This window comes from Lonchura striata, chromosome 5, assembly GCF_046129695.1.
Source record: "Lonchura striata isolate bLonStr1 chromosome 5, bLonStr1.mat, whole genome shotgun sequence".
NCBI lineage: Eukaryota > Metazoa > Chordata > Aves > Passeriformes > Estrildidae > Lonchura > Lonchura striata.
In genome coordinates this window covers 25,073,562-25,180,826 of record NC_134607.1, presented here as the reverse complement: position 1 = coordinate 25,180,826, position 107,265 = coordinate 25,073,562, and the positions used below count along the sequence as shown (strand labels likewise).

At 38.6% G+C, this 107,265-nt stretch overlaps 1 protein-coding gene across 4 annotated transcripts; it reads right to left on the bottom strand.

The window, feature by feature from the left end:
- Positions 1–1,693: 1,693 nt before the first annotated feature.
- On the bottom strand, positions 1,694–88,880 carry KIF21A (kinesin family member 21A). Of its 4 annotated transcripts, XM_077783415.1 has the most exons (37): positions 88,513–88,880; positions 59,864–60,086; positions 58,430–58,612; positions 55,458–55,607; positions 54,651–54,785; positions 51,597–51,764; positions 50,079–50,194; positions 45,940–46,135; positions 44,952–45,141; positions 44,299–44,362; positions 43,325–43,528; positions 40,065–40,103; positions 37,772–37,856; positions 37,482–37,599; positions 36,955–37,143; positions 35,838–36,037; positions 35,345–35,452; positions 34,783–34,851; positions 34,462–34,673; positions 33,649–33,802; positions 33,079–33,279; positions 32,647–32,748; positions 30,744–30,909; positions 30,239–30,259; positions 26,305–26,365; positions 26,037–26,091; positions 24,448–24,665; positions 20,201–20,311; positions 19,519–19,647; positions 17,922–17,960; positions 15,798–15,934; positions 13,347–13,527; positions 12,836–13,000; positions 12,057–12,174; positions 9,154–9,324; positions 4,696–4,895; positions 1,694–2,945 (listed from the first exon to the last, which is right to left on the bottom strand). In XM_077783415.1, the coding sequence occupies exons 1-37, from the start codon at positions 88,554–88,556 to the stop codon at positions 2,852–2,854; spliced, it is 5,016 nt and encodes a 1,671-aa protein (XP_077639541.1). In that variant the 5' UTR covers positions 88,557–88,880; the 3' UTR covers positions 1,694–2,851. The 4 variants fall into 4 exon arrangements, with proteins under 4 accessions (XP_077639541.1, XP_077639543.1, XP_077639542.1 ...); XM_077783417.1 differs by lacking the exon at positions 19,519–19,647; XM_077783416.1 differs by lacking the exon at positions 40,065–40,103.
- Positions 88,881–107,265: the final 18,385 nt, after the last annotated feature.

Genomic DNA, 107,265 nt, shown 5'->3' with positions numbered 1-107,265 from the left:
ATGAAAAACAGTCATCTCTTTTAAAAGCTCTTCTATCGTTAGCACATTTATATTTTGCTTTTGAAGCCTAGGACAAAATGCAAATGTGGTGTTCTTACCTGCGAGCACAACGGCCAAGAACCACAGGCTCCTCATCCTCGCCATGGCTGAAGGAGGCAGGACTGCAGGCACACTCTGAAGCCTTTTATACAGGGCAGGAGCACGATAAGCACTTGTTCTGATACACAATCAAAAGCACTGCAAATATGTTCTCAGCATTCATATCATTGATGAGATTATTTCTAACACATGACCTTGCCTGCATCTAAGCAGATAAGTGAGATACAGTCTCATTTTTCCACACACTCTGTTCAACTTCTCAATTCCAACTTTGAGAGGAAAACGTGATTTTTTCATGACTTCTTAGAAAATTAATTTTTCAGGAACCACTTCAGGTTTTTTTGACACAAACAAGTTCAGACACTGGGTGTCCAGTGCTTACCTTTTTCTGATTTCGTATTAGCTTTTGTCACATAGATGGGTTTACAGCACAGATGAAATTTGGAGAAAAACAAACAAAGCATTCTCCATTAAAACAAGACAGTGATACTGTGACCTTTATAAAATGACATTTTTCTTCCAATTACTTGATGGCAAGAACTTTCAGAGCAAAAGTGTGAAAGCTTTGTTCTGTGGTAAGATTTGGTTTAGGTGGAATATCTTTCTGGAAGAAAAAAAATTAAACCAAAGTATTTTTATGAATACATTAAGTAACATTGGTGCCTATCAGGAGATAAGCCAAACAAAATAAATGCATTGCCAGGTATCACTGGAGAGGAACATCTGCAGCTCAGGCCAGGGCCACACAGCCCCATGTGGTGAGCAGCTGGACAGGGGGAAGCTTTTCCCAGGTCTGCAAGGGCTTTTGTCCTGCTGTTGCAAAACACAGTATTCGCATGAATCTTGCACACACAGCCATGAGCCTTCAGCCCCAAAACCAGGGGTCACCAAGCTGTTGGTATCATTTGTGTAGCTTGGCATCACATCTACTGGGCCAAGGGGAATGGGGATCCCCCACCAGGCACAAAAAGCCTCTCATGTGAATCTTGCATGTAAATCCACTCTCCACTGGAATTTGCTCAAGGTTGTTGTATAGTCCCAAATAATTTGTGTGTATACCCTTTGGGTAGCTAAGAAGCAAGACAGACAAACACTAAGTTGTAGTGCCGCTGCTTATTTTATCTAATTTATACATTGTTTTTTAACAATATATAGAAATCATGACCCATTTCTATCAAAACTTGGAATACCTTGGGAACCTCAAATTGCAAGCAGTATTTTCATCTCCTTTCAAGCTGAGCAGAGAAGGAAGTAATTCCTCCAAGATCAGTAAGGGGCATCAGCACTTCTCCTTGTTTGACAGAACATATGCAATAAGGCAAGAGAAGTGTCATCTCCTAGGAACAGGAGTCACTTGCTCCATTTTATATCTGTACTGTACTAAGTGTGAGGGAATCCCCCTAGGGTTCCTAAGTACTATACAAACACAAATTATGGCCAAGGAGAAGACAGACATGAGATACAATGGGATAGGTGGGCTGTAGTACTCACCAAGCTATTCTACTGCACTGTGTAAAACCATGGTTTTTGTATTCAACACCTTTGCAAAGGAAGTGAATTTTTTATAAGGAAGCATGATGGACAAGGCAAAAAAGCAGTTCACATTCACATCTTTATTTGTTACCTACACAAGCTATAATTTACAGACTGATATTTTCTGAAAAATAAAAACAAAACAACCAAAAAACCTCAATATCCAAACACTGTTTCTGAATCTACATAACGTTTTAAAATTTTCAGAATTTACAAATTAATATTCAGAGCAGTTGGGTAAATTATATATCCTCCCTCAATATCTAGGTTCCAAGGGCTTTAAAAGTCATACAGGCACAAGATAAGATATTTTCTTTATACAACCATCTATTTACATAGCTTTTCCCAATAAATGTGGTTCAGTTCTCAAAGTAACTGCCAAGGTTTGCAAAACAGTGCATTTAAAATACATTTAGCAGCATAGAAAATTAGATAAAAAGAGAAGAATTTGTTTAAAAAAAAAGAAAATGTGAGATGACAGAAAGAAATCCGTAAGAAAAATAGATTAAGATATATTTATCATGACATTATGAACATCTAGTCATTACAGAACATAGGCAAAACACAAATAAAACACAGCCATTTGTGAGCACTTGAGTTCTAGTCCTGAGCACAGAGTATACACAGCTGCACAACTTTGGTCAACACAGATTATATGCTATCAACACACAAATCATATGGCATTTGCTGTTAGCAGGATACAGCCATGTCAGGTAGATGTATCATTAACAGCTTCTTCCCATCTATTATTCACTCCACTTTCCTAACAACAGTGTAAGTGACCTTTAAAGTCTTCAAACTGCCTCTTGTAATCAAAAGCTTATTCCTGGGACAGGTTCCTTCCCCTGTTACCCTAAAATGCTAAACAGCTGATCATACTTGTGAGTGAAATACAGCAGAGCACTTTTGTTATATATTTCAGGTTATTATTTTGAGATGGTCATTAGAGAAGACTGAATTCCAGTTAATTTAAACTGCAAGTATTACATACGCACACAAATTCAGCCGTAATAGATAGAGATACATGTGACTGTTGAGACTCAAGCATGTTACCAAGAGGTTCTTAAATACAGTACATATTTTAAGGACAGCAGGTCTAGTGGAAGAGTTCACACATTTTCAGTCCATTCCAGTCAGCAGTGTTTAACTAATAGACATGCAGAAAACTGCATAGAGTGCACCTCAAATTGATCAATGTATTCCTTAATCCCCCATAACTTCAATTACTGGCAAGATCTTCACTTGCATCTCCTGTATCTGAGATCTGTCCATCTATCATATTTCGAGCTTTCCAGATCCTCACAGTGCGATCACTGAAACCAAACAGAGCAGTATTAGAGCACTGTGATTACACTGGGGAGGGAGAGAGGGCCAAGGGGGGGCAGGGGATGCTTCCTTAAAAGCTTGAGTGTCTTATTCAGAAAGGTATTGTTGGCAAAATAACAGCTCTTTAATGGACATGAAGGGAGTCTCCACCTCCACGAGACTTCGTAATTTAACATGTACAATATTGAAGATTCCCCAACCTAATCACAGCACTGGCTATGACCTTTAGCCATCTAAGAATGTATGAAGACTTCATGCTCAAGGAAAGAGGTGTTTGTCTATCATAAGAAAAATTAAAAAAAAAAAAAAAAAAAAAAACAAACCCCAAGCATAAAACCACAAGACAATATGAAGACCCAGCTCTCCAACAAAAAATACTCAAAAAAACCTAAACCCACTTCCAAGGTGCTAGATAGCACATACCAGTGAGCTGGCTCTTACTTTTGGAAAAAAATCATTATTTACACAATTTTAAAGTATGTGTACATAAAATATCACATAAAATGTGTTATAAAACTCTGTTATAATTTAGAAGTAAAATAAAGAGTTAGTCTTGTTAAATAGCAATTTATTCCATGAAAGGGAAGTTATGAATTTCTCATATTAATGTTTAACTTGAGTGCCTAGCCAACATTGTTTCCTATGTTCCTCACAAGCCCCTCAAAAGAAACCAGCAGACAGAGCAGACTTTGTGACAGTTAAAAGTCTTTTCTGACTTGTGCCTTTATTCCAGTCTAAATTGTTAGGATTCATTTAATTTTTTTTAAGCCCACTGCTAGAAACATCAAAAGACTAAAATTATTTTATTAGAAAAAAAAAAAAAAAGAATTTCAGATGCTTGTATGTTCTAAATGGATTCATAATTTTTAGGCAGAGACAGAAGCTTTGACATCTCTACCCCTACCTATTAGTGCTTAAACATAAAACCTGACCACCAAATATGAACACTTGGCTACTTTGAAATCCTGCTATGATTCAGTAAGACCTGTTTGTAATTCAGAAGGCCAGAAGCTTCCACAATTGGCACAAGAATGTAACACGTCAGCTTTCACAGCTCCTGTGCTCAGACTACACCACAAAGAGGCTCTGTTGCCGTTCCCTGCATATTCTCCATAACAAGGTACTTTTCTTGGTCATTTCCCCTGAGATTTCAGTTCCTCAATTTGCTCACTTTTACTGAGCAGACAAATATTCAAATCAAGGTGTTTACAGGACAGTAGGATGGCTTGCAAAGCTTCTGCTGTATGCCAGCACTTAAAAACAAACCAACCACAAACAAACAGCCATGTGCCATGGCTTTCAGGAGAATTTGCACAGGTAAGGAATGAGTCCTGCCAGGAAAGAGTCCAGCTGTAGAGATAAGCTTATAAAGTTCTCAAGTACTGCCAAATTCTCCCTGTAGGATCAGCGGTCTCCCAACTTGTTTTGATCATGCACCCCCTACCACTAAAATTTTTTTAAGCCCACACTGCTGTGTATGTTTATTAATTGTATACACAAACCACTGAATTATAATACTTTATTCCAGCACCCCACTGGGTCATGTTGTGCATCCTCTGGGGTGCAAGCACCCCACTTTGGGGATGGCTGTGATAGACATTAGCACTGAGGGGCATGGAGTGGACAAGGTCTCCTGATGCTTTCTATGAAGTGAGTTACACATATCCTACACACAAGCGCATGGACAGAATTCTAGCAGGGGACACAGAAAAGAAAGATTCATGGAGAAGAACTCACTCTGCTGCTGTAAAAATCTGGCTGGAGTTGGTGCAGATGGCATTTATAGGGCTGTCATGTCCCTTCATCTCCCCAATGGGTGCAAAGGGATCCACGTTCCAGAGCTTGAGGGTGCCTCCCCTGCAGCCGCTGAGCAGAACCGGCACACCGGGCACCAGGCCAAGAGCACAAACCCAGTCCTTGTGAGCATTAGGGACTTGCTGAAAGACAGAAGGCAGACAAGTCTCACAGGCCTGCACAAAATTCCAGAGGAACAAGCACAGAAGTGGGAAAAGCCCAAGTTGTAAGTAAGCCTGATTCCTTGTCTTGCAGCAGTTTTGCTACCTGGCTCTGGGTGGCTTCTGCACCCTTAGAGCAAGGAGAGTGCTAACTTCCAAGAGTGGTTTTTGGTTTTTGGGGTTTTTTTTGTGTGAAATAATACTGCAATAAAAAAAGAGATCTAATATGCACAATTGACCTAATGTGGAACAGAAATCAGTTTAGGATAATGTAAAGTCTGGGTGTTTTCAAATGCATATTTGAATACATTTTTGAACATATGGTCTCTGTATATGTTTCAAGACTCTATAACTGCTATAAAATACATAAAAAGAAAATCCAAAACACTGCACAAAAATATACCAGGAAGACAGGAGCTGTTTCTGTGTTTGCCTTCTTTGTTCTTTTCCCATTACACTTTGATTTTGTGATGTTGCAGTTCACAGAAACACATTAATTTTTTGCTGAGGAAGGGCACTAGCATTTAGGTTCTCATTCAGAAAGCAAAATGCTACACAGACCAGCTGAGAACAACATCCTTTTGTTGTTCTCAAATTTATTTGGACACATTTATTTGTTCTCACAAATAAATACACGGGGGAAAAAAAATGGGGAAATAATAGCCAAAATTTGTTGTCTTTTGGGGATACCAAATGTGGCTTTTCTCTAGTTCAGCTTAGTAAGAATTGCTTTGCTGCATTGCTCATAATGGAGTACATTCAGCTTTCTAGGATCACCTTGGTGTTTCATTTATAACATGCACAGCTACCACAGCACTGGTAGTCTGATTCTGCAGCACTTCATGAAACTGGGAGTGGCAGGGGCGTGGGGTGGCTGTGGTTCTTAGAAATCCCAATTTTGTCACAGTGGGGTTTTGTGACTTGGGATGTGCAACCTCAAGTGAAGTAGATGATCTCCAAACTCTTGAATAGCATGCTTGCTAAGGGATTTTCGTCAAATACAGAGGATCACACCTGGTCAACACATGTATGCCAAACCAGAACCTCTAATTCAACATTAGCCTTTCTGCTGTAAAGCAGCCTGGCTCTGTTTCATGTTTTGGTTGCTGGGTTGATTAAGGAGAGCAGCTGTTCAATCTGCAACCTTGGAGGTTTTGAAAACTCAGCTGGGCAAGGCCTTGAGAAACCAGACCTAACTACAAAGCTGGCCTTGCTTGGACCAGCAAGAGAACTTTACATTGTGTAACCTCCAGTGGGCCCTTCAACTCTGAATTATCACATGATTAGCAAAGCAACAGCATTTCTCATTCCCTAAAAAAGACAGTGAATAAAAATTATTTCTATTCTGTCAAATGCTTCAGTCTCACCTCCTTGAAAAACATACAGCATTTTATAGAAATAGAAATAAAAAGAAAGAAGCAAGTGTGAGATTATTATTGTCATGGTTTGACACTGGCACAATGCCAGCACCCCCATGAAAATGTAACTTATCAATTGAATGCTGTGAAATACGATTGAGAACAGAGCAAATCAGGACTAAGTTTAATAATAAAGGGGATAAAAAAACTTTATTAAGCTACTACTACTACTACCATAAAAGAAAAAAAGAAAGGAAAAAAAAACACACACAAAATCTAAAATGACAACTTTTAAAAACATTTCTTCTCCCACCACCCAACTCCAACAAACTACAGCAAGACACATTTGGACTTTTAATCAAGTCTTTACCCTTCTACATAATTAATATTGAGTCTATTAAGGGAGAAAGGAGTCTTCCTTGCACTATAGACTCCTAGGAAACAGAGCTGCTACTTCTTGTGTTTCCATGTCACAAATGGCACCGCCCAGACACACCGGCCAGTGTGATACTCTCTATGTCATAGTACTCTCATTATTGTGCATGGACAGAGACTGTTTATAGGGCTCCTTTAAGGATGTTTTGCTAAGGACTAACAGGAATAACAGTCTAGAGTTTCATTTTGGGACTACAGTGCCCCCCATTTTCCCCTGGGGCTGAGGGTTTAAGAACAGAGATTATCTTTTCTTCTTCTCTGAGGACAGAAAGCATCATCACACCTTCTTCAGCTTTTTTCTGTTCATTCCTGAACCGGTAGTTGCGGAAGGATTCTCTTGGCTCACCATTGCATCCCCTTAAAATGCAGTCTCTCTTGGAGGAAGGATTGGTTTAGTTTATGGCTAACAAGAAGAGTTTAGCCAAAAGCCACTCTATCATTTCCCCTCAGCTTTCTTTCCTTAATATTTAAGGTCTCAGGCTATTTTTCTTTCTTTTAAATTGAGGAGGAGTAATATTTCACAAAGTCTTCATTTCTCAAGAAAGGGTTAAAATTCCCAGACTCCCCAGATGGCTAAAATCTCAGCTCAAGACTCTGTCTCCCATCTCCTACACTAAGCATCTTCCCCTCCCTCCTCTTTCTCTTCTACCAGAAAATTTCCAAATGTCTGTAGGCTCTTTATTTTTTTCCCTCTAGGTTGGGGGGAGAACAAGAACATCTCCGACATTCTCCACCCTTCTGTCTGCAGGAGCTGGCCCAGCTCAGTTCCCGATCCTTCACCCCTTGGCCTACCTCCGCAGGCCACATGGCTCTCCTCGTCCACCCAGCCCGTGGCTGGGCAGGGGAGATCTGCACCCTCCGATGACTGACGACTGGAACCAAAGAGAGTGAGTTCTCTTGGGAATTATGCTTTTAACTCCTCTATATTCTTAGAGGCATGTCTACTTTTAATTGGTCACTTTAAGTGTTAGTACCTTAACTTGACCCTTGACTGGATTGATCTCTTCGGTCTGAGAAAATTCTTTTCCCATGTCAAACTACAACAATTATCAAGTTCTACTTTTCAAACCAACAAACAGAGGAAGTAGAGAAATTATGAAATGCACATATACCAAAAGGGAAACAAGGAAAGTGATATAGCTAGTCCAGGTACATACTTATTCACCCCTGATCCTGTACTCTTTCTGACATTAAATTAATTGCAATAGCAAAAATGCATACTGTATAATGTACTAATGAGCCTAAAAATGCAAGAGTGAAGACACTCCTTGCAACTTTTATGAAGTCATCCTGAGAATACAAAATCTTTCCAGTGCCTGTGGTTTTGGTACAAGCTGCTTAGCACATTTTTCTGGACAGACAGATGTGAGGGCAGATGTCCCAATACGGCCAAGTGAAGATTTTCTGTAAGATGCTAAATTTATGAATCCTTATTTTAACTGTGAAGTCTTCATAGTATTCTGAAAATGAAATGGCACTGAAGTGGATTATTTTGAATGAAGGTCAAGAAAGTTGATATATTTATGTAATACTAGGTATGCCTATATAGAAATTGTCTTTTTGAAGTAGCCAGTCCATTATTTTCTCATGTCCCAATACTTTAAAATTCTATTTGTTTCCTGCATATTAAAAGCATGCCCCTCCTTTCCCTAAAAATTACTGCAAAAACAGTACTCCCTTCTGGTATTTCTTTTTATACCTTCCAGTTCTCACTCAGCCTCAAGTTTAATAATCACAACTATACCTCAAGAACCTCTCATAAGACCTAGAAGAAAAGAATAGAAAAAAAGAACAGCTTATAGCAGGTTGACAAAAAAAAGGTCTTCATGCCACACAAATTGCAGATTCCCCAGATTTGAGGTCCTTTTACACCCACTCGCTTTTTTTCCTTTTTACGTAAGGAAAAACATACAGCAAATGTGTTCTGACAGCAAGTGTTGTTATAAGTGTGTTGTATACATAACATCACACATGCACTGTATAAGGAGATGATCTAAGGTCTAAGACTGGGTGGAGTGAGATAGGCTGTAAAACCTCATCACAAGAAAACATTCTGTAGCCTGATTTAAAGTATTGTTTCTCATTAATGAGTTCCCAATCCAAAATTTACTAACTTGTCAAAGACAAGTATTCAATGATTCCAGTCACAGATGAGGCAAATGCTGTTTTTATTCTCAAGCAGAAAAACAACATCCATGTACTCAGAGCTTAAACAGGATAACCACTTCATCACAATTTCCTGATGCTACATGCACACAAGAGAAAAGCAACTGCATGTAAAGATCAAGTACATTATTGATTGCTTTCTTAGTCAATGCTCTATGCCTTCCCTATTAAAAGCATCAGTGTCTATGTGAATAGTCATTGTATGAGCCTGAACATTTAAACAGCCTGAAAACAGTTCTACAGCGTGACTGTCACAGCAGTTGCATGATTTCTTTCATTACCTGAAGAAGGTCTTTTTGAGGCAAATCCCATTTCTTAATTCCATTATCCCTCGAGCCACTAAAAAGGTTATCTCCCATAATAGCAAGTGCTTCAATGCCATCATAATGAGGAGGTTCAAAATTGTGTGTAGGACTTACACTTCCAAGAGCCCCTTCAGTCACATCAAACATCTAAAATAAATAATGAAATATGTTACACGAAATATTCTGTCATCTAATCGGCTTGAAAGTCATGCAGCAAATAACTTTAGGGAAAAAACTTATTACAGTCTTATTACAGGCCACAGTATCACGATGTATATTTGACAGAATTTATCTACCAGAACCACTCCTTTCTCCTCTTCCACCTCCTGCCTGAAGTGGGAATACTCCACTGACTTCAGAGAAGTACTGGGAAGAAGTACTACTACTTGAATATCATATACACAGCAGCTTCACAGGAAGGGCCCATATATGCCCTGTGTGATGGGCTAGAGAAACAAAGTTCATGGGTGAGTTTGGGAAACATAACTCACTCTGGGAGAATTGCACAGGTAAGTAGCTTCAGAAACAGGACTAATGTGTTTTTCTGGACAAGTTGTTTTGGTAACGGTTACATACTATTACACACTGATGCTTTTCATGGACTAGACACACCTCTCTCCTTGCCTGTGCTCCAAGAATGGGGTGTTAGAACAAACTCTTTAAGAAAGGTTGTTTTAACATTTTAAGGCAAAATCAATGTCATCAGGTCTTTGTTGCTAGAGATGCAGTGTAAGCAGCATTCATTTTGTATTGTAGGGAACCAGAACTCACCCAGTGAGACTGAGCTGAAAGAACAGATGAGCAGTAACTCTTTAAACCATCATCTCAGTTTCACAAGCAAATGTCAAATGTTATTCTCTATTATTTGCTCTTTATTGGCCTTTTAGAATAAATAAGCTTGACAGTAGAAAAGGGAGAGCTTGGTAGTGTAAAATAGTACCTTCTGAGCTAAAAATATTTGAAAATAAGTTACTGCATTCAATTAGCATGCATCAGTTCCAATTGTAACAAAATATTCAATGATAAACCAGAAAATCCAGGTTCCTAGAGATGACTAATATTACTGACTCAGTAGTTTCCTGTGGCATGACAGTATCTGTCACCAGACCTGGCAGCCCAACAGCCCTATCCATGCAGAGACCCACAGATTGTTAAGGGGTTAAAATGGACCTCAATGATCATGTAGTCCCAACCCCTCTTCAGTAGTAGGGACACCTCCCACTATACCAAGCTGCTCAAGGCCTTATCCAGCCTGGCTTTGAATACTGCCAGTATTCCCCTTTTTCCATCTGTACTCATTACTCCTTGTTTGTCACTACAGTTCCTGATGAAGAGTCCCTGTCTGGCTTCCCTGTAAGCCCCTTTCTGATACTGGGAATTTATGAGGTCTCCACATAATCTTCTTTTCTGGGCTGAACAGAAGCATTGAGAATTCATAGACAGCTGCTCATACAGATCATTTATAATATCTAAAGTGGCTTGACAATTCTGGAGACATTCACTTTGGAGAACACACACTACTCTGAAGCACATAGAAATTGCTGAAATATCCCTGGACATTGTAGCGGTATAAGTCAAGAGGCAGACTTTGGAGGATTTATGTAGCCTGGCTATGGAAAGGAAGGACAGATAAACTTCTCTGACTGTTGACAGCTTTGTTTTCCAAAAGCCCTCCCACCTCCTTGATTGTCACAGGAGCTCACAGCATGACAAACTTGCATTACATGATCCCAATCTGTTGTTCCCACTGAGGTCCTTCATTCATACCGTGCTAGGATGGCAGCTCATATCTAAAGCAATATCCTGAACTGTGCAGAGAAGTCATTCTCAGAGTGTCTGCCTGTCTCCCCATTGCCTAAGATTCCCCTGGCCTCTAACCATAGGGACACTGCTGATAGGATTCAAATCCACAGCCCAAACTGTCCAACTATGCACCAACCTCTCAGGCAGTTTTTTGCATCTGGCATAGTGCACAGCCAAGCATCCAAGAATTGTAGAATAATATGAAAAAAAGAAAGCCTAGCTCAATGAGAAAGCTCCCACAGGTTCTGTATCCTGCTCCACCCCTAGCTGTGTTCATACACTTTTTCCAGTGTGTGAGAAGAACAGAACACAGGGTATCCCCTCATAACAAGCTAGGGTTTCTTGTCCATTCTCTCTTTGGCCTCATGTATCACACGTTGGCTTTACGGATCATTTACAATTCCTTACGTCTGGGGATTTAGGTGCAGCCCTGAGAAACAGGAGCTTGTGGGTTCAAATAGCCACTGGCTGAGGTGAGAAAAAAAAAAAAAAAAGAAAAAAGAAAAAGAAAAACCCTCCTCCCAAAAGCCAGATTCCATATCCTTGAGTGAATTATTCACAATTCCGAGAAACAGAAAAGTTTATTCGTCACCATGACTGAGAACTGCTGACCTTGTGGTCTTCCTCACTTCAGAACACAGGTGACACTTCAGAAAGAGCCTGGGCAAACCCTGGACTGTCTTATGTGAGGAACACACAGGGTGTCTCTGCTGAAACAATTAGGTCTGCACTCCAAAACAGAGGCATTGACTTAAGTTACTTTAAAGAGCTAAATGTTGCCTAAAAGTAGGTGCAACAAATATTTCTCCGATACTTTGTACACCCAACATCCAATTTAATGGGGATTAAAAGAAAAACTTAACTGGAGACAACCATGGATCCATCTTCCTTGGAGAAACAAAAAAGGCACTGAATTGGTAAGTATTATGATTGAATATTATTCATGATCCATGAGTGGTGAAGTAATTTTCATCTTGGCTATCACATTTTGAATGTGTAGATGTAAGCCACTTCTGCTGAAGCCTGCATCCCATGCTGATGTGCCAAGTTAAAATAAGCAAATACCAGTGGTTTACCTTTATATAATGATCCTTTGAACCAGTGATAATAAGATCTTGTCCATTGGAGATCTGATTGACAGTAAGGCACATAACAGGACCCTGATGACCAGTTAGCTTTCCTGTAGACTGAAATCTTTTAAGGATGAGAGAAGAAATGAGGATTTGTTAACTTTTCATATATCCAATACAGTCCATAGCACATCTTCTGACAGAATGGATTTATTTTTATTTTCCCTATGTCTTCAGTACTCATCCTCTTGTTTACCTATACTCTATTGTTCATATCCATGGATAACTATTACATCTACGTTAAATACAACAAAACCCTTTCATGTATGCAAAATAAGAATTAAAACATTTTAAAGTAAAGGTGAATCAGTCCCCTGATAAGTATTTTCTGTATTTTGAATGCAATCTTTGGGAGCAGGTTGTCTTTGGAGAAGTGCAATTATAGTGCAACTATCATAATCTTGTATTATTTATTGTATTACTTCCATTGACTTCCCTCATCTCATCAACAATTACTAGTCAGGATTCCCATTCTCACCTTACAATGAAACCTTGTGTTTTTCCTGTCATTTTTACCGAAATGATTCACCACAACCTTAACACATGAGAAAATTACTATCTCAGTAGCCACCACAGATTGATTAGCTGATCTGTAACTGATACCATATTTTGCCCAGGTATGGACACTACCATATAGAAGAAACTGATTGTTTCATGTGCACAACTTTGCTGCCTATGCACACCTAACCACCTAAAGAACATTCTCTTTGGCTGGTGTTCAGTACCTTTTCAAGTCCCACATCCTCACTGAGTTTCCAGCAGCTGCATAGAGGAATGTGCCAGTTGGATTTAGTGCAATTTGATTGATCTGGTTCTCTCCAGCTGGGATAGCAACTGTTCTGTTAGTACTTCCTGAACACACATCAGCAGGCATAGCTTGTCCTGAAGACCTGAGTTGAGAAGGGGAAAAAAGGGAAAAAAAAAGAAAAAAACCAAATTCTACAGTTTATTTGCCACACTTCAAATAGTCTCTAAAAACAAATCTATTTCACTGAGTAGAAAAGGCTACAAGCCAATTATGAATACTAAACATCTGATAAAATTCTGTATGTACATTGTTCTGTGTTTCCTTTACTGGTGGCCCATACTGACTTAGCCTGAACATGTAAAGAAAGCTGCCATCCCCAACAGTGTACTCATATTACACTGTACTACAATATTGAATTAAATATAATAAAATGTATCTAAAACTAGGACTCATCTTAATGCTTGGCATCTGAGGCTCAGCATACTCACGTCAACGTCCGAATGCACTTTGCGGAATCTCTGATGTCCCACACCTTTATATAGGAGGTTGAAACTGTAAAAACCAGGCTTGTGTAGTTGCAGTATTTAACAGAAACTACATTATTTGGATGACCCCCTAAAGACATAATCTCTTGTCCAGTTACCAGATTCCAGACTTTACAGGTACGATCTAAATAAAGACAAACAAAAAGGGGGAAAATATTAACAATAATTTAAAAAAAAACTCTGAAAAATCTTGTGCTTTTCCTAAACACAGTTAATTAAAATAAATTCATTCATTTGCACTCATACACTTTCCTCCATTTCTGTAGGCAGTGCAGAAAAACAGCTAAATAAAGCAATTCTTAAAAAATATACATAGGCATCTGTCATCACCAAAACTAAGCAAGGTTAATCATTAAATGTGCTTTCAAGATTTGCATATTAGCTTTCAAAGCATTTTAAAAGAATAAAAATCTCAAGGCTAGTGAAAATGCAGACAATTTAGAGGCTATAAAGTGTGGATGATGATAGATGAAGAGAAGAATCCTAAAAACATAGCTCAGGACGAATTTTGAGACTTAGCACGGCCAAGTTCAAACTGACAGAACAAAACTACAAAGGTGAGAAAGGACCCAAACTCTTCAGTGTTTTGGAGGCCTCTGAAAATCCCAGCAGAGAGTGCTTTAGTCACACTTTTGATTCTGTAGCAAAGTAATTTAAATACTACAACCTTTTATGTGTTGAAATTCCAAATGCATAGAAGTTTTCAAGAAATCTGCAACACTATTGGCAAGAACAGGAAACTCTCCTTGCTGCACCATGTCTGTATCACTCCATGTATTTTAGACATACATTTATAATGAAATAATTACTGACAAGATGAAGAGAAAGTTCCATGTATAGACTCTAGTTATGATAGCATGATGGTAAGTTTAGCAAGACCCTTCTGCCTCTTTAAAACACCAGCTACCAAGATCAAAGATCTGCAATGCCCATGAGCGCTTACTGGCATTTCTGAATTTGTGTGCAAGTATTATCTGATGTCAGTGAGCTGAGACTTTCTGCTTCAGCAACAATTTCCAAAAGATGTAACTTTATTTAATTAAACAACTGTCTACACTCTTGAGTAAAAGCATACTTGGTAAACTCCTCTCAAAAAATATTTGCAGGAAAAATTCTCCCATAGGTTTAAAAAGCTAGGATATGACTTCAAAAAGGTGAATATTTCAAACACCTGCAAATATCCATTAAGCAAAACCACCGAACTTTGAGAATGCAAATCTAGATATAAAACAAAATGTTATAACATGCCCTTTTTTCCCATCACATAGCCACTATATTCAAAATCTCAACAGAAATCAACTAGGTATTATTTACAAAATCTAAATCAATGTCCTTTTTGCAGTTGTATATGCTTGCACAAATGTTGAAATGTTGGCTTAAAACCGGCAAGATCAAGAGTTTGCCAATTCAAAGTGTCTGATTTGGTATTTTTAACAGCCAGCTAGTAGAATAGCCACAGAAACCACACCTGAATATTAGCAGTGGAATACCTGCATCTAATAGTGTTGTCAACTACGCTAATACTGGGATAAAAGGGATGTCCTGAATGTCAAGGGATGTCCTGAATATTCATTATACGAACTAGTGAAAAGGAGAATCTCCCTGTCAACAGATGTTAACTTCTTCCCAGCCACTCTAATTCCTCTTAGCTTTGATACTTTCAGAAAAAAAAAATAATTTGTCATAGTTGCAGGTACACAATATAAGATTATAACAAGTCCTTTATATTAAAATAGGTGTTTGTGAAAATAAACTATTGAGCTCCAGTGGCCTTTGGCAGTATCTTCAAGACAAACTGAGCAATGATACTGGAAATTCACTACAGACAGAAGGAAAATGTTTTCTCCAAAACACCGCTTCTGTCAGTTTGAGTTTATCGAGTGACTGCACCATCCAGTAAGGAACTTGGAGACTACTAAAATTCCAGGCCCTCCCATGAGTGCCATGCAGTTCTTGTAACAGGATGCACAGAGGAAGCAAAAGATACCCTCAGATGAAGAAGATAGTTCAAAGAACCAACTATGGCATAAGGATATTCAAACTCTGTGCAGCAGAGACAAACATGTGCCAATTCCCACCTCCACCCTGAAGCTATTTGTATTGCATATCATGTGTGCACATGCTACCATGACTGCTTCCATCATATCACTCAACAAACGTTAATATTACTGCTTTTTGTGGTTTTCCACCACAAATAAGCAACCAAATACTACACATTGGAGTTAGAAACCTGTAGATAATTACTGTAAATCCCTCTTCAGCTCATGTTGAGAAACAGACCCTTAGAATTTTCCACTGTGTTTACAGCACTAAGCACAAATTGAGAATTTCACAACACCTCATGTTGTCAAAGCAGCCTCTGCAGGTAGCAGAGGTGCACAGAGCTTGCCCAACCTTTTGACCCAGTGAAGAGAAGATCATCAGTTGCATCGACACAAAGCACAGCCTTGGTGTGTCCCTCAGCTGTATAGATACACTGAAGCGGGGTCGACCGGATGCCTTTTGAAGCAGGAAATGGGTTAATTATCCCCCTAAGGAAAAAAAAAAGGAATGTGAGTTGGGCATACTAATAGATACAGATAAAGCTAATTTACTTCCATCTAGGGAAAAAAATTAACTTAGTATTCTTAGATGCAAGAGCAGAACAGCTGAATGCCTTTCATTAACCATGTAAGGACTTTTACTATTTAGCCTCAACACATGTCAATTCTGGACTATCAGTTAAAGGAAATCACATACGAAAACAAACAAATGAAAAGACAACAAGATGCTAAATGTAGGGTACATGGCAAACTCTGCATAATGCTGAACAAACCAGGACACTTAAAGCTTCTGTATGCCCAAGATCAACCATCTAAACAGCACACTCTGAAAAATGGAGCAAATGTAACATGCACTCCAAACTCAGTGTGCATTTCACATCATCTGCATTCTCTGGGCAGACACAAGAGAATTGCTGTTAACTTCTGTGCCTGAAGAAGTTCCCGCTGCACCCTGTACCCAACAACATGCTCATGCCCAAATGGCCAAAGGGAGGATGATTGGAATGCTGACACCCCAGAGGAATCTTCATGGGCACTTTCAGCTAATTCTGTGGTGGTGCCAAAAGACTAACTTGCCTGAAATAAACACCTCACAATTCTTTGCCAAACAAAAATTACTAGCAGTCTAAAATCCCCTGCATACAAGTGCATGCACACCAACCCTTTATTTCTGTGAAATGTAGAAAAGCCTAAAGGTAATGCCCAAAACATGCAACACAGCTGTGACCTGATCAGCTTGCAGTTAAGACTCACTGTCATGCTCTTTTGGGAATCACACACATAACTGTGAGGAAAAATAACTAAACCATAGCCCTATCTCATCAAAACAGAACAAAACTACCAGATACTTTAGGAAAATGCAAAAAAAATGCCATATTGTCCAGAAGTATGCTACAGAAAGAAAAAAATCCTTTATGATACAAGCTAACTTTGTGACAACTGGTTAGTTTATCTAGTACTTTAAAATTATGATTTGAAACATTTTTACAGTGCAGGACATCTTCACTCATATATTTCATTACTCCTCAGCAATCCTTCTATAGATTTTATTAGTATTAATAGCATCTTAAATTGTGTAACATTATCATCCTCCTTTTGGAAATGCGCTCACCTTTGATCTGCACCATTTTATGTTTTCAAGAAAACAGGAACAATTTGCTTTTTAATTAATTTAGATCTCTATGCTTTTGTTTTCTAGTATCACACTAAACTAACATGATTTTCTCTGTAGTATTCCCTAGTGGATCATGCTGCCTCTGAACTGAGTTATTCCCTCCTGCTGTTCTCACCCTCTCACTCCCATGACAAGCCATGTAAAATACATGTCCTGGAACTATTTATCTACTTATATGCAGTGTTCTAAAATCTGCAGATAAAAAATCACTACAACTATTACAATGACCAGCCAAAGCCACCATTACATTATTAGCAGTTATTTGACTGCCCTTCTCTAGATAAACTCATTTTTCATTGAGTACCACAATCCTAACCCACAGGGACACAAATGGCAACATTTCTTTCATCTCTTAAGTCACCGTGCATTCTCTCAGAAAGACACAATAAAAACCTACTTATTTTTATTTATATTAGGATTTCATTTTTAGTGATCAAAGCATACAACTGAAAAAGAAAAACAAAAATAAGGAGAGAAGCAAATAAAACATAAGAAAATGCTCCTGTTTTTTTTTTTTCTTTTGATCAAAACAGAGAAAAAAATGTGTCTAAGAAAATGTTTACACCATACTTCAGTTATAATTAAAATGCCTGACATGCTCAACAATGATAAAAGAACACCCTAAAAAGGATAGGGGGAGACATGCTTGACCCAAATCTCAGATATTTCATGTTTCAGCAAAAGCAACAGAAACAATACACAGGTGTCAGGAAAAACCATGCAGCAAAATGAAGTGTCTTAAGAACTGGAATAACTTTGGTGAGAGATGCCAAGAAAACAGAAAAGACAAAGAGAGAGTACCTTTGTACCTCCGACAGAGAGGAATCACTTTCATCAGACCTACAATCAACAGTGGTGGAATTGTGAGGAGAAAGAATATAGGTATCAGCAAAGGAATGCCTCCACATGAGAAGAACAAACAACAGCATGGCCAACTCAGAAAAGCAATGCAAATCAACATACATTATGCAGCATTGCTCAAGGTATATCTCAAACCCATAATGATATGGGGGGGTAGGGGGGAAAGAATAATTATCTTAAAATATCACTCTCAGCAGTAAGTTACAGTAGACTGTTTCAGCTCCAGAAGATGAGTAACAGCAGCTGAGCCATTTCTTATTTCCCCAACATTTTCTTAGAGAAGTAAAGGCAAAAAATTAAAAGAAGATAGATGCCCAAGTTAACCTCAATAAGGTCGTGCTTGCTGAGAATATCTAAAGAAAAGAAATTACTCTGAACATGAATGCCTTCTAAGTGTAGAAGATACATGCAAAATATTAGTCATAGAGATATAAATATTAAATATTATAACCCACTCAAATAAATACAGCAATTTGCAAGCCATGTTAAGTTCAAAATTCTTCACCTCTCATTTGGAAAAATGTTTAAAAATAAAAAACAAGAAAACATAGAAGACCATATTTCCCCAAGACATGATGATTTTCAATATGTCTCAAGATGTGCTTCATTTTCAACTCAAACTGATTCAGCAGATTCTATTTGACTTGAAAGTCAGTTCAGAGAAAATGAAAAGGGTTTGGTAGGAGTTAGCAATGAGAAAGGTAAGCTAAGATAAAGAAGTCACAAGCACAGTTACTGAAAGCCTTGCAAGCCACTGCTTGGTATTTGGTGGTTGTAGACCTGTGAAAGAAACCCATTTTATTCAAAAAGATAGTATAAACAGACAAAAGCAATTTCTTGTCTTGCTAGAGTTACAAATAAAGGTTTATTTTAAATCTGAGTTGCAGTTCATAAGCACTGCATGGTATTTGTATCAGTACTGAAACCTGCAATAGCGATTCTAGTCAAGTAAAGTCCACTGCCATTTGGAGTAAGACTCCTAAACAGATGCCTAATGTGAGACAAATCTGTTCTACTTCTTCTAAACAAGATATAAATATCATCTACTCCTGCAAATCACCTCCTTAAATCAGTCTGTTCAATAATTTGGATCATCTCTAAACAACTGGGTGCTAGCCATTTCAATATCCCATCCTCTGAGGTGCTGTTGTGAGAGCACTCTGAGCAACAGTGGAGCAATTAAGTAACTGTCAAAAGCACTGTTTCCTAAATTATCACCTAAAATCTATTTTTGAGCGTAAACACACATACAGATACACAAACATCTAAGAATTCTACCATTTTCTATTTTGGGTTTAAAACTACAAATACCAGACATAGCCTAGAAAACAGGAAACAAGGTTCAGCAGGAAATTTCTCAATTTTTTACAGTGGTCCCATTGTAGTTTAAAATATTTCCTTTGAAAACTACACAATAACATGAGAAATATCTCCTCCTGTCTTGCAGAAGGGCAATTTCTACCAGACACTACACTGAAAACTTGAGCACACTTTGCATTTCCCTGGTTGGGGGCTGAGGCTTCCCTTTGTGACTTACTTATCCTGCTGAACTGATGTGTTTCCCTGAGAAACAGTAAGACGACTAAAAACATTCATTTCATTACGGGGCCGGCTTGGTGGGGAAGTAGGAGGTGACAGACTAGCCTCTGGGGCTCCAGAATCTGAGCTACAAAAAAAAAAGAACATCTTCTTTAACAGGTTATGAATGGTTAGAAAAGTTAAATGCAACATGCCTCAAACGTTAGATGCTCTTTTCTTAAGCAGATAATTAAGAGTGTAATACTAGCTACAGATATTTCTCAGAGAATGCAAAAAGCTTAAGGCTGCAGAGTGCAAGATGGCACCATGTTCAAAGATTAAGTGGCAAAAGTGAAAGCTACAGGCAGAAAACACACATGTAAAACAAAGAAGTTTTTATAAAATTGAAGGCTCTTAGAGAGATTGTTTGCTTTGATTTAAAAAAAGAAAAAAAAGTTATTTGCAAAACGCTCCAAAGGATATTTTCTCAGGGCTCAGGGCTCTGCCCCTGAGTTATTTTGTACAGAAGAGCAACCTGGAAAAAACCCAAAACAACCATGCATAAGCTGAGCAATGAATATCAACACTGACAACAATACTAACTGTCCTGGAAGAAAAGAAATTGAAAAAGACATATATATTTCTCAAGAAAATTCAAAGTTCAAATTATGTAAGATGAAATAAATTTAAAATAATCTTACAGTTTTTGTTCTTTTGTCTTCGTCTTTTCCATTGTTTTCTCATAGGCTTTTCTTTTTGCTAAAGGTGAAGGCTCAGGTATCTTCTTCTCTGGAACAGATGATTGCCTTGAACTAAAACAAAAGCAATCATTTTTTCACTGTAAGGCCCTTCACAGAACATTACCTGTCATTCTGTCAGTGTAGTTTCAAAATTTAGAATGTACTTAAACTATTATTGTCTCTCTTGAATCTAAGAATTATAAACTTGTTCTCACACTTGAATATGAAAATATACCACGTTACTAATGTTCAAAGTTGATCAACATACAGTGTCAGATACTGAATAGTTAAAGGAGATTTACTAATTCAATAATAAAAGAGAGACTCACTAAAAGAAATAAAGTGGAGTATGCATCCAAATTAAGATCATGGAAGTTCTTAAATGTCAAATTCCACATTTCCATCTACAATAGACCATTTACGATAGACATGAAGAACACATGATTCTTATACACAAATGAATCTTTGCAGTAACATATTAATGTTAATTAGGAAGTGAGAAGTACTTCCCATTGGCAATCTAACTATTAACATGCCTTCTCTTTGTCCCCCACTTCCCTTCTCCATTGCTTTCCATCCCTCATTTCTCACTCCAGTTCTTGCTCTGAAACAATTCCAATTCACAATCACTGTGGTCTTTCTCCCAACCTTTTATTCCCCACTAAAATTATCAAGAAGACAATATTAAAGCTGACACCCAAATATTCTCATTTCACCACAGTCAGACAAAAGAAAAAAGAAAGGAATCTGAGTGGTCTCCATTCTTCTGAACTTCCATTTCTCACTAGTTGAGCAATCACAAAAGCAACATTTGTTTTCTATTTTCCTACATCTTTGCATTTAGAAGGATTTTTTCTATGAACATGAAACACTCATTAAAAGCAAGAAAACAGATTCCGTAAGTGTTTTTGCTCCATGCAGCTCCATTAATCAGATAAAGCTCATTTAGCAGGCCACCTGCCTGACATGGTTACAACTATCAGTCTCAGAGCTCTACAGGTTCTGAACATGCATAGCTCCAACTTCTCTATATGTTTCCCTTAAGAGCTACATAAAATCCACCTGGAGACTGGAATGCAGAATAATATGATTTAACATGGACAGCACAACAACAAACAGCTACTTGACTCAAGTAGATGAGACACTCTCAAGTGATCACAAACCCTAACTGGAATGTGTGGGACCTAGTGCCAAGAACTGCATGTCAACCCTAGAGTTCCCTGGGGTCTTCAAGAGATAGGAAAAGGAGGACAATTGATAAGCTGCCTGGTTTTGCACAGAAGCCTAACAGTTAAGCCATAAAAAAAGGGGAGAAAGTGGGTCCAGTCCCCTCAAGGCCAGAGCACCCATTTCTATTGTAGGGCTTCCTTACCTCTAGGAATACTGTGCAAAGGACACTCCCTTCCCTCTCTTTATGCTGGATCAATATGCATTTAGGAATGCAAAAATCCTGAGGTCACAAGGCAAATTCTATGAAACAGGCTGACAGGTCTTCCAGCAAGGATGACAGACTATAGTGTCTACTGCCAGGGTTGCTTATATGTCTACTGAGCAGCTGCTCGATTAAATAAACCAAACCAGAAACTGGAACTCAAGCTCATCTGCCTCACACTGGCATCCAGCATGCTCAGACAACTTTCGCTTGCTCACGCTCTACCTGCCCTTGTGTCTTCCATCTTTGACTCTACAGTGGAACATCCTCAGAAGAGGGTGTAAATAGCATCATCATTTTCTGAATTCTTTTTGAAAGCCTGGGAATGCAGGTATTCTAAAAATGCAGCTATCTTGCTTCCTAAGCACAGGTGTAAAAACCAGGTGCATGATGTCAATGACCTAACAGAAAAGGAACAGGACACATACCTACTTCCAGGTTTCCAGAGCCCTTTTATATTTGCCAGGACATCAGACATCTGAACAGAGCTGACACAAGTCCTACAGAAGATAACTATACTCTGAAAAAGCTGCTGTAGATGAGGTGAGCATATCAAAGGACAACAGCACTAAACAATTTTAACAGAATTCCAGTTAAATTAACTGTTGGCCATATGTATTTAGGTGCCTCCTTAAATAACAGAATCACACAATGGTCTGGATTGGAAGGGACTTACAGATCACCTAGTTTCAACCCCCTTCTCTTAGGCAGGAACACATTCCACTAGACCAGGCTGCTCTAAGCTCCATCCAACCTGGCCTTGAACACTTCCAGGAATGCAGCATCCACAGCTCCTCTAGGTAACCTGTTCCAGTGTTTGACTCTCACAATAAAGCATTTCTTCCACTGTCTCATGTACACCTACAATCTTTCAGTTTGAAGCCATTACCCCTTATCCTATCAACACATGCCCTTGTAACAAGTCCCTCTCCAAGGACCATGGAATCACAAACTTTAGAAAACTGAGGGGGTTCCAGAGTGGAGCAGTTTGTACATATGCGGACACCTAAATCTGCACCTGAACATATAATTAATTTCTTTCTCTTTGAGAATCAATATTTTGGATTACTGCTATGGTCTCTACATTCCTGAATGTCACGTAAGTAATGGCACAAGGGAGAAAACATTTATTGCAGGTAAGGGCATAGTCTCCTCCTGAATTATATATTTTATTATGAAAAATATGCTGGCGCCACAGGCCCATAAGGGAAGGCCAGATGGGTCATAAGGACAAGCTTTCTTCAACTATGACCAGATAAACCAGCAAGAGTTCTAGTTTTGAAAAAACATATATACTTGCAGTGAGAAAGTCACTGCAGATTGATTGTGGAATTTTTTGATCACTTAACTACTAAAACATGATCCAAGACAATTCAATATATGAGGCCTACTGCTGACTGAATTGACTTTTTGACAGTGTGTAACTCTCAAAGTCTTTCAGAAATCAGTTTTGGGAAAATCCTGTTTTGCATTTTTATTGGCTCACTTTCATAAATGGATACATTCTAGAAGATGGACCAAGGCAAAAGTTGATATTACCTGAGTCTTGGATGTCAGGTCATAATACATGATGTTTTAGATCTTGAAGCTTCAAAAGTCTCTACTCATCTCATGCTAACTGCTGAAACAAGTAGGTTTTCTCCACCTATGCTCACCCTCAAGAGCATTCTTTCCAAGCAGATTCTATTTGCATTGAAGCCATCAGTATGGGTTAATAATTGCTGTCAGCAGTGTTTTAAGGTTCACGATTGCCACCACAAGCACATGCCAGAAATACATAGTAAAAAATACAAATTGCAAGTGTACATTAGGCAGAGACTGCTGTAAAAATATTATGCAAATAGGACAGATGAATATTAAACAATGCATGACTCCAGAACCTGTAACATTAAGATAGCTACAGGACACTGATTTCCACATCACTGAATGTGGGAAGTGCACTGAATTTACACATGTGCTTGTGCAACATAGGAGCTACTAGCTAAAAAGCCAAGGAAAGGGTCTCTTGCAGTGAATGGCTAATACCTAGCAGTGGTAGTGGTAGATAGAAAATGAACAGCAAGAGCAAGTGAAACGAAAAAAATAGTGTGAGTGCATGTGAGAGACATCTGCTGGTCCCAAAGTAAAACGATAAAAATATTTTTAGTTCTGTTTAGAATCAGGAGATACTTTCAGTTAGCAATATTCTTCTACAGGTAAGTTTGCAATCTGCAAACAGAAAGGATTTTTGAGGATTCATAATATTTAACATTTTCCTTTCAACTTTTTACTTGAATACTCCATTGCTGCACAGACTTCATTTCATGCATGGTCCATACAAGACAACTCACAGAAATATTTTTCCTAATAATTAGGACCATATACAAATACCATGATAAAAGTTTTCAGGTCGTGTGTTGTTATTTTGTTTGTTTTAAATCTCACTGCTGTTCTAATCAGATTCTCACTATCTCCCTAGAATGTGCATTTCCCATAGCACTAATACAGCAAATTATTCAGGGTATTAGAGGGGTTTTCCCCTCTACATAGAACACAGTTACAATAGCTAAGCAGCTTAACAGAACTTACATCCTCAATAAGAACCACAGTACTTACAAGACTGCATTTACACTTTCTAGAGTGGTGGTGGTAGAAAGGAAGGAGCTTTGTCAGGATTATTTAGTAAGTTTCAAGTATATTAACCTCATTTGTAAAGTTAAGATAATAAATTACAAGAAATTGGCGACATGCATTTTTTAAAAGCAAAGGATAATTAGCACAGCATGGCCAAACTTACATGCTGCCTATCTTAGAAGGTAAGCCAGATGGTGGGGGTATAAGCTCTCTGTCCCTAGCAGAAGTATCATGTGTGTCAGCAGCCACCCCACTTTCTTGGTTTTCTGCAGCTGACGTGGCAGAGCCAGCCGAGGCAGAGTCTGCAGCGCTGCTGTTGGAGACCAGGTCGCTGTTGGCTGCATACAGCAATTCCATCTGGGTGGTGGTCCTGCGGCGGGCCTGGAGACAGACAAAAACCAAACTGCCACTTCACCATGCCGTGGTGTGTGTCAAGAGTCCTACACTCAAGCTTAGCATTATTAGCTGGCAATTAGCATCCCCCTCAAGCACTTGGCAACTGCCTTTGGAAAGTAAACCAAGAAGCTCGTCTCTGCTTTTGGGCAACAATTTCAGAGGAGGCAACTCAAATTCAATGTCCAACCACTGATTTGACAACTGGTTTTCAACTATATCCTTTCAACCAGCTGCCTGCCAATACTACAGGAGGACAATATTACTTACCTATGGTTTATCCAAACAAAATGTTATAAAGCAGAGAGCAATAAAGCAAAGTGGCAATTTAAAGAGATACAACTATACTGGTGTGACTTCTAACATCAATTCTTCTTCTCATATACAAACTCTGCTTCTACTTTGTTTAAGTCACCTCAAAAGTCCACATGAATTAAAATTCATTTAGCATTTCAACAATTTGAAAACAAGAGAAAAACTCACAACAACTTTGTGCAACACAGTAATTTGTAAAACACTGATCACACATGTTAGGTGTGATTTTACAGTGAATTTAAGATCTGTTCCTCAGGGAAAGAAAGACCAAAAGGGAAGACAAAGATCCAGTCAGAAAGGACCATTACAAAAATGATTTGTTTATTTCATTGCCTTTTTGGACTAAACTCACTTAGTTAAACAGCCCAAAAAGCTGCACACCAAGGAATGTTACCAAATAATTCAACAGCCAACACAGATGGTTTCTTCCAAAGCCAACTGCAGTTGGAAAACTGGAGACTAAGCTTCTATTTACTTTCCAAACTACGTTTGTGCTTCTGTTAGCACAGAAGCAAAATTGCCATCAGTGCACATTTCCAGTTCCCACTGCCATTAATATTAAACTGTAGTCAACCTAGATATGCAATTAAGATCCTGGAGGTCAAACTTTAGTTTCATAAACTTCAAGATATCTGTGACAAATTGCAAACAATAAACACGTGCACAGCTGCCACTGGCAATAGCATTGAACTGTAGCCTAACTAATACTAATCTGCAAAACTACACCAGTATGGAGTGCAAGTAACTGGAAGAACACATCTCTTTCTGGAATTCTAATAGCTTAACCCCAAAATACTGAAGAAGTTATTTTTATCGTTGCTTCTTAGAGAGGAGTGTCACACAAAATCATATTGCACACAGATCATATGTAAAGTACATCAGTTCACCTTTTGGATATCTTCATTCATTGAAGTCTCTTGGGCAAAGCAAGAACTTTTTTTAATGATACCAGAAGGTATCATTAAATGATAAATTATTGTAGAATCATGGACTCACTTAGAAGACATGTAGAAGAATTATCGTCATCATCCTTATACATCTTACCTTGCTTTTGGGCTTGACTTCACCACAAAGCTTCAAGAGATCTGAAGATAAAGAACTAAAAGAAAAATTGCATCAAAATTAGAAAGTCATACTTTTTGCAGATTGGCAGGTGTGTATTTTAATTTTACTCTTCTTTCTACTGAAATTGTGGGCAAAGTATAATGAAACAATGTTAGAGATACTTTCTAAAGGATACATTAGTCTGCATTACAAAAGGAGGAAATCACAGTAATTTTTCTAGAATTGGTAGTAACAAAGATTTCCTCACCTTCCTTCTGTTCCAGGACTATGCAATGGGGCATCTTCATCAGTACTATCTTCCAAGTTTTCTAGAAAATTTCCAGAAGAATAACATTAGTCTGTCCCTCTACAACAGCTGCCCCTCTACAACTGGATGTGAAGGCTTTAACTGCTATACAAAGCAACTCAGACAATGTTGAAAGGGATTTGCAAAATATCTTGACTATTTTCTATCCAGGTCCCACTGAATTTTCCTGACACCTAAAGTAATTCTTCTCATACAATCTAAATACATCATACATCTAGGCATACTGTGTCAAAAATGGTCCTCTGCCTACTGTAGCACAGCAACGAAGATGATAGAAAAACAGAAATTCTAGAAGGAAATCTGTTAAGAAAGCAGATAAAGCAAAGAAAATTATCTGCAAGACATGGAAGATATGGGATGTAAAATCAATGGACAGTAAGAATGTCTCTTTCTCCTCTTTTTTTTCATCTTCTTGCTCCAAAACAGAATCAGCCTGGCTATAATAAAAAAGAAAATGATATTTTTAACTAGCTAGTGAGCTGAGGCTCAGCCTCCTCTGATACAGAATGCCACCAAGCATTTGAGCTGACAAGAAGCAGGCACTTCACTAGTATATAAGGATTCATTTCCAAAGAGGATGATGCTACCACTTAATACTATAGAACGGCTTCCTAAAAGGAGATTAATTTCTAAAGGAAGCTGCTTAGTAGAAATATTCCTGAAGCAAAAATGGGTACACAAACCTGTCCACAGAAGACAAACCCAGCATGCATGCCACACATTAACACTGTCAAACATCCAATTGACATGTCTGCATGCAAACGGTGCAAAACATTAAGCTGAGACAATGAGTAAAGGGCACATGTACAATCAGTTCCAAACTGCTGGGAAAGCAAATCCCCTAAATTGCATGTTATTCTAATAATACATTTTAGGCATAGATCAAGGACATAGGTAACGCATTTTTGCAGGCAAAGTCCCTCATTTTTGAACATACGCATGAAATATTAAGGATTAAATAACCTTGTAATGACATTCCATTACACCTCTTTACTAGAAGAGACACTTTACTTAATTTCTGTTAAAAAGCAGATACCATTTGCAATGCATAGAACAGATACATTTGTAACCCATATTAAAACAGGTTTGTCCATGTATAGGTATGAAGTGCAAGTTCATCCTTTGGAGAAAGAGAAGAAAGATATGCAGTTTTCAGCTGAACTTTGAGAAGGAATGGAAAAAAGAGAAGGAAAATATTGCCTTTTGTGTTTGCTGCATCTAAATGTGCTCCATGAAAAAGTTAAAACCATCAACCTAGAACCAACAATATTGTGCTTCTGGGTTATCAAACTGCTGAATTAATCTTAACAATGTAATTTTAGTTATCAGAAACACAACTATATTCTAAAGAAAACAGGGTCACAGGGGTAGCACTGTGAATTTTCAGTTTTCTTTTTGTTCCCTCATGGATTTGAGGCCAGGTGAAAACCTTTCAATATTTATTATTATTATTGTCATTAGTCTTGTTATTACTGCAATTATTATTATATGCCTCCTGCAGAAGTGGGCATTTAGAGTACTGCTCCATTCAGTAAGACAAAAGCAGCATCCCTAAAATAAATGCATTTTAAAAATATAAAGGATTCCTATTAGAATTATGTTACTTCATCCCCCTACTCATAAAGAATTTGTGATCTCTTTTTACAGGTAACTAAGTAGAAAGTGTGGAATGACCACAAAAGGTAGGATTTTATTTGCAGGCTCACTCTTATGTGACCTGATGAGTTTCTTCAGTTTGCCTGCAATTCAACACAGAAAGACTGCCCAAAACTCCGAAAGAGAAATCAACACAGAATCAACAAAAAGGTAGAAAGAGCAAGATTCTGTGAGAGTGAGAAGAGATGAAAGGAGATATGAAGTTAGTAAAGACTGTAATGTTTGAAGGGCCAGGTGCTAGCAAACCACTGCTTGCAGAACAGGTGGAGAATTTTCTGATTATGCGTCTTCATCCTCATGCAGTGGCAACTGGATGGTACCAGAACAATGCCATACACCAGCAGAGTTCACCCAGAGGAAATGACATTTGACCAGCCCTCTCAAAACCTGGACATAAGTGGATGTGACTCACATCTGTGAATGTCCATACATCACAGTGGGAAGTAAAAGCAGCTTCCACAGCTCCTCAAAGAGGAGTCAATTCAGCAACATTCAAAACCCAATTTCATGGTCATTTTAACTCTTCGCAAGAGCAGATGGGATAGTGAATGGCAGCTGGCTCATCCACCAAGGTGGATGTGAACTGAAAGTCCATTCAAGTCAAAACCTGAACCTGTGATGTACTTTTGCAGACTGAAACTTCTTCTTGTCTACAGTTGAATGCAAGTGCATAACTACACTGGGGAATGTTCAAGCTCTTCTGAGCCAAGTGTATTCAAATGGCTAAGAACTTTTGAAGATGGTGGATCTGAAAGCAGGCATCAAGAGGGCAAATCACAAATACCATGGAAGTGCAATCCCTTTGCTTGGGATAGGGCTGTCTGTGCTCCAACACTGAGATGTCAGGCATCCTGGTGAGATTGATCTCAGGATCTGCTGCCACCCACATTCTACCTGCAGGAACTCTGCCAGGCCCTGCACCAACAAGAATCCCTGCAAACCAGCTGGCAATCCCAGCATCAAAGCCTCACTACAGTGATGTCTGAACTCCCTGCAGCTCAAAAGGTTTGGTCACTAGTGAGCCACAAAACACCGACTACCAACAGTCTTGGACCTTGGTTAGTGCAGCATATTCAGCTGCATTTCTTTCCTGTATAGTGTTAGCAGATTCCTGGGTGGCTTAGATACTCTAACAGCTTCAGTCATGCTTGCAAAGTGTTAAAAAGCTTCTTTAACAAGAAAACACTCTACAAAAAATTTTATTACAGATCTACTGAGCAATACATTTAGTACATGGTGCTTTTTTCAGATGTTTCAGATATTGTTAATAAGTAAAAGCCCGTCCAGAGCTAAAGAAAATGCAATGCTGTCAGGAGGAACAATGCTCCAACAGGGGTGAACATGCACACACATTAAAGGCCTGTTCTAGAGACACCATGATATTACAAACCACTGAGGTTCCTGAATAAATAACTGGCTGCAGGCAGCAAGATCCCCTGACACAGATTTTCAAGGGTCACCTGACAGGAAGCTGGCCAAGTTCTCACCATCTTTACATTATGATCTATACACTTCCATGTAGTTTTGTGCTTTGAAATGCTGTGCAAACTAGCACAGGATAGCAAAATGTGATTAAAAGTAGCACAAAACAACACTAAAGGAATTATCACTGGTAACAGGATTCTTTTTCTCAAGTTCCAAATATAGTCAGTTCTTTGGAGGGAAGAAAATAAGCTTAATTCATTTGGGAATAACTTCAAAGCAACAACAATAAGAGCAACTTTTATCTCAAAATCAGTGAAGTCAGTAACTTAAACACATTTGAAAAAGTGGGATATGATCCTGCATTCTGTACAATATTTACATTACAAAATGAGCTATTTGCAAAAGGTTAAAAATGACCTGCAAGTTAAGAATTTCCTTTTTTTCAAACCTAATAATATGAGCACAATTTGTCACAACAGTAGTATATCACAAAATAATTCTATGTAGTCTGAACATACTTTGTTGCATACTTGCAAGTACCAAGTTATAAATTTGAAATACATCTCTGCTTACTGTCTTCACTTTTAACTACCACAAGGGCTATTACCACAAGAGCTAGAGGTATTTTCAGAAAGGAAGAAATGCTCTTTAAGCTCATGATAATGAGTACATTTACAGAACAGTTCATGCAAATTTCACAGACTCACAAATTCTAAGATGCATCAGTTAGTGAATATGAATGAATTAGTAACTCATGCAGCTGTACAGTACACAAAAAGCTAAACATACTTACCCAGTGGTATGCTATCTAGGTCTGTGTAAATACAGCAACAAGGAAAAAAAAGCAACATTCCAATCAAAACATATCCATTTATAAAAAGAAATAAAACAAAAGTACCCAAACATATTCTAAATTTTTCTTAGTATCATTTCATGAGAAGTAGAATAGATGCCGTAACATAAAATGCCAATTGAAAATCCCTAGCATACGATGACTTAAAGGGACTGAATTTTTGAACTTCCTATTCGGAAGTTAAAACCATTCCAGATTGTAAAAATAACAAGCAGATTATTTGAATTTTTAAAAAATCTCAATACAAAAAAAATTGGTTTCCTACATTTCACTGCTGAGAGGGTCTACTTAAAAATGCCATACACACATGTCAATTGTGAAGTATAAGATGTTACAATACAGCATCTATTCAGAAAAGAAATAGTCCAGAATGCCCAGTACAGCATGCACAAAAGGCAAACATGACATGCAGCTGACTATTTAGAAAACAAGATGAAAAAACTACCTTGCAAAGCATGACCCAGAAAAGCATCAAGTTCAGGATTTAATTCAGCTTTTTCTTTTAGCATATGAAACAGCAGTTGGTTTTGAGTAGCACTAGTAATTTCTGTCTGCTTAAGGCGTCCCTCAAGAACTTTGATCTGAGCTTCTTTCTGAGCTGCTTGGAGACCCTAAGAGAAAGAAAGATGACAAATGTTTTATCACAACCCTTGTTTTACAAAATGAAAATTGTCAACATTTTTTTAAAACTGCAAACATAAACAATGTGCACATTGCAGCCACCTTCTCACATCCTGAAGATCAGGTGTCAACAAAGGGTCTTTCTCTTTCTTTCACCTTTAAAGACACTCATTAAGCATTCCTTTAACTTGCATTCCTCTGACTGCCTTGCAAATATGCATCTAGTGGCTAAGTGGGACATGACTCCCAAGTGCAATTCAGAGTCTTTGCCATTTTTAAGAGTAGCAAGCATCTGAAAGATTAACACCTCCACTTTCCCCAAGTAATTATTTTTTTAAAAATTATTACCTATGGTAGTCTATGACAAGGAAAAGCGGGGAGGGTGGAAGTGGGACAGGGTGGGACACAGAACCATAATCTTTCCTACCCAAACAGTCAGTGAACTTTCAGCTTTTAATGAAAGATCTAATGGCCTAACTTATGACACAATTCATTCTAAAAGAACTTCCCTAGAGCCAAGGATTTCTGACAATTTTTTCATTGTAGAAAATACAGACAAAGAAATTCACGCAGCAGTTTCCAAATAGACTTCCAAATTCCAAAGGAAACAGTATGGAAAAATGAAGGTACAAAAAATCTTCTCAAAGGCTTCTAGAGCAATAGCAGACTTTGAGTGTTAGTGCACGAGTAATAAGTGTCACCCTAAAAATTTACACACTACATTTTGATTGAACTAAAGCTACGTATCAATAGACACATTCTGCAGGTGAAAACAAACACTAGAATAGACAGTAGGCATGACCAATTTTGCAAAAAAATATCCCTTCAGCTTTTCTATATGATAATTACTAAACAAAAAGATTATACAATCCTTCACATAATGGAGCTTTTTATCATAATAAAGAGAAATTGTTAACAGAGTGAGTTAGAGGCACTTTTCTCGAATTAACTCTGTTGCAAGATCCATTCAAATACATCCAAAGGCTGAAAAATATGAAAAAGATTGACATTTCCAGAAGCCAATGTGATCGTGGGAATTTTCTTTACCCTTTTTTTTTCCCACAAACTTTTTGGATTACCTGCATAGTGTTGAACCAAGAATGCAAAAGAAATCCCAGACTACTGGTCAGGGGGGCTGACCCAAAGACAGTTTCAGTATCATTGAAATCTTTCATTTGACTCAATGAAACAGGAAGAAAAGCAGCAGCAAGAGCACATGATACATGTGTGCACAGGGTTATAAGCTGCCAAATGCTTATTTTGAAAATAAGAGACTAAACATATTTCCCCAACACCTTCAGAAGAATCCCTGTGGCTCTACTCAGACTGAAGTATGTCATGCATCAACATGTAACTTAAATTTTTTGAGGTTCATATTTGTACAAAGGTGGCTGAGCCAGTCTTTTGAAAAAAGATCTCAAGCTCTCTTTAGGAGTTTGTTGAAAAGCACAGAGATTTATTTGATTACAAAAAGTAGTGCTCTTGTAAGAACAACATGAGCTAATTAATACACTGAAGAAGGCTCTACTGGGGTTGACAAACGGGCAGTAAGTTGAAGAGGACAACAGATCTCAAAGGCCTTCACAATGAGAATCAGCATGACTCAGTAATGTTGACCAGCTTAGCTTTTTTTGACACACATTAGTCATGTCTTTAGGTCAGCACAACATATCTGCTCCTGGCACATATCATAGTCCTGGCACACACATATTTCACTTACACATTACCTTATTGATACCCATCATAAGGAAGTGATCAAGCAAATATCGAGCTTCTGTCAGAGTGCAAGCATTAATCACTGCTGTTACATCCAAGGTCTCTCCTTCTTCCTATGTGTGCAAGAATAAGCCCAGTCAGATTGTGAAAAAGTCTGAAGAATTGTATTAATCTATTGCCAGCAGACTAGAAAGCATCAGCTTTGACACTTAAATGCTTCACAATCTTAACTTGCATTACACTATTGACATTAAAACTGAGGTATCAATTGTATAAGTCTCCATCTCAAACTTCACATAAAAGTTTTCACCAGTTTTCACTTCCAGGCTCAGTAATTACACAGATAAACAAAAACTAATTTCTAAATGAGACCATTTTCAAGGCTAACACAGTTGTGTTTTCTTGTCCCCATTTTACCATTTTTGCAATAATATTTGACCTACCTTTGCTTCTTCCATTTGCATAATATTTGCTTGGCAGTCAGAAATGCTGTCGTTGATGTAGTCTATATTTGCAGTTACTGATTCCATCTCCTCATTTATGTTTTGGACATTTCTATCTGCTTCACTGCCACCCCCACCCTTGATGAGCTTCTCCCTTTTCTTTGAAAGCTTATCTCTTCTTTTGGTGAGCTCTTCACGTTGCTATTTTCCACAAAGACATAATATTACAGAAAAAGAAATTAGTAAGCCCTTAGAACTCTGAAGTGCCTTTGTGTTTTCCTTTGTTTGCTGCAGTTTAACTAACACATCATGATTCCCATGAGAAGAAGTTACAGAGGTGAATACAGTAATCTATTTGCCCATGATAGTATTAATGTGTTTCTTAGTTCTTACTAAGAACAGCCCATGGTTCAAATGTTTACTGTAGCCAAAAGCATCTTCACTGACTGCAGTAAATTCCACCCACTTTGCCAATGCTGCCATAAGAGCAATTAATTTACAGCAAACATATTTGCAGTGCTCCCTATTTAATACAATGATACAGTCAACAGTGCACAGAAGATCACCCACCGTAAGCAACCTGTTCATATCCGCCTCCATGTTGGAAATAGTCATCCTCTGCATGATAATATCAGTCACTCTGCGTTCCAGTAACTGCCACTTCATCCTGGCTGCCTTCGAGGAGTAAACTCTGCTTGTCACTGCTTTCCGCTGGTACTTCCTTCTGTGACGCATTCAAGAGAAAAATACAGCTAAGCCTGAAGCAGTCCCGTTAAAAACTCGAATGTGGAAATGATCAGGCTGGAATATTTTTCACAAACAACCTTAAAATTTCATGCAGAAGTTATTGTAGGTTTTCACAGCACCAGACAGGTGCCTCTACCCAGCCCTGAACTCTACTGCACTGTAACATGCTACACCTGAAAAACAGGTGTCAAACGCTTCTGCATCTTTCATGACCCACTATTGAGTTCAAATGCCATATAGGTGTTGTTCCCTATTTAAGAAGGAGATCTGCTTCAAATCACAGTGGAAAATCACAAATAAACCTGATACACTGAACTGCATTTTCCAGAGTTTTTCCATTAACTTAACACTGCTGTCATTGGAATGCCAAGGTAATTTCTCTTGAAGAGTAGGTTTAAAAGCCCTCAAGAATTCAAAATCCAGTTTATGTGACTTGCCTTTTAATGCCATTTTATATTATTTTATTTTTGTCTTAAATACAGAAATCTGAAATTGCATATGATAATGTTAAAATGCCCATTTTATGAGCATTACATAATAGCAGTTTGGCAACTAACAGCTCCTGCAACAGTACCTGCTAGAAAGTCCACACAAATTTCAGTTCTTGTAAGAGTCCTAAGAAGTTTTAACCCTTACCCTGTTCCATTTGTTGCAGTAACAGATAATGCTTGAACCCTTGCAACAGGAATTCTCATCTTCTGCTGTGCTGCTGTTCTGGAGCCATCATGCTCGCCTGACAAACTAGAACTTGCTTCCTGCATGGAATGCTCAGGCAGACTCAGCTTTCGACTCACTTTTCCTGCCACTTTATCAGACAGAGGCCTTACTTGTCGACGAAGGGCTGTGACCTGAAGCACAGGGCAAAGACATGATTAACTCTCCCAAAACTAAATTCTAAGCTACAGCAATAGAACATCATTCTGTTTTCAAATATGCATTGGTTTTTTACCACAGTACCTCTTCAGTTTTACGACGTAAGATAACTTCTTGGTTTCTTTTCTGAGCTTCCAGAAGCTTGAGCTGATGCTGTGAAAAAACAGAAGCAGCATATGATTTTTTTTTTTCATTCTCTCTCACAAGGACTGCATTGTATAAACAAAAAGACCTCTACACATTAATACAAATCTGCAAAATTTCTGTTACATGAAGACTCAAATCTGATCGTTTCTTGATCTTCCTAGCATAGAACAAAAATAAGTGTTTCACTGCATCAATTCTATCAAAAACAGTAATTCCATGCAAGCAAGGTAGTAGCAACAACTTTGTGAAGATTCATTAATCACTAGTTCACTGATAACATTGATATACATACTCAATAAGCACAATAGGAAATATAAAACTTATCACCTGAAGCTAGAAACTGTATTTGCATGGAAGTCAAACCAAATTTTGTGCATTTTCTCTGGTGCAAACATGCCTGCCTCAGTGAATGCATATACACGGGGTGTGCCTGCAAGCAGAGGCACGTCATAATGATAAGTGCTTATTCCAAATGAAAGTTCTTTATCTGCCAAATCACCTCTCGTTTGCGTTGCTCCTTTTTAAGCTGTGCAATCTCTCTATTTCTTCTAGATTCAGTCATTCTAGCTTTCTCCTGCTCTTCTTTCATTTGCTTCATCAAGCGAACCTGTAAAGAAGTCATCACTTAGAAAAGCTGCACACACTGAAGTTCTGCTCCCTGCTCCCAACTATACAGAGTTTTCTCTTCAAATTGCCATTTTCCACTATGTTACATGCTTTTAGCCATTTTGTCTGAAGTACAATGTCATCTTCACTCAGTGCTGAATAACAGCTAATAAGCTGTGCAAGCTTATGCATGTTTAATACCTTAATTTCTGTTCATTAAACCTAAAAGCTGCTCCTCTCCCCAAGGAACAGCCTGGTGCTCGCATCTCCTATTTTAAGCAGATAACAGCAAGAACAGAGTTATCAGATAGATGGATGCACAGGAGATTTCAACACAATTTTCAGTAAACATTCATTGTGGAACACTTCAATTTACTGAAATATACCTTGGTTTTCTTCATCTCTGTCACCTCCTGCTGCAGTTTCTTCAGCTGCTTTTCATATTGAGACTGATTTTTAAGCAATCGTGCATGTTCCTTTTGTGCTGTTTGAAGTCTCTGCAGTTCTTTATTCATGGCTTGGAGTTTCTTTTCATATTCTGACTTGATTTTTTTGGCCTTTTCTTCTGAATAGGTCTCTACAGAACCTAGAGTAAAAGGGAATTCTTAATCTGCTTTTGTTCAGGGTACTTTTACTTTTGCCAGCCACAGCAGATAACTACTTCCTCTGCTCTAGAATTGCTACAATATTGCTCTGCAATACCTTTAAAACAACCTAATTTCTCTCTAGTTCCTGCCACCCACACTGCTTTGAACTTTCCACCTGGTACACATTTTGGGATAAGACATCAACTATTAACACTTTCCTCTGACTTCTTTGCAACAAATCTGAGCACCTGAAAGTACGAATAGACACATTCACACATATGTACACAGGAGTATAACAACACTCCTAAAAGCCATCAAGCCTAGTATTCCTCTTCTGACACTGATCAACGGGGAAGGTCTAAGGAATAACAGGGGAACAGCAAAAGCTTAGACCGTGTATACCTGTAAAGCATATATATGTTTAAAAAATAAAAACAAACAAAATACTTTCCACAGCACTCCCAGAGTGCAGTTATTTGTGGCAGGTAATCTTGAATCAGAGGTAGTTTGTCATCTCAATACTAACACATATTCAAAAATGTTTGGTCAGTAAACACCTCTAAAAGGTGTTTCACTGATTCTTGCTCTTATTCTCATGCAAATAGAAAGAAAGTGAGGAGGAAGGAACACGAAAAAAACTTCTAATCAGGAACTATCTCCAGGATTATGAGAGCTCTTAGAAAACTGAAAATGCTTATTCACCCAAATCAAATACCTGTCAGTAGCAATGCGTTTAAAAAAAATCTTCTCTCAATTCTAATAGAAACTAGAATGAATAAAAAATTATTAACTGGCATTATGAGTACAAAACATACTTCTGTTTTCTGCAATTTCTCATCAAATTTGAAAAAGAAAATGAGAGAAGTAGAAAATGGTTCAATAGCTTATACAAGATCAATGATTTTGTACTTCTTACCCAAGTTTTGAAGAACCTGATCTCTTTCAAGCTGTGTGTCTCGAATTTTATGTTGTAGCATCATTAGTTTCTCTTCATACTGTTTTTTCAGTGTTTGCAACCTTCGCTGGCTGTTTTCTAGCTCATCTATCAGTTTCTGCTTAATGGCTATTTCACAGGTGATATTTGCCAAGTCAGCTTGATAATTTTCTAAAACAGAAAGATTTCTGTTAAATTAAAGCAAGGACCACGTGAATACAGATAATCCTTGCAATCTTAGAGTCATTGTTAATACATATTGCGCACGGGAGGATTCCACACAAATCACAATGAACCTGGCCTCTGGTCAATTTCAAAACCCATCCAGGAACACTCGATCAGCTGTCTATTACATGTTTTAGCATCATAACCAAAAAAATAATTCACAGAACATGCTCTTCACAGAGAATTACACACAGATGGTTGACAATACACTTTCTTGCCCACCAAGACCTGAGGTCTGACAGATATTATTTGCAAAACTCTACAGAATATTACACTGACATCACCTTTTTCATCAGAGTCAGAATCTGATTCATCTGAGCTTTCAACGACTTCCATATCATCTTCATCCTCATCATCTTCCTCTTCTTCATCGTCATGATCACTGACTTCCTGAATTTCCTCCTACAAAACATACAGACATTAAAGCACCCCCACTTTTCCATGCCACAATTATTTTTGACTATCACTGTGAAGCTGCAGTATTTACCTGGCACATTCCTAATTTTCTTTCTATAAAATTGTAAATCTTTAAACAGACAATGAACAAATAAATCAAACACTTATATATACTTACTCCCTCCAATTCATTATTCTCTCTCTCTGAAGTGCCTTTTTCATCTCTTTTCTCCTGCTCATTGTCTGTGTTATCCTCCTTAACACTAGTAGGAGAGGAAGACACAAATTATTCACAAACTGAAATGACAGTTTTCCAACCCCAATGGTTGTTTCCCATCCCCCACACCAGTACGGTGTAATTGGTGTAATTCCAAATAAAGATAAAAAACAAAGTGTAGTTAGAAAAACGTAAAGTGTTGGGCATGGGTAAAACACAACTTCCAAACTTCTGCAGATAATAAAATAATGCCTAATTGCTTTTATTGTTGGTTTGCAAGGTAATAGTAATGATTAGCACACTGTTCCAGCATACCACACAACTGGGACAATCAGAATACACATTTCCATGTACTACAGCAGTACTCATTTTGTATGGAAGTTGCAGTGTACCCAGAGTAGCGTTCACAAAAGAATAAAAGAATATTGTGTGCAAGTACAGTTTACATTACAGGTATTCCTACACTTTCAAGATATAACAGAGCTTACTGTACTTAGAATAGTCTTAAAATTTATGTATACACCTTAAACAATATCCTATTTATCATAATATAATTTATACTCTTTTGATTAGTTATCTATTTTGGCATAAAGTGAATACTCAAAATAGTCACTGATACAACAATAAAAAGGGTTTACAGCAGGGTATTTTTTGTTTTGTTCTAAACATTTGGTGTATTACCCATTAGGGCAAGTTTTAACATTTTAAGTGCACATTTAAGACATCGCATGCAAATAAAAAACAAAAAATCAATGGCAGTCTGCAAATTATCACAGACCGGGTATCAGTCCTTCTAAGTGCTACATGTACAAAACCCAAGCTCCAATGGATGGGAAGTTGTGACAGAATAGATCTAGCCACCATAGGGGGTACTAATGCAAAAATGTGGTTAGGACTGCATAATGTGGAATCCACCTTAACTAACATCAGCTGCATAAAAGTTGTGCTGTCACTGATCAGGCACAGAAGCTAGAAATGCACATCTTCCTCCACTGATCCCAAGAGGAGCTCAGATTCACGATCAAACTCTTGGGCAAATCCAGTATTCAGTGCAGTGACAAAAAATAGACAGTAGATTTGAGACACTGATTTGGTAAGTGACTCTTTAACAGTGCTCGAATCTAAAAAGTGCCTGTTGAGTAACAGTGCTGGGTACACGAGATTTTCTGTTGTGTTACTTTTTAATCTGTTCAATGGTAAATGATTCCCTTCTGCCCCACTCATTACCAGTTACATGCTGACCATGCACAAGGCAAAAAGCTTTTGTTGGGACCATCTAAATCCATACAGCAGCTGGGGATGCTGGAATTTAAAAATCTAACCAGATTTGCACACAAAAAAATGCCTAACAGGGAACACTGTGTCATACAATCTCATTTCCACAGATTCACCTCTACCTCAAACCAGATCATGTTTTATGTTTGTTATTAAGCCTAAAAGATAATGTACCTTAGCTGCAATCCTCATGCAAATTGAGGCAAACCCCCAGTTTCCCATCCACTTAGTACAGAACTAATCACTACAGAGAATTTGTATTCTGCCTAAGAAAGGGGAGAGACAGGAATGAGAACCAGCAGCTCTCCCAGGTAGACCTGTACTGCTCAATGTGTATGTTACTGGATTCCCATCATCTGCATCAATTCAGTGGGTGGGTTTTTTGGATCAAAGTAGACAGCAGAAAAATAAAAATACCTTTAGTTTCACTTTTAATCATAATATAAATCTCTTTTCAGAACCCCCAGTTTAACTGCTCTCTGTGAATGACTATTCATCTACTGGTTTAGCTGAAACAGAATGGGAGGAATGATCAAGGCTTTCATCACATGTTTTCAGAAACCAAAGCAGCAGACTTGACTGAGGTGTGATGGTCCAAGACACTCTTGATCTCACATGCCAAAATTATGATTGTCATATACTGCCTGTTAGATATTTCATACTATATGTGGTACTGCACCTTCCTCCTGCCTTTCATTTCTCTCAGGCCATGCAAGAAAGAAAACAATTAATTCAACAGGAATTTCTGAAGGTGCCACCTCCCCACAAAAGTTTGCTCAACAACATGTAACTTGAGAGTCAACCTCAATTCCACAACAGATGTTTCCATTTAAAACACTAGCTGAAAGTGAAAACCCAGGAAATAATTCTGAAAATTAACTACTCCTGGAGTACCTATGAATCTGCCCAACTTCTTTTCATGTATGACAACCAGTTAATTGAAATGACAGGTAATTAAAAACCTGGGAAATATTCCAACCTTCTTTCTTCTTGACTGCTTTCCTCAAGTTTCTGTAGCCTTCAAAAGCACGAGGTACAGTATTGGAAGGCCAAGCCAATGAAGGACAAACCAGACAGTGAAAAGCAAAAGTGATAAGAAGGTAAAAAAATGATATATATGAGCTTGCGGAGTTTAAAATGAAATTTTAAAAGATACCATCAAGAGACAACAAGTAGTAAAAAGGCAATACATCCTGGACAGTTGGAAAGTAAACAGAAAACAAAAAAGAAGCATGTGTAGGTTAACTAATTTGCCACTGATAACAAGTAAATTCAAGTTACACCAAGGAAGAAATTTTAGACAGTATATTTAACTTTGAGAATTATTTCTAATAATAGATTAAGAAAATATCTCAATTCTGGAAAAGCTTTTTCCTCTTTCTCCACTTAAAACTGGCTGATAAAATAACGAAAATTTCAAATACTCCCACTGACCCAAAGTTATATATTCTCAGAAACATATCAGGAAAAAAACCAATAAACTAGTTTTATATATGCTGGTAACATATTGTAATATAAAGTATGAATACGAAAAATATGGTATGAATATTCTAAATAACATAGTCTGGATAAAATTAATACAAAAATATCTTCAAACTGCATTCATGTTTTTGTTTGGGTTTTGTTGTCTGTTTTTAAATAAAAAGTAGAAAACTGCAGCTTGTTTTTCTGGGATTCAGAAAGTACATGTGAATAATTTCTTGTTATTTTTTAATAAATTAACAAAAAACATGCACCAGAAGCAATGAGATGAACAAAATGTTAGTATTTCTACCTGCACTTTTCCCTCTTGAATAAACATGGATGTATCAGTAAAAAAAGTCTTCATGACATATATAATAATCGAGATGGCTTAAAATTCAACTACTGAAATTCCTCATTTCCCATTATGACAAAGTTTCAAGCAAGAGCTTTTGCTGCCTTTTCACTTTGTACTGCCTACCACCTTCCTTTGGTATTAGCTAGGAGCTAGCAAGCTGATCCCCATGTAACTTTCATCACTAATTTAGTTTAATTAAGGTTAGGGGAGTCAAAAGAAAATAGAAATGGTTACCAGGTTGTAAGGCCAACTAGCAACTGAAAGGAACGTGGAAGATTTGCTATGGGGCTTTCAGTGGGTAAGTCACATTAAGTCACACTGTGGGATACTCCAATCAGGTAGGCAAAGTATTACTGCTGTGTTAAATGTTTCCAATAAACTTTATGACATATGCTTATTAAGGCTATAAGTATTTAACCTACATACCTGCTGCTCATTCAGAACCTTGCTCTTAGACCTTCAGGCTACCTCACAACAATTTAAATAAGTTGTATGTATTTAAAATTATGCACCTTTTGTCATACTGACCCATACCCAGGAAACAAAAGACCAAGAAGGGCAACAGATGGGGCAGAAACAGTTGCTAGGCTTACCAATCCCATTTAAATAGAAAAATGCTAGTTAGACAACTTTAAAAGAACACCAACACTAGAAAGAAATAGTAGAGTAAATGTAACTAAATGCCTGTGGAAGACTGAATTATAACAAAGAATCCTCATCAAACGGCAGGGCAAAGTGTCTGTGCATTATATTAATGTACACACTGCCAATTCCTGAAATTTAAATAGAATAAAAATTCACAGTGATATAACCTTAACACAGACTTTTCACTAATTAGATAGAAGCACTCTGCAGATAGCAAGAATGACAATGTACAATCCCTCAAATTCTAACATTTCTTAGCATCTAAGGAATCTTCCTCCCAACACATGCACCTCAGAAATTTCTAAGTATTTATTACAATGCAGTCTGCAGATAGGCCAGTAGAGAGATTCAAACCATATCAGCACTTTGAAGAGTATGACCCCATTTTCTAGAACACAAGGCACACTTTAAGATGGAGCCATCAAGAGGCCTCTTCCAACTTTAAATTTTCTACAGCTCTCTAATTCTATAATGCTAGGATTCAAAACTGATCTCAAAAATAATTTATGGTAAGTAGTCCCTACTTTCAGATCAAACTATTTGGATGTCCCATCACAGTATTATTATCTTGGTGTGAGAAAGTATGACTGGCTTTCAAAAAAACCACAACAAAAACAAACCACAGAAACACAACCTAACAACTGAAGCTCTAAGCATGTAGCTAAATGCATGCGTGATTTTAAAATGTGTTAAGAAATACAAAATCAAATCTCTTTGTTCCTACATTTAGAGTTAAAGGACATACTGAAGTGCTTGGCTAAAGAGAGGACAGAACATTCTAATGATTTTATTTAATACTTCCCCTCAAGTTTCTACAAAAATGAGACAAAATCTATCAAAATCCTCAAAAGTCTAAGAGCTTCCTGAAAAATTATATGCAAAAATCTAGTTGTACTTAAAACAACTGTTCTCTAAAGCATCAGACATTTGTGTGGTGAACAGATCTATAGATATAGGACCTAAAATTAAATATACAACTGATCCTCACCTACTTTATATTTAGACTACTTCAAGCTTAAACTGTTATAACTTTACTCTGAACTTGTAGAAGTCTGAAGGACCATTATAAAAAAGAGCAACAGACTAGAAACATGGAAAACTTCAACTAAAACTGAGATATTTCTAATGGACGCAGAATCCCCGGGTACAAAAAGCCTTGCTGTGCTGCTATCTAAACAAGCATTTATGTCAATTTCTATGAGGATTTTAGTAGATGAGAAGTTGGACAGCAAAAAAAAAAAAAAAAAAAACAAACAAACAGCAAAGCATGATGTTGCAGAGAATTAGGAAACCTCAAATTAAGAAAAAAAAACATTCATAGAAGCAAAAGATAAAGCAAAAGAAGTAACTTCAATAGTTACCAAGGAATCCCCAGCTATTCAGAGTATCTTTTCTTCAGAAAGCTGTTTCAGTTTTGATATAGAATTAAAATAAATTTTGAAATTTTTTCAAACTTCTGTTAAATTTCAGGTGCATTTTAGAAGAAATTTTTAAAAAGGTAAAGATTTAGAGAGAACACCTGTGCTTTTATCATTGTGCATAATTACATAGAAAGGTTCATTACAAAGAAGACACTTAATCTACAAATACTGCACACTTCACTGGAAGAAAAGATGCAAAAGAAAAACTGTAACTTCAGCATGTAAAAGGGTTTGAAGGAACAGCAGTTTAGCATCCAAACCCACACAAAAAGCCTTTTTAAGTCTCAGTAATTTAAAAAATAGGCCTTTTTACTAAGAAAGAGAAAGAAAATAGAATTATAATTCATACGCCACCTCTTTTTCTTTTTCCTCTCTTTTTTTTTCAGCTTTTCTAGATCTTTCTTGGCTATATCTAGAATTTCCATTGTCTCTTTCTCTGAGGAAAGCATAGAAGCAGAAAATGCTGATGGTCCACCAAAGTACGTGGCTCTCGATGAGGCTCTTGACAAGCTGCGTCGAAGATTTTCATTCACTGCTTCACTTTCTAATAATTTTGCTCTTAATAAAAGACAAAACAAGGAAAAATTGTAGACCATTAATTACAACTATTGCCAGTACGTGAGGTGTACACTCTTTTGCCTCTGTAACTTCAATGCATTACATTCTATCTAAAAAGAAACTACAAACCAAGGTGAAGTCTAAAAAAATACAATGTAGTAAATTCCTTTAAAACACCATTTTACACAATGGTTATTATGTATGTTGTACGTATATTATATAACCTTGACAGAATACATGAAAATATATCTGTATGAACATACATACAGACATATATATACACAAATACATATCCGAACATGCTTTATGAGTATATAGTATATGAAAGATATACAAAAGCTCTAATATAAACTGAGGATAGGCCAGCTAATTTTTTGCATGGTGTATATCCAAGACATAGATAAATAAAAATATCTAAAATCTTAGATTTTTAATTTTAAAAGGAAGTATTTAAAAAAAAAAAATTAAACAAGTAATTCCTCAGTGCTATCATTTTTATATGCGGTTATAAAGTTATAAAGGAATTGTTCTAAGTTTTACTGTCCTTGTGCAACAATATTAAGTTATTACCATAATTTAGGCAACATCTTACTCTCATTTCTATTGCCAGTTTGATCTCTAATATTTTACATTTTGGTGTCCAAGAGCAACACCAGGTCTTCAAAGCTGAAGGACCATTCTCCCAAAGTAATCCCCACACAGGAAAACAGCTGAAGTATTCCTAACACTTCTATTTTTTTTTTAATTGTCCAAATACATAATGCAAATACCTGAGATCTTCAATTTCCTTGATATAGTTATGAATCATGTTGCTAATTTCTTCATTTCCTTCCCCTTTGAAGGACAGAGAGAAAAGGGGAATGAGGAAAGAGAAAGATTAATGGCAGTAACAGTATAAATATCTGAATATAGGCATGAGGTACCAGCAAAGGGAAACCGTGACATGGGCTACACATGTAAATCTTAACTTATTTATAAAACAGCTTTCCTTCTTAAACTGAATTACATTTTTTGTTCCTCTCTCATGTGATCACCATATGACTACCAGTAACTTGTTTTCCATATTAGTGCATTTTAACAATGCTTTAATCAAAATTACTCATCTTGAGTTTAATTTGGATTCAAATTTACTTGGTCTCATTGTTAAACCACTACAGGGGCTAAACATACAAATAAGTCCTACACAAAGATATTGTTTCATATTTTCTATTGTTCACATTTCAAAATTGATGGCCAAATCAGGGTACCAAACTATTTCTATTATTAAAAAAAGACCCCAGAAACAGAAGAAATAATTATATGGGGGCCTATCCCTGCCAAAGGAGGTCCTACAGTGCTAATAAAAAGGCATCATTTGATTTCAAGAGATCGGTGAAGCAAGAACATGAACTTATGAAGCAGTTTATGCACATTCACAGCATACCTGTCCTGGCTAGCACTTGGTTGGCCTGATCACTCATTAGCTGTGTTATTCTGGCTCTAAGAGCATCAACAGTCTCTTGCATTGCTTTAATTCTAACACGCAAGTTGTTGTTTTCTGTTTGCAGCATTGCATTCTCATGGAACATGTCATTGATGCTTTCAACACCTTCTTCATCTATAATCCTTTTACCCTTCAAGAAAGTAAAAATATTTTATTAATTATTCAATAACTAATAATTAGTTATATTTTGTTTTTAAAAAATTCTAACTTCGTAAATGCAATCCACAGATGACTTAGAATTCCAAGCATACACTTGTAGCACAGGATAGTCTCTCAAAGAGTTTAAAACAATGATAAGGGGATAGTTTTGAAAAGACTGATGTCTGGGCCAACACCTTAGCATCTGGGTTTTGTGTAACTTCAGTCTGAAATACAACTTCTTGAAGAGGTTAAAAAATGAGAAGATAACTCTTTGTCAAATCAGAATACTATCTCAAGAAGAGCAAAAGGTGATCCTGTTTGGTAAGGACCTTTATTGCTGAAAATACTGAATTAAGTCCAGGAAGGAACAGGCATGAGTATTTGACTTATATAGTTGAGACTGGATTTTTAAAACACAAATTGTTTTAGCCATCTAGGAAGTTTTCAAAAGCAATACACAGTAACTGTACACATTCACTTATGCACCAATCTAAGTTGTGGTTTTGTCATTTTTGATTTGAAAGTGACTTTCTCATTGCCTTTCAAAAAGCAAATAGCATGCATCACCAGTAAATATCGCTGACATTTGCTGACATCTCTTTTTTTGGGGATACAATCTTTGTTTTGTAAAAACATCTGGTAATCACTGGAATTAACTGTTGTTTATGCCAGGGCTGCTTTTCCAATGTTTTTAGTGTATGAAATGGAAATAATCAACAGGGGGAAAAAAAACCTGTGGAATTATAAGCATTTTAAATCAGAAGAAATCTTAAGAGGATAAACTTACGGTTTTGTATTCCATGAGTTCCATCTGTAGCCGTGCAATCTCACTGCGCAAAGCATTTATTTGTTGACTGGCCCTATCCTGATTAACCACCACCTTGTTCTTGATGTTCCGTGCCCGGTTGGCGTACTTTAACGTGTTCAGGGTTTCCATGAAGTCTCGATCTGAAGGGCTCACACATGCTATCATGAGGGTTTGACTGGAAGGCAGAAACACAGGTCAGCATTACACATCCAAGAGAAAAAGAGCAGAGAGAAGCTAACAGGTCCTCAGGCAGAAGGTGAAACAAGAATAGCAACTCTACAGTATTTGTGAAAATATTTCTGCATCTAGCTCACAAACCACAAAGGTCAGCAGGTGCTACAGGTACTATGTCTTGTATCTCCCTAGCATAGAGTAGGAGATGCTAGATCATTGCTTGTTCCACATATGAAATTGTAAAAGCAATTAATGAGTGTTTCTAGAAACGTTTCTCAAATTACATTCAGTTTGCCTAATCATACATAAACTGAGATTAAGGAATTTATAGTCAACCTAAATTCCTGGACAGTGATTTGGATCATAGAGCTGTCAGGACTGTCTACTGTAATTCCTGAGTTGCTTACCTGCTTCACCTGAAAGATGACCAAATGCTCATCTTACCTGCCCATACATGTCTAATGTGCCTGTTCTCTACCTCAGGTTCTGAACTGGCCGAATTCTCCACTGCAAGTTATCTCCTGTTCTCCAAAAGAAGCCTAAAACTAGGACTTACCCTTAGCACTCTGTGTCTCTAACTGTATTTGTACCACATTTCATAACATCACTTCTTAGAGCAACCTTCTGCAACAAAAAGCAGCAGGACCTGAATTCTTGGCCCAAGAGGCCTAGGAACAACCATCCTCCTTTCAGTTTCCTACAACATCCCCTAGCCATCCCATCATGGGATATTATTGCAGCTCCAAATGAAAGATCAAGCAGATAGACCAGTAGAAACCAGTAGGACAAATGCAGAAAAAAACTAAAACAATTTTCACTCCAACCAAGTGCTTCCATCATTTAACACGTTCCTTCCCTCAGTCCCTGGAGCATACTCATTTCACGTCAGGTAAGAACAGCCTAGAAAGTCAGAACCAGAATTCCAGTTGTCCAGTTGCAGATCATTCTGAAAGTGCATACATTGCCTAAATTCTCAACAGAAAGGGCAAAACACCTGCATTTGATGGACTAAGTACACTCCTGCAAGTTTTTTAGGCATTTGCTTCTCCATGGTATGTCACAACTGGGATAGTTACGTTAGGAAGAGAACTGTCTCTGGGGCAAAGGAGCATTATCTGCATCAGGCAGCCTGGATTCTGATCTTCACTTTCTATAATTTCCAATTGAAACAAACAAATTAATCCCTGCAACACTCTGTGAGTCAAACAATTATATTCACCATTCATACTGGGAAACTAAGCTAGAAAGAGTAACTAGCCTGGGCTACAAAAAATTCAACAACTCTTCCTCAATTCTCACCCGTATCTTTGTGTCAGTTCTCCAAACTCTTTTAGTCCTCAAGAAAAGGCCGTGCAAGATTAGGAGCAAATTTTTTAATTCTGACATTGAGAATGTGCTTACTTTTCTAAATCTCAGAGGACTGGCTCTGCCTTGTGCTCATCTTGAAAACAGAACAACCTGAACTTCAGTTTCCTGTCTGAATTGTAAAATGGACTAGGGTTTTTTGATACTGTTCTACTTCCTTTATGTCACCATTTCTTTAAATTACTCCCCCTGCTCTTGAAGTTAGGAAGGTTTTAATTTTTCACATTATACATTATAACATTCCTTTTAAAACATCAATACTCCATATTTTTATTTTAATAATTCAAGAAACTTTAATATTGAAGTGCTGCTTCAGAACTGTTACAGCATTATACTAAAAATAAGGATTATTGTGAGAATAGTACAGTGATACAATGTTTTCATCACTGTTAATATTGCGTATTGTAGTATTTACTACAACCTAACCCAAATCATTGCTAGAAAACTGTTAAGTATTTGTTAAGAGAGAAACAACAATGTGGATGGTTATACCTAGGGTGGAAGTTGGAAGGCTATAGAATAGGCATAAAGAAGTCTAAACCTGATTCTCCAGAGGAAAAAATGTATATTTGTTAAAATTTAGCTTTCCCGCACATTTTGATTGCCAAAGCCAACCTAGAAACAATTAAAAATTCTATATATAAATACATATGGAAAAATCTTTCTTAACAGCAAAGTGCTGATTTGAGATGTCTCAGCATGTATGTAACATACAACACAACTGGGGGGAAGGAAGGCATCCACACAATTCTCATCAATCATAAAAATCAAGAAAGAACAAAAAATACATATAAGTATCATTAAAAACATTCTGGGCCAGCATTTGCTATCTGTACATTTGTGCTGGTTGGTTAATTTTCTTCACAGTAGCTGTTTTGGATTTGTGCTGGAAACACCTACTCTGGGTCCATAATGCAGATATGTTTGAGTTGCTGCTGAGCAGGGCTTTCACAGAGTCAGGACGTTTTCTGCTCCTCACCTGCTCCAACAGCAGGTGCGTAAGGGTTGGGAAGGGGACGCAGCTGAGCCCAACTGACCCAAGGGATATTCCTCTCCATACAGAATCGTGCTCAGCTTGTGAAGCTGGGGCAATGAGGAGAGAGAGGGGATATTTACAATGACAGCACTTGTCTTCCCAAGTCACAGTAAGGCATGATGGAGCCCTGCTTTCCTGGGAATGGCTGAACACCTGCCAGCCCATGGGCCTGGAGTGAATGATTTCCCTTGCTTTGCTTACATATGCGACTTTTGCTTTAGCTAACAAAGCGTCCTTATGACAAAAACCCTGACTTTTCTCCCTTGTACCCTGTGACTCTCCCCCGGCGCAGGCAGGGAGTCTCTGCGGGGGCTCAGCTGCCCGCCCCCATCGCACACTAAATAAATAAAATTCCGTGATTGCTCCTGGAGAACACGGGGGGGAGCCGCGGAGCCGTGAGACACGAAAATATTTCAGAGTCAAAGTACTATTTCTACAAAGGGCCGATATTAGAAGAGTTTGAAAAACATTCTCACTAGCTCGTGTATTCGATAAAAAAATTAATGAAGTGCTTTTTGCATTTATTTACAGAAATAGCTTAGCAGAGTTATGCTGTTTGATTTCTGGTTTGTTTGTAAATGTGGAGTTTCTTCCTCCCTTTTGCACTTTTGAAAGTTTCTAGCCCTTATTTTACTTGTTTTTTCTGGCTCTTTTCCCTCACACTGCAGTGCTTCAACTTGTTACTAAAGCCATCTCTCTGAAGAGCATTACAACACTTTAGGAATTTTCTTCCACATCTCCCTACACCTTTGTATAAAAACTTACTACTCTCCTAAACATAGGAGCCAGGCATATTGAACAAGAGTACTATCTTACTAAAATGTACTCGGCTGTAGTCCCGCTTAGATTTGTACATGTTAACATTACAAATACAAAATCTGTATTCTTTTAATAAATTTGTTAATGTTTCCTTATATAAAGCCTTCAGAGGTCAAAGCTTCCCTTCACTGTATGTGCAGAATGTATACAATTGGATTCATACAAACAACCCTGGTGGAAAGACTACTTTCTTTTTATTAGGCTGCAATGCAACATCAGGTAACTGAATAGAGGCACCATAGGCTGAGATATATAATCTCTAAAAAGATGGAAGTGACTGTGGTAAACTGACTCCAAGCTCCTGTGCATAGCAGTCAGAGCAAACAATATTCATTGACATTTTAAAAAACAAAGCGAAAACAACAAAAAAACACCTCTAAAGGAGAAACTCATCACAGCTTTAAAATATGCTGTAAACAAAACCTACCAATTGTACTATCTACAGATAATATAATGGGAAGAACTTGCCTGAAAATGGTAACTTCTAAGTAACCTGAAGCTTCATGTCTAGTAAAAGAACAATAGCCCTGAAAAGAACAATGCAAAAATCTTCTTTAAAATCTTTCCCTTCTATTGACAGCATTAGTTGCACGACAATTTATCTCCAGAATCTTCCTCCAACAAGACTTTTATTGTCATTTAATGTTCATTTTACTTTCTGCAGATTATGTTCTCATTTGTGCTCATTCACAATGAAATACATAAAATTTTCCAATTTTCATACCTGTTTCCCCCAAGAGAGTCTTGAAGTAGCCTTGTAAGCTTTGAATCTCTGTATGGTACATGAGTTGCCTTCTTACTTTTATCTCCCAGTGCACTTATTACATTGCCAAGTGCCAGCTATAAAACACCAAATTAACACACAAGTTAGAATCAGGTCCTGTGCAGTTTTATATTAAAACACCTACAAACTGGAGTTAACATATTGTGAGAAAATGAATATACTCATGACAGTTAGCATTAAATTATTTCTGAAGATTTCTGTATTTAGAAATTTTTGTGTTATCAACAGTGCATCGGATGACTTACAGTCTGGCACTGGAAGTGCCAAAGTGCTTAGCACAATTCATATGCACTGTTAGTATCTCATATGAGTCACAAACTACTACTTAATTTGGTGGTACTACTTAAACTAACAAACATTTGTTTTGGATTATAATTAAAGCTGATATCTACCTCTAACAGTACCTATCATTTCTTTAAAATTCATCTTATCAATCTGCTTTATGCTACATTTAGAATAAAATACGGAGCATTTATATGAAGAAAAAACCCCAGAACTTAGTACCTCTACAGTTATAAAGCAAAAAATGTCTGATAATGATTTGAGCATTTAAGACTTGAAATTAGATGTTTGTAGTCCATGGCTATCCTCTTCCATTACTAAAAGGATCTAATGCATGTTTATAAACAATCAAACATTTGGCTGTGAAGTTATTTTTATGTGGAACCACACACACTTCAGTGAAACTGAAGGATTTTGCTTTAGGTGGCGCCCTGCACTGCAAGTTCTTGCTTTGGAAATGGTGCAGCTGCCAACAGCAGATGAACTGCACATATCCTGCTTGCTTTGAAGGATTTAAAACACTTTCAATCTGTTCCACAAAACTGAGGGCTGGACTTCACTGTAAATAAAAGGTTTTTAATCGTATATTAGTTACATCACACTGATTTTCACCTTCATGCTTTATGTGGTCTTTGTTAAGGATACAACCATGTCATCTAGATCCCCCAAATCCTGATGGCTTTGTGCTTATGTCAATGATGAAATTGAACTGAATATTCTTTCTCTTCCATGTAATATATAACCAGAAGAACTACAGAATATAACCAATGTCATGATGGAAGTGAATCATTGAGAAGATTCTAATTGAACAATACCCCAGAAAACTGGTACTGCACAATAGCCCAGAAAAAAAACATGTTTTCACAAATAGAACAGAAGTGTATTTCTGTGTCTTATTGAAAAGAGTTGTACAGAGCCTCCACATAGCCATGGTACACAAAACAAAGACATGAAACTACAACTTCGACTGATAATCACCAGCTCTACTTTTCAGTGCAGTTCAGCATTAACAAAAACATTAAATACAGATAATTTTAAAATTACTTGATTTAATACAGTTAATTAAAAAATAGCCAGTAGATAGACAAAAAAAAAAAGCTGTAAGCTATAAATTTCATTTTGAAGTGTTTTGCCTGGGTTTGTTTTACATTATATTGTATAGTTGTATAGTCTTACTAGTCCACAGTTGATGGAAATGCCTTCTTTTGCCCTTTCTCCTGTAGCTCCTGTTCGCTTTAACCTTTCAGATCCCGCCAGATCAACAAAATGAAACTTGGCAGTAAGAGTTTCATATTCATTCATCTCAGAAGATTCAGATATTATCCTGTTATCAGTGGCATTATCCTGAAGAAAAGAAGAACACACAAGGCTTGGGGAGATCTTTCACATTAACATTTGCAAAGTTCAATCAACAATTATTTCCAAAACTACCTCTTTACTATGACCATCTCCTTATTTTTTCTTTTATAACAACAGTATTTTGAAACATCTTATCTCCATTTTAATCATATGATACTAACATATCATTCTTGAAGACCCAGTTCTAGATGCCTGTAATTACAAATTATTTTAAGTACAAGTTACCATTGCTTGTTGATGAAGAAATGAGGGGAAACATCTATTAAAATGTACAAGTCTCCATCAAGGTGAGCTGATCAACAAATTTGTATCTCTCCTAAAATGCAGTCTTGAATAGATTGTCAAAGGAAACCGATTTTTAAAAAGAAAGCTTTAATTACACTATTAAGCTACAAAATCACCAGAACAAGCTAGTTCATAAACTTGCCAAATAGGTGAAAGATATTTTGATTTTATACCTCTCTAAACCCCATCACCAGCCTCCCTGCGGGATGATTCTCCAATTTACATTAGGAATTATTGTTGGAAACCATTTCTCCTAGCAGTCAGTATTCCACTAGTACTTCTGACTTCCCCAGAAAATAAGAACAGAGGGAAAAAGGGAAAATGAAAAGGTTCCTTTCTCCCTTCCACCTTCCTCCCTCAGGCAATGACTGGCACTTGCTGCAAGCCTCTATCAGTGCAGGGAGTCTGCCCAAGAACACACTGCACTGGGGCAGGTACCACAGCCTCAGCCTCTTTCCATTTCACATCCCAAAGCACAGCAGGAAAATTATCCTTTTTCATTAACAATCCCAAACTTTTTTACTATTGGTTAGTTTAGTTCTACCATTCACTGTAAACTTTTTGTTTACTACAAGTGTAGTTAGATTTATTGTCAGGAAAGTAACACAATGAGAAAAATCCTTAAATCACTCATTTCTTGACCTTACTGGTAAGGCACCCATTGCAGTTTCTACTAACTTGTCATGGTGTCAGATAATAAGCATATCAAGTGTATACTGGATTCATAACAAACTCTCACAGCCCAACCTACAAGATTAGTAATTTCCAGTCATATGAAGCATAGAAAACTCAGAAAAACCTTAAAAAACAAGAAAACCAACCAAACAAACCCAAACCTAATCAAAAAGCTAAACACATCCCCTCAGGTTTTCTCTGGTGACATTTTTGTCCTTGGCCAGCCAGCCTACAGCTCCATTTGCTACTGCAAGAGGTAATGCAGGTCTCTGCAGACCAAACCCTTCTGATGGTAGTTAAATATTTCATGCATCCTTTTGTAGCAGTAACAGAAGAGAATGGGAACCGTGCTACTTCCACAAGACCAGTAACCATAATTTCTGTAATTTTGATGTTTATACTCTGGGGACCATACTAATTTGCAAGATTAATGTATCCTATCACTCTCCCTCATTTAGCAAGTGAAATGCACATCCAGAAACTTCCCAGAAGCATGGCTGATGGGAAGAGAGCCCCAGGAGCACGTCTGTGCACTGCAGCCCTGGCTGCCTGCCAGCCCTGGGCACGGGCGACCGCACACAGTGGGCACGGCCAAGGCCGTCATCCGAGAAGGAGAAACTGTGTTGCCCTAGTAACAAAGGTCTCCCAAAACTGTTGTCTACAGAAACTTGAGCTACATCTCTCTTGGCCACCCAATAATAGCTTGTATTAATTTAGATTCCAGGAGCATTCAGAGGACAGTGTCTGTTCTATCCTCTACTCTCCTAAACAACAACAGGGAAAGAAGAGGGTGTAGTCTTAAAAAAAAATCAAGGATTTAGAAATGCCCAGATCCACAGTTAGATTATCTTGTGCATATCTCCCATTAAAAGCAGAAACAAAACAGTTTGACACAAGGCAGAAGATGGCCACCTCTTCCTCTAACACAAGCCTCTGTGTTACATAGGCAGAGCCAACAACAGTTGCCTGGGCAGCTCAGCTGGAAAAAGACCCCCACATGACTCCTCACTCTTCAGCAGACAGTTTTCAACAAAAATTTCCAAGCAGACAGTGTCACCACACAGTGACCAAAGTGCCCTGTGTGGGCTTGGAGTGTGATGCCAATCCCTCCCAAGTGAAGACAGCTGACCCCACCACCAAATCCACAGTTTCAGTATGGAAAGCAGAAAGAAGTGTTTTTAGCAAGTGTATAAAGCAGGTCTACATACCACAAAGGACCAGGAAGGAACACACATTTTGCCTGTAAATGATTATTTGTAGTATTAAAAAAATAAAAGCAACCCCTCAAAGAGCACTGTAAATCCAATTCACTGTTCCACATGCTTAAAAATGTGGTAACTATGGGTCAGATGATAGCCAGATTGTATTTAATATTTAAAAAATATATGCAAAAGACCTTTAGAATATTGAAGTTAAGTCCCCCTGAAGGTACTGTAGCTTTCAGTAATGTGGATTTCTTCAGAACTCTCCCCTTTACAAGATACAACCAAGAGCAACTAACAGCTGAATAGCCACACACAATTAATCTGAAATATCCAAGCAATTTCAGTTAGGCGACTGCAAATTTAAACTCACTAACTGCTATGACACTTAAATGTGCTTTCCCAATTAAAGACAAATTATATTTTAACTTTCTTGGTTGTGTATGTCGCAACAAAATACTGAAGAAAACATTAGAGGAGAATAGGTAAGTTCCTGTAAGAGTCTGCAATTTATGATTGCCTCTGGCTAGAGGATGGTTACATATGCACAGATTAAATCAAATTATTATACTGCTTAGCAAATTAATCAAGCATTATAATGACTACAGCATCCTTACTAAGTGCAATTCAAATAGCAGTGGCTGCCAAACCATCCCCATTTTGACAAATGGCTACTAAAGAGAAGTTTACCAACAGCAAAAATACGTACAGCGTTAAATGCAGGACAGACTCTGGTCTGACACAAGTGAATAGTGAAGATAGCATGTGACCGTGAGCTCTGGACGTTCATCTGCGTGCTGGCAGTGGTTCGAGACAGAGCTCCCAGCTTCAAGCACTGCATCATCTAGAAAACAGGCAAGAAGTACATGGCATCCCTTGCTGATTAAAGGAAAAATGCTCCTATAATACCTGCTGGTTTGGATATATGACTAAAATTTCTCACTTTGATATGCATTCAGTCCCTATACACAAAAAAAAAGGACAAAAATCCTTAAACATACAAACTAGAAGTATTTTTTGTGATTTCTGTAAAATACTTAAATCTTCTATTCATATTCCTCTGTTTACTGTACCCTAGTACTAACATAGCTGTCTTCATTCACCTGTCCAAAAAAAAAAGTACAATAACATTTGTATTCAAATTTGTGGTGTATGTGAACAGCAGTCTATTTCACATCAGCCAAATGCAAAGCTTTTTTCTCAGAGGAAAAATAACATATATAAGATTTGGGAGAGCAGATTTATGTATATGTCAAAATTCTCCCAGCAGAACTATATGATGAACAAAACTTTTCCTAGTTCTAAATGCAAGTGATATGCACTTAGTATCAAATATGCCACATTGAAGGCTACAAAGAATTAAGAAAATAAAAATTTTAGTTAGTTAGCTAGTTTTTACACTTAAATTGCCCAGGACACAGACCTGGGCATGACCTCTATTTAACTGTTCATCAAAGCATACAGACATTCAGAATCTACTTGGCATGCTACAGAGTAATTTGTTTCCAGTTATCACCTCAGATTCTCCAGTCACAGTTCGGGTTGTAACACCCACTGTATAAATTCCTCCTGCTGAATCTTCATGTATTTTAATATTTGATTTTTTATTCTTTGCATCAATATCACGCGTGGTATCAAACAGATCAAGAATTTCTTCATTGTAAAGCTGAGAAAAAAAAGACAAAAAACATCATTTTTAGAAGGAGCTCCTCCAATGATTAACAAATCTGTGCATGGCACATACCAAAAGTTGCAAAAATCCAAGCGTCTCAGCTCCCAAAAGATGTGAAATATCCAAACTTGCAAGGACAATAGGTGACAGCAGCTGCAAATTAAGTGACCTGCTCAACTTCCTATTATGCTACCCAAAGATGCTTCCTTCACATTGCCATATCTGAAATAAAATTCTTCAGTGGGACCAGGGAAGAGGAGGAATTTGGTGCCAGCAGAACAAGAGTGGTTTCTGTGGCAGGCACCTGCTCTCTTCAGATTTAACCTTGGGCTTTTCTTTTGTGGATTCAGTTGGCTGCACCCTGTTCAGAACACTTACAACTCACTCCACGTGCTCTCCCTGCCATTGCAACTTTCCTCTTCTTCTCTCTCACACCTTCATATTTCTATGGCTCTCATTTAGATAAATTCTTCCTGGGCAGGAAGGAATTTGACATAGAATAATAGTTTTTGTGCAAGCCACTTCTTAAAGACACCAAGCATCAGTCCAAAAATACTATGGCATCGCTTTTTGAGCAAGGCTTTTGTACCCCATAACAATGTTCTGAACTTTATGCAGTGTTTAGATCGAATTGAAGATATCAGGGGGAATAAAACAGACAACCCACCCAGAAAAAAACACTATCCCACTGAATGTCATGACTCAAGTCTCTGCTTGTGTACCCTGGAACATATCAAGTGTCTCTAATTTAGTTATACTAATTCATGTCAACAAAGCTCAGCCCAGACTAATTCAATTCCTGATCATAATCCCTAGGCAACAGTCAAACCACTACAACAGATCTGTATTCACACAAGGTACTTTCTCATAGTACTGAAATTAAGTGACTTTCTCCTCTCAAAAGAAAAAAGTCATCCCTGAGAATAAAAAAACTCAGTATTTGTGAATGTGATGCTTTTAATCCTTTACATATTAAAAAAGGAATTGTATTTAATTATTAGGAACAGATATTCTATGTAGGAATCTTCTCACTAATGTTTTACCTTCATAAATTCAAACAAACTGATGTCACAATTTAGAGCAGATCCTGATACTGCAGCTGCAATTGGATGAGACTGCATACACCTGTCTTTTGAAAAAGCAGGAAAGCAAGGAGTTAAGGGAGGCAGACTTCAGCCAACTAAAGAAAGGCAAGGAAGTAGCAAACAGAAGTCACTGTTCCCAACAGTTATCCAGCTGTAAGACTTCAAAGTTACTCCAAAAATACAATCTTGCTTCAACTTGCTCAACGACTAAATTACTGTTTATGCAATCCAGCTCTAATGGTAGACAGGATGGGAGGAAGAGAATACTATTTGACACAATAATACTGTATAATATCAAACTAATCAGAAAAAGCTCTTTCTGGGAAAGCCTCAGTAAAAGAAAAAAAATCTACCAACTAAAATACATTTTTTTAAGGGAGAAATTATTATATACAAATTTAGCCTTTCTCTATATAGATAAAGAAGACAGGATTCAGTATGTACAGTTCAGCTGAAATACATTGCAGTGGCTGCAATTCTTCATACCATTCTCACTGTAAGATTTAATCACTGCCCTGTATTTTGGGACACAGTCATATTTGTAACGTTTTGTCAAAAAGTACAATAAAATCAGAAACCACACTGGTTACTGCTTCTTATGCTACTCATGTTGCAGCTGCCTAAGCAAAGCTGCAGCTCCCTGCTGCACAGAGTAGAGCATTCCCACAGCACATGCTCAAGCCAACTCTCTCTAGGCAAATATTAGCCAGAGCAACAAAAGGTTCTGCATAAGGGTAGCAACAACAAACCTAGACTGATGCAAAACTCATACCAGCTTGTTAATGGCTAAAAGAGTTAGTTTACTTCAGCAGTAATAAAACCAACAGCTTTTCTCATGGGCAATATTAAAGCAGATAAAGTTGTACATACTGAAGTAAGCAAAAACAATTTACACCTGCTCTTCCTAAAATTGATTCTGCCTCTCTGTGTGCCTGAAGTATCAGATTTTGCAGGTTGGTAGTAAATGTAAATACGTTACACCCAAATCAGTCCATTTAAAGAGCAGTTCCACAGTCAGGAGACACTGCAAGGCATAAAGCAACAGCTGCTGCAGGTCAGAAAGATCACAGATGTTATGGCCCCTTTACCAGTAACTTTGTCTACAAGAAAACACAAAGGGAGCAGTTTTGCCACAGTTTTGCCACCAGGTTTTTTTTTCTCTGGGTCAAAGAAAGAAGGGAACAGTGACACTGAAGCCTAATCCTAAACCAGTGGGAATTGCAGAAAAAGTATTTTCATGCTAGGTTTCTTCGTTGGTGAAGAGAGTCTTCTGAACAGATTTTGAAAGCTAAAGAAATCTATAGCAAAGTGACAAAAGCAAGCAAAGCATGATCACTACTCAAAGCCATAAAATACAGTTAGAGGGGTTTTTATAATTTCTTAAGTTTTTTTAAGAATTACCAACAGACAAGAGCAAGAGGCCTTACAAACAGAAAGGGATAAATGATGACAAACAAATATTTCTACTTCAAAATAACACTGTGAAGGGAAGTAGTAAAATAATTGGAGTAAGATAAAAAGACTTTTTCATAAATTGAAGAGCTGAACCAAATACCATACATTTTTCTTTTGAAATCTCATATATTAATTCAAAACAACTTGAAAGAAAATTTAAAAGAAGCAACCAGAAAAAAATATTTAATTGGTTTGCTAAAAAAAATAAAACACCACCAAAAAAAAACCTACCAAAAAACCCACAAAGTTACACCCACAAATGTGGCTCATATTTACCTCTAAGAACTGTGCATTCACTTTAAAATCAGGAGGTGGAAGTCCTTGCTTAACAGCACCTTGTTTTTTTTCTTCAATACATCTGAAAAGGTGCTTAACAGCACGTGATATAATGCCTTGTTCCTCTTCTGTTATGTTGACATCAAATCCAGTGCCCATGGTGTATGTTTTGCCAGCACCTGTCTAATTTGAAAAAGGAGTAGTCACTAGAACATGTTAATAGTACCAAATCATCATAGAAATACAGTTTGTGAACACTAGTGTTCACATCAACCTACCATCTTTACAATATTAACACATACAACAACAGGTCACTTTGAAAAACGGATAAGCAGCAGATTTTGGACAAATTCTACTGTTTATTCAGAGATCACATACAAAAAGGCAGAGAGCAGTTCAATCTCTCATAACCCTTCCCCTAGAAATTTTCCCTACCCAGCTCACATCAGCCTTGAGCTATCTCCTCTAGGTCAAAAGATGAGTTAATGTCTCCAACCAAGGCTGTTAATTGAAACATGTATTTTGAAGGTAAAAGCAGCATTTGCAATTCTTTACTGAAGTAGATCAAATGACTCCCTTAATTAAGATGTCTGAATAACTCAGGTATTATATTCCCATTGTTCTCACTTTATACTAAAGAATACAAGCTCTATCTTCACTAGGAAGATCACCTAATTAAATATGAAGTCCAATAGAAGTCAAGGTAGTGTAGTGTTTTCACTTAATTACTGGGTCAAGTCTAAGACAAAGATAGGATCACAGAGCTGAACATAATCTGCTAAACTGGATCTGCAAACTGCTTTGTTTGACTAAGAATAGACTTCACCTGGCTAACTTGAGATGCAACACCTAACAGAGGTGAAATTCAGCATACAAGACCACATTTTATGCAATCAACTTGTAAGGAAATATTCAGAAGAAGACAACATACTCTCTTACATTGTGCTCAGCTTCGAGTGTGCCCAGTGTACTGAGAGGGTGTGTTCTTGATGCAAAGTTCTTTGACTTTGGAATATGATCACTGCATTTTGCCCACAAGCAAACAATGTGGCCTGAAGTTCTCCAGGATTTGTTTTCTAAAAGCTCCTATTCCCAAAAGTCTCTAAAAATGCAGTGGGTTGAAAAGCTGCTCAGAAAAGAATCTCAGTACAACCTATCTCTATAGTTCAACTGATTAGGTCAATAATTTGTATTGAGGTGAATTCAGGAATTACATGGACTGATATTATTTTCAGGACTACTATTAAATTCAGATCTGTGGCCTGTCTTTCAACTGCCATTCTAAACAGAATTTATATAAACTCACTCTCCTAGAGGGTAACTCATTGAAAATAAACCCAAGATGCTAAAACTAGATTAATGCATTCAGAAATTTAAGAGAAAAATCATTTTCAATCCAAAATAAATGCTTTAAAATAAAATTGCAAAGCTTACCTGGCCATAAGCAAAGACAGTGGCATTATAGCCTTCAAAGCAACCTTCAATCAGCTTTTCTATGCACTGTACATAGATCTCTTCTTGCTGTGAGTCAATGTTAAAGACATAATCAAAAGTGAAGGCCTTATCTTTTCCCAAGAACACTTGAGGTTCACCAGGTGTGACAGATGTACAAATATGGCATCCTTCAATCTTCTCTTTGGCTAACTGTGGTCTAATTCTGTTTTGGAAGAGATAAAAAGAACTATTAGAAATTCTCATCATCAAAAAGAGGAGTGCACAATATAAATAAGGGTCTAAGAATTCCTAATTACTAAGAAGTCAGAATTTTTCTTCAGCAAGCCAGAAGGTTTTTGGCTGTCTGAGCCACAATACTGACTGTATCAGAACCCCAGCAATAAAACTGCTCATGCAAATGACACCATCTTTTCTGAAGTTTCACCTACTTCAAGCTGATGAGCTGCCTAGAACTCTTAATGTTTCTGTATGTATATTATGCATTACTGAAGAGTCAGTCACTTTTCTATGTTGTTTCAGACTTGGAAATCAAGCTTTCCAGTTTTATCAAACTTCTGCATGCTTTCATTGTAAAAACAGTCATTTTACTTTTTTTTTTTTTTAACAAGCAAGTTAAACATGTAAAAAATATACAGGATAGTTTAAATAGCAATTTGGGAGCAAGGACCCACCAACACCTAGTTTGGCTGGTTAGAGCCTGGTGCTACTGCTGCCAAGATCGTGGATTCAGTTCCTCTATGGGCCATTCACTCCAGAGTTGGACTTAAAGATTCTTATGGGTCCCTACCAATTCAGAAAATTCTGTGATATCTTAAATGAAATAATCTCCTTGCTGTGAGAGCAATGACAGCAAGGAAAGGGCTTTATTTCTTTCCTTTCATCAGAAAAGGAGCTTGTACAGCCAGAACACTTGTGTGAAATATTCGGTTTCACTGAAGAAGTATACCTTCAGACAACATAAAAAGAACAATAGTTAACAGTAGTTCACAATAGTTAAGTTTTAAAGAGTGTCTCATTCCTCATTATTTCCCCTCTAAGGCAAGTTTCAACTTTTCTTTCAGTTTGTTCAGTTTCTTATTTTACAAAATAACTTATAGAATATAGCTTGAACATCTTATATTCTATCATTTTATTAATTCCTCTGCACTCTTAACACTCTTCCAGCCTTATCAAAATTGAATTAAGGTACTGGCCTCACAACTAATAATGACTGCAGAAGCTTGTGATTCGATGGGTTTAATGATTAACTATCAAGAAGAAAAACTCTGGCCCACTTAACACATTTTTCTAGCTATAAGGTACTAATAATTTGCTTACAAAGCTACCTTTGTAAAAAATATTTCCAAGTTCTCAAAGCACCACCAAAGAAACAATCCAAACCAAAAACCCAAATGCACAATACGCACACCAAAACGTGTGCAGCTTAAAAGATGTAACAAAGAAGGCTAATAAGAATGACAAAAAAGCAGCAGTACAGCTACATACAAACAGAATCATGGAATATTTTATATAAATCCTCCAATTATATAAAACTTCAGAGTGGCTACTTTCAGTGACACAGTGTCAAAGACCTGCATGCACAGAGTATATTTAAAGGCACATATTAATCTCATAGTCCATGTTTTAAGGGCCACATGCACATCAATGCTCTGTTTAGGGCAGCTGTGCTGCCTTGAAGCAAATTCCCCAACATTTTCAGATATCACATGTTGGTTTGGATCACAAAGCCGTTTCAGAGTGCACAATTTACACCCCCTTCAGAGGAAACTAAGCCAAAATGCTTGACTCCAAACACACAAAACTTGTTCCAAAATCTAATGGGAGCATAAGGGCCCAAAGCTACCTGCTGATCTACTGTGACTGTGCCAACACCTGCTGATACAGAGCAAGCTTGTCTCCAACAACTGAGTGGGCTGCTGCAGACTAATTATGTACATGTTAGATGAAGTTAGAAATATCCTGCTTGAAAAAAATACAAAAAAAAATCTCACAGAGCATGATGTGTCTACTTTTTATTGCAGATTCTGAATTTTTCATCCAGGGATGTGCACTGCTGTCAAGAGTATTTTTCAGATTTTTCCTTCTGAGGGTTTCATTATATCCCACATGTGACACTAGAGATTAACCTTCATTTATCTGTAAGGTTTTCTGCACATTAATTTCAGTATGGAAATTTCATTAATGATCAGGAGGTACCACCCTTGTCAGCTTCCCCTCTAATGTGAAAATTAAGTAAACCTTTGAAAAATATCATTAAAGAAAAGATTACATGATGTGCAAAATAGGCATAAATATTCTACAACTAGTATTTGCATTTAAGTATACAAAGTGTGTAATATAGGTCAAATTTTCTCTCTAACGACATCATAAGGAGTTTTTTTTTTTCTTTAAATGAAATAAGAATGCTGAAAGTAATACAGGATTTACATAACTCCTTCAATAACAACCAACTTGATCCACTTGTACCTGTGTCCACTGAACACAGAATCTGATAAATATGTACAGAAACTTGTAATACATTTACTTCCTTCTAAATTCAGGAAATTTTGGTAATAAAATAGCTTTTATTTCTAGGTAGAGAAAGTCCTCAAAGAAAAAAAAAATAATCATATGCCTTTTCTAAAAGCATTCTACACAACTGGAAGGTCAAGCAAATAAAACACTGCAGCTTGCTGTCTAAAACAATATTTAGAAAATGCCTACTCAGTAGGTTATTCTGTTGCCTTCTTTTACTGCCATGAAGTCAGTCAGAGGGCAAACTCCTTTTTCAGACTAAGCACTCTTATTCTTTCACTAACCCAGTGCACACAGTACAGAGGCCATCAACTGTCCCTACAAGAATGAACTCTGAGGGCTTGTAAAGGTCCAGAGACATGTCTCATAGCCTTCCAGAGCAGAAAAGCCTGGGAAGATCTCTTCTAGAAATCCAGATGGAAAACACATTTTCAATATCAAGCAAGCTTTAGTGATCCCAAAAGCACAACTTCTCCCCAGTTCCAAAAAGGCTTTTAACAACAATTTGCAGAATGAAGCTGACAAGTTTTTTTTTAAGTTTTTCCTAATATGTTTTTATTCTGTGCTTGAAAAAGAATTAATTTTCTACACTGATGGACTGATGCAATTATGACAGGTGCCGAATAAATTTCTCCTTTCTACTACTAAGTAAAGACTGACCGACCATGAAAAGGAACAGCATGCCTAAAATATCAATGATTTGCATGATAATTATTACAGTGATGACAGGAGTGTGAAGCGAGCAGTTTCGATGTCGCCCAGCAGAGACTTCCCATGAGAATTCTCCTGGCCAGGTCCTGCCTTGCAGCCATGCAGCACCTCCCAGAGCTGTGCTGCACAGCAGCTGTACAGACCAGCCCAGCACAACCAGCCCACGGCTGAGCTGAGGGGTACCTGTGTCACTGCTAGAGCTTCTTACCAGCTTAACCACCTCCCCTGGGTGGTGACACAGCATTCAGAGATCCAGCAATGATGATGGTGTCCTTCTTCCCTAACTTACCACTAAATCTGAAAGCAGTGCTAGGAGAAACAACACAATTCACCAGCACTTAGGCAACACAAAGGAAATACAAAGCAAGACTCACTACAGCAGGGAAGCTTCACGTCAAAGAGAGACTCCCTCCTCATTCTGTCAGTAGTCTTACACACTGTCCCACTCTGCTATGGAGTTGAGAGGTAGCAGAGACAGATCATGACTGCACATCAGGCTTGAATGACATTTTCCCCCAAAAGAGATGTGCAGACAAAAATCCTTCATCACCCAACCTGAGGTCTCCTTAAGGGATACTTCATTCTCTGAAATCTATACAGCTCTCTTGCTAAACTTACCATGAAGCTAATGTGATGTCCTCAAGGAGTAAGCAAGAGATTCCTTCCCTTCACCCTGATTTCTGCCCACTTACAAACAATGTGAGTGCATCACCCAAACCTCAAGACTCTCAGTCTTACTATTTGCACTGAATGTGTGGTCCAGCTAACAGAAGTCCTCATGCAAGTCGAATTTGGCTCCAGCACTGCCTATAGGAACATCTCCTCCTTCTCCACCCCACACATGAATTGGGAAAGTGATTTTTTCCTTTCTGCTTACAGTCAAACATTTTTCACTCTTACGTCTTCATGTGGTCACTTCTGTCAGCAAAGCAGGCAGCACCCACACTTAAAAAATGTGAAAGAGTTCATTCTGGTCATCTCTGCTTGCCCAGCCTGTGGTCTGGCAGTCTGCCACTGAGATTTTTCTCCAGGACCAATTTGACTTTGCCCATTTTGTCTTCTACATGGCCCCACCCCATCTGTTTTTCAGGCTACTCTCTTAATTGCAGATAATCAGGTGTTTTCTACCTATTTTCAATCACATATCCTTAGATGTGGCAACTTCCCAAACAGCATTTTGCTCTCCATCCTTCCCTCTGCTCCTCTCCAAAGCATGAACACACCCAATTCTTGTTTACGTGTACTTTGCAGCACCTCCAGGCCACACACATGAAACTTAATCCCCTAAATCTCTCCTGCTTTAGCACACTGGGACAAGTTGTCAAATTAGGGAGTACTAAACCAGCCAGCGGTTGCACAGTAATGCACTGTATTGTACTGGAACTAATCCCTCAGTAGAGCAGGGGCACAATGTCTCTGCTAAAAGTATTGTCAGCTAGAACAGACTCAGATAATACAGTTCAGGGACTACAGTCATCATCAGACCAATACCCTGTGTTACGCAAGACATCAGACTTTACAGAATTGATTCTTGTTTAAACTAGATAATATCATAATATCTCTTTGAAAAGCATCCTGAATTTACTTCTAGGGATGAAAAATTGTCCCAGTGATCTAAATACATATTATTTACATAAATAACTACATGTATATATACATACACACACATCCCTTTTTACTACTAAATAGTTTTACCTCTGTGCCTGATTATTTAAAAACCTCTCCATTATTCAATTTTACCCAAGCCATCTCTAACCAACTATGATCACATCACCACTTAATCTCATTTCATATACTAAACAAGACCAGTGATTTTATAAAATTTGCATCTCCATGAGAAGAACTGTAAACTCTAACAAAGGGTAATAATCAAAGTGTTTACCATATGCCTTCTCAGCACCTCTACAGAATAGCATTAAGCATACAAGAACTTCTCTGATTGATCTAAAAAGGGCAAAGAATCAAATTATTCTTGTTTTACAGAAAGCAAAGTAGAAAAAAAATAAACATGGGTTGATCTTTCAGACTGCAATGACTATTCTGAAGGTGTATGTTGGAAAGAAAAGATTGCTCTGAAGCCCCATGTCATTAAAAAAGGCTCTGTGCTTGCTCAGAAAAGCATAAATTCAAACCATGTGCTATGGTGAGCAGGAAACAAGTTAACATGTAAACCCAAAGCTATCCAATACTTCTCTTGCTACACTAAACCTATTAAATTTTACACAATTAAGTTTCACATATGAGTATATGAAATATTAAATCCAAAAACATCTAATAAAATATTTAGTGAAGCATAGCAGGCAATACAACCTGGGAAACAGAAACTGCCCAAAACCAGAAGAAACCAGCTTCCAACTCTTACTTCAGCATCAGAATTCCCTCGCCTTACTACTCCCTTAAATTTACACTCATCAAATCACTCCCATTACACTCCCTTTAGAACAAGCAGGGAGTAAAGAAAGCTAAGCAGGTTTCGTCTCAAAGACACCCAATACTTAGGCTTGCAAAACTTTTCAGTATTTTTGGTTGCACACACTGGAATCTTGCTCTGCAATTAGCAACACTTTAAAATGAGACCACAATTTTAATGTCTGAATGCATTCCTCTGAACTATATCTCTCAACAAGCTTTAAGGACACAAAAAGATCTGGCATATGAGAAACTCCTGTTAACACAGCAAAAAGGGTGCAGGAACAAACCTTTAGGCTCTTACCAGCAACCATCACCTACAGAGAGTTTCTGAATAGCAGCATCACGAATGGTATAACCCCACATTAATGGTATCAATCACCAGTATTCCATGAACTGCTATCAAGATGGAAAATGGACATGCAATTTCAGACATACAGATTACAGTGACCACATGAGACATGGCTCAGCAGCTGAGTCACCCAGCACATGGGCAAGTCTATCCCCCTGCCATGGGTCAGCTCCCACCCCAGGAACCTGCTTCACCCTGTGCCAGGGGCCCAGGCACACAGCAGTCACCCAGCCAGGGCAAGGAGCATCACCTTGCTGTGGCTGAACTCCATCATTCTTGCATAACATTGGGCACTGCTCCCACTGGTGCTCCTCTAAAGCTGTCACGGTCCAGACTGAGCCCAGCACTGCCAGCAGGTGTGTGTGCCCAGAGCCCAGCTGTTACTCAGCCTAAACTTACACCTCCTGGCAAGCACAAGTGAGGCAGATGTTTTACACACATACTAACACTTACCTACTTGATGTACCTGAGAACTTCTTGGCATCTAAAGTCATTTCAATACAGTGACAATTGTACAGTTGACAATACCAAAAATAAAACCTCCTGAAACAGTCTAGGGTATTTTAAAAAGATGCAGTAAGGACTGTGACAAAAGCTTAAGCAGGATCTACACAGTCCAGATTTTACTCCAAAGTCCTATTAAGATACTTATAAAAAGGTATTAGCATCCCTTCAAACCATGTGTAGCCATTAAATATTACCATTAAGCCTTAACTTAAAACACCTAGCCACTAATTTACCAAATGTGCTGAGGTATAAGCTTTGAAACAGCTAACTTAGTGTAATGCAAACAAAAAAAAAATCTATTCAAAAATATATGCAGAAAATATTTTGTTCCAGTGCTGCAGACTGTCACTTCCAGTTTGCATTTAATGAGAAAGCAACACATGGGAAACTAGAATGAAATTAAATTGAGGAAATATACCACTGCCATAATTAGATTTGTCCAGTTCTCCCATATGCTCAAACTCTACCTCTTAAATATTTTTTTTTTATTTGTACACACAAATTTAATTTCATGAAACAATTACCCTTTTCAGTAGCTTGGGTCTGGTCAGCTCCCATACCCATTAGCTGTTCATGCTGGAGATGACATTGGCAGTGCCAGGCTGAGGCAGTTCCACAGGCTGCTGCTCTGCCTTGGTTGCTGAAGAGCCGTACAATAGCTGTGTCTCCAGGCAGCCACCATGGCCAGGACACAATTTAGCAGTGTGATTTCGGATTAATTCTTGTGCCATTCTCTAACAGCCTAGCAAGCTGTGCAACACAGACTGGCAGGCACAACCCCACACTTCTGCTAGGAAAAGAAAACACAGAGGGGAAACACCCAGACCTGCTCTCACATAATTCCTACTGCTCCACATGCTTCCTTCCTCACACCACCCCACAGGAGGGCTAGCAGATGCTCCAGAAGATCTAGAAGACCTCCAACATCTTTCTTGATAACTTGAATGAATGCATTCACACAAACCCTTGTGCAGTTTTATTGTGAACTAATTAACACTCTAGCAAGCAAAGAAATCCACAACTTTTGAGAAAAAGTTGGCTTTTGAGAGAAAAGGGAGAAGTGCATTGCAGGGTTTGCACTGGCCTGGGTTATTTCTAGTTCAAGACAAGGTCATCTCTGATGGAAAAGCTGCACTACCATAAGCTTCCACATGCCTGCCAAGCACAGGACTGGCACACCTCCAGATCCAAGTGCAATTTGAGTAAAGCTAAACAGAAGTGCCTTTTCCAAAGGCAAACAGTTTGGTTTTTTTAATTGTTCTATTGTGCTACTTGCCTTGGTTTTCTTAACATCTATTGTTATATGTTTCACCCCTCTCAGAAAGGTAGGAGATAATAACACAATATCTTAGATAAAATGAGAGCTAAGCAAATGCAGTAAAGTATTACTTATGAACTAAGCCTTGAAGTATTTATGGTTTATGAGCAAGAAATGAAAGAAGTTAGACCTTCCTAAAAGTAAAATTCTAAATTAATGTCACACCATATAGGAATGCAGACACACCTGTATCGTGCAATGAAGTGGCAGAAGAGAGACTTTGGCCACAGCAATCAGGAGTTAAATATGCTTCAGTGCTGAAAGGGTCAAAGGCACTCTGGTGCTGAAAGGAACTACAATCACCTGATCTCCAGGTAGCTGATTAGCCCCAAGCAACTGCCTTTCCCCATCAGGGAGCATGAACAAGTCATTCTCAAGAGTAAGAAGCAAAAAGTAAGTATTTCTGCTGCACAAGGAAACACAGCACTCAGCTGCACTACTCAGCTCAGGCATTAGCTCAGGCTCTGGACACCTTGCTGTATGGAACGTGGACATACACTGAAATAAACAGGTCACTCACTAGCTATCTCTCCTTTAAGGATTAACTCTGTAAATATCATCGAGAATCTTTATCACCTTTAAATAAGAGGGGAAAAAGGGAACTCCAGAAGGTGCTAGGTCATTTCAGTTTTTATTTGAGAGGTAGCTTTCAGTCTTATAACGCCCTATGTAAATTTTCAGCTTTTTGTCTGCTTACACTGAATTGTGGACATCACCACACAGTTGGAAGAATAGCAGAGATATCCCAAATTACTTGGTTCACACATGAACAATAGGTTTCTTCCCCAGGTGGTCTGGGAATCTATTATTTCCAAAAGGCCAATCAGCAAAGAAATGTCTTCTGAACCGACACCAGAAATACACAATCAAGAGAAACTGTAACCAAAACATTTACTCAGGGAAGCAGAACCATCTGTAGCTATGGATTTGGATGGCTGCTCCTGTTCATTAAAATTGTAGTTTACCAGAGGGTTCAATCAGTCTGCAATCAGCCTGTGCTGCCCATGTATTTATATACCAAGTCCAATATCCACACAGCAAATTAAGGACAGTACTGCCTTTAAACTGCATATTAAATCTGTACCTCTTACAATGATTGCACTTGATTTTTTAAAATTAAACAATTCTGTTGAAAAATATAATATATTTTATATATATATAAATATATAGCTCATGCAGAAAAGTATGAAATACCATCTTCATTTCACTGGTGGTGTTTCACATCAATCACTACCTCTTACAATAATGAAGACTAGTATAGATTACTATTATGAAAAAATTAAGACTATTATACCTGATGATTACTACGTTTAAAGAACACATGTCACAAATGCAAGAGAAAAGAGAAAAGAGAAAAGAAAGGTCTTTTGGTGTGTCCCCAGATCAGTGTCTACAACTATGGCCCTCATGGATACAACAAGGCCAATTAAGCTAGCAAGTATATCCTTCTGAGGGTAAGGATTCATGAGAGAAAGCAACTCTACATACAAAAGAAATAGAATGACACTATATTTCTTTTGCAAATCATGGAGGTTTTTTCCCTCTAAAATATAGCTTTAGCATGAAACTCAGCAGCCTTCATCATTCCTGCTCTGGGGCTCACAGCTGTAAGGAGTGGCTGAGTCACTGCCTGGGTAAAGCTTACCAGAGCCTGGTACTAATTATGTAATAAGGGCAGCATCAGGAAAAGGAATACATTTCCTGTAGCATGCTGAATGCTTAACAGAGCTTGTATGTGCTAAACAAATACCATTATAAGTAAATTGAGATTTAAAAAAAAAAAAGCTTTTTTGAAGAGTGCATAGCCCAGCAGCCTAATATCCCTGAGCCAGGATAACAAGTACAGCCAGTATCTTAGAGACACTTTGCTTCCAGAAATGTTAGCATGAGAATTCAACTGACAAAGTAATGTACTGTCAAAAGTAATGTGGTGAACATAGGCTATCCAACCACCCAAACCACTGTAGTCACTGCTGCCTTACCAAGCTACAGAATAACATTTATTTAGGTCCAACAGGAAAAATGGGAAGGAATTAAAACAAAACAAACAAAAGCCTAAACCAACAACAAACATCCACAACATCATTAAACAACACTAAACCACAAAAACCACTAAACCATGGTCTTGAGTACATCCAAACAAATTCAGTCACATTTACAGCTCAGGGATTTTGAGATAATTTGGATACCTCTTGTATGCCAGCAACCAATCAACCCAATGCACACAAATACACTAAGCCTGTAACAAGTACATCAGTCAACAAAAATGTGGTTGGTGTCAACTCTTTTTAGAAAGCACAGATGTAAATAATGTTTAACTACCAGAATCAAACTTCACTAAAAAGCACAGTTTTGTGAGACAGCTGGTTTCAAGAACATTGCCAGCAGCATCATTACATCAGCAAATAACCCAAAAATGCTCACATAAAGGCACAGAAATGACAGTGGATTTCTGGTTCAAAAGTTGAAAATTCCATCTTGCAGAGCAGTAACATTATTTTCACACACCCTCACATACAAAAAGATTAATAACTTAAAAATACAATTATTTAATGAAATTAAGTGAAATATTTTAAGAATAAAAACATGCATTTGGGAATTTCCTCACATTATAACTTGATTTCTTAAAAGCACTGATAAGTACCACAAATATATTAAGAAATAACCAAGGGGGAAAAAAGTGTTTATTCACAGTAGAAAAATAATTTTTTAATAGAGCAAAGAACTGATGTAATGCAAGGCTATCCAGATGACCAAAAAATTGCCAGTCATGCCAACACTAGGCTTCATTCCATTTCTTCCTCATCAGTTAAATATATGTCTGTTTTAGAAGTTCACTACTTCTTCCAAGCAGCCTAGTTTTTAAAAATAGGTACTCTGTTATTTTTAAACAAAGTTAAAAGGGTTTGCTATGTCTGCAGCAAAGAAGAAGCCTTAATTGCCTCTCTTACCCAGATTTCCCTTTCCTTTTTAAACACCCATACATACTTAAGCTCCCAGGTCTTATAGCTATAGCACACAAATACATGTTCATGGCAAGATTACTGTAGCTCTGAAAACTGTTTTCATTTCTTTCCCCTCCATACAGAAATATTTTCTTTCCAGTTGTATATTCTCAAGTTTAGGGCAGTTGGTTGCTTTACACCTCTGAGCCACAAGTCCAGTAATTACATTACATTACAACTCAAAACAAACACAAAGTTATAAACATACCTATAGGTAAAGCTTCAAGCCATTTCATAAGTAATTACAGTTAAATAATAAAACAAAAGAACAGGAGAGTCAGGTCAGTTAAAAAAAAAATTACAAGTTGTCATTAATCATTACTGAAATGACTGCTTAGCTAACACTGCTAAAATAACCAGAGACTTCACAATGGGACAAGACAGCTAAAAACAGTGTTTCAGTAAACTGCACTGAATGGTGCCTTCACTCTGTTAACTTTCAAAGCAGCATTCCTGGAACAAAAACCACTGTATGACTTTTCTGCCACGCCTTCCAAAAAAAAAAAAAATAATCAACACAAAAAACCTCGCTGTATCCATAACACCCGATACACCAAGTTCCAAAGCAAACTGCAGAAAATTTCTTCATATTTATTGTTGACTGTTTCTAATGAACAGAAGTTGCTCTGTTCCAAAACAGAAGGTAGACTGTTCAAGCAGTGACTGAAAGCTCTGAGCTGGTAAATCCTAACTCTGGAGAAAGGAAAAATAACTCACTTGCTTTATTTAGTACTGTCTGTTTTCAAACTTGCAAAACAGAAAGAAACAATGTTATCCACCTTCTCCAGTCAAGATGTTTCAGCTATGTTGTTTTACGTCTGAATGCCAATCCTCAAATTTAATTATTTTCATGTCTATTTGTTCTATTTGCAAGGCTGCAAAATCATTCAAATCAGCAGCAACAGCATCAGAGATAATTTTCCCATTCTTCTTTTCCTATGCAATGACACTGTATTAAGCTGCATTCTAAATCTGACTACTTTGCTGCTCTTTCTTGACTTGAAAAAGCTAGTTAAAATCAGGACAATACAGGAAACTATGGAAACTGAGGTAAAAATTCAGTAGGTAGCATTTTCCCCACACTGAGCCATGCTTCAAACAGATTGCTCAGTACAATCCTGGATGCTCTGAGAGCATTTCAGGCAAATATAAACTGTCAATCCTCAAACTCTCCTCACCTTTCTCCCATCCCTCAATCCCCACCAAAGCTGAGAAGTCTGCAAGTCTCTTGGTACTCATTCTAAACAACACTCTCCCATGAAGTTTCAACCAGTGCAAAACTTGGGTTATCTACAGGCCATAATCTTTTATTCAGCTAAATGCAGGCTGGCTTTCAGATGTGGTAGAGAGGGGACAGGGGAAAACAATTTAGCCAGAGTATTTAACATTTATATGGAATACCAGTAGAGAGCTGAAATTATTGGAGCTTAAGTAACACAAGAAGTCAAAAAAATGGGATTTATCACAGTTGACTGGTGAAATAAGTTTGGAGTTGGTACTGCTCTATCAGGGCCTCATTCAACATCATCTGTGCAAGAAATCCACTGGAATCTGGAACCTTGCAGGAAAGCCAGTTTCACACAAAAATTCACATCCCAAAGCTAGAAGAAAAGAGAGGTTTCCTCTGCAACACTTGTGCTTAGGGCTGAGCTGTTGCCATTTCACATGCTCAGCCTTTCATTGAGTTCAGAAGGGCTTATATGACACTATATAAATAGTGACTATAATATCCAATGTATCACTGGAGATTTCAACCTCAGAGAAAGAGAATGCTTTGCTACCTCATCAGGAAAGCATGGGCTGACTTCATATTCTTCACTTTTGATAATATTTAAAAGAGAAAAGCCTGTGTAATTCTGAAACTGTTTAGCTTCCACACTAGGAAGCTCCTTGTTGCCTAGGTTAAACAAATTCAGTGTGGAAATCATGGTGGAAATGGTCGTTCTCCTGATTTAATTTCTATTGGCATGCAGACCTTGCTGCAATAGCAACTTTACAGTTTGGAATTACCACTAGTATTAATACTGCTAACATTTCACCAAAATAATAGCTCCAGGAGAGAGACATCCATTAAACAAGTACACCCCGGTCATGCACCATAATGTAAACTGCACAAGACTCATAACATCTGAATATAGTTTATAAAGAACCAATTACTTCCTTACTACTTATATCTGCTTTAGACAACCATTATCTATGCTGGCCTAACAGCAATGCTAAGCACTTTCTGCTTCATGTCCTAGCTGTAGGCTTAATTTTTCATTACAGCTCAGGTTCCCTGATAAGATTACAAATCCAACCAGAAATCCAAAATTATTAATGCAAAGTCACTTCAAAAAAAAAAACCAAAACCAAAAAAGTCATGCAGCAGGGTAGATCATACAAATTGAAAGCAACTATCTCCATTTTACATCACAGGCCTGGGATGCTCTGACTCCACGTCTGGAACAGCTCTCTGCTGTGCACAGCTGCTGGCCTGGGCACTGCCCTGCCAGTCTCCCTCAGCTCAAGTGCACACAAAGCAGCAACACCTGATCCTGGGATCATTTCTGCCTGCTGAATGCTTGGCTACAGCTCCATGGGGACATAAGGTAAGGTCTGTCCTGACAAGCTGCTTCAAGGTCAAAACCCATTTCTTTTGCTTTGACTTAATTAAATCAGCTCTTCTTGGCAACTAATACTTCTAAATCAGGCATCTCCCAGCTGCTCTCAGAAATCATCAGTGCAAATCACTTGTGGTTTGTCTGCGTCAGAGTTAATAGAGTCCCCCTTACACTGCAGGAACCATAGATGCTTTCAAATTAAATATTTATCTATTAACTGTTTCAAATTGCCTTAGAAACTTAAGTTTATGGTAACTGCCTTGCTGTAGTCCTAATCTGTAAACCGAGATGGTTATAGACCTGCCACAAAAGTTGTGACCAAGCATCTCATTCCTCCGAGCACTTTACATCAGACAACAGAGGAGTTTCTTTGGCTTAAATGAGACCTAAGACGACAGTGGACAAAGGGAGTGCTCACAAGGTTTTCCAGGAGCTAAGAAGCAACTTCACCAGGAAATGGAAAACTATGAGTTCATACAAAATGGTGTGTTAATGGCATACTGGTAGTGCTTCAAGGTCAGGGAGGGCATTACACTAAGGCTTATATAAAGCTTTCATAAAGGGTCACACATTTATTAAAAGCTATAGACAGATATATCTCTATAATAATCCATTACTTTACAGCTGTTTCAGATAGTTTTCCTCACCAGCAACATAAAGCCAGAAGACTGGATATTAGCACAAGCTACAGACTCTGCATTGCCAACTGGTGTGAAACAGGCAGCTGCCTCCCACACCTCTGACTTCCACTCCATGGCTACACTTAGCTTCAACCACTTGCCACCCCTGCTTTTACAGGGAAAAGGGAAAAGGACATTCCACACTAACAAAGCTCCAGTGTTTTGGACAACTTTGTTTTCATTTAAAAGAAATTTTCTTAGTACTACAGACAACATTTGAGGGATGGAGAAAATAGGTAAAAAGCCATTTACTCCAGCATATACTATGATACCAGATATTTAGACAGAAAAATGGAATATTTAGACAAAATTTGTTAAGGTAACTGGTGTTCTACTAAAATTGTCAGCAAGTATTTAAAAAGCCTTAAGAGGCGGTCAATAGATCAACATTTTTTCCCCTGGAATGTACAAGTTTCTCCAAACCGGTACTTAAATTTTTTCTAAGACAGTTGGCTTTTACAATTAGGTGTCAAAGAAAGAAAACTCTGTGCTGTTTAAAATGTTAATATTTTGCTACATCATGCGATCCAAACTGTCAATTGTATGTTTTAAGGGATTTCACCACTGAATCTCAAGAAAGGTTAAGGCAAGAAAGAGAGCAAAGAAGGCCATTTTGGCTTTTAAAAAGTTTTTTTAAATAAAATACTGTCAGGACTGGGTTTTTATGGAGGTTTTTTGTTACTGTTTGTGGCGGTTTTTTTAAGAAACATGACAGCTAAGCAGATAGCACGACCTTAAGATCCTCCCAGGAAAGTTTGTTTTCCCTCCGATTTCAACTATAGACTTTGACTGCCCATGCCGTATCACTTGACTTTTGTTTACACAGAAATACAGAACTCTGTCATCAAATGAAGTGCAACTCTAATGCAGCCCTTACGTAAGCTCTATCACATGAATAATTAGCAAGGCATAGAAAACTACAAATAGCTTATTTCCCAACTCTACTTACCATTAACCATTTCTAGACCACTGAACCAAGGATCAGTGGCTGAAGAATGGGAGCAAGATAAATTGAAACTCTGAGAAAGATTCAGGACAGGGAGCAGGATTATCTAGCACAAATGAAAGGAGAGGATTTCTTTGACTCAGCATTTGAAGTCAGGACTGGTTTTATTTCAAATACAATAATGTTTTTAACAGAACACAAAATTAGACACTCAATCAAATCTAGTTGACCAGGGTTACAGAATATGTAATTAAGTGTCAGAATAGACAAAAAAATTACACAGTCTTTTCTGTCTTTCCTATACTGCCATCCTAATCTCAAGGTATCACAAGGTTTTCAGTTCAGAGAAACAAGACTTCGGCCCTCTGTTCCCTGGCAGCCATTGCAATGCATTAGTTGTTTATCTCTGATCTGCAGCAGCAGTTTTGGCAGAGGAGTGTTGGCAGAGGAGTGTTGCAACAGCAGCAAAAATGGAGCAACACAAAGACTCAGCAGCAGAAAAATAGTCCAACAGTGCACTCCACGTAAAACTTGCTGACAAAGCAGAAACTACTTCAGTACCTCTAGCAATTCTTGCTGAGGCTTTAACAAAAAAAAAAAACCAACAAAACAAAACCCCACACCACAATAAAATCTGATATGTGTAGTCCTTTGCTACCTACCTTAGCTAACAATTTAAACTAACTAGACCAAGATTCAAGTGCAAAAAAATAGGGCAAAAATTTCATTTTAAAAGAAAGAGCCCTACACTTCACAAGAGAGGTCCTTGTGTAATCTGTAGTTCTCTAACTTTAACTTTTGCATCAGTCACAAGCACATTAAACTGAGCAAGTATGCAATGGTACATAACAAGAATATCCTGAAAGACTCATGCATTAGGTGAAACAATTTCTGGCTGTCTTTGAACCTTTCAGACTTCACAATGAAAAAGTCCATGGCTCTACACTATCTTGGCATCCCTATCTAGCTACGGAGGACTAAAGTGAGAGCTTTGAATGTCCATTTCTTTTGTAAACAAAACTTCTCAGCTATTTCCAAAGTAACTGAAGATATACTATACCCTTGTACTCCAATCATAACTAAATCAGTAAGAACAGGAGTCTCCTCAGCACTGAATGAATACTCAGAAGACAGGCTCACTGATACTCCAACACCACAGTTGGCCCTATAAACAGCAGTGAATTTCCAACTCCGTGTATCTTAACCCTGTTCTGAAGAAAAATACCTAAAACAAGTTCCACAGATTATTTAATTATATCCAATCTTGGAAGTGAAGTGGTCAGTGTCCCCTAACCATGCATTACCTCGGCCTGCCACACAGAAGCAAGGACCCATAAAAGGTCTATGGCAGCACTCACCCTGACACACAGGAGTACATCCAGAGGATTGCCAGTACTGGTAACAGCTGCAGCAGCTAAAGACCCCTTGAACACAAAAGTATCTCCTACATTTTATTTTTTTATTATCAGAATGGAAAAATAACATGATGCCAGTTCAAGTTACTTGTGAACAAAGGAGAGGACCTCATACACGTTTGCTGTGCTGGAGTGACCATCCCCATCCACACCAAGGAGATGGCAAAACAGGAGAGCAACTATCATTACAGCAGTGCAGTACATGACAAGCACTCTGTCCCCCTGGATATTCCCTGGAGAGACATATAGCCTTGAGGAAAGTAAGTCTTCTTAAGGTGAAAACTGCATGTATAAACTAAAGAATACACATAAAAGGAGCAGTTAGTTGCCCAGCTAGACTACAATTAGTCATACTTCCTTGACGTATCTGACAAAATTTGGAAGTCAGTACCATTTCCTAGCTACAATCTGAGAAATTAAAAGTTGATTAATTCATGAGACACAGATGTGAGCTTTGAAGCATTTTATTCAGTCTACCAATACATTCCTCTGTTTTAAACTGATTGAACTTCAACCAGACAGCTCTTATACATACTAGGCAGATATCCAGCAATACAAACCAAACTGAATGTGAACTTTGCCCAGCACTCCACATGCATTTTATGAATACACAAATCTAAACAAATAAATCAAGTTAAAAAATCCATTCTTCATATACAAGACAAAAACTGCTAATGCACAAATTATAATTAATTTCCAAAGAGTCATAAGAAACAACTCCAAGGTAGTCAATGCTTTGGGTTGCATTCACAACAAAATCACATATTTTGTGGGATAAATCACTAACTATTGTACACATTTCTTTCTGCCATACAGAAGATATTGTTTGAACAAGCCAGAAGAACTGAAATAATGAAACATGAACTGTCACAGTACAGGACAGGGAAAGAGATTATTCTGTGAGATGGACTGAGAAGAGCACATCTGAAAAGCCAAGAAACATTAAACAATGATGGAGGGTAATTATTCCCATTAGTCAGCTCAGTCAAAATAATGAGTAAATTTAAACTGTGGCAGAGAAAATGCAGACAGGTGAGCACCACATATTCCTGCTGGGGAAAAAAGACCATTAGCCTAACTTGAATCACACTCCAAATGCTTTCACAGCTTCAATATCACATTTACCATGAGAGTCTACAAAACAGGTAGAGGTGGGTCATATGAGGAGAATGAATAGACTTTAAAAAATTGACACATGAATAAACACATAAAGAGTACAGCACGCATGCAAACGAACAACAGAAGCCTCCAGTACTTCACCCTGTGTATGCTTACGACACATTATGTCCTAATAGCAGCCCTCTCACCAGCACCACTGGATGACTGTCAATCCCCCAAGAATCTGATCTGCCATACTCAGAACTCAACTGGACAAGAGGCTGCACCCCCTTTGCATCTGTTGGAAAGGGGAGATGTCCCCCACATCTCTCCTTTCCAACAGATCATAGGCACAGAGCTCTTCAATATCTTCTTGGCTTCCAGACCTTGTCTCCTCTCTGTCAGTGCAGAAGAGAGGATTACAAAGACAAAAGGCCCAAGGTCCTTTCCAAGATTCACACTGGGAAGACAAAAAGCACTGGCCACAAAACAAAGCAAGAGATTTCCCAGCTTAGCATAAAGAAGAAATCTGACCATTAAAAACTGGAACAGTCATGTATTGGCTGCTCAGAGACACTGATGAATCTCTATCTCAGAGGTTTTTCCTAGACCTAACTTTATATAGAGCCTTGCAAAACCTCATCTGAACTTAGTTTTGTCACTGCTTTGAGGGGGAGGCTGGATCAGATGACCTCCTGAGGTCCCTTCAAACTTGGATTAATCTAAGCTTACCCTTCCAAATCAGTAAGGCTTTACTGTTCATGTGGACATTGTCATACCTCTGCGAACACATTCTGACATTTGAATGGGATCATTCAATTGTACTGAATTCAGGTCCTGGCACCCCACATATAGCTTCACAGAATTACAGACAATTGAGGTGGAAAAAAACCTGTGAATGTCAGAGTTTATTCACCCACTCTACCTTTCTGGACCAAAGTACTATCAATTAATCCAAAATCTTCCTGGCAGCTACCAGTCTGAACTGTTTTTAAGAGTTTCCTGTATGAACAATTTCACATCTCTATAGACAAAGCACAGGTTTATTTCCCTCCCTGGTCTGTTCATTCCACAATATCCATCCTTACTATGGATTAATATTTTCTCTTCCCTTACTTTTCTTACTGAAAATTAAATCTACTGTTTTATCAACTTCACCTTGAGCATGAAGAACATTTTATTCCCTTCCACTCTCTACTTGACTCTAGGTATTTTATTATAAATCTTCCCTCTTTGTATCTTACATGGAACCCCAGACATGTTTTCTAGACAAAGAGCCCTTTTCTGCCTCTTTTCAATTCTTCTTAGTCCACAATTTTTGTGAGCTGCAGGACCCAAAACCTACTACTAGACATAAACAGTACTGAACAAAGAACTGATTTCTTTGCACCTTCGTAAAGACTCCAGTTTCCATATACACCGAGTTTCTTCTTTTGCTACAATACAACACTGCTGTTCCATGCTTATGAATAATGTGTACATTCCTCAAACATTTGCCTACAGCAGCAGCAGAGAGTGCATCAGCCCTTTGTTTTTAATCAAGTATCTTCCAAGATGTAGGTCAGCAGCATGCTATGGAAGCTGCCTCTTCCCAAAGAGGCATTTCCACACTCAGCATCCTGAGAGCTGGAAACCAACAGCAGCATGGGCCAGCCCCGCTCTTGGGGCTGCAAGTACAGAACAAAGCACTTTCATTTGAAACTCTCAGCTGTACAATGTTTCTTGGAGGTCCTTTCCAACCTTGACAAGCCTATGATTTCTCTTCAGGGCCTAACAGGGCTACACTTGTTGACATTTAGAGAACAATGAAAAGTCCATCTGTTCCTACAAGCTTTCCAAACAACAACAATGAAATATATCTACAGTGACATTTTAAAATGCAGAGACAGTGGATTGACCAGCCAATGTAGATCACCTTGAAGACTGTGTAAGGAAGACAGAGAGCAAACAAACAAAAAATACATGCACAGAACAAAAAAAAAATTGAAACAATTATTCAAACAAACAAATATTTAAAAATCCCACAGACACACCCCCAACAGCAAATTCAATTCAACCAAAACGCTTTTGGGAATACAAAAAAGAAAAAATAACATTTAATTCTACTAATGTTCAACTGTCAAATAGTTTACTCACAAATACCAATCAAGTCCTATCTGTCATCTCATTTTTAGAGCTTACTAAACACCAATCCACTTTTGCTAACTCAGAGTTCTGCTTGTAAAGATCAGGATGGCAATTTTATTGTTCCTGAGTAATGGGCTGACTGATCAGATTAGACAGAAGCATAAGCTGCACTCTAAGTAATATAGATTGAACAGGTGGCCTTCCCTCTGATCTACAGCCTCTTCAGACACTTACAAGTAGAATCCTTCTCATTTTGATCATCTCTAGAAAATATGCACTCAGATACTCAGTCATCCTTAACCTAACAAAAAAGTATTTTTCTGGTCTTTAATGCATTTCAAATAGCTTGCTTATAAACACACTAGTCTTTCCCAAATATACCAGTAATTCACATGCATGATATAATTTTAACTAGAAACAGAAATACAGATACTTAGATGGTATCAACATCTATAGTCTGCAAAGTAATATGTATGGATAATAATTCTAAGGAAAAATGCAAAGGCTTTACATTACAGAGACAGAAAATTATTTCACATGTACTTAAAATTAAAGATTAGACTTCAAAAAGAATGCATTTGAGACTAGGGAGTGAAATAAACCTCACCTGGGCAACTTGTGCAGAGTGACAACTAAAGCAATGTATGGTTTGCTTAGCAGGTAAAAAAAGTAGTCAGCTACTTCCTCCAGATCAAAGTGTCTGGTACAGACATATATTTTTTTTACTCTTCACAGAAATGAGCAAAGCAGAGAGGGAGAAGCAAAGCCATATATAGAATTTTTAACTCTAAGACTTTTCACAGAAGGTAATGACTAACTCAGGTGTTTTAGCTGAGTTGGTTTTCTCATGATATTACATCATGTATTATTTATACCATAAGTGTTTACTTTGAAGCTACATCTTTGGCCTGAGGATCTTATGACATAATTCTAAGATGACAATAAACAAAATGCCAGGGGAGCATGGGGAAAGAAAAGCAGGAAAAGAATATTAAAAAAAGACCAACATTACTACCTACACTCATACCCCTCTTATATTCTCATACAGGTAGAGATGGGCATACAGGGATGGTGTCCTATGACAGAATCAAGCACAAAATAAGACAGAGGCACTGCTGCAGCTGGTAAATCAATACTACCGAGAGAGTGATTAGCAGCTCTAGGACCTTGGGATAATGAGCTACTCAGAATGACACAAAAGATCTCTGGACTCATCTCCCAATTAGTCCCATGCTTAAAGAAAAACTGTCCAACAAAATTAATGCTAAGGACTACTGACTTTGAAAAACAAAGTTAATTAGGTATTTTGAATAAAATATATACACACACAACTTAAGTCAAGTCTACCTTTCTATCACTTTATTCCAAGAAATCTGACACACAACACGGTACCAAATACTTAAAGGAACCCAGATATGCCACTTTCTAAATTTTATGCAATATTAGATGTTTTACTCTACATGAGAAATTTCCTAGCAGACCTGCTAGTAACCCCAAAATTATACAAGACTGTATTTCATCATTTGCAATGTATTTCTACAGGATAAACTCTTCTTTTATACTTAAGCCTATTATCAATGATTTGCATAACTTCTTAAATTACATGGCTAACAACTGCTGTATTTAATAGAGTTTCTTGACTGACATTAGTACTTCACAGCTATGCAGCTTTCCAGCTTAATATATCACCTTAAATTTGTTTTAGCAGTATTAAGCAAAGAATAATTAACATAATTAGAAATGGAAGGAAAAACCAGCTCATTGAAAAAATACACAGATTAAAGATAATAACCAAGAGGTTGAAGAATTGACTCAAGATGTGGAATACCTTTCTTCAAGGCCCAGATGAGATTAGACCCAGTAAACAGAGAAACCTCTTTGATCAAACTCTTCCATTATCAAAAGAGAACACAGCATCAGAAGCATCAGACTTTGAGATGTCTCACAAAAGGAAAACATTTTCTGTCTAGTCCTATTATCGATAACATTCCATGTGTTCAGCTCTGGTAGTTGAACTATGCATGCTACAGTCACCTTGAAAATACTGCTTTACTCATGCATTTACAGGATCAGTTATACTGAACATCAAGGGAAAGGAAAAAAGTATCCTTCAAAGCTACAATATCCAAGAGAGGAAGCATTTCAAGGAATCTGGGGTATTTGAGAGCTAGTATGGAAAGATTATCATTAAATCTAAAGTGTCCTGCAAAGAGACAGTTATTTGCCAACCAACTGAACTATGCAGAGTTCCTACAGCAGCATAAATGCAAGAGCCAACAGTGAGACACTAAATTACTTAGACAACAAATTCTTTAGTCCATTATTAAATTCAACAATGGAAGTGCACTGCTCAATTTGAATGCATGAAAATTGCTGTGCATAGTGGAACAATCATAACCTTTTACTAAGGTTGTGTTGCTTTGAGCTTTCTGAGTTGAAGCTCCAGAGCGAACAGGCTCAAGAGATAAGTCATGCATTTTTGCTCGGTAACTTAAATATGTAAAGATGCTTAAAGGGTGCACTGTCCCAACCAGCATTTGACAGCTGATTTAAAGAAAAAAAAAAAGTTTCTTTAACAGAAAAAAATTTTCCAGCAGTGGCCAACTCTACCAAATCTGCTGAGGATACTACTAGAATAAAGGAACAGATGGTACTCACTCCTCACTCTTAATTTCCATCCAGATTCTATTCAGGAAATATTTTATGCTAATCAATCATAAGCTCTGAATCAGCAGGTTTTCACATTTTAGAATACATTTTGAATGCTTTGTTTCTCTATGCATCAAACCCACTGTGATGCCAGCCCTGTATTTTCAATATTCTCCATTTGTATCTTGTTGCTATACTGAACACATCAAACAAGATTATTTTTTATAAATAAGGCAGCATTTCTCCCCTTACACTGGAGCAGATATATTTCACTAGGGAAAAGTGGAAATTAACACAGAACTTTAAAAAAAAGAAAACCACCAAGGAAGAACAGGAAGAAATGAGCGAAGATTTAAAACTATTCAAGAGAAGAGAAAGAGAGCATAATAAAAAGGCACAGCTCATGCAGTTACACTTGCTAGACTTGTTCAGATCTGGTTTGATTTCTAATTAAACTTTCTTGTTCATCAGTTCAAATGACACTTCTTCAAAGTGTTTTACATGGAAATAATATTAGCATAAAAAAAATTCTCTAGTCACCACAGATATTTAGTATTCTGCTATATTTTCCTTAAAATAAAAAAAGCACCCAAAAGTTGCTTGATTTCACCAGCAGTAGTCAGGCAACCAAACATGAAAGCAAGAATTCCAACAGTCATCTCTGAGTGGGCAGCAAGAGCAATCTATAAAAGGCTTAAAACAAATCAAGGGAAAGCAGAGGGGGGAGCAGAACTCTCTTGATCCCATGCACAAGGGTCATTCAACTACTACAGAAGAATTTACAGATGTCACACAGTAAACCTGAAAATGTGAAGCCCCGAGTTCAGTAATAAGAACGTCTAGGCAAACAGATCATAAGCAGTAAAGAAAAGACCATTAAATGGAAATTAGTGACTAACTTGATGGTTTTTCAAAGCAAACTCCCCAGTCTTCTACAAACTTCGGGAAGTGACAAGTTAAAAATATAATTCATCCAAAGCATGAGCAGACTGCTGAAGTACACCAACCACTACTTTTTCTTCTTCTTAAATTCAAGATACCCATCTTCTGGCAAGGAATACATCACATGAAGGGAAAGATCCAAGTAGGATTTCTTTCCCCTCCATCCAAGAATGAGTTTGTGTTTACAACACAAGTGGTGAAAAGGGAGGTTTATATCCTAGAAAGCAAGATCACAGATTTCAGCCTGCCCCAAGCAATATCAGTAATGGATGATCAAGTCAGTTATTATGAAACCAGAATTAATTCAGCAGCAGATGGTGCAGTGTCTTTTCTTCAGCTAAAATGCAAAACATACCAATGGGGTAAAGTTTCAGAGGAGGACAAGGGGATGTTTGTGTAAGTCAGAGAGCAAAGAAAAACATCAAAACTAACAAAGAGATATGCAACAGGAACTTTCCAAAACAAGATATCTTTTGTAGCTTTCCATTAACAGACTCCATGAAGAAGCAATATTTCCCAACACCTTGCTATTTAATGCTGCTGATAATTTCTCTTTTATTACGTGGGGCATTATTGTGTACTTACAGACTGCTGAACTTCATTAACATAGTCACATATTTCCCCAAAGAAAATTTTACAGCTGATTACAGATGGGAAATAACTATTGTCTATTAAAATAAAAAGTTTGGTCCATTCTAAGGAACCAATGGATAGTACTGTAGTCTATTGCTGTTGCTTATCTAGTTACAGAATGATTTATGAGAATGCTTAGCACTGTACAGGAAGTATGAAATTAGTATCTCCAGAGCATATAATATATACCACAGCATACATGTCCATTCATCTAGCATCTGAGGATCCCTTCATGGTGGGAAGCTTAAGCACATCTGTAACTGTTTGCACAATAGCAGCCCAAGAAAGAAAATCAATCTCAGCTGCCATCAAAGTACTTCAAAACACACTTGTCTAAAAAGGACAGGTTCCTTTCACTCAGTTCCTTCTTTCCTAGTGTATCTAACAGTAGCTTGATCTAGCACAAAGGAAAACAGCCTTACTATAAAAGTTTAAAAAGAAAATGCTTAAAGAGAAGAACACAAAAATGTGAAAAGAAAATTTGAAAAGGTAGAGAGAGGCATGACAACAAAGAGCAGATTCCATATGGGGAGAAAAAAAAACCCACACAGAAACTTGTGAAGTAGGAAAAAAACCCCTGTGAAGTCAACACCGTATCCTAACACCATGCCACACTAAGCTTTAGTTGCAAAAATCTCTAATCTCCACTAAACTGAATTAGTAGCTAATGTGTTTTTCCAGCATACTTCATCTCCCTTTTGGAAAACCAGGAACAGAAGCTGTGTGGTTTTAATTCATCAGCTGCACTTATTACTTTGACTGTTACTAAAAACCTTTACCTGTAGATCCATTGCATTTTGCACACAGCTTCCGTACTTGGCAAACATCAACATTTCACTTTTCTGAAGCAGTGTCGCAACATATTGCAGACACCCAGGGTGGGTACAAAAAGGAAATCTTTTAGACATCTCAAGGCACAACTGGGTGACCAGATCCCAGAGCCTCTCTACACACATGAGGAGGAATGTAGCAACACTCCTGTTCTTCACTTGAGGGATGAAGCAAAACAGATGTCAATCACAGCAGATGAAGCAGCAGCAGTGAGGCACTTTTACCAAAGCAGGGAAGAAGGCAGATACACAAAGGCATACCTAGGATGATGAGAAGTGAAAACTTTAACTACTCTGTTCTTTATACATATTAAATATGCCTGATTATAAAACACCATCCCCCGAAGCTTCTTTGTGTTCAGCCTATTAATACAGTTTCAACTGGGCTCCATCTTTCATGAGAATATGCCCAATGCCAAAGTTCTTCACCTTCACCAACTGGTAATGCATATTCTTTTATTGTCCACTCCACCTGAGGTGTCACCCAAGCATGTTGCAGTGACCATCTTCTCTTGACTATTGGTCAGCTTGTACAGCAGTTCATTTTTTCATGCTGCACTTATTCCTTCTTCTGTTTTAACACAGCATCTCTAACAAATCGACACTGAAGCTTATCATCTATACATCCAGAGCCTCCTCTGATCCCAGTGGATCAAGGCTGTCTTTCACCTTTGAAGGACTAGAAGACAGACATTTCCTTCAATGCTCTGCATTGTTATTTGGATTCTGTTAGGGAGAAGATACAACAGATACCCTTTCAGGCTTTATCAGGTACAGTCCTCTATACAAGACCTCAGGTTAGACCTATGCAAATGTTATTGTTCTCCAGAAGTTATTTTGTTTAACATGTATCCAAAAATGCAAAGGACTCAAATTCAACTTTGATTTCTTAGATCATCACTGCTAGAACAGGGCCCCAAGCCACATGGAGCAACAACAGGCACTAATTGTTGGAGCCATTTCAATTCCTGCAACCCAGCTCAAGTCTGGTTGGTAAAAGGGTAAAAGTAACAGCACACTTCTTGAGTGACACCATCCAGCCCCTTCCATGGATCATACAACAGCTCTGAAGTGCAGTAACAGACATAGACCACTGGCTGTTGATGGTCTAAATCTTAGGTGAGAACTTCATCTACCCAACATGCCAGAAGCCTACACACTGTATTTTACTGGTGGACACCACTAAAGTGGCAAGAGACAAGAGTTAGAAACTATAATCTACATCCTTTTGTGAACTTGAAACAGTTGCCTATGATATTAACATTTCATAGCCTTCTGGTCAAAAGTTCGCCTTCATATGCTGAAAAAACACTTCAAAAAGCAAGAAAAAATTTAGAATTACAAAAATTATAGTTTTTCACATTTAAATGAAAGTTCTCTAATCAGATGACTGTTTTCTATTTTGGGGGCTCTCTGACTTTATCTGAAAACAGAAACTACACGCAGTCACACAGAGAGCAAAGCTCTTTGCCGAAGTTGCACACCATCATCCACAAAGTCCACAATTCTTTCAGTGATGGGTGACTAGGGAAAAATATTTTCTTAATTGGGGAATTTAACATTAGTTACTGGATTATCTGCCAAACTATTTTCAGCTTTCATGCTTCACTAAACCGGAGCCCATCACTCACAAACCCATGATTACACTGAAGAAAATGGGGAGCAATTAGCATATGAGATGATAGCTTAAAGCTGGTGCTAATTGGAAAGAATGAAGTATTTTTCATTCCTGTTGGATACAATTAGGTAAGACAAACAGGTTCTGGAAAAATAATTTGCTAAACAATTTCAGTGATGTCTATTCTGTAACCTATATTTAAAGTCTAAGCAAATTCACGCTTTTGCAGTATATCTTGCAACCACGGGGACTGCAAACTAAAAGCTGGCCCAGCTGTAGAGAGAGCCTTGTTCAGAGACATACATATAAAACACAACAACCAATTCATCACAACTGTGGAGATCATCACTGAATTATGCTCAAGTTGACAAAAATAGTTGAAGAGCAAAACCAACAAGGAAACAGAACATAATACTCATAATGCACAGTACAGCATGGCACCAGTATACACTGAGATGCAAAATCAGTTGAATTATAGGACTGCACAAAGTACACAATCAGAAATAAAAGAAAACCATCTACAAAGAGCTACTGGTGCAAAAACAATTATTGTACATGCTTTTGTTCGTGAATGCTAAACAGAAAGGGGGAAATCTTGTACATGAATAGTTAATTTGCTAAAAGGAAGAAAGCAGACAGGAAGAAAAATGTAATCCTTCATTATTAGTGAACTGCATTCAGGCACAAAATGTTAGTTAGACAATTATAATTCAGAAACATACCTTATAACATTAGGGTTTTGTTGTCAAAAACTACAGCTGGGTGACTTGAATTTACTTCTATAAATTCTTTACCATATATTATTCCTAATCTATTTACCACACACCTACAATTATAAATGCATCTCCACCAGTAGGTTTTTTCATTAATTCCAAGTTGCAACAAACCTCTGCATTTGTAAATGGACTGCTACATCACTATTTCTTTTGGCTCAGAACATATTTAATATTCTCTTCAATGAGAGCAGTCTGTAAACCTGTAACACACCCAGTTTTTAGGATCACAGCTATCTCATATTTTCCTTTTTAAAAACACAGCCTTATTATGCTTTAGAATAGTACCTCCCTAAACATTATGTGAAAAATGCTTCAACAGATAGCACTCACAAAAGCATCCCTCCCAACAAAACATGCTGCTGCAATCAGACTTTAATGAACAACTGCAGCACACACACCACATTATCAGGCAGAGGTGGTGCTTATCTGTTTACTGAAAATGTTATTGCACCCCTCCTACACCATGTATCAACAATAGCACGAAGTAACATCGCTTATTTCTGCATCCTTCAGAGAAAACAAAACAAACTTAAGAAATCACCCTCTTTGTTTTCCTGTACAACCCTTGAATTCTCTAATGCAAGATTGTCCAAGGACCCACTGAGACAAACCCATCTTCCCATAAGGTCTGATTTCTTGTGCTGTAATACTCCAAGTGTGCCAGCATAAAGAAACTTCTTAAAGTAAAGCAATAAATCAACAGGCAGGATCACAATTAGACTCCAAATATTGACGTACCTATACATAACCAGACATAGATATATACACACATACATGTATTTCTCCTCATGCTTCAATCATGTAAAGACATCTTGAAGACTGAAGCATCCACGGGCTAAATGGGAAGCTCTTCAAACCATAAAACAGTATTTTCACATAGAAAACCGAGAAGAGCCAAGAGCTCACTGATGAATAGCAGATTTTTATCTCTGATTAAAGAGCAATTTGAATTAACTGATGTTATAAAATTATTTAAGCGCCCCTCCCATCATGACTTCTACATACACCTAATTCCTATGTACTGTGAGCAGCCTTATGGGAGCCCATCCCTCTGGTATGCGAGGTTAGACACAGCCTCCGCGGGATAAAAGCCTTTATCCTTCTAAAAATATCAGCGTGCCGGGATCCACTCTCCTAAAGCTCCGCGATGCAAACGGCATCGCCACAGTCCAGGGGCTGCCCTGCTTCCATGAGTAAGCACTAGCAGCACCAGGCTATAATTAGTTTGAGTATTTTTAGGGTCACTGCTCAAAATTAGAGAGAAATGACTGAGTAAGACCTCAGAACAGTGGAGGGGGGGGGGGGGGGGGGGTGTGGTTCTCCTCTCCTTTGCCTATTTCCTACTGCTGCGAGGAAAAAGAGGCTCCGCAGGGGCCATGGGGCGGCGACCCCGTCTCTGCAGGGAAGATGCGCCTGGCTGCCGTCCCGGCCGGGTGGGCGCCGGCAACACGCCGCGGCCCCGCCGCCCGCACCGGCCGCAGCAGCCGCCGCTTACCTGACCGCGACCCGCACCGAGCTCTCGTCCGGGCCGGCCGACATGGTGCCGCGGGCGAGGGGCGGCCGCAGCCTCGCCGGGAGCTCCGCCGGGCCGCGGAGGAGGTGGGGGCACTGCTGCGGCTCCCCCTCACCTCCTCCTCCTGCTCCGCCAGCTCCTCTCTCCAGCCATTTTAGGTGACTGAATGAATAGGTAGGAGCCGCGGCAGTGCAGGGCGGTTCTCGCTGCTGCTGCTCCTCCTCCTCCCGCCCGCCCCACTCCGGCCCGGCCCTTCCAGCGCCTGGGCAGGGAGCGCTGTCAGTCAGGCACCGGCGGGCCGAGCCACGGCCCCGGTCACCGGCCCCCCGCCCCGCCGGGCCCGGCTCCCCGCCCGCGGCAGCCGCAGTGCGTCACGGCCCCGCCCCGGGCAGCCGCCAGCGCGGGGAGACGGCGGCGTGCGGGCACACGGCGGCGTGCGGGCACAGACACAGACACCGCCTCCTCTACCCGTACCCCCTTCCCCCTTCACACGCACACCCCTACCCCCGCCCCTGACGCGCCGTCTCTCCGCGCACACCTGTTCCTCATGCGCACACCCGCTCGCTGCCTGCCCCCGCGCACACACGGCTCTCCTCACGCCTGCTCGCCCACGAAGGCTCAGCTCGCTCGCCCTGCCCGCGCACCGTGCGCCGGCAGCTGTGGGCGCCTTCGAGGTGCCTGGCCACCCGTGCCTTTTCCCCTGGCTCGCACGGGCACACGCGTGGCGCTGACCGCCCGCACGCAGGGCTGCACACGCACAGCTCGTCCCCACGCACCTCTCCGCTCACGCTATCAACACGCGCGGCTCTCGCACACGCAACTCACGAGAGCTCTGCACGCAGCTTCCAAGGCCTCCCTCCCGGGAAAGAGGGGCTCATCCCGCTGGGTCGTTTGCTCTTGCACATATTTCCCTTTCCCAGGCAGGAATGAGATGTCCTCATTCCTCTTCTGGCCCTGTGTGGGCCTCACGACCCTCGTGCCCGCGGGAGCACACAGTTCTCCCACCTTCCTGGGGTACTGGCAGGTTTGTTTGCCGAAGCTGCTCCAGCCAGGCATCTCTGTTCTCACTTCACTAATGAAATGCCTGGCTTTGAGCTGGAAACTGAGTGGGCGGATGACACTAATTTTTGATGCAAATAGTATCCCTGCCAGGAAAGAAACCTGATTATTTTGCCCAAAACAATTCACATTCCTAAGGAAGATTTTCCATCAGAATAGGCCCGGGTTTGAATTTTTAATGATATGCTAAAAACCTTGCAGTTCTGGTTGTTTTGCTTCTGATAGTGAAGGTTGATCACGCCCAGGCCCCAGCCTCTGTCAAAGATGTGCATGTGAGGTCTCCCAGCTGGATGGGGCCACTAGCCATAGCCCTGAATCTTTCAAAAGTCTATTTCTCAGCAGAAATACACTGTGTTATTGTTGCTCTGCATGTTTCTCATAGTTATTTTCTCTTACTTTTCTATTTTTCTTTACTTACTCAGAATTTAGATTGTTTCTAGAAAATGGCCCACCTGGAAGTTGCTATACAAAATTACAATCTCCTTTCTTCTCAATTACACAGCACCAGCATTCAAATCCCCAACAGCATTTGAAAATAGGGGGAACTCAAGCTACATACCATATTACTGAGGTAAACTGAGATAATATTTATCCAAAAGGCAGAAAAATGGAGACACAGATAGTTCAGTACGAAATCATTGAGGGAATCCAGTATGGACAGAACAAAGATTAGATTTCCCTGGGCTTCTCAGCTCATTATTCTGTATTTGATGCCATAGGCCAGATGCCTTGTTTCTCCTTTTGCCATGGTATTTTATGGGATTGGCAAGATAGCAGATAAAGAAAAAAGCTCCTACAGGGGAATTGTGTTGGCCTTCATACCAAACAGCCTCAAAATGAAAGTGATGGGAGTTTCATAATTCAGGGCATTTCCATCTAGAGGGGACTGAACACTTGTGACTGTGTCATGCATCTGTGGGTATTGTACTGAGCTCTTTAAAAATACCTGCAGCTCACCCACAGCGAGTGGAATCCTGCAGCGTCATTAGGTTCTGACAATTTATGTGCACCAGATTTACAAATCCAAATCTTATCCAAAAGTATCCAATGCTTTTTCATCTGGCACAGTTACAAGGTTAATGTAATAAGCAAGCCAAATTTGTACCTGGGCATAGCATTTATTTCACACAGCATCTTTGCTGTCCAGCAAAGCTCATCCACATCATATTGCCCATGCCTGTAAAATCCTGCTAAGTCATTGTCTCCAGTTTGCCATGTGAGCTGTGCTGAAAACTGAGCAGGGAGTAGCAGCTGCAGGATGCTCAGACTCAGAATCATACTCTAGACGTTTCCAGGGCCATTTCTTTTCTGGCTGTTGTGTGGCTATTAGACATTTGCTTCACCTTGACTTCATCCAACCCTCTCTCTTCCATACTGAAAAAGGAGTTAACAGATCAAAAAGTCTGGCAGAAGTTGTCCTGATCTTAATGTCATGTATATAAACGGGTTGGTATCCACAGATTTCAGACCTTAATGACAAAGAATTTTTTTAATCCACATTGGTATTAAAAAGTTTCTGTGCTATGGTAAAATTATTCTATTCTAAGTTATGGTTATTTCAATCCTACAGTATTACCCACATATTTTCTATCTTGGATATTTTACTCCAATTCTAGGCTCTTCTGAAACTGATCTAGCAAGTGACATTTAGCTTACCATGTTTCATGCAAATTGCCTGATTTGTGTCCATTCAGAAGTAAAGCAGGAAAAAGACATAGGTCCTGGTTCTCTGTAGTATTTTTCTCTGTGCTCCCCATTTCCAGAAAACATACAACCCTTCTGTCAAAATGAGCTTTTATTTTATTTTTTTCCTAACTTGTCCAATGTAAACAAGCAGAGTGCTATATTGTTAACATGGCTGCACCAGGAAACTTAAATCAAATCTGCTTTTCATTTCTTATAATGTGAATGACCTATGCCCTCCAGCATCCTATTAATCTCCTTGAAGGATTAACTTGAATAATTAAGGGCACAATATCTCCCTTTTTTATTATTTAAGTACATAGCTAGATTGCTAGTGTCTAGTTTATATAAAGCTGTATTGGCTAGATCTAACATTTACAGATTTGTCCAATTTCACAGTTAATGAATGAGATTTTCCTAAAGGTCCCCTCCCCTCATGGCTACAGCACCACAAGTACCAATCACCTCTGGTCACTCCCTGAGCAGTTGCAGACAGATGGGCTCAAACTTCAGGGCTGGGGAGCAGGGAGGGAGTTTACAGCCCCGCTCCCTGCCCGGTGCTTAGAGGAGGACTGCTGCGAGCACTCCTCATCCCTCCCTGGCGGCCGTCCCGATGAGGGCTGTCACACTTTCACTGCTTCCATTCTCCTGCCACATGACTCAGCACCATGAGTTTCATTCACTGGGCAACCAAACAAAACCCTGCGTTTGGAAGGGTGAGCGCTCTGCCTGACACACACAGCACACCCTGCACAGATGGTCAAGCTGCCCACAGAGTCCCTGTAAGCCTCAGAAGCTGCCTAAAATCACTGAGCTGCACACAACCTGAATGAGCCAAGCAGACCTCACTTAGGAGTCAGAGCCCTGTGCTTGACCTATGTATGTTTGCAGACAAGTTGTATCAGCTGTGCCTATGCGGTACCAGCTGGTTTTGAAATTATCTCATTGAAATAGACCACTTGAAATAGAAGAGACCCCACTTCAAACTTCTAACTGATAACTTACCGGTGCTAAATAAGCAAATTTAATCAAAGATTTGGCTTGGTAGTTGGTTATTTATTTGACCTGCTGAACATTTATTTTAATTTGAGGAGGAGATTCTGTTAAGCAATGGAGGTGACTTGGTTTCATCAAGACAGGCAATAATATATAAATAATTGATTTCTGATTAATCTGTGTTAAATAGATTAATTGCACCATGACTGGCAGAAGGCTTCAAGAAAAATCCTTAGGTTTTGTCAAGCTAAGCATCTGACCTGGGCATCTCCCCGCCATTATGGAAGGCAGAGATTCTTTCAGATACACAGTGGAACATGAAATATTCAAGTGCTGTGAAATAGCAATATTGTAGGACATTGCATCTCATAATTTGTGTAGTTCATGCTATTTTATCAAATTCACACACACAAAATAATCAGCTAGTATGTCATCTCATTAGTGACTGTTGTTTTCCTGAATGTATATACTCTGCCACATATAAGCCACAATTTATTCAGAGATTTTTAACACACCACAAAGCCTAAACATTAGGCAAATATAATATAATGTATACATTACAATGAGCAAAATTTAAGTTATATTCATTCATACAGTGGATTGAAAATGGGAATATTTTGGTTCATATAAGTGTCCACAGATTTTCTCTTTAGCTTTTTGCTTGTCCATGTCTGTCTATGAACTGTGTGACCCAATAATTCCTTGTATTCCAGTATCTTTTGATAAAGGAAAGGTAACAGTATTCCTGTGTTACTGGGTTTCATGAGCTGTTGCTGATGGAAATTATGTCAGCAACATTCACGCATCAGCAATAATGACTCAATTTTCTCTCGTAAACACTGAACTCTTCAACATTAATATATACAGTGCTTCCAGCTTTCTACTTGGCAAAGTGAAACTTCTGTTTGTATTTTCTGCCTGATGCCTTGGGCTTACATGAACCTTAGGCTTTTCATAGTCATCCTTTGAAAGATCTTCACTACAAACAAAACTAAACTTCTAAAAACTGTTATATCTTGATTTTTAAGAATTTTATGAACTTAGTTTTTTCTTCTCTGACTGGCTTCTCGTTTTAAACTGCAGGTCTTGGAAAGCAGTCAAGCCTATAAAATACATTTAAAATACCTTCAATTTTCTTCCCATCACTCACTAACACTTTTGGTTAAATAACAATGAGTAAAGAAAAGTGTTAAGCACTCTTAACTGGCAGGCTAAAATATGCAACAGGGGAGCCTTTAATTCCAATAACTGTGGAGAAGAAAGCAAGCTGCTGAAGGAAATTATCACTTGGCTCATGACACGATGGGGGGAAGTAATCTCAAAGTGGAGAAGGAAAAAAGGAGTGCAAGATGATGTTTATGTAATCAGAATAACAGCAGATAAGGAAAGGAAACAGACTGGTTTAGTACAGATGTCTGTGGAGAGAAGAAGGTAGAGAAACCAGAAGGGACAGGGTGGAGAAGGAAGAGGGATTTCTGGAATCAAAGCCAAGCAATGGCTCTGCAGGGTTATTTCTGGAGCTGATCAGCATAAGAGGAAAAGCAGCATGAGGCACCTCTGAAGTGAAAAGAAAGGAGGTTGGTGTTTTCCATCTACCTTCCAGAAAATGAATGAGCTGTACAGGAAAAAATACAATGAAAAGAAACATATGATAAAAGGATCCTATCTGGAGCTGAGAAGAGGATTAATGGGAGTAGAACCACTACACTTGATGAAGAAATAAAGTATTTCATTATGTACTAATGCTTTTTACTCATAAAAATTTTACTGTGTTAACTATATTGTTGTTAATAAAGCAGTATAATTTCCTCAGCTCCTGGCAGGCCGGAGTGGTTGTGTTATATAACAAAAATGTGCTTTTGCCTATACACTTATTTATCTTTCTTCTAGGCCTAAGGAATGCTGTAATTTGTACTACTATAACTGCTGTCTAGACTAAGATGGTCATATCAGGGTCATATATATTTTGACATAAACATACCTATTGTATTATATCCCATGTAGCACAAATACACATTAGATCCCCACTGAACCAGTACTGCCAGACTAGAAGAAAATACATGAAAAAGAACAGGGCTAAAACATATCTCTGGGGGAAACCTCCACTATGTGATCTTAAATAGATCCATAATTCAAATCAGTAGATAGCACTAAGAATGAATATGCCTTTTATGTCACTGTGCTTTGAGGATTTGTTGGTTAACTGAAAGTCGGAATCACCTGTTTTGCAGTAAAATCTTGCAGGTTCACTCTGGCAAGTCCCTTCAGGTATTAAAGGAAGAATCTAAATAATGGAGATGAATGGAAAGAAGACCTGAAAGTAGTCGTTACAATAATGTAATTTAGTTCAATCATTTGTGATAATACTATTAATATCTAGCACAGTATGAAGAATAAAATAAGTCTTAGCAGAACACAACCTTAGTGGGTTTTCAGGTTGTTAAATATCTCCCAGGGTTAGCCAGGTCATGTAATTTTTTGCAAGGGACTTAATCTTGTGGGTCAGAATCTTGTGCTTCTAAGCCTATTCCTTGGGCCTGACTCGCCAGTGGTTTGAAATGAGCCCAACATGATCAGGATCGCTGAATGTTACTTCATGTTACTGCAAAAGACTACACAGTAGCAACAGCATAGAGTAGTAACAGTGTAAAGTAGTAAAGTAGCCAGCTAATTTACAGATCTTGACCAAAGCTTGTACTGCTCTTTCCTTCTCGTACAGAAAAATTGAGGCAAGAAGGACACGCAAATTGCAGGTGCCTGCAGAAGAGATAGTTGTCAAAAACAATATTAGGGCTGATTCCTGTGCCTGTGCAAACACTGTTAGACCACACCTTAACACGATGAATTATTAATACAAAAGCTGCACGGGAAATTAATTTCTGCTGCCTCTCACCAAAACCAGCTGTTCAGACCTGAATGTGTCACAGTTGCACAATGTAAATTTTGCCTTAAGGATGCAGTTACCCAACATGATGGATTTTTCATTATGTCCTTCCTAATAGTATCCTCATCCTTCCTCTGTCCTTCCCATTTTCCTCTTCACCACCATGATTTCAATTTTTGGTTCAGCCTTCTGGAAGGTGCTGAATGATGGGAGTCCTGTATTTGTATGGTGAGCACAGCATTAGTGGTCGCAGGGCAGACTACTCCGGGCAGCATCCTCTGTGCAGCCTTGCCAACCTGCCCTATATAAGATAGGAAAAAAAATTACTTTGCATATTTAAATGACAAGCATCAAACCCTAGCACATTCCAGATGGAATCAATGCTAAGTTACCTATCTCTGGTAAAATATCCAGATGATGGTAGCTTCAATGAGGCTGGGAAATTTTATGTTTCCCTACAGAACCTGCTGATGACTACTAGCAGAGGTTACTTGCTGGCCAGTTCTATTATTACACTGTATAAACATCTTATCCTGCTGTACTGTGTTCCCAGACTCTCTCCCATGTCTCTATTCACTACTCATGGAGTGCCTAATACCCAGATGGTGAGTTCTTTGGCTTAGAACTTCTACAATTTTTTACAAAATCCTGTTTCCTAATTGGCATCCTTAGGCATTGCCACAACAAAACCAATAAATAGTAATAACAAAAAAAGAAGTATGGAAAGTGGGTGAAGACATGAGTAATTACCTAAACAATACTTGGACCACAAGCCACAGGCAACATAGGAGCCTGGGGAAGAGCAAGTGGGTGGAGAGTTACCTGAACAACAGAGGGTTGGGCAGGTAAAGAATACATATTGCAAGACAAAACTGAGAGTCTTTATTTTGATAGCATCATGGAATTTATAAATTAAGGGATGACAGCTGTAGATTAAGCATGGCACAGGTTGCTTTACTCTCTCTGTGTGTGCAGCCTGGCTTGGCACTGTCACACAGACTCATGAGAAAAAAGGTTAGTTGAAATGGCAATATAACAAGCTGGGAGATGTGAGAAGCAGAAGTTCCCAAACAAGGTGTGCAGAAGCACCACGTGCTGTACCATGGCATCTGCAGTGCCAAGCCTCACCTCCCCTTCCCATGAGGAAGGACATGCTTCCATCTCAGGGCTGGGCCTGCACTTAGGTGGAGAAGAGCCATGCACTTATTCAGGTAGTAGCAATGGTTAAACAACAACTCCTCACCTTCCTCTGGAAAAATGCAAGAAACTGAGCTTTATTTGCCTTAATATTTATCTTAATTCATTTTCATATCACTCACTCTGTGTTTACCACTTGGTAACACTTAGGCCAAAAGATGATACAGCAGTGACAGACTGAGTTTTATTTAAATTTATATTTGTGGACTGGGACCATAGATATAGTTGCTCCTCAAATGAAAGAGCACTTTTTTGCACAGTGGGTAATGAACTTCTGGAATTCATTGCCACAGGAGGTTGGGAAAGCAGGCTATTAGCAGGCATAAAAAGGGATTAGACAAGATTTGTGAACAATGCCTCTATTAACAGATAATAAAAGGAACAGGCAGTTCCAATGTCTGTGGGCTTAGGAGACCAGACCAGAGGAAGAGGCCAGGTACACATGCTCTCATTGAAAAGCATCTCCTATGTTCTCAGGCTATGCTATCTGGATCTGCCTTGGCCATCTCTGTTAATGTTGTGCTGGGAATGTGGGGCACTTTCCAGGCTCTGCTGGGGCCTTCAAAACCTGTGGCTCAACCACGGCAAATGGCCAGCACCCATGCAGCTACCCCAGTGCCATCACAAGCTTTGGGCAGCAACAGCACCTGCAGAACATTTCTTAATGCTCTGATGGGTTAAGCCCTAAGTGATGCTGCTCTCAAAGAGGGCCAGAAACCAGCATGGTGGAGTTGAAAAGGAGTTATAAAGAACAAAAAGGAACTGGCTTTAACAAACCAGTTACTGAGGATCAGGAAAATATAGATGGAGTGAGACAGAAAATTCTGTTAATACGGTACAAGTTTGAAAATTGTTTGGGATAGCACCAAAGGAGCTCGCTCTCCAAAAAGTGAATAAAAACAAGTATTCCTTTGTTTCAGGGGATCCACTAAAAGACATGATTTTTCAGCTCTCTTTTTCCCAGCTGAATTCTCAAAATCAATTTGATTCTGCTCATACCATTTCTGAGTACTTCTACTGCTCTTTTCTGGATTCTTGCAATTCTGTTACCTCCTGCCTGAAATCAGGAGACTGGACTGAAACTACACTCCATGTTAGGCTGCAGCATGGATTCTTACCCTAGCACAAGGATGTTTTTTGTTTTTCCCATTTAGTTTGCAAGTCCTGAGGCTGTGTTTGTCTGATTAACCAGCATTGAGCTGGCATTTGTTATTCACCATCTAATATCTTCTTCCTGTATGGTAATAGTGAAATCTTTTTCTGTTTTGTTTTCTCTGTAAAATGAAATACCATTTTCTCCTCTGGCTTTGTGCTCTGAATTTCATTTACCACTTTTTATCACTGAGTCATTCTGTATTAGGACAGTCTTCTAGATAATTTCATAACTACTGAAGTTATTATCTCATTGTCTGGCTTCTCATGGAAAATGTAGATCTTAGCAATTATTCTTCTGAGGCTCGGATAATCAAAGCATTGAAGAAATTAGGGTTGTTTTAGAAAAATACAAGGAATGGTGAAGACCTCTAATATGTAATAGATTGGTACAAAAGACTAAAATTAGCTCTGTGTGTGTGTGTGTGTGTGTGTGTGTGTGTGTGTGTGTGTATCCCTGGTTGCATAATAGCCACAGAGCATGTAACTAAAGAACAGAAATACCTGGAGGGAATGAACAAAGACTGTGATTGAGAATACAGAAGGGAACATAGAAGACCTCAGGAATGAAGTGCATTACAGTGATCTATGTACATATCCAAGAAAATCTCTTTGGGAAATTAAGAAATCCCTCACCACTGGGTCATTGTAAATATCACTGACAAAAAAAGACCAGGAGAAACAGCAGCGCCCACTCAGAAATTACTGTGATCTTATTTGTATTTCTAGGCCCATGGACAATGGCTAATCAACATAAAAAAGAATTCTGGTTTGCTTTATGCTTTTTCTTCTGTGTTTTCTGTTCTTTGAGTGAAGTCCTACTGTAACAAATGTGGCAGTATAATGAAAAAAATCCCTCAGAACCACTGAATAGTAATATAGTAGAGAAAAGAGCACCACCTAGTGCTAAGTGCTGTTTCTTGATGCTGAGGCGAATCCATACACTCTTATCTTCTGGATGTCTTGATTTTAGTGTTTTCCTGCAATTTACCCATCCAGAGAGCATCAAGGAGCATCCGGGCTCCTGATAAGAGTAGCTGGTTCATCAAGAGCTCAACATCTCTCAGAGTTCTGTGCACACTAAGGTAATGCCGTAGGCACCTAGTTAACTTAATTGTGGTTATTTGTCTGATTCATTCGGGCTAGGTTCTATTAACCTTATAAGCCCCATGGAGTTTTGTGCTCCACAGATAAGTCTCTCTGCTTTCACTCTAGTGAAAATTAATCAACACTAATGGGACAGGCTTAAGATACCAGAAGACCAATCTTCTAATTCTTGCACTAATAAAGACAAGGATTCATTGCATTTACAGTCTGATCTTACACTCACATCAAATTTTCTAGCTTTACTTGGATATGTGAAAGTTGTACTTTCATTTGTTTGTTTGTTTGACTGTAGTGTTTCTTCCTGTTTGATTGGGGGTTGGTTGGTTGGTTGGTTGGTTTTAAAATATCCAGAAGATCTTCAGAAAAAGACATTGTTTCACATGAGAGTTGCCTTCATTACCATGATGATAGATCATATGCAACCTTAATTATATTTAAGTGTTTATTGTTAAGATCTATTATTATTTGTTTTCTTCTGATTATCAATCCACATTATGTTAGTGTTCTTATTTTTGGTCTTCAAAGCCTTCCACTTTATATCACAGCACTGAGTTTTCTGTTATAATGTAATTAAAATTTTTTAAAAAGACCAAAAGCAGGTAAATAAACTTAGAGTGATTTTGCATCAGCTATCATTATGTATTATTTAAATAGCTCCAGACTTGAAGATATATGTAGCATTGGTTATATGAGTTCATTTATATATAGATGTCTATAGTAAAATGTGATTTAAATGTCTTATTCCATTAAAATTTGTGATCTTCAGTGACACCTATGGCCAGATTAAATTTCTCTAATAATGGAGTTATTTCTTCTTCCCTGGAAATTACTCAGCATTCACCACCATTTTAACAGGAAGATGATGAAAGTCAGCCATTCAAATTCCTTCTACATCCTCTGATTTGCAAAGTGTAGTTTAGCCCATAGAGCTTTTTATTTCTGTCCTTTATATTACTACATTTTTATCCTATCAGGCAAACTTTGCCAAGTGTAGTCTTCACCTGAAAAGAAATGCTCTGTGATACCCAGAGCTCTTTCTGCCATATTGTGTCTATAGTCTCACTGTTGCAAATATTCCCATGCACTAATGATCATTTCTTATTTTAATTTCTAAAATATCAGGTGATTGGTTTGTATGTTTTTCTTTATAGGATGTTTTCTTGTTTTGTGGGGTTTTTTTTAGTTTACAGGATCTTGATTTATTCTTATGTATTTTTGTCCTTTATGAAGAGAAAACAGCAGACTTAGTCTGTATGAGTGTGTGTATGTATATACATATATATAAAATACTTTGGAAAGGGCAGGGATTTTGCATCTTTTCTATAGTAACAACTGTAGAGAGTATGGGAGAGTATGTGAGGAGTATCTCATTGTATGTGGGTTTAATTCTGTCACCACACAGAACATCTATTCATAGCTACATTACATTATTAACTAATTAGCAGGGACTAATTGATAAAAATGCAGCTACAATGAATTAAATAGCCTGTGCACTTCTAACTAGGAGAGTTATGAGTTCATACTTTTTCTCCTCAGGAAACTAACAAACTACTGAGAAATTAAACCAAACTCAGCAGTTGAAAGCAAAATTATACCTTGGTGTGAGTAAACCAAGAGCAAGTATTGACTCTAGCAACTGCATAAAGTTCAGGTTTATGGCCCCATGCAAGGAGAGTGTGTAGCCCTGCATTAATGATACCCAGTAGCAGTTAAGATCCCTGCTGTCACCAAGGGCCTGCTGCTCTGCCCTCCCCAGTCTGGCACCTTGGCTTTTTGTTTTAGAGAAAGCAGAGGTCACCAATCCTACCCTTCAAACTGAGTGGTGCTGGATTCCCTTTACATCAGGGCAAGGAGAGGGCAAGCCCTGCTCCACTGTGCCTGGAAGCTGTTCAAGCCTCCTTCCCCTGTTTGTTCCACAGGGTCTAGGGAAGGAAAAAAGTATATCTGCATTAATGCCAGCTTGGGAGAGCTAGTTACTTCTTTCTTTTCTCACATAGCATGCCCACTGTCAGGAAAGTTTGGCACGGGTGAGGCTAGTTGCAAGCAAGAAGCCAGAGTCCTGCTCTGCTGTGATGATAGCTTTTACAGGAACAAACTAATGGCATCTATTTAAAAATTGTTACAGACCAAAGATTTTTTTTTTCCCAGACTGTCTATTTGTTCCCAGTTCTGGTTTTGTTCTGTGTTTTCAGCAAGTCTATAATTACCATGAATTATATAGCAGAACAGGGTGTGTATAAGGCACACCTTGAACAAGCAGGTTCTCATTGGCTTGAGCAATGGCTTGAGAGGTGTTGTTTCCCAAGCACAGTTTGCAAACCCACGGTCTGGGAGGCTTCTGCTGGAAACTGTTTGTTTTAAATTTTAAAAAGTGACATATCATACCTCCTGCAATGACAGGGCAATCTGTAGCTCTTGGATTAACTAATCATAGCCTCTCCTTATAGCAAACATAGAAACATTAAAGATCACAGGCTGAAATTATACTAAAGCAGATACAGATACTGACTATCAATCATCTTTAGCAGATGTCTAATAAATCCTTCTTTTTATGTTTGGGCAGGGTAAAGTAACCATCTTGCAGATTCCATCACCATATTTCAGTTTAGTCCTAAGACTATTCATAGAATGGTTTGGTTTTGAAGGGCCCTTATAGATCATTTGATTACAACCCTCCTGTTATGGGCAGAGACATCTTCCACTAGATCAGATTTCTCAGGACCCCATCCAACCTTGAACACTCCCAGGGTACCAAAATGAGACTGACTAATCTGTAGTTCCTGATGTCTTTCTTTTTTCCTTTTTTTAAAAATGAGGGTTATGTTTCCCCTTTTTTAGTCAGTGGTAACTTTACTTGACCACCACAACATCTCAACTATGATGTATACTGGCTTACCCACTCCCTCCACCTCAGGACCCACAGATGTATCTCCTCAGGTTCCATGGACCTGTGCATGTTCAGGTTTCTTATATGGTCTGAAAGCTGATCTTCTCCAACAGTGGGCAGTTCTTCATTCTCACAGTCATGCTGACTTGATCTTCACATTACTCCTGAGTTTGGAGGAGGTAATTCTTGAATATTAACCACCTTTCTCAGGCTTCTCTTCCCTCCAGGACTTTGTCCCATGGCACTCTATCAAGCAGATCCCTGAATAGGCCAAAATCTGCTCTGCTGAAGTCCAGAGTATTGAGCTTGCTGTGCACCCTCATCACCACCCTGAGGATCTCAAACTCCACCACTTCATGGTCACTGCAGCCCAGGCTGCTCTGGAGATTCACATCTCCCCCCCCCCCCCCCCGCCCAGATCCTACTTATTGGTGAGAACAAAGGCCAGCATAGAACCTCTCCTTGTTGGCTCCCCTGTCTCTTGGAGGAGTTACCATTAATGCATGCCAGGAATCTCCTGGATTGCTTTTGCTCCCTTGTGTTGTCCTTCCAGCAGATGTTGGGGTGGATGAAGTCCCTCATGAACACCAGGAGTTCTGAACGTGAGAACACCCATAGGGGACCCCATGTGCTCCATGGCCTGGCAGCTGTAGCAGACCCCCACTACAATGTCACCTGTCCCTGCCCTCCCTTTAATCCTGACCCACAGCTCTCGCTGGCTCCTCTTTCCCCCCAGACTTTGCTCCAGGCACTCCAGCTGCTCACTGGCATCAGGTAACACCCTCCCCTCATCTCTCCTGCCTGCTAAAGAGCTGTGTCCTTCCATTCCAGCACTCCAGTCACAGCAGCCAGCCCAGGACACAAGATCACAGCCCTGCAGGTGTGTGCACATCTCTGCTTCCTCTTGTTTATCCCCCATGCTGCGTGTGCTTGCACAGGGGCAGTGAAGCTGGGTCCCCACTGAAACCAACTCTCTGGCTGGAGTGTCTGGAATTCCTTTGTGCTGCCCTTCAGGTGCTCTCCTGCTGACCTGTGATTCAACTTCAGTGTCTGGCATCTCTTGCTTTCCTTGGCATCAAACTGGTAGGACTGGAAAGGACTGAGATTTCCCTCCCCCGGCACCTTTACTTCTTCACCAGCTTTCTTCACCAGCTGGGCAAGTCCTTGACCAAAGATACTCTTCCCTTCCTCTGACAGATGGACCCCATCAGTAGTCCAGGTTTCTCAAAATGGGACCTGTGGTGTAAGCAGCCAACCCCTGGCTGTGGCCCCAGTTCTGTAACCATTTGGTGAGTTACCAGATTTGACTGGTCCTTTCAAACTCCCTCCCTTTGACCAGGAGAATTGATGAAAAAATAAATGCTCCCCAGAGTCCCTCAGTCTCCCAGCTCTGAAGTCCTTCTTGATACTTCTTGCTATAGCATTAACACGATACCCCTGTTACTCATCCTGTTACAGAAGCCTTTCATGAAGGCTTCCAGAAGGCTTCAACATGCAAAGTGATTAAGAAAACTATAAAAAAACTAAAGAGAAGAGCAAATCATTGTCAAACAAGCACAATGATAGAAGGAGCTCACCTGCTGAAAATCAGTGCTGCTGCTCCAGTCAAAAGAAGAGGTAACTGATTATGGTTATAGGCACAGGACAAATACAGAGGGAACATTTGTTGATATCTGTCGCTGTCGAGGCAGGACGGGAATGAGAAGACTCTGACCAGAAGGCTGCTGAGAGTAAAACTCCGGTTTATTCAAAATGCACTGCTCTTTTATACAGAGCTTCGTGAGGACCAAATCCATTGGTTCTGAAGTGAAAACAACCCACAGCATTGGTGCAAAGTGCTTGACACACAGTGATAGAACTTAACTATAAACAATGTGAATAACAAGAAAGATAAAGAATTATTTACATTCTTCTCCAGCTCTCTCCCAGGCTTCTGCCTGGCTAGAAACTCTCCGTTTCTCTTTGACTGAATCTGAGACCCACAAATATCCATTCTTCCTATTTACTTTTTTCTGTGTAGATATGCTCAGTCTAATTCCTCAGTTGGGTCAATACAGCAGCAATTCAGAATTTTTTTTTGGGAACTTGTTACAGGTACTTTCCATGCTCCTCACTGTCAACGTAAAATGCAATAAACCCAACCTGCTGCCTGAATGGTGGTTAGTTCAGGTGCTACGTGGGGACAGGACACAAAGGAGCCCCCAGAGTATTACAGAGTATTTCAACACTACTTTCACAGATAAGGCTCTTAGTCTGAAGACCCAACCTTTGTGCTCTGAATTTCTCCATTTACCTGGTAAAACAGTGACCACCTCTTGTTGCTTGACAAACTGTGGGACAGAATTCTAACTCACTTCCTTTTTGCTCAAGCATGAAGTGCATGATGTACATGCAGGCCTGTGACATATGTACATGACATCCCTGTCACAACATACCCTCAGTCCAAAACCCCCAGTGGTGCTCAGAAGAGACCAAAGTTTTCCTGTGTCCTTGGTCATACAGCAGATGAGTGGTGCTGGTAGCCTATACTTTGCCATGTGATTACCAATGATAATTACCAATAAATAAACCCTTCACATATTAAAGTTGAAGCCACATTGTGAATAACTGGGGTTACAGAAAGCTACCCCTATGGGAAAATTTTCATAAAATTGTCCACTATGGGTACATGTTCACACAGCTTCCAAACTGTCTTTCAAATTAAGCTAAACCACTCAGACATGTGGCAGCTCATTCACTCAGCAAACCCTCCCAAGACCCCCAGAAAGTTTGGTCAGAATTTGAGTTAATTCTTAAAGGAATGCATGTAATGCTATTTTTAAGAAACAATTCCTGCCTCTGCTTGGCTATGCAGCAATGTGTGCAGCCATGTTGTTAGAAAGATAGAATTTGTCATTAAAGCCTTTGTGCTGCCTTTTTCCTCTAAACCCTAAGTTAGGAGGCAGCAAGAATAATCAATGAGTTATCCTTAAGGTCTGCAAGCCCAGAATCCTTCTACATAATAATACAACTCAATATTCATCACTATCTAATTTGCCATTCAGTCTTCAGCATAACTGGATCTATTTCTTCAGAATGCTAAATAAAACATTCTTAATTATACAGTCTTTCCTGTATATTTTCTAATTCAACTACTACTTACAGTATTTCTTTTTAACCTGTAGGTCATGTTATTTGAAATGAATCTGAACTTTTACCTCTTACTGTCATCAGCCACCTGCTAAGCTATCTTCTATTACCCAACAAATATGGTGATTTATGTACTATAATACAACCCTCTATTTACTTACACATAAAATCTTATGAAATCTTTTCTGGGAAGACTGAAATTTTCCTGCTTGACTCAGTTTAAAGGTATACACATAAAATAAAAAATAAAATAATCTTGTTTTGTTATATGGCATAAAGACAAATTTATTTTTTAAACTTTGTAGTTGGGTTATATCTTGTCATGTTATCTTGTCCTTAAGAGTTTCAAAGACGCAATGTTTTTTTGTAAAGGCCAACTCCTGCACGCTCATTGTTATGCAAGAGTAAAATCTTTCCAGATTAATAGAAAAGTATCCAGCACTCATATTTACAAAGAAAATATGAAAACTGAGATAAGCCACATATTGAAGGCTTGCAAGTAAGAAATATTAAGACCACAACAATCCAATATTTGTTGTCTTCTAAAAATACCACTATTTTAAAAAAAAACTGCTCAAGATGTGGCATTAGCAAACATGAAACCTTGCTCCATTTTTCTTCATGAAAGTATCAGAAGTATTTGAACTCTGCATTGGAAATAGATTGTGCAAGCCATGCCCAGCACGTAGAACCTAGTTTTGGAGCATGAAGAAACAGGTTTTGAATCACTGGTGAAATGGTACTGAAATATCTCTAGGTAAGAACAGGTGGGGAAACATTTAATCATGTTCTGTAACTCGCAGGTCCAGCTGTTTTTGGCACGTGCAGCAGCACTCGTACAAAAACTTATTTCCCACATTTATTTACACAATACCTGTGGCATGCCATGAGAGTCATATCAAGGCAGCATCTACTGGACGCAGAGGAAGAACTATGCAGAAAAGACAAAAGCACCATAGAACTTTGCCCACATATTTCCCAGGCTGCAGTGAGCAGCAGGTTAGAAACATTCCAATCTTGCCATCGTGTTCAGGATACAATTGATAATCACCAGGAAACACACCTAAAGATATGCATGGGTGTAAGTCTGCACTGGCAACATTGGTTGGAGTGGCGCTGCATCTGCACAAGGCACATCTTGATAAATAAATATATCTCATAAATCTTGATTACAGTGGAAATAAAGAGTAATTTCACATCCATGTGGACTGGTTGGCAATCCACCAACAGCCTTCATGTACTGCTTTCTGTCCCACCCACACAAGTCACCAGTTCAGCTGATCTGCTACTGTGGAGTCCCCTTCGTCCGCATGATGAGGAGCTTGCTGCTGTGGGTACTTGTGTCAGCTCATGCCACACACAAAGCACTAGGTGGTGGCCCTTGCAGTCTGTCCCTGTGCCCCACACACTCATCATGTTTATCACAGGACCCAGTGGGTGGCCTGGGACAAGAGGCTTCCAGCACAGCAGGAGGATGCTGGACATGCTGGTGTTCAGAATGAGAAACCATAGCATGCCAGAAAGGCATTGTATGGTCATGGCTAGATGTGGCCAGAGGTTCCCAAAGGTATCTGGGTGTCCCATAAGGACCAGGGGTTCAAAGAAGTTCTACAAATGGGTTTAAAAAGAAGCACTAATATTTTCTTTGGCCCATACAATAGTGGCTGAATGGGTTTAAGGGAGCCTGTCTCTAATAATCCACTAAAGGTGGGCAGCAACTCCCCTGCTTTTGGAGTGGGAATGAGGGCTCTCTGCTGTGGAAAGAGTGGCTTTCCAGCTGCTCCACCTAACCGTGTCAGACAGTGAGGGATGGGTCCCTGGCTAGCAGTCCCACCCTACTGCTCTGGCTGGGGAGTGGCTCCTTCATCTCATTCTTGGTTGACTTCATGGCAGCCCTTGCACAATCCCTGGAACTACTGCCAGGCATCTCTGTTACGTGAACACCCTCAAAGCTCTTATGTACTCAGCTTGAAACAGACTTCAAAGATGCGCTGCTTCTAGTCTTCAAAAGAAAGTTCTACTGCCCCCAGAGGGGAAGCATTCCCTGGCTTCCCTCTTGCCCAGCTTTCCCTTTCCTCCACCACACTGCTGGCTTTTTGCTCCACTGAGTGCAGCTGCCTTTGCAGCCTCTGAGCCTTTAACCTCACCCCATCAGCATGAGATAGGAGTAATGTTTCCTTCTTCCCCACTCACTTCCCCCAGCGCAGGGCCTTGGGCAGAGCAGTGGGGTGCACTGGAAGTGTCCTCGGCTTCTGCAGAAGGACACCCCGGATTGCTGCTGGCCTCGGCCCCACTCCTTCACTGGGGCCAGGAGGACATGGTGTTTGGGGAAGCCAGGCTGCCAGCTCTGCTTCCAAAACAGCACAAATGCTTAAGTTGGAACAGATCAGAGGAACTAACCTGTTTTCTCAACAAAGCCAGTACTCACCTTTTTTATCACAAATCTCCTAAGAACTGGGCTTTACCCTGCCCTGGGAATTCCAGTTCTGTGGAGGTAAATAAAGATGAAATATACTTTTTTTTTTTTTTTTTAAAGAAAATAAATAAAAATTATCTTATTTTTAGTTTCACAGCCAGAGAATGAAGCCTGGAAATATGAACCACAGGTAAGGCCAAATGCAAAGCAGTGTCGTGGGTGTGT

What these genes read in the sequence shown, in the direction of transcription:
- KIF21A (XM_077783415.1), bottom strand. Translation starts at nt 88,556, where the DNA reads ATGTCGGCCGGCCCGGACGAGAGCTCGGTGCGGGTCGCGGTCAG. An exon ending in CCAAGTGCTAGCCAGGACAG is followed by an intron (nt 44,363 to 44,951) that starts GTATGCTGTGAA and finishes TGTCCTTCAAAG; the next exon opens with GGGAAGGAAATGAAGAAATT. An exon ending in CTCAAAAAGACCTTCTTCAG is followed by an intron (nt 4,896 to 9,153) that starts GTAATGAAAGAA and finishes TCTGTCTTTCAG; the next exon opens with CAAGTCCCTAATGCTCACAA.